Source organism: Apteryx mantelli, chromosome Z (assembly GCF_036417845.1).
Source record: "Apteryx mantelli isolate bAptMan1 chromosome Z, bAptMan1.hap1, whole genome shotgun sequence".
Lineage (NCBI taxonomy): Eukaryota > Metazoa > Chordata > Aves > Apterygiformes > Apterygidae > Apteryx > Apteryx mantelli.
The window spans coordinates 43,511,887-43,655,678 of NC_090020.1; the positions used below are offsets into that span (position 1 = coordinate 43,511,887).

General features: G+C 42.1%; 4 protein-coding genes and 1 long non-coding RNA gene across 6 annotated transcripts; 4 read left to right on the top strand and 1 right to left on the bottom strand.

The window, feature by feature from the left end:
• The first annotated feature begins 490 nt into the window (after window positions 1-490).
• Window positions 491-10,567, top strand: CDO1 (cysteine dioxygenase type 1). The gene is made up of 5 exons (XM_067315418.1): window positions 491-712; window positions 2,762-2,839; window positions 4,881-5,038; window positions 7,235-7,404; window positions 9,794-10,567. The coding sequence occupies exons 1-5, from the start codon at window positions 522-524 to the stop codon at window positions 9,821-9,823; spliced, it is 627 nt and encodes a 208-aa protein (XP_067171519.1). The 5' UTR covers window positions 491-521; the 3' UTR covers window positions 9,824-10,567.
• LOC136995398 (uncharacterized) lies at window positions 1,307-46,235 on the bottom strand. 2 transcript variants are annotated; one of them, XR_010886976.1, is made up of 5 exons: window positions 46,114-46,235; window positions 43,041-43,145; window positions 5,730-5,801; window positions 5,240-5,359; window positions 1,307-2,512 (listed from the first exon to the last, which is right to left on the bottom strand). It is a non-coding gene; the product is annotated as an uncharacterized lncRNA (long non-coding RNA). The 2 variants fall into 2 exon arrangements; XR_010886977.1 differs by lacking the exon at window positions 5,730-5,801.
• A 256-nt stretch (window positions 46,236-46,491) lies between these two features.
• Window positions 46,492-55,510, top strand: TMED7 (transmembrane p24 trafficking protein 7). Its single transcript, XM_067315157.1, has 3 exons — window positions 46,492-46,842; window positions 49,863-50,108; window positions 52,540-55,510. Exons 1-3 carry the CDS (start codon window positions 46,669-46,671, stop codon window positions 52,774-52,776), a joined length of 657 nt encoding a protein of 218 aa, XP_067171258.1. The 5' UTR covers window positions 46,492-46,668; the 3' UTR covers window positions 52,777-55,510.
• A 5,116-nt stretch (window positions 55,511-60,626) lies between these two features.
• TICAM2 (TIR domain containing adaptor molecule 2) lies at window positions 60,627-66,001 on the top strand. The gene is made up of 2 exons (XM_067316082.1): window positions 60,627-60,641; window positions 65,288-66,001. Exons 1-2 carry the CDS (start codon window positions 60,627-60,629, stop codon window positions 65,999-66,001), a joined length of 729 nt encoding a protein of 242 aa, XP_067172183.1.
• Window positions 66,002-78,084: 12,083 nt separating this feature from the next.
• On the top strand, window positions 78,085-96,085 carry FEM1C (fem-1 homolog C). The gene is made up of 3 exons (XM_067316637.1): window positions 78,085-78,169; window positions 78,675-79,398; window positions 90,293-96,085. The coding sequence occupies exons 2-3, from the start codon at window positions 78,855-78,857 to the stop codon at window positions 91,600-91,602; spliced, it is 1,854 nt and encodes a 617-aa protein (XP_067172738.1). The 5' UTR covers window positions 78,085-78,169; window positions 78,675-78,854; the 3' UTR covers window positions 91,603-96,085.
• Window positions 96,086-143,792: the final 47,707 nt, after the last annotated feature.

The following is a 143,792-nucleotide window of genomic DNA, read 5'->3' on the forward strand; positions in this document are numbered from 1 at the left end:
TTTTGCTTTTAGTGGTAATACTTAAAGGCATCACTAATGCTGCCATCAACATTGGGGCAAATGAATCAAATTTCTGAAGTTTCTGGGATTAACAGCAGATGCATAATCCGATTTTTTTCTGGATTGTACCTATACGCCCTGCTAGCAGTAGACCCGGTGCGAAGCCCGCCCGGCCGCCCGGCCGCGGGGGATCTGGCCCGCCGAGGCGCGCCGGGCCGGCGGGTCCGCGCCCCGCGTCTCGGGGCACCTCGCGGCTGCGGAGGGGCGCGGCGGCCCGCTCACAGCTAGATTTGGCCGCAGGGTGCGTGACTCTGCCGGAGCAGGACTTTGGCGGTGCCGCCCCGTCCCCCGCCCGCCGGGGCGGCTCGCTGCCGCGGCGCCTCCCGGCGCATAAAGGGCGGCGGCGGCGGGGGCCGGGCGGGGGCCGGCGGCGGCGGCGGCGGCGGCGGCGGGCGGCGGGCGGCGGGCGGCGGGCGGGCGGCAGCGGGGCCGGCGGCTGCGGGCTGCGCACGGGGCCGCTCATGGAGGCGCCCATGGCGGCGCCGGTGCAGACGGAGATGTGGAAGGCGCGTAGCCTGGCGGAGCTGATCCGCATCCTGCACCGGCTCTTCTCCGAGGACAAGGTCAGCGTGGAGGAGGTGCAGGCGCTCATGGAGTCCTACGAGAGCAACCCCGAGGAGTGGCTGCAGTACGCCAAGTTTGACCAGTACAGGTGCGGCACCGGGCGGGACGGGGCTGCCGCCGGCGGGGGCGAGCGGGGCGGCGGCGCCAGGGGGCGGCGGGCGAGGGGCCGCGCTGCCCCGCGCTGCCCGCGGCGGGGCGGGGAGCGGGCGGGGAGCGGGCGGGGCGGCGGCGGCCAATGGCGGCGGCGGCCAATGGCGGGGCCCCGGCCCGGCCCCGGCCCCGGCCCCGGCCCCGGCCCCGGCCCCGGCCCCGGCGCGGAGCAGCGCGGCCGAGGCGCCGGCGGCACCCGCGCGGGCAGGCTCAGCGGGGCGCGGGGCGCGGCGGGGCGCGTGTGTGCGCGCCCGCGCCTTGCCGGCTGGCTGCAGCACCGTGTCGTGTCGCGTCGCCTTCCCCCGTTGGGCCTCTGGTCCCTCTGCAGTAGGAAGTAAAAGCGCAGTCGAGGTTTTAAGTCCCTCTTATTTTGCTAACATCTCGTTTATTCCTGCCATTGGTGGCTTCTCTGCTGTAAATTTATATATAAATACGTTTTAGTCTAACACCTCCTTTAAAAAAAAAAAACCCTTTCCCTACTTTTAACCTCTTTGTCATGAAAGCATCATTCTGGCTTGTCTTTTTTTTTTTTTTTTTTTTAATTAAATCTCCATTTTTCTCACATTGACTTTCCTCCATTCAGAACAAATCACAAAATTGTAAAAGAACACAGGGAACCAAGAACTAGAAAAATAAAGCATGGTAACATCAGAAGTATGCACAACAGCCTTCCTTTCGGCCATGCAGACCTGCTGTACAGAAATAACAGCACTTGAGAAGTTCAGTCAAATGCCAACACTGATTGCTTAACTCTGATATCATAGGAAAATATATCTACCTAATACACAGATTGCGGACAGAGTAACTGGCAGCATATAGATATGAATGTAATGCTTTGAAATTAACTTGTCATGAATATCATATCTTCATTAAAATAGAATGACCTTAGAAATTAATGGAAAACATCCGGTTGTCATCAGTGACCGTTCTGTGTTAGTCTGTTAGGTGAGAGTGGGTCTTCCTGTCATGGGCATAGCTGTTTGCTTTGCTTGGCACCCTGTGAATAGGCAATGACTAAAGCTGAGAAGGAATCAGAAGGTCAGAGCTGGCTGCTTGTACCAGGATGGCCAGGAGCACTAGCCCTGGATCAGAACCTCACTGTGGAAAGCAATGCATCCAACAAAGCACAGTCTCTTCTCCAGGGACATTCCCAAAGGGATGAGACAAGCAGCAGCTCGGAGCAGGCTTGCAGGGGAGTGCGCAGAAAAAAACTTCAAATGTTGTAATACAAAAAGTTTTCCTGCCCTGAGAGCAAATCACAGTCTAGAACACACATATAGATAAAGAGCCTTTAGAAACAAGCTTATTCCTTGTTATTTTTAAGTTAACATAAGAAAATCTTTTTAAAATATTCTGCTATGCTAAACTTTGCTTAGAAGTAGATGCTGGCAGAAGTTACATGATAGGTTTTTTATCCGTACAAGAATGTTACAGTACAAGATGCAGAATTTTCAAGAAAAAAGTAAGAGTACCATGTATGGTAAGCTTGACATCCTTTTTTTTTCCTTCTTCTTCTTTTTCTGCCTGATATGCAGGAGTTCTGCCCAAGAGAAAGGACAGCCAAGAATATCTGAAAATGAACTGTAGAGGAATGTAACCATGTATTTTTCTTTTTTCATTGCAGTCCTCTGTTTCTAATTATAAGCCAGCTGCTGAAGTGACTTCATTCAGTAACTATTTTGATTTGATCCTGTCATCCACTCTAGTCTCAGACTCTCAGTTCCCAAACTCCAATCATCTATGTAATTCAAAAGCAATATGACTATCAAATATTAACCATGTCCAATTTTTTTCTTCCCAGAAAAAGTACATTTACAAAAATAGTTTAAAAATTCAATTTCACTTTTTCCAAGGGAAATTTTATTTTCAAGAAAATGGAAAAGAAGATTTTTATATGGTGCAACCTTTCTTCATAACCATGTTTGTATGCTTTTTTATAGGCATATCGGTACTGATTATTCTTAAAAGCAAACACTTTGTCTTTCAGGTATACAAGAAATCTTGTGGACAGTGGAAATGGAAAGTTCAACTTGATGATCTTATGCTGGGGCGAAGGGCATGGCAGGTTTGTATCCAAAGATTACGGTTTTATCAAACAGACACAAAGTTACAGTATCTTTTGCTTGGAATACTGTCATATGAAAAGAGAAGAAAAATCCGCTCTAAATGAACTATTAGAAAATGTCAGGCAACTAGGCAGTACAGAACTCCTACTTATTCCTTTGGTATGGCAGTCTTGAATATTTGCTATAATATTTTTTGCAAGTTTGTACATTATGGACACTTTTAGAGCATTTACAATATAATACTAATTATGGTCTTCTACCAAATCTATGCTTTCTTCTGCCTGTAGAAGTTTTTAATCCCAGAGATACAGTGGGTCCTACAGGCATTGAACAGACCCTGTTGCTTCTGAAAAATCTGCCTCACTTTGTGTTGCAGAAGCAGGACTTGGTACAGTTTAAATAGTCTGTATTCTCTCATGTTGTTTAAATCCAGTCTCTGTGAGACGAAAGAAAAAGTGGGTTTGGGTTAGAAGTGTGGGGTGCGAGGAGGGAGCCCCTCTCCAGTGCTGTGTGGCTTTCTGTAGGTTCCAGACATCCCAGCTCCTCCCTCAGAAGGGACCACACTGCTGCTGTGGCCTCAAGTTATATTCATGGATCATATGCTGGATTGCATAGCCCTGCAAAAGTGAGGGCAGGATCTGTCCCTTTGAGGGTCTTTTATGAAACGTTGGATAAAACAAAATGTGGAATAAGAAAACTTGCAGGTTTTGACTGATTGTCCTTGCACATAAAGAGAAAACCCCCAAAGCTGGGGATGGGGGGGGGTGTTTTTGTTTTTAATTGAGCATGCATACTGAACACTTAAAATATTTTCCTGGAGATGCCATGCAGTTATACTCAGAGAGATGTAAGAATCAAGTCCACCTCCTCTACTCCTCCTGGGCTTTTCCCACAAAGACTGTAATTCATGTCAAACTGTGTTTGGGTTGGATGAGCATTTGCTAGAAACTAGACTCAGACCACAACTTGTTTTTGCTTCCTACATGAGGAGGATCAAATTGTTCTCATGGCTTGTGCAAGGAACACGACAACGTGGCATTTATGAACTGTTCTGTGCCTGAAGCAAGCTGCGCTCTCTTGGCATCTCAGTTTGTAAGACACTGACATTTGTTTATTGAAACCAGCAATGTACAAGTACCAAGTTTGCTGGTTGAAACTCATTAGCGCTTCAGAGAGGGCCAAATTCCCTCTCCCCCTGCCACGAGGGGAGAGCTCTCCCTTTGTCCTAATACCGTCACATTCTGTAACAGTTAGGCCTCTGTTAAAAAAACAAAAACTTAACTAAATTGCATATCTACCCTGTATGCCTCTAAATGTAGCAATTAAAACATCCTTCCGAGCAAGCAGATCGATCAAGCAAGCAGACAGATCATGCCAGCTCCTGCTGCTGTTCGTGTTTTGCCAACTTGGGAAATTAACGGCTTGCTGTAGTCAGTCATACTTAGTGCTATTAGAGCGGCAAAGACAGCATTTTCTTTCTTCAGCAAACTCCTATGCATCTCAACAGCAGAGAGGTCCTAGAAATGAAGAAGTAGCTCATTTCTCCCATGTTTAGGGAGGGAGCGCTGTGGATCTGCAAATATACCTGGTATATATGCAAGTCTATACTGGCCTCTGCCTGATACGGAATACAGGCTGAAATACAGGCTGATATGAAAACCTGGGGAAAGCATCCTTTTGTTTCTTGGCCCACAGAGTTTTTGTGTTCTGAAAAGCTGTTTGTCTCCCCACCTCCAGATTTGCTTTGTTTTTCTCTCTGGCAAAGTCATAAGCTGACAGATATCTGATTTTTTCCCCAAGTCCTGATAAATGTAAGCTTATCCTAACACATTTCTAATGCGGTTTTAAGCAGGCATACCTTACACATGGTGAATGTTTGTTTCTAAGAATTTTTTGTGTCTGTGCATGACAAGTGTGCAACAGCATTTCATTCTAGGGCTATATCCAGGTACAATATGCTATGCCATCTGTTCTGTTTGCTGTATTTAAATTAAATATGTATTATCACACTGAGTTTGGTTATTCTTTTTGCTTATATAGCAGTATCCATGATCATACTGACTCACACTGCTTTATGAAGATCCTCCAGGGAAACCTAAAGGAAACCCTCTTTGATTGGCCCGAGAAAAAAGGAAATGGTGAAATGACTAAGAAATCAGAACGTGTTCTGAGAGAAAATCAGTGTGCCTATATTAATGGTAAGCTCTTCTAGTATCCTGTTTGACAGCTACCCACCTATGAATCTGACTCCTAACAGGATAGATAATTCATGTGCTAACTAAGGACTTACCTTTAACAGTATCATGCACCTTACATACTTGAAGAATTTGGCTAGTCAAATTCTCTGCAAACCTGTATTTAGATTCAGTAAAATAAACAAAATTTTCCTTTTAACTCACTCTTAAGGCATTGCAGCATTTGCTTGCTTGCAGCAATCGCTTGGTACTTAAAGATGCTGGATAGCTCTTCTATGCTGAGCAGCCTTCAGCACTGTGTCCCAAATAACTGTCTGAAATTGCCTGTAAACATAAAGCTTAAATTGTATTGTGTGAAAAACAAGAGAAACAAAGTTTAAATTTTTTAATCATCACAACTTTACAAAGAAATAATCCTTGTTATCTGTCATGGAAATCCTAGGGCAAAATGTAAAAGCAATTGTCCATGGAATAAATTGAAGAGCCAGGAAGAGAGGCCATCATCCTCAGTGTTAATTTTTGTCCAAATCAAAAAAAGACTCTAATGCTGAAGTGTAGTGTCAGCAAGGCTGAAATATTCAAGTTTACCCAAACAATCTATAAAACATTTGCCTAACTCCACAGATACTGAAAGACCTCTAAGTCTTCACCAGCAAGGTTCCCTAGGTACCTAAAGTCATGCCATTATACATACCTGTAACTATTGCCATCTTGCGTGACGCCGGCAGCTGCCTGGGAGTCACCAGCTGGGCATCACATTCTGATCCTACAAAAGGCATTACACATTGTGCTGATCTGCAGTGAGTTCAGCAGAACGAGAGCTTCAGGGCAAAGCCTCAGAGAAGGGGGCTGTCTGCCTGTTCTGTGATAGCTGAATAACTACAGCGTGCCCCTGGGGTGCTTCCCCCGATTCAAGGGGGTCACATCCACAGCCTCAGCTGGGTTTATGGACTAGGCCAGGGCAAGGGGCATGGGTGAAACGTAAAGGGTACTCTCCACCCTTTGCCCTTTGCTGAAGGTGTGCCACATTAACTGAAAACACAAAATTCAGAGATACGGAACGCTTCACTCAGTAATCTGAGTTTATTCAAATCTCCCTTTACATAAGCTTACCTTTAGGGCTTTTTTTCTCCCCACATCCTTTATTTAGATAAATTATGTTAATGACACTTAGGGCTTACACTCTTAACTCTGATACATTCGAAGTGTACTTACGGTTCCCAGGGTATTGTGCCTACATTGCATAATACAGGTCTGAGTATTATATGACATATTAATTTAAGTACAAAGGCCTGAGTTGTTTTTTTACAGCAGGATTCATTGAACTTGAATTCAATGTCTCTCTTAAGTAACTCAAAAACTCCATTTTAATGTAGAATAAAAATGGGTGCTTTTATGGATTTGATTCTTCACAGCTTACATTTTTATGTAATACCTTGACTTCTATTCCATTGTCCCAGAAAATGCCATTACTTCATTAGTAGCCACACAACAGACAGTGTCTTATTACATGTTCAGTTACACTTATTATTTGGTTAAGGTTGGAAATATGCCAGTCACCAATCATTTGTCACCTTAGACAAAAGACCAGACAAATGAAAAGACTGTTCTACTCCAAACTAATAAGTTGGAAAGATTAATTAGGAAGTGGATGTCTGCAACAGAGGACAAGTATATCTCTGCCCATGAGTCCATGCTCCAGATATAAGCAGCTGACTCTTAATGTGATTGATGTCCTTGTCACTGGGCTGAGAATTAGCAATATAAAAAGTCTCCCTGTAAACCATCCTGCTGATTTTTAGAAACACAAATCTTCCTGCTTCTAGAGAACAACAGCATCTCCTAGGAGAGTAAACCTTAAACTCATTTGGGAATGGCAGCTGGCAGATTACTGACTGCATGGCCTTCCTTAAGCTTCTTTGGATTTTGATTGACCTTTATGCCATAGTAGATAATCCACTAATTTACAAGTGTTGAAGGCTGACTGTCACAGCATATGACAATGTATTTAGGAAACTGTTCTAGAGAACAGCAGTCTAATTTGCTGTACTGAGTTACACATTGTCCCTCAAAGTGCAGGTGTGACTAACTGGCTTCTTCAGAAGTTTCAGCTTAGATGGCACTTTGCCAGGTATTTATGAGATCTTGTTAAATCTGCCTGTTAAAACAACCTTTCATTTCATGCCCTCGCCTGTCTAGACTCCATTGGCTTGCACCGTGTGGAGAACATAAGCCACACAGAGTCTGCTGTTAGCCTGCATTTGTACAGCCCACCCTTCGACAGCTGTAACACCTTTGATCAAAGGACTGGACACAAGCACAAAGTCAAAATGACATTCTATAGCAAGTTTGGTGAAAGGACTCTATGTGTAAGTATGGGAAGTTTGGCGAAAGGACTCTATGTGTAATATGTTCCCTGGCAAGTCTTTGACACCAACCACTTGTCCTCGTGCAGGGACAGGACAGAGGGACTGCACTTTTGTCTGCACAGAGCAGACCATTGGCTCTTGGGGGGGCTCTCCAGGACAGACAGGAATTGTAGCAATCTCACAGTTCCTGGGGCATCCATATCTAGGATCAGCATAAGATGTGTTTCAAAAACACTCTTCAGTTAGTCAATTTGCACTTCCCTTATATGCAGTTCTCTTCCCTGTTTTGTAAGAAAGTGCAGTAATGCACCCACACATTTTATAAATAGGAAAACTGAGGCTGAGAATTTACAATCTGTTAGTGATGACGCTGGATTTGGCTGCCCTGGCTCTACTCACCACCCCTTTCCCTTCTCTTATGGATGGTGTCCGGTTGTGTGAGGGGTGGAAGAGCCTAGTTCCCCTTTATCAGCAGGAGAGTAATTCTGTGCGGAGAAGAGGATTAATGAGAACTTTGCTATAGCTAAGCATCTTCAGACAGTAAATATAACCTAGTCAATGGAAAGCCATTAAGCAGCTAGATTATTTTAGCCAATTTAAGTCATGTGTGACATTCCCTGCCTAAACTGTTCTGCCAAAAAGCATCATGTTTCAAGCCAGTTGTTTTAAACCCTGTAACTTACTGGAAGTAAAGCAAGATAAGTACTCAGACTTTTTTAAATCAAACCTTCTAAATGGAAACACTTGCTTTGAGAGAGAGTAGACTGGTTGGCTGTTGTCTGCATTCCTGAGCAATGTCAAGAGATTGAACTTGGACAGAAAGGAAATCTTAAATGAGCTTTGGGAGACCAAGCTAGGACATCTGGCAGGGTTTGATAGGGCTCCCTTTTAGCACTCTTCTATGTGTTGGGAAACATAACCACATACAAGGGGAGAAAAGATAGATTTTTGTTGGGTCAGCCACAGAGGTTCAAAGACTGTTTTTGTTAGATACAGAACACTTTCACCTTTCACTGAGGCCAGAAATTCAGTGCTTTGGACTTCTAAGGAGTGAGCCCTTAATAAGATCCAGCTAAAGATTTATATAATCAGCAAGCCCAATGTAAATTATTTCTTTGAAGCTTGTCGTGTTAAGTGATTACAGCTTTACTAAACAGCTGAAATAGAACTTTAACCTTCACAAGTTTGAAAGGTCTTTGAGAAAGTAAGCTCAAATGTATAATGCAGAGAATTCAATATTTGCTTGTTTTCTTTTCATTTTAAGTGTTTATTGAATATGAAGTGTGTAAGATAACAAGTGAAACTAGGTACTTTAACTTGAACTATTTTCCTGCTCTTGATTTGCAACTGACTGGCAGTGTTTGTACCTTTTGTGGGAAATGGGATCTGGCTTACAGGAGAGAGGTAAATCTTAATCACTGGGTCTCTTTCATGAATTCCTGTAAATGGAATTCCAGTAAGGGAAGAGAGGTAGCTAGTCTGGGCCATCCAACTGTCTGAAATGACTTCATGCTACAAAAACCTTCTGGTTTCAGTGAGGGTTTCTGGAAAGCTCACTGGAAACCCAAGCCTTCCTCTGTTTACCAGATCTTGAAAGGACATAGGAAGGCAGAGAACTGTACGTTAAAAGTAAAAGGAGAGTAGTGTAAAGCATACTTGTACATCTTCATTAGTAAGATGATTATTAGAGCACATTCAGGGCTTCCCATTTGTCTGAAGTTTTTTCTGTAGGTAAAACACTCAGGTAAATCCCTAGTGGTTATGCTGGAGTCTTAATTAACTAAAGAGTAAATATATAAACAAGTTAGAAGATCTAATAATTGAAATAGTGTGTAGTTAACTTACCAAGGACTTGCTCAAGAAAGAGACTGTTTCCACAGTTCAGGTATGAACCATAAGAATACAGATATGAAAGTTCACTGAGGAAAACCTGGTTTTGTCTCCTGACTGTCACAGCATATCAGAAGTTCTTGCTATCAGGAATTTTTCTAGGGTAGGTCATTTCTTTGCAGCCTATCTTTCAAACTGGAGTCCGGTTTCTGTCAGAATGAAATACAGCACAGTATTTCTGACAGAAAAGATAGCCTAAAGGAGAAAGCACTCCTCACTTGTCTCTTCTGCGCTGGACTTGCCCATGATCACACAGAGACCCAGTGGATAGGGAAGCTAATTTTATCAGGTACTATGGTATCTGGGCCATAGTATCCTCTATAAAATGTGGATAGTAACTTTTTATATTGCAGGGAGTATTGAAAAGAAATACATTAAATATTTTAAGGTGCTGAGCTACTCTGGTATTGTTAAGGACCATGTTAAGAACATGAAGATGGTCACAGTCTACTACTAAGTCTCTTTCCTTAAAAAAGAAATCTCTCCTCTTTCTTTTTAGGCAACAGCAGTGCCACAAGAGAACAACTGAGAAGCACCGGCATTTGTTTGCTTAAGACCTGCTGAATGTTTAACCAGGGACAGAAGACTTAAATGGCTAAGGCTGATAGCCAGCTATATTTCTATAACTTGTACATAGAACTACAGTAGGGCAGCTTCCAGGCAACCTGTAGTTATCGTGAATGAATGCTGATTATGGGACACTAAGCTAACTAGTGCCATAAACTACTTCAGAGGTTAGATGCCTTTTCTTAGGCTATTGTCAAGTCAGAATTAAGTAGTTTGTCTTCTGATTCTAGCCTCCTTTTAATTCCACTTTTGATACCATACTGAGAATATCAAAAATAGGGTTTTTAAACATCATCTGACACTACTTAATAGACCTACATGTATGTATGCTCTCGATGTAATTAATAATAATATAAACTTTTAAGCTTCCAGTCACTTGTACCTATGGGTAGTATACTAGATACTACTAACAGCAGCTCTTTTTTTATTAAGTCTTCTTGGTTTTAATGCTGTAAGCCATTTTGATAGTTTTGTGCATTTTTTACTTTATTTTTTACAATTTGTTTGTCAGATCTTGTTTTAAATAGGAGCAATAAAGTGCTTCATGTACAATGATTTTCAAAAATGACTGGGCAAAGATTTGGGTTTTTAATAAGACTAATCATACTTAATACAACTAATGTCCAGTTTCCAAAGTACTCTGTATAGCTACTGAACTCCTTTCAGGTAACTAAAATAAAACTGGATCTGTGCACAGAATTCAAAAGTTTGCAGCCTTTATCTCCTGGTAACTAAGATATAGTCATCACACTTGACTAATTTCCACGTTACTCACTAAGTGGTACACTATTTAAGTGTTTGAAAAGTCAAAGGTATTTAAAACATGTAAAGAAACCCTGATCCCAGTTAAGTCAGTGGGAGTTTTGCCATTGAGTTCACTGCTGCTCAAGATTTAGTTACAATGATAGAGTCACCTTGAAAAAGTTAAAAATGTATCAAAATCAGTAAAGTTGCCTTCACTGAGGCTATTGTAGTCATATAATATAACCAGTACATAAGGACAAAAATAGAGAATGTGCAGCAAGTCTTTTAATGTCTTAAGTGACTGCTTATTACTCGGGCAGTCATTAAAGTTTTAAAATTCAGATTGACAACTCCAAAAAAAATTTATTTATCTTCTGAGGTCCTGTTCTGGGGAGGTTCTATCACATTTTTCAAAAAATGTTTAAGCAGCGTAACAGTTGTAAATGAACCTATGACTTACTGCTGCAGTTACCCTTTGAGAGCCAATGGGAAGGCAGTAGTTGCTTTGAAATACTCCTGGGGGGGGGGGGGAAGGGGGAAGGAGGAAGGAGGAGGAGGAGAAGAGGAGCAAGAAAAGACATAGCTGGCCTGAAGGCAAAAGTCCAAGGAGAAGTATCAGCAGTAAATGGAGAATGTCTGCATGAGGTAGACTTGGATAGTGTTCCAGAGCAGGGTGAAGCAAACATGCAGCCCAAAATTGGCAGGGAAAGAAACATGAGGAGCGATAACCACTTCTAACATAAAGAAGCCTCTGTGCTTTTCCTGGGTTCTAGTGTACTCCAAAGTTCAGTACGTTTCTTTCTGATTCGTTGTGAACCAGTTCCTGAAAAATCTTGTCAAGACAGATACTGGGTTTGAGCATCTTAATTTGACAGTGCTCAGGTTGTTGTGAGAGTATCACAGAATAGTTGAGGTTGGAAGGGACCTCTGGAGATCGTCTGGTCCAACACCCCTGCTCAAAGCTGGGTCACCTAGAGCAGGTTGCTCAGGATAATCCAGTTGGGTTTTGAATATCTCCAGGGTGGAGATGCCAAAACCCCTTTCGGCAACCTGTTCCACTATTTGATCACCCCGTGGTAAAAAAGGGTTTTTTTTACGTTTAAACAGAATTCATTGTATTCAAGTTTGTGCCCGTTGCCTCTTGTCTTCCTCCCCCTTCTTGCAGGAAATGAGCAGTTTTGCTGAACTACAACATACAGCATATTCATCATTTCTTTGCTTACTAGGTAAAATTAAAAGACATATCCAACACGTTCTCAGAGAGCACAGGTTGAGTCAGGCTGGGGGCACTGGAAAGCTCAGAGAGACAGCCAAGCAGCACAACAGCGATGACAGTGGCAGCTAGTTGTATTGAGGCCCATTGGTATAATGACTTTGACAGTATTCCAGCTAGCCACACATGTGCCTGGCAAGTGAAGCAGAGAAAACAGGAGCAGAAGGGATAGCAATCATCTACCTAAGCTGGTCCAAACACTGTTCAAACATGGTAAGCATGGCATTATACATTGCACAAAATAATAGAAGAATTCCAGTGTTTCAGAATAAGGTACTTGCTAGGTACTTTTAACCAATGTATCAGAGACATAGAGGGTAGCACATACAACATAAGGGGCACTAATACAAGCAACCTGAAGAGAAACTATGAATTTGGTCCAGAGTCCTTAGAACACATACCACAACCTTCTTTGTTACTTCCTAAGCACTAGCTATGAATTTTATGCTCTATAAGGCACAAGTATGAAACTAATACCCACCCAAAGCAATATTTAATCAATAAATAACAAGTGACAGAATGATAAACACAGTCACCTTTTCACTTACACTAACTTGTCTGCATAACCTGTGTTGGCTTCAAACAGAAACCAGTAACAGCACAATAGCACTTGCACACTATTATGACTGAACAGCCAATGTATTAAGCCTTCCAGCATGTGAAAGTACACGAGCTTCAGGCCAATGCTAACTGACTGGTGAGGTAGCAATATGCTGCAGCCTGATAACTAGCTTTCATTGGCCTATAAACAGGTTTAGTGTTTTGGATGCTTTCACCAGGTAAGGTGCTCTTGAGCAGGGTCTCATTAATGTGAACAGAGGTAATTGACAATTATCTGGGTTACAACTCAGATCCTTAAGTTGAAAAATATGGTAGAAGTTACTAAGTCACTTAGGCTAGCAACACTAAGAAGAACTCAGTCTGATTTGGTGAATTGTCCAAGATTTCAGTGAAGGAGCTTCAACTGAAAGATGTAGGAAAGTAAAGTAATGCCATTAATCGGGTGAAGTGTAATATTTACATGCCAAATTTTCAGCAAACTGCAAATTTGGTTCTGGAGAGTCATTATTACAAATTTTGCAGGAAGAGAAGTTATTTATCAAAGAGATTTGTTTTACAAGGGGAGCTTCTGTAGCAAAGAGTATATGTAAGGAAAAGAGACTCTTCCCTGTCTGTGTGGCTGTTGCTTATGAGCGCTATGCTCACAGAAGTTCAGAAAATGTGTTGTGGGGGTTTCCATCCCTGTGGAACTAACACATGAGCAGCTTTCTCTTCCCCCATGCTCAAGTGTGGGACCCCTGAAGCCTCTAACAGGAATTGTTGCTGGGAGAGGGTTCGTTGCTGGGTAAACACAGTTTGTTTATGTTCTTGTGGATAATTGAGCCTAGAGTTAATTTTTCTCTCACTATAGAATCACTGGGTAAACAAATTAGTTCCATTTCTATTATTTAAGCCTGAAAGACACTTATTTAAGTCTCTTGATATTTGATGAGTGCTATTCCCATCTCCTTCCTGTGTTGACATACAGAGGACACAGCAGAATCAAAATTCACTCTATATGTAACTTTGCTTCCATTACAAAACTCTCTTTCTAAACCACAAAAGATACAAGATGTGCTGTTCACTAGCTAATCCTTATAGCTATTTTTCACACTCCTCTCATGCTTAAGAGAAAGCTATGTTGCAAGAATATAGCCTTCCCAAGGTTAAAAGAGGTAGCCTACCTACAGTGACTCTAATGTTTGCAAAGAAAGACAAGCAGAATAATTTGAAGCTCAGTACTCTTCAACCATTCTATATATTCTGCTCCTTCTACTTTAGCTCGTGAAAGCCTTTGCTATTTTTGAATGTCAGACAGTCTATGTACTCTTCACTTTTCTTTCTAGGTTTGGCAAGCTTAAAATGTGTTTGAGAACCCTAATCCTTCATCAGCCCACCCCTAACTGAGATCTTTTTTCTACTTGCTCACCTGAGAGCCGTATTTGTGTACTGGACCGTAAGCTGCCTTCATTTAAGGGGTAGGTTTCAGGCATGGTCAGTAGTCCCAGTCCGGCCCAGAAAGGAGGCAAAACTACAATGGACTAACTGTGCAGTCCTCCAAGATTAGTTCTACCCCTGTAGCTTATATGAATCTTTGTCCAATAAGTAGAACTCAAATCTTTGACTCTTGTGGGTACTTCAAGCTAGATTGTATGTCTTCAGGGATGGATGATCATTGAAGCCAGGATAGCCAAGCTCCTTTAAACTAATCACTCATTCTTGCACGCTACACAAGGGGGAAAAAAAAGCTTTAAACATGTAACAAAACACCTTTCTTCTTTCCCAGGCCCCATTCCTCTTTGCTTTTTCTTTCCAACCTACTACAGAACTCATGTACAGACAAATGAGTACATAATTTTCTTTTAAAGCCTGATTTCTCAACATCTGAGGTGTGCCTCCTTCCTGTCTTGTAGGTTCAGAGGAAGACAAACTGTCTAAATCCACTCTATTTGCACTTTACTTCCTAGTATAAAATTTTTTTAATGAACCACAAAGGTAAAATGTATATGCTGTTCACTGGCTTGTGCTTCAATCATTTTCATGCCCCTCCTTCCTCTTCTTCATTTAGAACTATATTTTTCAGGGCCCTGTGCTTTCCCAAGTTTAGGCAGGGCTAGCTGACTAACCTATGAATAAAGGTGGTGAGGAATGTTTAACAACATGTTTAACAACATGAATAAAATGTAAATTAATGCATTTCCTAGAGGGTGACATTTAATCAGTGTGCTTCCCTAATTCCTAAGGATTAGAGAAACAATGTAAGAGGCTCGTGTGGCACTTTATCAGGCCAGTGTCCCTGAGATCCACATAAGTCACAAAGCTACCTGAGCGTAATGTGGTCACTGACTAGGAAGGAGGACTTCTGTTATGAAAACAAGCTACATCTCATGCTCTGCTCCCATTCAGTATTCAAACTCAGATCCTCAGTATCCCTGGGTTTTTTGCTGAGGGAGAGGGGACAGGGGTCCTCCCTCCTCCCCCAAAGGTTTGTTAGTTTTTTAAATCACCCTGTGAATGCCAAGTGCTTGATTTTTGTTTGCAAATCATTGTTGTCTCAGGAAACTCTGAGAGCAGAAGGCATTTTTCTCTCTGGCTGACAAAGATGCTCCTGGGACATACCACATGTTTACAATCAGCACTCTGATCAAATAAACATGCTGAAAAACGTTTCTTCTCCTGCTTCTGTCTGCAGGCAGGTACACAGGGTTGCCTTTAACTGAACTGCAAAACAGCTGTGTGGGTCCCTGCAGCTAGGCGCAGAGATCTCCTGTCAATAGCGCACTTAGAGGACAGGCCTGAAGTTGTATGCTCTGAGCATAAGCACGGGCAATGCGGAGGAGCCTGAAAAGCTTTGGGGATTGGAGAACTACTCTACAAATGCTGCAGAAGCTGAAATGTGGAAAAAACTGTTGGGAGGCACTCAGACCTGTGGCACACAATTATTTCTCTACTGTGACTAGGACTTTAAAGAGGCCTGGGATTGCCAGTATGAGGATATTCACTGAGCATATTCACAGAGATGAAAACGGCTTTTGAGAAAGCTCACTTCAAGGGAAACGTGCAAAATAGCCCTATTTAAACTTAGAGGCTGGAGGAAGCCTTTATCGGCTCTTGTGTTCAGACCTTTACCCAGTGTAGGCTGGAATAAAAATGCTGATATCAACTGCCTACGATATTTTACCTCCATTGAGACAATGGTCCTTACTTTAAGCATTTGTGGTGAGTGGGCATTTAACAGTGGTTACATTTGATACCTGTGACTTCAGACTGTGTGGCCCTCACTGAACGTGGTTACTTATGAGTGGAAAAAGGAGTCCCTCACTGCTTAAGAAAAACTTCAGCATCCAGTGTTTCATGTCCGTCAGGAGTATCCAGAATTAGAGTCTCTGAACAAAGGGCAAGCGTGAGAGAAAAACCTCTTCCTGGACCATTGCATCGTTTAAAACAAGTAGTTCACCTCTCTGTTTTTACACCTCACTTCATTGCCTCATTGCAACATAAACTCAGATTAAGGAGGTACTTTCATTTGTAGTATCTATTCTGGGGTTCTGATAATCTCTCAGAAAAATAAAACCCTTGTGTTAATATTTATGGCCTGGATTCTGGCCCCTGTTCTGTTGGCACAAAGCACTTGAAAAACCAGCTTAATAAGTTATCTGGAGACTCCCCAAACTTAGAATTGCTGATAACACAGCAGCTAGGGCATTCTGCAGAGCAGTGCAATATTCCAGTTGTGAACTCTCTCTTCAATCAGGCAGAGAAAGTACTCAAAGTTCTTAAAGAAAATGAACTGCATAAGGTATATGAATGTAAAGTACTGCTGCCTTCTTACATGCAATGTGAGACTGCTAGCGCTGTTCCTCCATGGATCTCAGAAGTACACTATACGTATTAGGAATTAGTCTCTGATACACCAGATGAGTTAAGTTATATCTAAGTTAACTGTATAGCCTCTAGTTGCTGTAGTATCTGAGCTCCTAAAAATCTTTTTGGTATTTATTCCACCATATCTAACCCATGGTAGCAGAGTAACAATAGACCCTGTAACGGGAAGTGAACTGAGGCACAGTGAAATCAAGTGACCTTCTGTCACACAGGGCAAATAGCTAAACATAGATGTTTCAAACCCCATCCCAGTTTCCAGTCCATTTAGCTAGCCTTTCTTTCTGTGGGGGTTAAAAAAATTATCATCATCTCCCATGGAGAACTGGAATATCAAGAGAATAAATGTCTTGGGGCATCTATAGTCGTGCAGTTACCTTGCACTTCTATTGTGAGACTAAAAAGTTTATAAATTGCAAATGTTCCTTTACAGGGAAAGTCCACTCCCAATGGAAATGAACGTTAGAAATTTCTAGTTGTCTTTACATGTGAAATCACAGTCATAACATCGATTAAAAGTGTCTTTCATAATCAAAAAGTCCCAAACATTTTTGCAGGTCTTTTCCACAGAGCTTAAAATGATTCAAAACAAATAGAAATTCTTTCCATCAACTCATACTAAAATAAAGGTGGAGTTTTAGAAACCGCTTAGTTCTAAACAAAACAAGACCCAAATATTGACTTGCAGAATGCCTGTGAAATTCCCAGATTTGTACCTGTGGAGCTGCTGGTCGAGATGCAAAAGAACCCAAAGTAAATGAGTGAGTCAAGGAGTCACTGCATCATTAAATGCTTGCCTCAATTACAAGTCATTGCTTTGAAGCAAATGATTCTATTATTTGAATAGCTGTAAAAGACATCTCACTGTCACTTGAAAAATTAAATGGTTGCAAATGGCAGCATGTTCACAGTGCGGGGAGCCTGCATCCCTGCTCAGAGCCAGCTATACCATAACGCAGAGGGATTCTGAAGGTTGGACTTTGCCGTGGGCTGCAAGCTCCCTGGGACGAGCTGTGCGAAGACATTTGCACAATTCAGGGAGGAACACTCAGGACCTTGACTCACACAGTGATTTAAAATTGGACAAACTAAGTGGTAACTACCTCCAGCTATCTATCCACCCCATACATTTTCTGAAGACTTCAGTCTCCTAACAGGGATGGCTGAAATCGCTTTTGAACTGCTGCAGTCTGCAGCTTGGCCTATTTAGACAAACTGAAATTGGTGTCAAATTTATGGTACATGCTGAGTGGTCAATCACCACAGTTCATGAGCAACTACACATACTTTCAGCTGCCCTTGGTGCAGGGTAGGAAGGAAAGCATGGTGGTCAGGTCACATCTAGCAAATGGTAGAGCAGTAACCACTTTAACTCTCAGCTACACCCTTCAGATTTAGAATGGTAAGGAAGAAAAAGTTCTTGTATTGTACCAGTTGTTCTACTCTTTGGATGACAAATTGGAACTACCAGCTGTTGCTTCGACCCTCTACCGAGATACTCTAATCTTGTTGTTATGCAACACAGTCACTTGAAGCTGCTTCAGCTTGCTCTTTATCCTGGCACTAATGAGAAGGAGCAGTACATTAAGTTTCTATAGCATGCAGATCTGTCTTCACAGTCTGGGTTCACAGACATGATGAAATGTTCAAATAAACAGAATTTAAATAACCATACATGAAGAACCATATAGCAAAGAAGGAAAGCTGATAATCTCGGACAAAGCAATTCTCCTGAAAGTAAGCATGAAGTTCTAAGACCAGAGTTCCCTACGCAAACAAACTCTCAGAGAAAATTAATTTTAGCACTTTTTAGGCAACTCACTGTCTACTGCTTCCTAAGATCATATAAGATCTCCTCCTGGGAGACTCCCTTGAGCACTCTGAGGAAAATATTCTTTTAGGTGAGATCTGGAATTATTGATTGGTGAAAGGGCAATGACTTAACAGTTAAAAGCATTACTGATTTCTCAGTGTTATTGCTGTTCATGTTATTGTGATGCAAATAGCTCATAGCAAACATCAATAGTGCTGAGAAGAGATATATTTTTGATTAATAAGTACATGAAGCTCCTATTTAGGGCCAAAGTACATGGCCTTGTCTACAAGGGTGGGGACATTATGGATTGTAGGAGTCAGTATTTCTCAAAGCCATCTCATTTGAATGAATCATGGGTATATCCGGAATTGTTCTTTTTTGCTGGTTTAGTATTGATAGAGGTCTACTGCAACACACTCACTGGGCCACTGTGTAAGGGTCCGCACTGGGCTCTGACACGTTTTTGGGACACTGCAGCTCAGGTCTGTTTGTCAGCCTTGTTGGCATTTCTCCTAAGCACAGATTCTTTGCTGTCTACTATGTGCTGATGCAGGACCTCACAGGTCAGCTGCTCTAGACTTTTCAGGTTACCACTGGCTCTTTCAGATTTATCAGTAGTTTCCATGCACTCCTCCTTTGGCATCACATTTGCGGATGATCCTCATGTTTTCATGTGAGAAAACTGAGGTGCTGTGAAAGTAACTGATTTATACAAGATCCCACAACAAGGGGGCCTTTGCTACAGAGCAGGCCTCCTAACTGTAATCCTTTTTCCCCATTCATAAATTAGTAAGAAAACAATGCGCCAGAGACTTATACAAAATACAACATTACCTCTTTCAGCAAGCTTTATCAGACCAACTGCTAGAATTAGGAAAGATGGACAAGTTTCAGGCATGTACACCCTTTTCCTGCATGGAGACGATGAGCAAATATGATCTCATCTTAGAAGAAATTTATGACTAAGATGATAATCCACTGGTTTACAGCAAGGTTTCCAATAGAGTTAGAATTCTTTTAATGAAGAGTAATATCAGCAAAAAAAAAAAAAAAACAAGCAGTAAAACCTGATTGATGGGAAACTCACAAAACAAGAGAAAGGCTAAGTTCAGAAAAGCTCTTCAGACAAGTGCTTTTGTAATAACTATAAGTTTTGCCATTGACTCCCACAGGAGTAGAACTGGATTCAACAGTGTTGATCTCTCTCTACCCTAATGGTGTAACAGTAAATTGTAGGGTTGGAAAGGGCAGTAGAACAGTAATGTTCTTTACACCTGTGAAGTTCCCTTCAAAGAGGTAGGAATGCAAAAATCATCTTCCTTTAGCTCTCATGTATAAATTCTGGTGAACAAACAGGAGACAGACTGTTCTTCCAAGATGGGCCAATGACCTAGCACAGGAAGTGCCTGTGCTAGTTGGGATCTTAGACTCCGTGATGTTTTTTTGTCATGTTCTGGCTCTACACTCCTTGTTTTCTTCACTTTCCGATTACTTTTCTTTGCAGGGCACAATATTAGTTCATCTCACAGGAATTTGTTTGCTGTTTTCCACTATTTCAATCCTTGCTCCTGGTTAGATTTCAACTTGGGAAGTTACCTTTTTCCACACAGACACATTTTTTCCCCACAGTTGCAATTAGACACTTTTTTTTTCATTTTTTGCCTTACTCCACTAAGTAGCATTACTACTTACTGAAAAATATTGCTTGCTCTGCAGCTATATTTTACATGCTTCAGTACAGATGACGTTTTTCGAAGTTAGGATGGTCTCTTCTTTACAGAAAGTTGACGAGTAATGTCTCACTGTTGTAAATGCAGTCCAAATAAGCCTGGCATTTTGAAGAGCAGTCTTGATGGTGTTTGTACCTTATTTTTCACTAGCTTCGATCTGTGGGAATGTAGTATTAGCTCACAATCTCTTTTTATTTTCTCCTTTTTCCTTTTTCCAGCTTATTTTCTCTCCCTTTTCCTGCCTGGCTGTATGTCTTAGTTTCTTCCCTCCCCCTTCATGTTATTTTGTATGCATCACTGGCTACAGCCAGGAGAGGGGAATTTGATTATGTGGAGAAGCTCTGACAAAGTGGAGAGGGCTGTTTAAATGGATAGGCAGAGCAACACTTCTAGTGTGGGAGATGTATAGATCTTTTTTTTTTCATTTTTTCATTCTAAAATGTTCTTTTGGAACATCTAACTATACCTTATTTCAGGGCTTGAGCCCAGTAAAGGAGTATACTGAATCAACAGGATCTCTGTTTTGCCTTTCTCCCTTCTTCCTGCAAGTGGTGGTTATATCAAGGCTTATGGGACTCTGCACATAACAGGTCCCTAAGGAAAGAGGTACCTTTAGTTTGCTAGTGCTAAGGCTTCCTGCCTTAAGGCAGATAGATAGGATGGTGCAGTTGTAACTGGGACACTAAAGGAGGAGGAAATTGAAATGAGAAAGAAATTGTCCCATGGAATGAAGAGTCACCATAATCTGCAAAACCTTTTCTTGGGAGTCATTTTAATACTAAAGACCAAACTCTCACAGGCTGTATATGGCTAAGGAAAGCAAAAAGAGAGAGTTCAAGAGGCAGATCTGCTGTCCTTTCAGACAAAATTCCTGGTACCTTCTGGGGGAGCTCTCGTGGATGTCTTCAGTGCTGTGCCATGTTGTTGATGTATCATCACACCAGTGTGACCATGATGGAATAGGGGAATGGGACTCTGCCCCACATTACCAAAACAGCTCAAGGTTAAATATAAGATAAACTCTATGTGGTGACCAAGAAAGGTCCTGTACAGTAGTAGCTGGAAGATGTTTTTATTACATCTGGCTATTACTCTAAGTCTAGCTTGTTTATGATCTGAGTGCTTTTCCTTTAGTAGTAAAATATTTAAAATCATAATACAGTTAAAAATAGAGCACATGTTGTGTCACACCATAGCACAAATTCTTACTTTCACTTGGGAAGACAAACTATTTCATAATACATTTCATAATATGCAAACACTTCAAAAATACTTAATATTTTAAACAAACTTTCCTTGACTGGGCTCATTTTCTACTTTTTAGAAAATTAGCTTGATATCTACAATGTTAGCTAAGGTGAATATTTGTAGAAAAGCAAATTGTGAATTTTTTGGGGGTCATTTTTCATGCTCTAAGAATGTAAACTGAACAATGCTTCACGAAGAGATGAGGAAGACTCCTTGGCAAATGGATTTTTCATCAGAAATAATTACAATGAACAATGTGCCAGTTTATGACAGATTGTTGTATTCAACCAATCTTCTATGCCTGTTTATAAACAAAGACATACAAATTATTAGTTCAAGAACTAAATTAAAATAGCAATTCCTGCCTTACCACTTTTATATGATGCACAGAAGTGTGACCACAGCTAGAACAGGTGTTTTGCATGGCTTCTACTTGAAGGGAATTAGGACTTAGTCTACTGTGTACTTCAAACCTTTTGCACTGCTAAGAGCAGATAGTTTGGGGGGTTAACTCATGCTATAGAAACCTGTGTTTCATACAAACCTTTTCCTAATGAGTGGCCAGCACAGGCAATAGAATGAAAATTGTAATATTCTCGGAGGAGAAGATACACTATAATCTGACGCTTACTATGACAGTCACACAAGAAGCAGAATGCAGTTGTGTGCAAACAGGAAATATCGTTTAACACTGAAATAGCCTACAGTTACTCCAAATATATCAGATAGAAGTATAAAGTCTCTGGTCAGGCAAAAATACATCCCATCTGCTGCCTGGGACCTGCCATTTTATAAGTTTAATAATGTGCATATACACTGAGGTCTGACACAAAGTTAATTTAAGGCAGTAGGAGTCTCAAAAGGGAAAATGCTCCTCTATTCAATGGCAGAGGGACTGGAATACTGTTTGAACACCTTTTTTTTCTTGGATCTGGAAGTCTCCAGTTCTCATCAGCACTTAAGCACAAAGACTGGTTGGTATTTAAAGTTGTGCACTATAGCAGAAGTGACCTGTTTAACTTAAACCCATGTATCAGTTGGTTCTCCTTCTGCAACCTTAATGTCTGTTTTCTTAGCATGTGTCTTATTCCTTCAGACTTACTGCATTGCACTCAGCATAATTTAGCTATATGCTGATAAATAGCTGTGTTTTTTACATTAGAGGAGACAGGAAGACATTCCTTCAGTTTATATCAATTTTTGTTTCCTTGGGCTGTCTGTGAAATAAAGTCCTGTATCTTTACTTAAACATGAAGTGCATGAAACCGTGATATGATGGCTTAAATTCTACCTTGTTAAAGTCACGTGGAACTGGTGAAATCACGTGCATATATTGATCTGAGCCCACATCAGGGTTCGATTCTGACCTTGGATATATGCTCATATAGTTCCTGCTGATTACAATGAGAACCAAACATATGCAGGCAAGGCTCAGCATTTGACCTCCAGTCAGAATATATTTAAGTTTTCCTTCACATTGCCTAGATGTAGAGCGTATGTCAAAAACATTCTCCACTTTAAATTTACATAGCTTTTTTTTCTCACTTTCTTTTTTTTTTTTGTCCTTTCCAAAAGGGGCTTTGCTTGTCTAAAGCTGGGTTTCTGTTCAGCCCAGTCATCTGTCCCCAAACAAAAGTCACAAAGGTAACTTCCAACTTTGCCAGCCGTAGTTCTTCCAACTTGCCAGTACTTTTGCACCAAGATGAGGACAGGTCACATCACCCTGTTGACACAAAGATATGCCTTTGTAGCAAAGACTAGGGATGGACACACATAGGTGACCTTGCCTGTTTCACAAGCGTAAGTATTACGTCAATTCTTATTGGAAACTCCCCCTAGCCAGGCTCTTTGTGAAAAATGGTGTTTTAGCTGTTTAGACGGTAACTGGTTATGTGTGTACAGGAACTGCTCAACTGATTTAGCAGTAACATATTTAGAACTACCTTCTTGCACAATGAGGAAAAGTGATAGCTTAAAGTATGTTAATTTGAAAAGCCTCAACAGAACTGGCCAAACATTTTTAGTATTTATTTTATTGTCATTTTAATACAATGCATAAAAAGTTAGAGATAAGATAGTTTTCTCATTCTGGTTCTGGATAAAGACAAAGCAAGAAGTTTCTGCCACCAGGAGCTTACAGTGTCTGGAGATAAAACAGGAAAAGTGTTGGGGAAAGGAAATATTGTTACACACTTTTTGAGACAAAAAATCTTAGGCAAAGAGACAAGAATGATTTGCTCAAAGATACCAGAGGTTGTGGTATTTTGAGGAACTGAACCCAGTTCTCCTGGCCTAGCTGATGTTAGGATAGTCCTTTCCTGCAGCAACCAGGGAGTCATAAACTTTGCAACAGGCTGAATTTCAAAAATACCAGAGTATTCTTCCACTCCATTTTTCTCTTTGGAGTAATATTCAACACAGTGCATGGCAAGGTATAAATACACATCATAACAAATCAAAATAGATCAGCTGACAGTTTATGCATACACACAGTTCATCTGTGTCTTCCATAACGTGGGTGAAAAAAGTTGTCCAGAAAGATAACCTGGATCAAACTTCTAGGTAGTTCTAGAAGCAGAACTGGGACAAAGATGGGGAAAAGGGAAATCCATTTTATTGGCAAAAAGAGACCATGAGGCTTTAGATGAAATTCTAAAACAGTGTTGCTCCTCTGACCAGAATTACTGGTGGGGTGAAAGGACCACAAAACAGGTCTATTTAAAATACTCTAATCCTTGTGACAGAACCCACACATCATTCAAATAAAACAGGGATGTATTTCTGAAGCTATTACATTACGCAGATGATTACTGTGAATTAAGACTCTGGTACTGAATTTGGCAGTATGCTTCTGATGTTAAGACAGTCCTTTCCTGCAGCAACCAGGGAGCCTTTGCAACAGGCTGAATTTCAAAAAACCTTAGGGAGAGGAAGAATTGAATGTGAAGGAATGTCTGGGATACCACAAAAGCTGATGCTGATACACACATTTAATTACTTGGATATGTATATACAAGACTTAGATGTATATCAGATAGAAAGAGAAGACCATAAAGCAATTTTCATTTAAGGAGATGACACTGACAGAGGTCTACTTTTATACAGAGGAAAAGAATTTCCTTTCTGAATTATTAAGAAGGAATATTTATTTTATTTTAGTGTAGTGCTCAGGATACTTCATGTACACAGGCTCTACCAAAGTGATGGCTGTACAGCTTCAAGCAAAGTCTCATTTTATTTTGGCAGCATCATTTTCCTAAGTTTTCTCTGAAAGCTTTTTAAATAGTTCTCATTTATAAGATTGATTTTCTGTTTTCAGTTTATGTAAGAACAAGATTACAGAGAGAAAAAAACTTGCTATTTACACCCATTCCTTTTACTGGAAGCTCTTTTCTTCCATCATCTTGCTCTCAAAATCATGTTCATAAGATGTCCACAAACGTTATTCATGGATTTTTGCAAGAGTAAAATGATATATCAGTAATTGGAGAAACATGGTCTTTAAGGTCACGATAAAAGGTCAATAGAACAATACTAAATAACAATTTCAATTGAAAGTTTGATGGTAAGGTTACAAAGGTATCCATAGCTATTTGGAGTGCTAAGAGGATGAGGCCACAAGTAGCTTTACTACTGCAATGGCAGAAGACATCTCCTCTAGATATCTCCTCCAGTAGGACAGACTATGTGAAGAGCTGACGTAAGGCACCTCTATCTGACCTCCACAGTCTTCTGCTTTTTAATAAAGTTAAAAGAATGTGAAGAGCAAGAGAGTCTGTTCTGCATCAAGGAATAGGTAAATATGTGAATAAATGAATAGCCTTGAGACAACAGGTGAGCTCTATATCAGAGTTTATACACTTACGAGAGCAGCAGAAGCACAGGGCACCCAGAAAACAAAATCCTCTTCCCCTTGAAATTACAAGGCACAACTTTCAGAGGTCTGCAATTTCCTTCAGGTAACAGAACAACTAATAGTCTGTCAAAATGCTGCACAAGGAATACAGATTTATGATTAGCTTGCTATTCTCTGTTTAGTGTTTTTTTCCCTTCTTTTTAAAATTCTTATATTGTTGTTTCTATTGATCAAGTTATTTCACATTTGTTTGACACATTAAGATATTCTGAAACATTAAATTATATCAATCTTTATCTTGGCTGCTTGCCAGAGAGACAATTCAGAAGTTAATGTAGACTCCTTCCTTGTATATTGTCACATTGTAAAATGGTAGGGCTGATCCTGCCTCATTCATTGTACAATTATTTAAAAAGTCCACCTCTGAAATGAAAAGCCTGCTAAATATCTCACCCCAGGCAAATAATGACAAATGCTAAGCTGTTTCTGTGTATCTGAAAGACAAAGTTCTACATGCTTGTCTTGCAACTGGGTGTTTTAAAAATAGGAGATTTAAAAATGAAAGCTCAAAATATTAGAAAAGGCAAAAGTGGCAGCTGTTTTATAGAAGTATTGCTTCTTTTAGTAGAAGTCTGTGTGTAAATGTTGCTTAAGTACATTGAAATATTTTTGGTAAAATATGTGAAACCAAAAATCTATGCCTAATTTTTCAAATTTTGACTCAAGCCTTGAAAAGGCGAAATTTCCAGTGACACAAATAGAAAACAAGACCTCATCATTTACAAGATCTATTTCTTCAATTTTGCTTTCCTTCTATCCTGGATATTTAAGCAGAAAAATTGCTAGCACTGTAAGTTTCTCTTTCTTTCATTGAACTGATGTGGGAGGAAACAGAATAATCTTACAACTTCTTGCAAGATAGCACACTGATGAGAACAGTAGAAATACCTCCCCAGAGTTCAGAGGTTAGGGTTGGGCCCTCTAGCAATACATGCAAGGAAAGATCTTAACAAAGAAATATTTTTTTATTGCCTAGCTTTCTGAAACTTAATACTCTTTCAATAAATGGTCCTTTAGATTTGCTGAGAGAAACAGATATTTGGGGATGAGGACAAGGTGTTCAGTTTCAGTATCAGCTCCTTCCAGCCAAGGCTGCAATTCAGCTAGCTTTCACTTCCAACATGCAGAAGAAGAGGTGTCAATCAATAGCTAAATACTGACATGAATAGTGCCTTTGTGAATATTTCTGTTGTGCCTTTGAAAGCACACAAACCAAAACAAAAAATCTTTTGACAGTGTGTGGAAAAACAAAACTGAAATGCTTGAACAACCTTTCCCAGCTAGAAAGCTGGCCATATAAACTCTTTAAAATTGAATGTTCTTTGTCAGTTGGACGAAAGCTTGTGTTCTGAGATTTGACCATCAGGGAGCCCAACAGCGCAGTAACTATGTGCATTTCTAAAAACATTTCTTAGCTGTGTGAATTGATTGGCTGCATTTGAATTCACATTCATGAAGCATTTTGCAGTGGTCATTGTATTCATCTTGAGTAAGTTTCCTCATTAAAGACATTAGCAAGACACTGAGCAGTTTACAGCTCTTCACTCAGATCTGATACACTACAAATTCTGCTGAATAAATCCCTAAGTGAGAAATTCCCTTTCCTGGAAGAATCAAGATTTGATTTTTTGATTTTTTTTATTTTAAATGCTGATTGCACGAGTGTCACAGACATGGCCTTACTCTTTGGCAACAGCAGCAGAAAGGAGCAAGTAAGTCAGGCTTAGATAAAGTCTTTTTCTGTCTAATGCCCCAATTTAATTAAGTCATTTAAGAATACGTCTGACTTTAAATACACAGATATTTAGAACAATTCACAGGTTTAAAGAGAGACACATGAATTACTGAACTGTTGGCCATATCACACCAGTCTGAGACATTTTGCTTTTACTCCATGAGCCACTGAAATTAATGAGACTGTTACTCCTGCGGTAAGGTGTTACTAAATGTGAAATGCAGGTAGCAGTGACAGAGGGAAATAAAGAGAAGGGATTTTTTAAGCTTCTGGATTTAGGTACTGTTTAAGGCAGTACAAAACAAAGACCCTCATGTACACAGAGAAAATATTTTTATATGTATAAGATGATAAGCATATGTATAGAACTGTCTCCATGACATGTATTTCTGAAAGCGCTGCAGACGGCAATTAACTAAAGAGCGCAGAGAAGCGGAGCAGTCATCCTGAGTTACACAATTACACGAATATTCAAACTTGTTTTGATGAAAGGGCACTGACTAAAGCTGCCAATTTATGTGCTGCTTTTACTGTAATTCGTCTTGGATTTTTCAGTTCCACCAGAGATGGTAGGAGAATTTCTAGTACCTCATCTAATGTCTAGCAGACTCAAGAGCAACACAACTGTTGTCAGGCTACTCAGAGATGGCTGGGAGCCATCATGAAAATTAAACTTATGACCTTGTGTCCTAGGCCCTGTGTATGTCAGAAACTTACTGGGTTTTATAGGATAAACTGCTTTGTGTCTGTATACAAGTTTGCTCTTTTTTTTTTTTTTTTTTTAACCCATCTGGCATCTTTTCTCACACCAGTTAATCCCATTTGGAAGGGCACACATTTATTCCAGAATTTCTTTTTTTTTTCATGAAAGTAATTTTCAGCAGTTACTTAAAGTTAGATTAACTGTTCCCCTTCAGACAGTCATCCAACTACTATGCCATTCTGCTTAGATTTACAGCTGAATTAACCTCTGTGTCTTTTATCTGTAGGTCCTCTAAGGTCATTTTAGCTGACTGTAACCTTCCACTTAAATTTTAAAATTCAACTAGCTCCAGTAAAATTCCAGTTTATGTACACTCAGCAACATTCCCTTTATAGCAGTCATGTCCTCTACTTCCAGGTGCACTTGGTATGAAGGTCTGCAATTCTTCGGTCACTAAGAAAAGAAATACACTCTCTGAATGCCAAGACCTGGTAGCACTACAAATGCAGGAGAAAGGATACTCCCTGGGCAAGCATCAGTATTGCTTCTTCTGGAAGAAAGAAAAAGATATCTGCCAATGCTTTGATAATCTACCAAGATATAAGAAGATTTTTGCACACAGAACCTCAAAATCTTTGAAAAAGGATGATCAGGGAACACATCTAAGTAGCCTCAGATGCCAAGAAGGGATCTCCCTCTCAAACAGAAAGAGATCCTCCCAAGTTTTTTTCAGCATGCCAATTTTAATTTAAAAATAAGATTTGAAAATTTAAGATACAAATATGAATCTTAAGGTGGAGATAACTAGCCTGAAACTTCTGCTGAGGGGAACACTGCTAGTCAGAATACAGGCTGGGAAAAACCTTCTTAAAATTAGGAGGTACAAGCATAAGAACATGGGTATGTTCTTAATTTAAAGCAGATGTAAAAGCCTACTAAACATAAGATTGCTCAAACAGGAGGAAATGCATGTAAACATTTGAGGCAGAAGTAATTTCTAATTATTGCTTGAGCTGAGAATATATGCATGTGGATAGATGGAGGGATACATACAGAGACATCTAGGGCCCAAAGAGAAGCCTAAAGCAAAGGCTTTTGGCTCAAGTTCTGTGGGTCTGTGAGGGATAAAACTGTTGTTTCCTGTTGCTCTTGCCTTTAGCACCAGGGATCTTTCAAGCCAGTCCTCATTAATATAGTAAAACTTGAGGCTTGGAATGAAGGGCAGAAAATAGCTGGGTGGATCTTGTTATTTGCCCTGGTGTAGTACCCTCAGTGTAGTCCTTAAAATCTATCCTTAAGTTTTGAATTTGTAGTCAGTGCCTATGGTAAAATACTATTTGTCCAGACAGTCATCTGAGATGTGCAGTTATTTGTCCACTGAAGTCAATAAAAAAACAGTGTCCTATTTCATCTCAGCCTTAATCCTGCCTGTGGCTGGAAGCCCTGGCTCTCAGCTCTTCCCTCACATGCTTTGCAGGAGCAGAAGAAAAAAGAATTAGAGAGAGGGGATGTTTCTGTTCTAAGTCAGAGACCATTTCTTCTTTTTTTTTTTATTTGTTTGTTTCTTTATGAATTGGTCAATACCTACCAAAGGTGGTTTCCAGTTGAAAATCTAATGGATGGTAACTGAATATCAGGAGCAAAGGTTTAGCTCAAACCAGCCAAGAAGATCATTTGGGCTATGTATACATTGGCAAGTAGGGCAGTCCAGTAGTAGTGGATCTGCAAAACAATTGGTGCTGAGCACTGGATATTTCACAATATATTCATTTCAGTGTGTTTTATTTCAGATGAATTCTGGACTGATCTGTGAACTAAAAATTCATTAGTGGTTGGAGCACCTTCGGGGCATTCCAGGGACACATCTTCTAGTTTGGTGTTATCTGCAGGTAAACCAGTTTGTATGCTTCAAGACCTCTCCACAGCGTGAAACATAGCATGGTATGTGGAAATGATCAGGAGATTTGCTTCAAAATTGCCCTCCTAATCTCACCTAAAATGTAATGTAAACACACGGTTTGTTGCTCTGTCCTTGACAACATGGGTCGTCAGTTGTACATCTTGCAATAAGTCCACAATTTGCATGTGGTCTTATGAGTTCTTCTCTTGTCAAGTCTTACCTGATTAGAGCTAAGCTTGCTTGCAAAAGGATTATTTCTGAGCTGAAGTAAAAAGCATCCGGTGTATAGCATACATCTACTGCAGTGTTTACACTCCTCTGAGGCTTGCCAGAGAACAGCTGTTTCTTATTTAAGTAGAGTGAGAAGGAGACAGATCTGGCAGGAAAACTTAGAAGTGGAGATGGCTTAGAATTTGCACTCCCTTCTTCATGCAAGGCATTTGCCTCAAAGAACTTGAAACTAAACTCAAACAAGGTCCTCAAGGCAATATAGACACAAATGCCAAAGTGATTTCAACAGCTGAAGATTTGGCCAAGAAATTCTTGCCTGGGGAAGAAAATTAAGAAGACATAAGCCTTACTACTGAACTTTTAAATGTTTTGAGCTATACACTTATACTTTTGGTGACCAAGGACACTTTATTTTTCACAAAGTAGTAACTCCACAAATTAGAGGGCAATAAGGGATTTGGAGTCATTAAAGCTAAATTCATCAGTATGCTTATTTGATGATAATACTTCCTGAAACAAGTCTGGTCTGAAACTACTCTTACCACCAATATCACAGATGGTGAGAGCACTTTCCAGAGTGTAGTTAGAGGTGGCCCTGACGGCCGGTCTGAATTGTCATGTTGCACATTCCATGGTTTAAACAGTAATTTATTTTGCAATCTCTGCATCACCAATTCTGAAGTGTTTGTCCAGAATGTTTAATATTTGAAGAGGTCAATATTTAAAGAGATTTGTGACAGCAAATAAAACCTTCAGGCTGCTTGAAAGTTAATATGTCACACGCTTTGAGGGTGATATAGAACTAGAACTGTCACTAGGCACGCTGTCAGTGCCTCTATTAAGACAAGAAATTATGGCGCCATAGAATAGGACCCGTGAGAGAGACTACTTAAAACTTCTGATGCAGTTTCTGCATATCTTAGTAAAGTTCACTGGAGCTTAAAGAAATAACTCCATTTGTTAATCCCATTCAAGACATGCAGGGGAACAAAATAGTGCAAGTAGTACAAAACTTTAAGAGAGATATGGCACTACTGGAGCAAGTCCAGCGAAGGGCTACAAAGATGATTAGGGGACTGGAGCATCTCTCTTATGAGGAAAGGCTGAGAGAGCTGGGCCTGTTTAGCCTGGAGAAGAGAAGGCTGAGAGGAGATCTTATCAATGTGTACAAGTATCTGAAGGGAGGGTGTCGAGAGGATGGAGCCAGACTCTTTTCAGTGGTGCCCAGCGACAGGATGCGAGGCAACGGGCACAAACTGAAACACAGGCAGTTCCATCTGAACGTGAGAAAAAAATTTTCACTGTGAGGGTGACAGAGCACTGGCACAGGTTGCCCAGAGAGGTTGTGGAGTCTCCTTCTCTGGAGATATTCAAAACCCTCCTGGACGTGATCCTGTGAAACGTGCTCTAGGTGACCCTGCTTGGGCAGGGGGGTTGGACGAGATGATCTCCAGAGGTCCCTTCCAACCTCAACCATTCTGTGATTCTGTGATTCTGTGAAACCAGGGTATATAGGGTTTGCCAGCATGGAGAAGTGAATGTCCCATCTGTTCTGCCTCCTTCTCCAAGTCAGCATGGGAAAAAATAGGCATATATATTGAAGGACTGTAGATACACTATTGCTCTCAGTTATGCCTGTAAAAGTTGCCACAATATCTTCTTGCAGTATCCCTGTTTTGAAGTAGCAGTCACGTTTGGCATTTTTTAAGTAATGTTGGAGTAAGCAGAGCAGCAAATATGTGGGTTGTGCTGACTATAGGGGAATACCAAGGCAGATGGCAATAAAAGTTGGTACTACAAGTGCAGAAATCAGCACACATATATAATAGAATAAACAGAGAAGGAAAAAGCCAGTGGAATCCTTTTGCATGCTGATGACTCAAGGTCTGCGGCAGCGATGCTGTCAACTACAGCCTCCCCTTCCTTAGGATACGTGTTCTCCTTCCACACACAATTCTGCATGAAAGGAAGACTACAGCCTTAAACAGTGGACAGATGAAAGATATCTGAGTAAATTCCACAATTATCAGAATTTCAAAGATTTTTTTTCTCCTATTAACTTTTACTTTTAAAAAACAAGTTGAGAGAGGACTTCTGATTTTATATCATACATCAAACACATGTATATAGTATTTTCATCTGACTTTAGGTCACCTCGCTCCTGCAAGCACAGAGAAAATTATCTCACTGAATTGGAAAAGCACTCCTTGAACCTAAAATTGCTGAAGTCAAAGCAACAGGTTAAGCACCGTGGCACAGTGTATTTGTTATGGAAACACGAAAGATCCTTAAAGTTTTACTTTTTCTAATTTCTTAGGAGCTGTGACCATTTGTTTCCAAATACTGCAAGCAGTTCTGATACTCTGGGGGAGGGGAAGGCTTTAAAAAAATCCTGCCTATTAACAAGAAAGCTCAGCATTTCAAGCTAGAAGGATAGTTCATTAAACTTCCTAAAAATCAAAGCTGATAATGTCTTTCCTTTCTTGTTAATAATTTTTGTGTAAAGGGAGGGTGAAACATAGTTTAACACTTCTAAATACTACCTTTAAAAAATGGGGGGATCTGGTTTGGGCCCTAACCTGAACTTTGCAAGTTAGATTGTCCATAGTCTCCGTAAGACACAAACGGTTACTTGTAAGTTGAAAAGAGAAACAGAACGAGATTTATAAAATCTTCTGAATATTCAAGTCCCTACACTCTCTCTCTCTCTCTCACACTCTCCCTCAAGACCTAAAAAGTCTAGGCAAGCTGCCAGAAGTTTCACACCCGGTGCTGAACTGGCATAAAGTCAAAGGTTGCTAGTTGTATTTGGATGCCAAAACATTAGTACAGCTCTACTAACTACTGGCCTTTTATACATCCTTTTGCAAAACTAGATATTGGCAATTTTTTCCCCTTCTATAAGCTTTCATTGCTTGCCTCTCCAAGTATTATTTCTTTAGCACTAGTCTCAGTGGCTGGTTAAGAAAGCATCTCACATAATAAACATTTCTTCTTCAACGGTAGCTGTTGATGAAGGTCCCCTCTTCTGCAGTGGGAAGCACACGCATCAAGTGTTGCATGTCTTGGATACATCTGCAATATCAGTTCAGTACAGTTCAAGCCTGCTCTTAAGACCACATTTGCCCCTGGTAGTTTGCCTCTGCATATTGTAACAACTGAGGCCCCCACAAGAAGATTGCCTCAGCCCAAGCTCCGCAGCTGTTCCAAGGGGGACACCCTGTGCTTTCTTAGGGCCCCCGAATATATCCAAACTATCACTCAAAATAGAGCACAGTTAAGTTTGGGTGCAGTATTGCCCTGCCAGTGATATCCTGAGCCTGACCCTTGTTAACACTGTATGAATGCTCTCAGTGACTAACCGCAAGAATTTGGAAAGTCACAGAGCTTCACAATCTGGGACCTACCATAGATACCCTGGTTTTTACCTTACAACGTATGGCTAGCCACAGAGGGTACCACACTGGTACAGCAGAGGGTTAGACCCATAACTTGCAAGCACATTTTTGGAACATAGGCTTTTGTCTGACGCATATTCAATATGTAATTACTAAATCACAGACTTCACTTTAAGCACAGAAACTTTCCCACTGAACTCAGTGGGACTGCTCATGTGATAAGAAACACCGTGGGATAAGTCACCTGAGGCTCTGAGCTCCCAAATCTGGTTAAAGTTTCTTGCCATTCCAAACATACACATGCGTATTGAAGCACCTGCCAAAACATTATGTGGTTTTCTTTGAGTGTCATACTTTTAAAAAAGCTCCCTGCCATAGCATCTCTTACCATCTTTCTTTCTACGGTCTCACCTTTTTTTACCCTTTTCCCATATTCTTGTTTTATGCTCTGTTTTTCCTGTTGACACTTTTCCCACATTCTCGTTTTATGCTCTGTTTTTCCTGTTGACACTTTTCCCACATTTGATGTAACAGCATTTTAAACCAAGGCTCTGTTCTCTGGGATAACCAAGAACTCTAATCATGAAGAACTTGGAATAACATTATTGCTTTGTGAATGTTCAAGTGGCTGACAGAAGCAACTAATATAGCAGATCAGATGCCTTCTTGCACCAAGGCAAAGATAACTAACATATCAAGAAAATAACAGCAGCCTATACGGAAACATTTAATCTCTGTTCTCCTGTGCAAATCTCAGCAACACAGTAAAAGGAACACATACTACAATTAATGATTTACGTATTTATAACCCAATCCTCTTGACCTTTGTTAGCCAAAACACCTGAGTAAACCAATCTGTATGCTCAAATTTCTTGTAACACATGGAAATGTGACGTAAACTTTTAAAAAATTGGGCAGGGAGGTAATTGTTTTGTTTTTTAAGATAACACAAAGGGGAAAAATAGAAATAATAAAACAGAATTTAACAATAAAATAGCAAGTGGTAAATGGTACATCCAGAATATAAAAAGCTATTTTGCTTGTGTGGTTGCACACTTCAGTTTTGCAATGATAAGAAGTTGTTTGTTCATTCTCATCCATGCAGCCATCTCTTGTTTTCCTCATTTCACTTCCCAGCAAAGAGCTGACTGGGTGAAAAAGGTTGATCAGTAATTTTGAGGATTATAGCTAAATCACTGCACTGATTGCAAGTTAATGGTCATAAAAATTTCATATTACCTTTGCAGGAGTTCTTTGGACAGAACACAGTATTTTGAATATTTCTAGTTCTTAGAATAGCAAGCACATCCTAAAGGACTGTTCAAAAAATATAAGTACGCTTTTTGATGACTACCTCTTTTGGTTTTATCCATCCACTGAAAAGAATGAAATCTGAAAGCCAGGGTTAATCTATGGGGGAACTCCTAGCACCCCTGAATAAGGGCAGGATTTCTTCTCTGAGTATGTCTCACTGAAGCTCCTTCAGCCTGCAGCTAGCGTTTGGTCTTGAATTAAGACAGTCAGTGATGCTTGTAAATTTTATAGTTACATATGGTATAATGATTATTTAGAAGCATATTTGTGTCACAGTAGCAAGGGAAGGTCATATGAACATGGCAAAAAGCAAAGTTATTAGGAGGAAGAAAATACCTCTGCCTCTGAGGAACTAAAAACTCTACTAGAGTCAATGAAGAAATTTCAGCCTACTCTTAGCATACTGTTTTAGAGACTAAAAGTAAACCAGGATCCATAAGCACTGTGGATTCCTTTAGCCCCACCTATAATCTCTAGAAGTTGCCATATCAAAGCTTTTAACTGAGTAAAACAATCTATGCTTCTGTATTTGAGTCAGTACACCTGATTATGCACACCCTGCTGATAAAATCAATCAGCATAAATGCATACTTTGTGTGCTAGAGCACAGTGTTTGCTTGGAAACAAATTGGAGAATTTTAACAGGGAAAAATGACTGTTGACCCGATCACCAGCAATTTGGAAGGTTGTTTTTGTGTGGATGTGTTACGTACAGAGGAAGTGCTGGAAGGCGATGCCTGTCTGATGATATTACATTCATATGATATGCAGAGGAAGTCTGAAAAAATAATTGCTAGAGAGATTTTGGATGGATATGGAAGACCGATTGTTATTCTACCCTGAAAAGTCTAAGATATAAAACTCTTGACTTGGGAGCTTGTTTGATAATTACCGGGAGAAAAAAGGATATCCTGATGAGTTCCTAGGTAGGATGCAATCTTAGTAAATCCCCCATAAAAGCTTAATTTTCATTATGATAACTTGTTATTGGAGATAAATAACAATTAGTAAAAAAACACTGTAACCAGAATTGTAAGTAACCCAGCAAAGATTATTTTTTCTCTTCATAAATCAATTTTTACTCTTCTCAGTTGTGGAGTCACTATTTCTTTTGTTCTTCATGCTCAGGATCCACAATATAAAGAGGATCTAAATTCCTGAAGTGAAACAAAATTGGACCTTCTCTATATGCAACAAAAAGCATAAATAAAATACAGGAAACCTAGTGTTCTTCTTCACTTACAGATTACTTTAGGAAAAGTGAATGCCATAAATCTCATATTAGATACTGCTGATTCCATTGCATTTAACTTGGCTGATTCACTTAATCCATTATATGAATAGACCTCCATGATGAGGGAGTGGTATCAGAGAATGGCATTAGAGAGCAAATAAAACTAGTAGTTCTTTGACTGATGGTAGTGCCTCAATACACATTTATAACTCAACTTTCTGTTAATATCAGAAGAGAAGAAAGGAAAAAAATCCTCTTTTATTTCATATAGGTATTACTTATGTATTTCCATAAGTAGAAAGTAAGCAGCCTAATCTAAAACACTACAAAGACGTTTTCTTTGACCTTAATTGACTGGCAAAGGCACAGCTATAGTATCGGTGATTCTTTGTTTGTCAAGTAGATAAAATCCAAGTTTGAGTTAAAGCTCTTAACCAACCTAAGTTTCAGTGCTGGGCTCCAATCTGTCTCTGAAACGCTGTAAGTACTGTTTTGTTACTGCAGCGAATGCCTGAAGTCATTATTTCTCAGTTACCTGCTGCCTGTTTAGGGAGAAAATGTGGCCTCAGGGGGTCAATGGGAATTTTGCCACTGACTTTGTTTACAGTCTGGATTTCACCCACAGCTTTCTGAATTATTGTTTCCTTTGCACTGAGTTTTCCAAAATACAGGATATTAGATAGCCTTCATATTCCATTTCAGCACTACTGCTTTTCCTGAATTGAACATCTCTATTGATTTACCTGAATGAGCCTTAAAAAGGAGGTAAACAAAGTTTTTAAAGTTCTGAAAAAAACCTTTGTATGTCTTTGCTACATATGGAAAAGTAAGTGCAAAATATATGTCAAAAGGACAGAAGACCATCATTTCAGGAAAGAGAGCAACTAAAACTCAGAAGCCTGACGCTTGATACATTGGAAGGGTAGGCGAATGATCTAGCCAAGCTGTTGGGAAATTTCAGGAAGGTAAATGTTAACCTTACATATTCAACTATATCTTCCTTTGAAATGCATCTCTTCAAAGGGGAAAAATTTAACAAGTTGCTTAAGTGAGTGAGTCTAGGAACAAGTGAACTTCCCCGTTTTTTTTTTTTCATTAAAGCAAATATGCACCCTATTTTCTAACTGAACTAATGATTTCTGTTGTCCAGAAAGATATTGGTTCTTTCCCTCTCTTTGTTTTTTCTGGGGGTGGGGGGTGGGGGGGGATATTTTCTTAACATTAAAAGTACACATAATAGTGTGTTTAGTATGAATTCAGAAGGACCTTCTTTAGGAACACTAGTGTATAACGTCACCGCTCACAACTGCTTAATTTTATAACAAACAAGCAATGCAGGACCCACTTTTGTCCAAACTCACAGTTTCTGATTACATCTATTTCCAAAGAGCCCCGTATCTTTTGTAACTATTTCCACATTGCAAAGCAAGTACAAACCTGCTCCATTTTGCATTCCCTTTGCAGAGGTGTAAATGACTTAGCAATTACAAGCATACAACGTGTTCCATTATATAACTGCATATGTTTCCTATTTTAATCAGTGTGGCAAATAACTAATTGCATAAATACACAACTTAAAAACATACCCACATGGAAAAAATATATAGAACACCTTTATTTTCATGGCTTCCCTACTCTCAGACTGACCTCGTATTTAGTGATGTAATTTTTGCCTGCAATGATACTCTATCCAGTTAACTGGTTCACTTTTTTGACTCTCTAAGAAATTTGCTGAGTTGTAAAAGTTTGTAAAATCCTACTGTAGAAATAATTGAGGACAGAATCTGATGCCCCAAGCTGGGTGACCTGCAGGCAGGAGCACAGACGATCAGGCAGCTGCGTTAGAGGTATTATATATTGATCCATAGTAAACTTTGGATACCTCCAAACTCAAGTATGCGATCCTTTTGGACTTGGAAGTACTGAACTTACAGTGAAATAATTAGTTATTTCTAGAGAGCAAAACTGAATATGTTTTTTTTTTTCTACTTGTATTCCTTTATGTTCTTGGATAGATTAGTCAGGACTGAAGAGAGTTTCTTCTACTCTCTGTGTAACATTGATGAAATAGAAAAGTCTTGTTGAAGATAGCCACGCTGGATTCTTCTTCTCCTCAATTTATGGCTAATATTCCGAATAGATGAAGACAAGGAAGACAAAAATCCTTTATTTGACACACACAGAAAGCTAAGAATAACCAACAGCAAGTGATAATCTACAGAGAAGTTATGTATAGGTTTTAAAAAAGAAAAGGATGTATAGACAGGAAAAAAAATCCAATTATTTTGTAAAGGTTCTTTCTCCCATTTGTAAACTTACTTTCATGAAAAGTATTACTCATAGCCTCAGTTTTATTTTTATCACTTGTCCATGGCCAAAGTTGCTACAGGAATGCAAATAGATGACATGCTCACTATTCTAGGAAGAAAGGAGAGTATTTTTTTTTCCTCATGTTCTACAACTTTTTGCAACCTCTGGAATATTAAAAACGTACAGATGTAATAGAGAGGTAATGAGCATATTGTATATCAGTAAATGAAAGAAGCTGCCTACTCTCTTCATCACCAGAACTACCCATATCAGTGTCCAGACATTCTGCTTTCTGTCATTTTTGCAAACGCATCCCTACAATCTAAAGAGCAAAGTCCTCTCTAGTTTGTAACAGCGACAACATAGAGATGTAAGGCAGGAATAGGTACAGGGCTGAATTTTCTCTTGAGCTCTCTTCTTCCTCTTGCTGTGCCTCATGTGGCAGAATTTTCTGTTGTTGAACAGAGATTACTGGAAATAAATTCTTCTGAAGCAGACAGGCTTTTGTTCAGTTTTGACACCAGGCTTCCAGACCAGTCTTGAGCAATCTGCACTGAGAAAGCTCTGTGCTTCTGTGGTCTACTTCTTTTTTAGAGACTTCTTGTGTGAGCCAGTTGGTAGTAAAAAAAAACATTTTCTGAAAGAACATGTTCCCAGCTGAGAATCTACATTATCAGTCTCGTACTAGCATAGTCTCTGAGACTTCCGTCAGATTAGGCTGTAGATTTAGATGCACAGTAGATCACTCTTAGGCTGGGCACATATATGTGTATTTCCTGATGTGCACTAGTTTTATAACAAATCAGAGACACTGTTTTCTTGTACTGCTTTCCTACTCATCCTTACTCTCTTTTTACACAAATGGGTGAAAAAAATGGTGTGCATATATAAACTTGCTGCAGAAGTCCTTTGCATCATATTTTGCCTTGTCTCTTTTCTTTATCAAAAAGGAAGACATATGATTCTATGGCTTATCTTCTGTCACAACCATGATTTAATCATATGGAATCCCAGGTTGCTCTGTGCTCTAAACTAGTCAGCATGTTGCCCATCATTTTGTAGACATGCAAGAGTCCAAATAATTTGGTGGGTTTCCCTGCTGCTTTTCCACTTCCCCTGTCCTTTTCACTTCCAGAAGACTGTGTCTTTGTGCATGTCTGTCTGCAAACTGAGACGCTTATTAGGATTAAGATTTCTGACATGCTCACATCACTCTAACATGTTTATGAGGCATTTGGTGTAACTATTGAAGCACATTCTTCTCCTGTTTTCTTAGTGACAAGAATAGACAATCCCTCCTGTCTATTACTTAGAAGTTGTCATCACCTAGCACCCAAGTTCTGAGTATTTTAGCTAGTCCTCACCTGCTACATATTTTTGTTGGATGCTTTGGTGAATCGTATAAATATTGTATAAGTGTGATTTTTACTACAATATACACTTTATAGACCTTTCACTTCATTTGCAGTTAAAAAGAGAAGAATGAGGACTACTAAGAAGTCTTGTATTTCTTCCTCTAACTGTATGACATAAGTCCCAAAATGCAAATTCATGTGTTTATATCCCATTCTGCAGAATAGCTAGGCATTTTACAGCTACAGACTCCTAGGTGGTGGCTTTTTTGTTCTTAGTTTTTGTCCCACCTAAGCTGCTTGCTTTTCCTCTTAATCTTGTTTTTCTCCATTATTATTCCACTTGAAGCTACACATTCTGTTTGACACTGCTACATGTATTTTTTTCAGCTCTGTTTAATGGCTAATCTTTGCCTAGATTTCATCTGTTATAATTTGCCACATGCATGAGGCTTGGACTCCTATTTTTAAACACCTTGATAATTTATTGCTTTTCCTGAAGTTTATATATTCTTAAAGAATACCTGAATGTACCAGCCAAATATCTTAAAAGCAACAAAGCATACAAGATAAATGAGAAAAGTCATAAAACAAAATGCCAGCTGATTCACAGCATAGCTGATTATTTTGTTTCACAATGTACTAAAAACTGTTGCTGCGTCTAAGATTGAATGTGGAAGCTTCCTTTTCACTTAGAATACTTAGGACATTAATGCTTATGTAGCATCTCTTTTAAATTCAATACCCACTGCTCTTTTATCCAAAATGAAGACAGATGTTTTTTGAATCAACAGACTATACTTGGGTAGCCAGATAGTATACCAGATGGGTATCCTTATCACTTACATGAAATTCTGTGTTGCTTCTGTCAGGATATGTAACAGTAGTATATTTATTAGGGAGTTGGTCATGTTAAAGGCTTTGTTTGTTACTGCTCCATATAAGCAATAACCACAACACGACAGAAGGTAACAGACCAACATCTTCATTTTTTAGCACTTAACTACAAGCTGAGTACAAATAGCTGTGATGAATATCTATGAATGGCGAAGAAGTGTTTAGGTATGTAACAGAATGGAAAAAAAGATATATAATCATTTTTATATAAAGGTGTTATTGGTCTTTTAAAACCTGTCTATTACTTATGTAGCCACAACATAGCTTAAACAATTTAATCAAAACAATTTTTGTGGCGAGAATGACATCTTTTATCAGACTAACTATATATAGTTGAAAAGAGTAGGCTATTTTTTGAGAGTTTTATACCATGTTCTAAGTACTTTAAATCTCAGCAAATAAAACTGCATGTATTAAAGAACATGTCTCTCTTCCATTAGGTAAGCATAATGGCATTACCAAAATTAGGCCCTGTCTAGGGGAAAAAACAGAACAAAACAAAACAAAATGCAAGCCATTGAGAATGGCATTGTGGAAAGCGATGAGCTTTAGATTCTTTACATGACATCTGGCTAGTGCATCCTTTGCTATTCCTATTTACTTCAGTGCAGCCAAGCTTTCGTTCTCTGTCTTCCTCTAAGTTTGTTCAGTCCCCCAACTGGTCTCTCCCCTTCACATAATCAGTTAAAGTCCAAAGTCACCTAGAGTGGGGGGCTTGAACCTGCCTTTTTCACATCCCGAGCCTTCCAATCCTGAAGAAACTGAACTAGTGGGAACGGTCCCCATCACCTCATCCTAGCACTGCATACTGTGAAAAAGGCACCTATCCCCTGGAGAGGACCAAGAGCTGTGAATGCGATTCGGAGACAAATTCTTTTCTATTACCTAGAGCAAGCCACGTTTGTCCTGGATGTTAGCGCAATCTCTTTTCTACATTTCTTATTAAATAGCTTTTGCAGCTCTGCTCAGGATGCTGGTGTTTGTGAATCTCGCTCTTGGAGATTCCTATATGCTTTACAGGGAGTCCTGGTACCTAAAGTGGCATCTGGCTTTCGCTAGTAACTGGAAGCCTGCCCAGTGTGTAAGTCACAGGCAGTAGGCACTTGCACTGTAGATTTCTTGGCTCTATGCCTATAGATGTAATTTCTGAGATCTATGCCTACCTTACGTATGACCAAGACTGTCACTGTTTTTTAAGTCTGCAATATCCATTTATCACTCAATTAAAAGAACCAATTTGAGGCTGAGGAAAGCTTAAGCACAGGATACACTTTCAGCAAAAAAAGAGCTTTGGAAAGGTTTGTAACCAACAGCTCCCTCTTGTGTATTAAAGAAACAATAGAAAGCAGCTAAAGAAAAGGCATCTTGTCTGCATAGGTCTGAACATGCGAACATGCAAATTTAACAGAACTTGGAAAGAAATTAGTGCATTGAACCCTGCAGTTTGGTTAGTGGAGACGACACAAGACTGAGCTCCTGACGGTGGCTTGCTGAGTTCACAACTTAGCTCTGCTCTGGGCATATCTGGACATTTGTAGTGGCAGGGTGGAAGCATATTTATGCAATGTAAAAATGTTTTGCAACATTCCCAATCATGTGTATTTCACTTATTTGTCTTAAAGGGAAAAGAACATGGAAAAATGACATTTTAAAATAAAACATTCTAATTCATTTGAATTTTTTACTTAAAAATATATTTTAAAAAATAAATGTTGAAATTCAAAATATTATGTTTTGATGAGTATAGACCCACAAGCTCTTGTTGTCAATAACAAAGACTTGTGATTCTGCAACAGTGCACACAGTATGTTTGAGGAGGTAATAAATACCACAATTTTTCCAATAATTTCTTTGCTTCTGATTCCTTAATGGCCTATTCCTTGCACTGCCAGAGCTCTGCACCTCTTCCTCTGTGAGGTTGTACATGTGGAAATACAGTAAATGATTAATTTTGTGTTTAGCTAAATTTGCTTTTTATTGAAAACATTTTTTTTAATTTGGTTTTATTTCCTTGGGGTATTTTTTTTTTATTCAACTATTATGAGCATAGACAGTAGTGCACTGACTTTTTAGACATAAACTCATTTCTTGTTCACTGCAGTTTTGAAAACATGAGAACAGAGGTTAAAAATTGCACTGAACCTTAAAAGAAAGGATAAACTCAAGGGGTTTTAAGGTCTGATGATTTTTTCCTCCACCGCATGACTTAGCAGAAATCACATAGAGCTGAAACAGTGTGAATAGTAAATATACTTGACTGCCTTTCGAGTGTTTTACAGGTGCCAAAGTTGTTCAGGGCCAGTTCTTCAAGTATGAAGGACAGTGAAAATGAAGATGACTTTGTATTATCACCTGAACTGCTTATTTCAGTCATTTTTATCTAACAAAAACTGATCAATGTACTGGCAAGTAAATAAGAATTGAAATTAGTTGGATATCAGCTATATGTTGATGTCAAATCGGTCAAAGTCCAAAGAAAAGATTTTTAAAGCTGAGGTACTTAAAATGGTGACACTATACCATGTTAGGCTGAGTCTGAGCAGAGCAGCAAGATATGGTGCTTTTTAGTAAAACATACTAATGTATGTGGAATGTACTTTAAGTGAGAGTTAAGTGATGATGGTGAAGTGGATTTTTTAACTGTAATATGCAACTAGATTTCTAGAAAGGTATGATGTTCATACAGACTAAGGAATCTTATGAAAACATCTATCAAAATCTTCAGCAGGGAGGGCTGCATGTTGAAGGACTGTAAAGGTGAAAAGAGTTTTTTCTGTTTTACTACTCAAACAAAAGGAGATGTTATTTCAGAAAAGACCTCATTTTCATCTGCCTGTAATTATATCCTTAACGACAATCTCTAATAATGGCAAAGGCTTGTCTCTGCTAACCACCTCAGAAGAAAAGATTTGAAATTTGCCTCAGCTACTATGCGGAGAAGAAGAAATACACACACCTGATTCTCCTCTACTTTGCAGTTTTCTTCAGTCTTTTCTCTCCGGCTTCCACGTGTGTTCATGAACAAATGAACTGCTTGTACCACCATGGTTCACTAGCATTCCTGGGGAAAGCACATTTTAATTAACGCCTGTGAAAGAAATGCTTGCTGTTTGGCAGAATTATTCACAGACAGAAAGTGACACTATACATTTAAAAATTGAAGCCAAACTAATCTAACAGCAAAATGAATCTTTTTTTTCTAGTCTTTGAGAACTATGTTCTAACTTTCCACATAAAGTAAAAAAAAAAAAAAAACACACTAACAAAATTATCTAGCTATGCACAGATGCTTGATGTAGGCTGGAATTCAGAATTCCTCCTGCAAATATTCTGTCATAAGAGAGAAAAAAAGAGAAAAACATTCTGTCAAGGAAGAACTATGCTGAATAACACATGAAACTCAGTCTCACCCTAATTAGGCAGACTGTTCAGTAGGAAACAAAAATTCTTCATATGATTCTCTCTAAAAGATATTTATTGATCTTTAACTGACATTCTAATACTCTTTGCACGGGAAGTTGAATAATGATAGTGATAGGTAAAATTTTATTATTTCACAAACAGAGTGGTTACGCATAGAGATAGAACAATGGATATCAGGAAGAATTTGATAACAGTAACAGTAGCACCAGTAATCTGGAGAAGAGGGTGTTCTTTCTGATTAATTTTTGTTATTCCTTGTAAGTCTAATCAATGATTAACTGGCTAACTCAAGGAAAATGATAATGAAATCAGCAAGTACAAAGGCATATGTAAAGGGGGAAAGGTCAGATCCTTGGTATTGCAAATGAATGCATTGATCTATCTATCATCTAGTCATTCTGAGATTGCTGTGATGGGAGCATTTAGGAGACTGACAAACTAAGCCAGTCTCAAACTTTAAAACGACTCTTTACTGGATTGATATTCATAAACAATACACACTGCTAATGGTTCGTTCTTAATCACTATCATTCATTATCACCACATATACAAAACAATTGATCCTTAAAAAACTTATCCTAAATAACCTGTGAGCATACAATACAGTAGAGCTGATGCTGTGTATTTAGCATTGATGGCTATGGTTCTTGGTGGTCCTTAGTCACCAGGGTCAAGGCGATCAGGCTTGAGAGCTTGTTGCAAGGGAAGGAAGCCAGAACCCAAGTAGGTTGTCTTCTTTCTTCCCCATCCTTCTTCACACATAGTTGATGAGTCATGCTCCTTTGTCCCCTCCCCAAAAGAAAGGAAATGATCTCTTCTGCTCTTGACAACTTATTTTGGGGATCAAGACATGTTCCGGTTTTGCTGATTCTGCAGGATTAGTCTGGCTCCACAAGATATTCTTCTTGCCTGCTCCTTGCTCTGCAGGATTATTTTCATCTTATCATGCATCTTTCCCACCCGCTTTGGTGTTCGGTTCTTTGATGACAAGCATCCAAGCATCATTTCTTAGATGAGCTTGATTTTGCCTCTATTTATCAAGGCTTTAAGAAAATGGCCTGAAAGGACAATTTGGGAAACTACAGGCTGGTCAGCCTCACTTCAGTTGCTCAGAAAAATCATGGAGCTAGGTTTCCCGGGACATATATCTGGCCATATGAAGAAGAAGGTGATTTGGAACAATCAGCATGGGCATACAGGTTTTGGCAAACTTGTAGTCATCAATTTAAGTAAGGTGGCTGAAGCTGCTAGTATTCTCACCCATTCACCTTGCCTCTGTGACAGATGCGACCCCCTCCTATGGCAGAGATCTCTATGGCAGACACTACAGCAGCCAACACTTAAATGTAAACTGAAATAAAAGCTGTGTCTAAATGAAAACAGCAAAGATCAGAGGGCTAACCTGTACACAGATCGTCTGCTTCAGATGTGTGGTGGATACTTAGTAAAATAACAGCACCTGTCACCTCATTTTAATCCACACCTGCAAATCTTTCAAAGCCTTCAACACTTGAATATTGTGTACCACCGTCCCATGAAATCCACAGCCCTCAGACAGGGGCCCCGGCTCCTCACATGGTTCTGAGAAGGGAATTCACAGACTCCACAAGCTAAGTAGGGAGTCACCAAGCTCAGGCTAGAGGATTGCAGAATAGCATCTCAGTTGTGATGCTTCTTGTGCCATTAGGCACTTAATCTAGATTAGGCCCTTTTTTTTCAGGAGCAAAAAAAAGGAGGTAAGCTCCACTCCATTTCAGGTTCTTTCCCTCACTTGGGAGATTGGAAATCAGTTTTCCTGTTTCCCAACTCTGCCTGATTTACCACAGGAACAGAAAATGAGTATATTGGTGGGGGTCTTCTTTGATCTATTCTTCTGAAGCTGTTTTACTTTGTAAAAATAACTGAATATTTACTGGAGTAGAATTTAAAGCTGATATTCCTGCAGCCAGCATGAGTGTTTTAGTCAGGAGAGTTTAACTTTGATCTTGCATTTTTTCTCTCTGGAGCAAAAAGTGTTTAATGACATATAAAGTGGAACAACTCCAACTCTGAGAATCACCCCTGTGTATCCAATAGATGGGAAACAGAGCATTTAAGACACTTTGCACTTGCATTTGGAGACTAAAGTCCACTATTTCAGCTCTAAACCATGCCTCATGGGAATTTGAAAATAAATTTGCAATTTGAAGACTTTGAATTTGAAAACCTTCCAGGAAAATAGTTTAATCCCTGGTAATTGAGTTGATATAGAGCCAAAAGTCTAGATGTGATGGGTCAACTGGACTGTGCCCTGTAGGACAGGTATGACAGAGAGGGAAATTCTCCGGAGACTTGTGAGAGCGGTTGGTCAAGTCACCGTAAATCCACTGTGTAGCCCGAGCAGCTGGGCAGCACCTGGCTGAGAGTGGCTTTGTCTTTGTGCTGTGCAGAGTCAAGCTTTTTCTTTTAATTTGTATTTGGATACAAAGAGATTTAACGTTGATATTTAAACCTTCCCACTTTGGGAGTCGCAGCGGAGAAAGACCTAAAGAAAGCAGCTTAGCCGGGACAGGACGTCAACCGGAGGGACCCGCCCGCGGGGCATGAAGAAGCAGTTTTATACCTACCGCGGGCTCAGGGGCACGCACAGAGCACGGCACCGGGCCAGGAAAGCGCGGCCGCGGCCTCCCCTTCCTGCCCCTCCGCACGGACCGGCTCCCGGCGCCGAGGAGCTGCCCGTGGGCCGGGGGCGCCGCGGGGCCGGGGCCGGGGCCGGGGCCGGGGCCGGGCCTCGCGGCGGCGCCGGGCCGCCACGCTCCCTGGCAACCGTTGCCAGGCAGCGAACGCGCGGGGCGCGGGCGGGGCGGGGCGGGGCGCGCCAACCCCGCCCCTGGCCCGCGAGGCCCCGCCCCCTCCACGCGAAACACCACGTCTACAAAATCATGGGCGCTCACCCGGAAGCGCTTCCGGGCAGGCGGCGCACGGCGCTCTGGGTGCTTCCGGGTGCGTGGCGCGCTCCCCCTCTCCGCCACGCCGCCTCCGCCTCCCCCTCCGCTTCCCCCTCGCTCTTCCGCGTCCCGGGCGCCCCCCGCGCCCGCCGGGCCCTGACGCGGGGCCGCCCTCCCCCGGCTCGGCCTCCGCCGCGGCTCGGCTCTGCTCCCCGCCGCCCGCCCGCGCTGGAGATGCCGTTGTGGGGCCGCGGCGCCGCGGGGCCCTGGGGGCGGCTGGCGCTGCCGCTGCTGCTGGCGGCCTGCGCCGCCCGCGCCTCCGAGATCACCTTTGAGCTGCCCGACAACGCCAAGCAGTGCTTCTACGAGGAGATCGCCCAGGGCACCAAGTGCACCCTCGAGTTCCAGGTACCGCGGCCTCCGGGCCCCGTCGCGGCCTCCGGGCGCCGCCGAGGGCCCCGCGGCCGGCGGCAGCCGGGCAACGCGGTCCCCGGCCGCGCGGGGGCGGCGGAGGCGGCCCACGGGCAGCAGCGGCCTTGTGCCACCGCGGCGGGGCCCTCTCCACCTCTTTGGGCGCCGCTTGTGGTGGCGGGGGGCGCCCCAGCTCTGCGGAGTTCTTCATTTCGTCTCCCGCCAGCGGTCTGAGTGCTTTTGTACAAGAGCGGTAGTCGAAGATGCTCCTTGGTATCCCATTCAACTGAGGAGACCTTATATACTATCGAATGTTTGGGGAAAGGCACGACTTTAGTCCGAAACTAAGCCAGGCATGTAAAGCTAGCTGCAAAAGCTAGTGTTATCTTTGCCTCAATCACAATGACCAATACAGCGTCCCATCTGTAGGATAAGGAAAATACCTAAAATGTTCCTACCAAATAAGTACAGTGAGAGTGATTTCATTGCGGTTTGTGAAGCGTTTGCATGATGAACACCATGCAACATAAAGAACTAATGCCTCTCAACTCAGAGCATGGTTTGAATGGGGCCACGCAGCAAATGGTGAGAAAGTGATTGAATAGGTAGGTAGGTAGTAGCTAAGCGTCCCAGGCTTGGGACAGGACTCAGCTCCTTTGGGAGCTCCTTGGGATAGGAGTCTTACAGAAAATAAAATATGGAAGCAACTACAATATACTTGAAAGCTATGGCTAATGTGTGTGTTAGGTGAGGTTGCCCAGCTATTCTTGATTCTCCCAGTCTCTAACATGTTGAAGCTGCAGTCATAGTGATAGTGGTGTGTAGCTTTCTGATGTTTAAAAAACAAACAATAGCCCAGACAGTTTGGATGCCTCGAGTTTATCAGCAGAGCTGGAGGCTTCAAGTCTGTCACTTCAGTTGAAATCCTTGACAGCAAGTAGTGCAGTAGCAGCACTAGAGAGAAGTCATCCTTGTCAATGGAAATCATGCTTATCTTTGAGGGCTCTTGAGGGGCTGTGTGCTTTAATGGACTGACTTTTCTCTTTCAAGTCCCATATTTCTTTGCTAGCTCCTGTCCCACCTTTAGTGTTTTCAGGAACAATTTCATTCCCACCAATATCAGCTCTTGTACTCGGTCCTACAAGTTTCGGTTCTTTGTTAGAATTTTTTTTCTACTCTTTTGTTTCTCAGATGCCAGGTTTCTTGTTCCTGCTTGTTCCTTCTTGGTTTTTAATAAAGTCTCTTCTGTGCAGTACTTTTCCCCACCTGTTTTGAACAGGATATCATTGGAGATTGCAGGACAGAAGCCTTCTATTCTCACTGGTGGTTTTAACTCAGATCAAAACAGCAGGAATATTGTTAAAAAGAAAGTCTATTTTGTCCTACTACTGGTAGACTGAAGTGCAGTGTCCTTAGGTGCTATGTCAGAAAGAAGAGCAGAGGGGGAGGCTCAAGCACGCTCTGTGGGAAGGAATAGTAGAGAAATGTCCAAGCAAGTCTTTTTCATGTGAATGTAAACTGACCCTGTCAGGGTCCATGATGTATGTGAATGAATTTCATATAAGTGGTCAAAAGCACATCCCTGTCAAATCTGAGACTAAACCTCAAAGGTGAGCCATTATTTTGTTACAGAAAACTTTATTCCTGTGTTCTTCCTTGCAACCAGATAATCATTTCTGTATGAAATATGCAAGAGAAAAACCCGACTAGATGCAGATATCCAGGGTAGGAAACGCAAATATAATTGATTAAAGTCTGAAAGACTTAAGTGGTAGGAGCCTGAAAACAGAGTCTTGTAATGGGTTGTTCAGAGGAGCTGTAATAAGCAGTGTTTCTACCTGATGATAATGCATTGGAGAAGTGGTTACTTAAACTCATTTGCCCTTTGTGTCCTGTCATCACATTTCTGGAAAAAATACGAAGATATCACTTGTGAACTGGATGCTTAAAACCTGATACCTAGATAAAAAGATAGTTTAAACTATATTGTGTCAAGTGATTTTCAGAGGTGCTGAGAACCGAAAACTGCCCTTCAGCTTAAATCTTCATAACATTATATATTTGAATAGACACTCAGATATTTCAACTGGAGGTAAAACTTCTCTATTTTAGCAGGCTTCTCTACATGCATAAAGGGCCATGCCTTTGGATGCATGTCTCTTCCTCCTTCAGGATGCTTTATCTTAAAGGCAAGAAATTGGGAGCAAGGATTAAACTTAAAACTGCTAGCCTAAGAGTCAGCAGAATAGCAAATTGTGAACTGCCAATTGGTCTTGCCTTGGGGATAGGATTACTAGTACGATTCTGTAGAACAATGTGCTATAGACCAGCACTAATCAAAGCTTGAAAATACTTGAAACAATCCCAAATCACTTGTAGGCATTATCTGAATGTACTAGTGTTGGAAAGAAATAGTCATTAATTGTACAAGTGAGGCAGCAGACCCTCTAGAATGACACTCTGTTGACATACACGTATGAAAATGAGCCAGGTTGTAATACCTGTTCTACTGGACATAAGCCACTCCTGCAGCATAAAGCAGCTTGACCTAATAAGCTAGTTATGCAATGCCCATTAGGCCATACAGAAGGGATTTGTTTTAATGCATTTTAGCAATCTCAGTTTGCTGAATCAATTCTGTGGATGGGCTTGTGGATATAGTAAATGATTGATTCATTACAGTTATGTCTTTGCCCCATCAAGTTTCATCTACTGTAGCCTCTGGTGTAGTACCAGTATCTAAACCAAAGTAACTAAAATCTCTCTTGTAAACTGTTTGAAGAAGTAGCTGACATTACATGTCCTGAATTAAAAAAAAAAAAGTTAACTATGCATCTTCCATAAGAGAATGACTTTTGCAAACTTGCATTGGCAGGTTTTCAAATTAATGCATTATATTTTAAAACACATTTGCCAGATCAAGATATCTTGTAGTACCACTTGACAAATCATACTTCTGAGAATAAATGTATAAACCTCTGTTCTGTTAAAAAGACAATTCTTGGGGTTTTTTTCAGGTGATCACTGGAGGTCATTATGATGTTGACTGTCGGTTGGAAGATCCTGATGGCATTGTATTGTACAAAGAGATGAAGAAGCAATATGATAGTTTCACATTTACTGCATCCAGAAATGGAACATACAAATTCTGCTTCAGCAATGAATTCTCTACTTTCACACACAAAACTGTGTACTTCGATTTCCAGGTTGGAGAAGATCCTCCACTGTTTCCTAGTGAAAACAGAGTAACTGCACTTACCCAGGTAAAATGCTGTTGTGTTTGACTGCAACTGTTAGGTGGAGTGAATGTTTTTCCAGTTCAACTGCACTAGATATCTATATCGCTTCTGAAAATTAATGGGTTGGAGCTTCTTTAAAATAACCTGAGTTAGTAAAAATAAACGTTTTCCTAAAGGTAGGATTTATAGAACACAGAGCTGAGAAAGAATTACCAAGTGTTTAAGAGGAAACAAGGATTAGTAACTTAGTCTAGGCCAGTATATCCTTTTTTTAAGGGAACTGCCTTTTAATGCTATGGTTCTATGTCTGTGGAAGTGTGGATTTTACAAAGTTTAAGATATTAATGGATCACGTTTTCAAAATTTCTGAACTTTAGGGAATATGGGAAGAAAATTCCAGCAAAGTAAAACCCAAATGAACAAAATCAGTCATGCTTAGCTGGTTTCTAGCTAATTGTCCTTTATAAGATGCTGAATGTCAAAGCATTATTCTTAGTCCAGGCTTACTCTCCTAATGTCCCCCTCTTTCTTCAGGATTTTACAGTTTTGCACTACCTCTGGCTAAACTAAATCCATCAAAACTTCCCTTGGAACACTTGTTCCATTAGTTCTTATTAATGTTCTTTATGTTATAACTGTCACCAAACCTCATTTTAAACAACCATTTAAAAATGCTGGGCATGGCTGCTATTTTACTAGTCTGGACTCAGGTATAAATGCTGCTTCCCAAATGTCCATCAACTTTTGCTCACTTGATTTTATCCCATATAAGTCTGCAGTAGATAAGATTTGTAATAAGTAGGTGACCTGCTGTGAATTCAATTACAGATCTTACCTCTTCCTTCTTGTCACTTTTCTTCTCTGCTTTTTGTCTTTTGATTCCTGATTCCCTGGCTCCTCATCTTACTGTCCTTTCTTTAGTCTTCATTCTGTGTTTTGTTGTGTGGTGTTTTTGTTTTTTGTTTTGTCGTTGTGTTTTGGGGTGTTTTGTCTTTTTTGTTTGGCTGGTTGGTGGGTTTTTTGCTACCTTGACACCAGAACACAGAAGGTGCAGTCTCTAGATCTAGCATCTTTGCAGCCCTTCCTGGGCTGTGGGAGAGGATACAAGAAAAATGAAGTTTATCAGTGGGTTGTTTCATACACAATGCAGATAAGATCTTTGGGAAGGGGTAATATAATGTATCCTTGCTAAGCAGGTGCTTGCTGCAGTTTTCTTGAGGCTTGTAGTGTGACCAAATTTGAGGCAGACTTTCACAGGGACTGTAAAAGGTAAATCCCTGAAACCAGACTGACTTCATTAAATTTAAGATTCCTGTTGCAGAGTAGGAGGGCTCCATAATTTATCGGTGAGATCGATGGCAGAACTTAATGCAAGAAATTGCTTCCTGAATTTTGTTCAGAAGAATATCTTAGACTTGTTCAGGACACCTTCCTTGAAAGTCATCAACTTGAAAATCAGATCTGGCACAGATATAAGTGACTAAGACACCTTATTAGGGTGCCAGACATTTCCTTTTCAGGAAATACTGCTTTTAGGACATAATTAACTGTAACTGGTTAAAACTTCAGTATTTTGAAGATATATTCATTAATTTCTTGATGCTCAAAACAGGCAGTGATGGGTACTGACTGACTTAGAGGATAAACTGAAAATGGAAGAAGTTTATGTGAAAAATGATCTAGGCCTTGGAAAGCCAGGAGTATGTAGAGATTGAAAAGGTTTTTTCAGTTTAGAAAATGAAATGTGATTCTTAGATGACAAATGGTGTTGGGCAGTTTTTTTCTGGAGCATTTATTACATGAATATGCTAGGGAGCATCCAGGAACACTAAAAGATACTGTCAGAATTGTCCTTTCTCTAATCACTTTTTACATAATACATGACTAACAGAAGAGTTTCTTGCCAAAGGAACATGTTGATGTCTGTAGTCTAGACTTCAGGATTTTATAAAACTTGAGTTTAAGTGAGAATTATTTGTGAAGTTCATACTTGTATACATTATATGCTCATTTATTTCACTATGCGTATCTTAATGATATAAATTACTTAGTAGCTACCTAAATCTGGAAATTTACTGGAGATTTACTGCTTGTTTGGCTAGTATATGTAGAATTAAAAAATGGGGGATCACTGATATATTTCAATACAGTGTTTCTTATGTTCCCTTTTGAATGTAAACATATATAAATTTAAATTTCATAGTGGTTCTTAGTGCATCACTTTTTATTGGATCTGCAGTTTTACAAGCTTCTGTACTTAAGTCATCACATTCATGTGTGGAATTTGATTAATAAAGTTAAATTTTATAATATTTCAGCCTGACAGCGGACTAAGCTGATCTTTAGTCTGTAAAGTTATGTGAATCCTAGTTTTAAATATCAAACCACAAAAGTTAACAGCAAAAGTGTTAGAAGGGTTCTTTATTCAGAGCTGTGTATTTGTTTACTTCTCTAGATGGAGTCTGCCTGTGTTTCAATTCATGAAGCTTTGAAGTCTGTCATCGATTATCAGACTCATTTCCGGTTGAGAGAAGCACAAGGCCGCAGCAGAGCGGAGGATTTAAACACAAGAGTAGCCTATTGGTCAATAGGAGAAGCAATTATTCTTCTTGTAGTTAGTATCGGGCAGGTATTTCTCCTCAAAAGCTTCTTCTCAGATAAAAGAACCACCACAACCCGTGTTGGATCATAACTGGCACTGATAGTGCTTCAGGTCATTGTGTGCTATTCATCTGTAAAATTACTGTTCTCCAATTAATTGTAGGTACAAAGGAACTAAATATGTGCAACATTTAAATGTCTACCCCTCCTCATCCATTAAAATCACAAAATATGCCCCCTAAAATACAGAAGGAACTCCCAATTTGAAGTAAAGAAAGAGAACTTTAAGTTAATGTTTTCTGATGCTTGTATTAAATATCTGGGAGTGACCAGCCTTTCATTATTTCTACTGATTTAATCCAAACTGAGTTTGACTTTACCAATAAGATTACCCATCTGTGGTATAATGCTTTAAAAGAACCCAATAATCTACTGTCTGATATGAAAGACAATATATATGAAAAACTGATTTGATTTGAATTTTCGGGCTGAATGTATTGGATTATAAACAAGCAAATGTGGTGAACTGTAGTTGCAGAATGTTTTATTGCACTGTTTTGATTAGCTGTAACAAAAAAAATCCAATGATATTCTTTGCTTATTTGTAAAACTATTGCAAGCTTGACACTACATCATGGCGCAAATTCTCCACCAGCCTGGTAAGTCTCCACATTCAAAACTTGCTAAATTTTATACTTGAGTGCATTTGCTTAAACACATTCTTCTACATTAAAATATATTGCATTTCCTCTTTTACAATGTTTGTTTTACTGAACAAATTGTAAACTGAGACTACTCAGGAAATCCACTTTCTGTATTCAAAAATCCAAATCTCCAAGTTTATTAAAAAAAAAAAACGCAATAAAATAGGGAATCTTGTAACTTTGTCACTGAAGCTGTACAGTCTCTGTACTCATTTATGCTGCTGCTGCTTTTCAGATTTAAGACCAGAGGTAACTTGGTTTGTTAAGTAACACAGCACTAGCACTGGACAAAGTTATTACATCTGTTAGGCACATACAAAGCTTTTTACTAAATTGTTTTCCTATTAAGAGGCCAATTTGATATTGATACTGCATTGCACGAGTGCTGTACATTTTATTACCCTGTGTGTGGTGCACTGATACATTATGGCCTTGTGCATCTAATTGCCACTCTTTTCTGCTAGTGGTCAGGAAATGTTTTAAATATTTCAGGGTATCTTTTTGGTAGACTTGTAGTTGTTTCCACTGCTCATGTCTTTAGTAGCTTATGTATTGTAAAGTCTTGTTTTATTTGGATGTGGAAGGTAGTAAATATATGTACATACAAGTAGCTTGAATTGAGCTAGTCAAAATAAGGCTAAACTCCTTCACATGGCTCTGGAGGAGTAAATGGACTCTGACCAATTCTTAAATGCATACAAACTAAACTAAGGTGAAAAACTTTTTTTATGTGTTACTGACCTTAATTTAAAAGATGCTACTTAAACTAGCTTTTAGTGAGCAGAGAAAGAATGCTAAATCCTCATTAATTGCCTGTAATATTTCCAGCAAAAAATTGAGAAGTACACATACAGGTGACACTTGGGCATTCTGAATAATTTATCTAAGATGACTTCAATGTGTTGTGACAGTTTAAAAAAAAATAAACCAAGTATTCTTTGTCTCCAAATTGATCAACTACTCTTTCAGAAACTGAAGAAAAAACGTAAACACTTCAAAAAAATAGTTAAAAGGTCACTGGGGTATTAAAAAGCTTAATGTATATTAAATTCGGGTTATGTATAGTATCCTTCTGTCTTGTACTGAATTTTAAATATTGCAGTCCCATTTTGGGGATGCAAGCTTCCCAGAAAGTTAGACTCTCAAAAATTGGAACAAGCTAGTGCTTGCTTTCTTATGACACAGATCTATGCCTGCACACAACATTCTCTGTTGTACCTATATGCTTTGTTCTTGTGCGTTTCAGCAACTGATCTGCAGGATTTTTTGTGCTTTATTACACAAAAATGAAGCAAATAGGGCAGTTTGGATGCAAGTATGGGATGAAAACATGATTTAATTTTGATAGTGTCCACTATAATCTTTTGAAGTTTGAATATCACTTGTGAGTAGCTCTAATCACAACAGAAGTATTTGTTTTAAAGATGTGAAACATGATTTTCTTTTTTTCCCACTAAATCAGTTGTTCTGTGTGCTGTCAAAATTGGCAAACAGTGGGATAAACCAAATACTGGTTGGCCATCACATACATGTCTCTTTTTCCTAATGTTTGAATGTGTGAAGTAGGACTGTTTAACTCAATATTACTCCCACTGCAGAGGTTTAGTGGACTTGACTTTTGCATTGAAGTTAGGTGTCTGAACCAATCCTCTGGTATTTTGCTGCATAATATGCAGCAATAGATTAAAAATGCCTTTATTTTTGTGTTATTAAAAACATGGCACAAATACACATGTTTAAACATAGCTGTATATATTTTTTAAAGTAAGTTACTGAATAGGATATAATAAAACACATGCTAACACTTCAACAGTGGGTAAAGAAATGCTTTGTGATTTTTTTGGTGAAAGCCACATCTTTTTATATATGAAAAGAATAGTTTCTTTTAATGGTATGATGCACAACTAAATCACCCTGCATTAAATGGGATACAGCTGTGTTTTTAAATTGCAAAAGGCCCTGGGTTTCAGGTATTCCTTGGATGTTTTATGTTTACAGAACTTCTTTTCATGTCCTGAAATGTCAGTTCTTGTTTTAGTTTGCAAAAAAAAGTTTAGTTTAAATAGGACAAAAAGGAGACCCTGTGAATATTGTATGGGAAAATAAAAATTAATATATGAATGTGGTCTGATTGTTTTGTTTGCATTTGGTGGGGGAGCATTATTCTTGAAAAAGTTTTGAATAACAATTTGAGAAGTTGACATGTATTTTAACACATTACTTTTAAAAGTGTAAATCTGTGTGACACTTGATCATTATTTCTATCACTGTGCATTGAGGATTGCACCAGTTCACTGCTGTTCCCAATTAGCTGTGCTTTCCGGTCACTGGAAAAACTCAAGTTTGAGCAGGATAGTGTGGTTACTGGCTCTTTGCAGTGCATGCAATAATATTTATAAATCTCTTGCTGTTGGAGTGGAATTCAAAGTATTTGACCTTTGATGCCAGGAATGATGTGGAATCTACTGCATCTGTTGACATTAATTCTGTAGATACAAGGTTAGTACAGGATGAACCAGAAACATTAAATAATGGTGTCTAATGATGGGATATAACTTTAATTCTTGTGGTAGCTTAATTTGTGATAGGGGGTATTTTGTATTATGTAGCTTATTGTTGAATGCTGGTGCATATCACTTTGACAAATTTAAGTTTTAGAAACCTGATTTAGGTAGCCATCATTGATATGTGGGCACTTTCCAAAAGTTGCTTTTTCCTCCTGGTTTGGTTTTTGTTTTGTGGTTTTTTTTGGTTGGTTGGTTTTTTTTGCTCTCCTCTGCTGGTAGTTCTGCATTCAAAATCTTTTAAGAATATTTACATTAAGTGGATTCAAGAAAGCTTTTGTCTAGAAATGTGGGTAAATTCTACTATTTCTGTGGAGTGTATTATTGTGGTTTTTAAGTGCCTGGCACTCAGGATTTCAAGGTAGCTTAAGACAGGCTGTGGTGGTCCAGAGCACACTTCCACTGAAAATCGACCATCTTACCAAAACAAAAAGAACTACTAAAAACAATTTAGTAAGAATAAAAAGATGACTCGGTGGATCAGCTGACTCGTCACATGACCGTGAGTGCCTGCCTGAGGAGGAAGTGGGAGCATGTGCTCCGGCCGCTGCCCCCCTAGACGTGGGCTGCCGGCGGGGACTCGCTGCCGCAGGGTCGCAGCCGCCTGCCTTCCTCCTGGCTCAGGCGGGCGCCCCTTACTGAGGGAGAGGTTTTAAGCCTGATGCTTCAGTTCAGCGGGGAGTTACGGTGTGAGGCAGTGTGGAAAGCTGGTGTACAAGGCCGGGTTCCTATTTAAAAAAAAAAAAAAAAAAAAAGCTGCTGTACTTGCTGTGACTAGAGCAGGTTTCTTATGTGAAAGGGGTGCTGTTTCCCCAGGGAGCAGTGCGGGTTTTGCAGCTTGCGTTCTGCACCTCTGGAGCAAAGCAAGCTTATTGCACGTTATCAAGGAAATGCTTTATGAAATGCGGATTTCTAGTCCTCGTTCCAAACCACTAAAAGGAGCGGGGGTTGCATGGATAGCTTGATGCCATCGTGCACGACTGGAAGGTAGTGTGTTTTATGTATCACTGTAGCCCCATTGGCTTGTGGTGGTGATGTGGAAAAAGAAGTCTGTGTAAACTGCAGATTTGATGGACAAAGATGAACTTACAAATTGATTATTTAGGATTGTATGTTAATGTTGTCATGACCTTTTACAAATGCTTTTTCTAGCAAGTTGTGCTGCCCTAAGGTTCCTCAAGTAAGTGGAATGAGTTAATCTGAAGGTGCCTGGGAAGGTAAGTGGCCTGAGAGTTTTAAACTGTGTTGTTTTTCAAAGGCTGGTCTGGTTTTTCGTGCTCATTGGCTGTTGTGAACTTCTAACTTTTGCTATGCTAAATTCAGCTGATGCTTAACTTCCTGTGCTGGCTTTGAGCAGTGCCGTGCTCGCTTTTGATAGCACAGGGTGTCACGCCACCTTCTGTGTTTAGCGTTTCCCCCGCAGCGACTCTGGTGATGCCTCTTTGGCAACCGATGGACACCTAAAATAGTTTTTCCTCAAAAGTATCACGGCTTTTTTTTTTTTTGCTTCCCCCCCCCCCCCCCCCTCTGGTAGCGGTTTTCATTGGTTTCTAGTCCTGCGATCCGGTGGGCAGCGCGGAGGAGCGGCGGCGGGGCGCGGAGCTGCAGGGCGCGGAGGAGCGGCGGGGCCCCGCGCTAAGCCGGTTTCCGCCCGTGAGCGCGGAGCGAGCGGCGCTTGCGGCACCCGCCTTATTTCCTTGCAGTTCCCGCGCTCGGTCATTCCGCCTGGGCTGATGCCAGTGGAAAGCGGGGATTTAGCGCTGGCGAATGCCTTGCAAAACGGGTCTCTATCGTCTTCTGTAACAACCCCCCTCCCCCCCAAGGGCTTCAGGAATACAAGTGGGAACACACCAAACTACCCCACCCTACTTTAAAAACTGATTTCCATCCGGGAGGTGGATGAAGAGGGATGACTGAGACCGCCTTTGGGGGCCTTATGATTCAGAGGGTGTGAATAACTTGTATCCTCTTAATATGTTTTAATATATCCTTGTGTTCTCTTAAAATATACATAGGAGTATACATTATAGAATATGCATATATAAAATATATTTTTATAAATACATATATATAGACAGCTGTGATGGAGTCCTTGTAAACGCTGCATTCCCATCATTGCTTCCATGAGGGTCTGCCCAAGTACGGCAGAAGGTATGAGGGCTGCTGGCTAAGATACAGGTGTGAGAAGGTATGTCACTTAATGTTATACAGCTTGCATGTTCGTCCTTATTCTTGTTACTTAAGCCACAGAAGAAGGGATATGCTAATGAGAATTTTAGTTGTTAAATACTTTTCTTGAGGGCTTGGGCTGTTTTTCCTCATTTTATTTCTTCTATTTCATGCCTGAATGATTATGGTCTGTCTGCAGTGTGCTGAAAGCATATCCTATTAAATGCCAGATGCTAGAGTCCTTAGTGATTGTGCTGGTTTTGAGTTTTCTTCTTAAATGTTATCAGTAATGATCTAAAGTTGAAAACGGAAGGCAAACTTCTTAATTCTGAAAATATAAAAATAATTACATTTAAAGCAGTTGTGACATTTACCACTGCCTAGTTTTGGAAGCATCTGAGCAACAAAAAAGTACATCTTCCTAATACTTTACTGAATTAAACAATTGGAAAACTGAGGGAGAGAAGAGTGTTTTCATTTTGAGATGACATGGACAGTTTTTGTAATAAAATGTATTTTTGCTTTTGAATACCCTCTCCAAACAAAATAGCTTATACCAGCTCAGACTTGCCCATTTTCTTGAGGTTTGGTTATATGGTAACAGAAATAACTAATGCCAAAATCCTTCGCTCGGACTTTCCCCTACCCTGTCTCTCTTCCCAAGATGTTTGGAAGAATCCCCTCTCTGCTGGAGTTGACTCCTACAGTTATGCTCTGGTTGCTTAACAGAATTAGTGCATGCCAGTTTGTAACTCCTGCTAACAGGGCAAGTCCGCAGGGATAACCATGCAGCATTGTGGATATTGCTACTGCGTTGCTGCAGGATGCAAAGAACGGCAGTTGCTTCACCATGTCGCAGAGCCTGTGCTGTTTCCCTTCCCTTCCCTTACCAGATTTCAGTATCTGGCAGTTAAAGAGGACAGGTAGCAAAATGTGGTGTGTGCAAGTGCAATTGCTGCTGTAGAACTAGCATGGCAGAATCTGGTTTTAATGGTGTGGCAACTTCAGTCATGTAAATTGGGGTTTTGTGTATCAGGAAAGGTGACAGCTGTGAGGGTCGTACAGTGCTAATGCACTGGGTAAGCTCAGACCTCAAAAATGAAGCAAAAAGTTCATGATAATATTAAGGACAATTTTTTTTCCAGATTTTTTTGTTTTTTTCTTTCTAAATAAACAAAACCTGAACAGGACCAGCCTTGAAACTTTTTTCTGAAAAAATCATGTTAAGGAGAAAGATGGCTTGCATATCTTTGAGTAGGAAAAACTACAGCTGTAAGAGAAGAGCAAGCTTGCCTGATCAAAAAAAAAAAAAACATGAATTTTAAAGATTAAAGTGCAGAAGTCTTGTCTGAACAGTGCAAACAGAGGATGATATCTGTGTGTAATATTCTGTTATGTGCAATGTCTTATGAGGCCAGAAAGCTGTGGAGCTCTCCGCAGGAGTGCTAGAAGGTGAGGGAGCAATATGAGAGAATGGGGAGTAGCAGGACTCTTGGAGGAAAAATGTTTGTGGTTGAATACGACATAGTCATCCAAGGCCACGTTCCATGTGAAACAAGTGGGTTTTAACTGTTGTTAAAATAATTACTCAAGTACATGGAGTTTCTGGTACAAGATGGCATATGGGAATGTGCTGAACCAAATTAATCAAAACTGTTGGAAGGCTGTTAGGGAGTTATGAAAGGATGTATTGATGAGATCCTGAACAGTGGGATTGTTCTGCGAGGGCTGACAGACTTGTCTGTGCTCAGCCTGATTCTTTGAAGCAAAATCAAATATTTCTCTGTGTGAACCCTTTAATTTGTGGACCAGGCCGAACAGCATTTAGACAATACTCGCTTTTTTACTAGGCTAAATACGTGTCAGGAAGTGACAAATACTGTGTACAGTTGACCTGCAGCTGGGTCACTTGGAGCTCCAGCAGAGGTGCAGTGGCAGACAGATATTGGGCAACTGGTGCTGTTACCACCCATCAGCTGTCCCCCTCACTGGCCCTCGGAGGACTTGGCCCTCCTTCAGGAGGGGTATCGAACTCGAAGTTCTCCAGTCGCCACGGTTTTCAGTTAGATACAGTAAGCTGAGAGTGCTTTAATATGCTGGGCTGGCACGATTGATTCAGGGAGCAGACTGGAGGACCGCGTTCCCTAGTAATGCAAACTGTCCGATTTTAGTTTCCTGACGCACATCCATTTGGGGCTGTATCACAGTTCTAAAGGTATTAGGGAATTAATTTTATGAGACTTGATGCGTCTGTCTTGACTTTTAGAACAAAAAGAGCTACTTAAAAATTAGTGTAATCCATTCATTAGCATTAAGGTGTATTTCTGCATTGCTGGTGTGTTAAGTCAGGAAGGGCCTGTCACATCATCATATCTTCAGTGTTAAGTATAGTCAGTTCTCAGTTATCTGCAGTAAGAGGTGCTGGAGTAAAACGGGTAAAGCAAAACTATAGATAATGCAGATTGTATTTAAATGTTGTTCTAAGAACGTACAGTGCAGGCATCATGGTGATGAGAAAGGTAAGGCTTGAGTTTTGAGGTTTGGGGATTCCTGAAATGTCAGTGAAATGAGCTGGTAAGGCCTCGTGGCGCGTTACTGTATGAATGCAGTTATTCTGTTAGCTCCTTGGAGCCGAGCGTCTCCACAGCCTGGGTGAGTGAGGGCTGGCAGAAGTGCAAGGATAGCACAAAGGACGTTACGCTGGCAGCCCGCTTGTGTCATCCAGCTGTTGCGTTTTGTCACAGCTTACGCTGGCTCATTTTCAGAGACAGAAGCTGCCTTGTTATTACATGTCTTGCCTAGAGCTTAGCACAGCAAGCTCCCCAGCAACCCCTGGCCTGTAAACAAGTGCCTGAAAGATGATTTCTGCTAGAGCCAAAGAGCTTTTGGTGCTGTGAATCACGCAGGTTTGTCGGATCAGTGCTCCCCTCTTTATGGAAGATGTAAGGTTGCAGTGGAGCAGCTGTGTGCCTTGTCCTGATCTTCACAGTTGTGCTGGGCAACTGTTAAATAGCTGTAGGAGCTTTTCCATGCATGCTCCTTGAGGAGTGCGCTCTTCTGTCGCACATCCTTGTGTGGTTTGGGGTGAGTTAGCAGTGCCTGGAAGTGCAGCACAGGTGGCGACTCCCGTTACTGACAGTGTCTCTTGTGTCAAGTAAATTCACAGTAGATTGGTCTGGGAATCCTTTTGCTCTTGTGCTCTCTAGGGACATTAGTTTTCAGAAGACTATTTTTATCTTTCATCTGGAAAGGAAAATGTGACTATTTTTGATGTAGGTTTGCATCTGTGAGCTTACCACCATCCTATCTGTGAAGGGAGGAAGACCATAAATATTAAAATAGATTTTTTTCTTCAAGCTAGAAGAGTTGATTCTGTGTAAGATTTTGTTCATCTGTAAGGGCATGAGTAATCAGGAAAGGCTTTTTGAAAACATGTCTTACGTCTACGCTTGACCCCCTAAGGTTTGGGTTCCACTGAGACGAGAGCGATCAGGTTCTTCCTTTCTTTAATTCATAACCTTTGTAGCTCTTTTTCTCTTCTCTCTGCAAGCAAACATTAGCACCACACCAAAAATCCAGTGACCCAAATATTGGACGGTCATACTTGTGTCATGGAAAAGATGTAATATTGCCATTTTGTCCTCCACAAAACATTTCTCTTGTCGGTGTTTAAAAAGATGAAGTATAATCCCGGACAGTAGTGAGGGAATGACATAATGCTAGTTTGGCCCTTATTTGCTTATTTAAAAGGTTGTAATGTTCTAAAATATGGCATCTGAGAGAGGAGGAAATTGCATTAATTCTTCTTGGAAGCACTCTTCATTATTGTGCTGTGCCAAATAAAGCACAAAGAAAGAGTGGATTATAATAATATAAAACTTCATTTTTGGATCTTGGACAAAATCACTGCCTCCCCAAAGGATATTGGCATGGATTTACCAATTTTTATTCCTAGTTGGTTTCTTTTCAGTCACCAGCCTACGTACAGGCTTCCTATCTGTTGCTTGGAACTTATTCTGGCGTTTCTTAAAATTCAAAAATCCCATGGCATCATCTCATAGATGAGGCATATGGATTGCATTGCTTCTGCCTATCACCTCAGCCCCAGCAAGAAAGACAGATTAGTCTTTAACTTATTAGGAGTTAGTACATCAGCATTGTAACTGTAACAACACAAGCAGTCCTCCCAAAACAAACGAGAATTACCAGATTTGGAGTCCAGTTTACTTTACTGTGCCAGTGGTTTGGGAGCTGATAGATCATGGATCAATTGTCCCTGTTTCAGAGGTGAATGCAAGTGAAATGGAGTAAAGCTGAAGTAAATGTGAACAGAGCCATTTAGGAGGGGATCTACCGCTCATGGGAACGGAGTGATTCCTAGTAGCTGTGTATTCTATTAAGTATGGCATTGATATAAAGGCATATATAGTACTGCATATATGTCGCAAGGTGGTGCTGTTCAACCAAAGGTGAAATGTGTTATAGTATTGCCAAGAAAAAAAAGGCTTCTACATTGTACAAATGTAGTAGTTTGTGAGTGCATGTATGCATGTTTATGCACAGGATTTCAGACACTGCGAGAACAATTCATCTGTCTTATTTCAAGGCTGATAAGCCAGATACTGTGTTTTTCTGGTATCTGTGTAGCTTGTATGCATTCCTCCTCAACACAAATGTTTCAAATTAGCACCAAGCAAATGTTAAGAAGGCCTTGCATATGGTGTGGAAAAGAAGCAAATTACCGAGGAGCAAGAGAAAGTTTTCAGCTTATCAAGTATGTCCATAAACAGGAAGCACTTAAATGGTGTGGAAAATAATCTTTTTAATTTCAATTTATAAATGTCAGGAATTAGATCCACTGTTTTGTTCTTGGTGAACTGATCTATTTCTTGATGTTATGTTCCCAAGCAAACATCCAAGAGAGTAACAGCTAATCTGATTAGTAAAATCAACTGTTGCATTGTTGTTAAATTATGTTATTGCCTTGTGCCTCTGTCAGAATGGTATTTTACCAGACCATTGTGGTCTAAGGACAAAGGTGAGACATGGGTTGCTTGAAGTAATATCTTCTATAATGTAACTGGTACAGTATGAAAAAACAGCCAAACTTTCAGGCCTTCCAAGGCTACCTTCAGATTTTCAGGCTTGTGCACCCAAAAGCTTGTCTAATTTTTCCAACTGTATCAGTTAGTCTAATAGTGTGTGCCAGCAAAAACCACATCATGCTGTGTTAATGGTAGTATCTGCTTATCAAAACAAAGAAGGAATCTTGAGGTCCAGTGGACCTGCTAACCGAAAGACCACTCTGGATCAAATTAGCTCAATTAAAAATTTCCAAAATAGCAGCTGGGCTTTCAGACACCTTCATCTTTTGTAAATGACCATTGTAAAATAATTCAGTCATTGTCATAAATCCTTTAATTTTTGTATTGCTTTATCAATAAATAGCTGTTTAAAAAAAGGTGTCTATAGTTGATGGCTGAGACTTCTTAAAAACGGCTTGAATTGTCACTTCTTGTTGACAAAATTCTTGATGGAAATGTGCTACTCTCCTGGGCTAGTGGATTTTTTTTAGATGACAAGACAAAAAGAGCCAATGATATTGTGCTAACATACACATTCAGCCATGTACCCTTAGGAGAACTACATATGGAAAAGACTGGGGAAAAAATGACTGCCTATCGTTTTCTTGTGTTTATAGTTTAGATCTTGCGTGTCATGATTGATTTGCTAATCTCTTGGCTATTTTCCTTAGTACATGAGTAGTGCAACTGTGATGAGGTCAGAACAATCACCTTATAATTAAGCAAGATTTACCAGTGTCTGTATGTGCCCGTATGGTGGCATATCTTTCCATAAATGCTCAAAGATAAAACTCCTTTTCTCTTCCAGTTCAAAATGAAAACTTAGCTACTTTTTTATGTTAAAATATAATACAAAAAGAATGTGCAAAATGGTCTGATTCCCTATTCTTCAGTGTTCATTGTTCTTATTTCCTCATTTTAAAAAGGTTAAAGTTACCAATTTGTTTTCTTGATGTCATGTCAAACTGTAGGTGTGAAAAGCCAAATAAAACATAATAAAACTGTTAGCTGTATTGGATTTATCCCTAGTTGTCTTCAATAGTTATTGAATTCAATTGTAGATTGTATTTAGAAAAGGAAGTGTTCCCTACTTTATATGCCTGAGTACAAATTTTTTAAACTCATTATGAAATGATCTGATGGACTGAAGGGAGGAGGGTGCAGAAGCATCCTTCCATATACACTGGTTCTCTTAATGAGAACATGACTGTCCTTTTCAGACTAATGTAACACAAATGCTTTCCTCACCCCAAAAAAATTTCTCCTGGTATTCAACATTTTTCTTTCTTCTTAATTTTATTCTTCCTGTGCATGGGCATTGGATCACCCTAAATGATTTCACTTTTCCAAGATCTTATTTTTCTCACTGTATCCCTGATCAGAGGCAATTTCTTTGAGTTCCTTTATCACTGCTCCTTTCTTATCACAGACCGCATGCATAATATTTCTTTTTATCATTTAAGCTTACTCTAGTTACCACTTAAATGAGCTAGAATCTTTTCACTGCTTTAGGTCTGATCCCAATTCTGCCATATGTCTACATGTCTCTTCAAAATGTGTTCTCCAAATGAGTTGAACTTCAGTAAAGCATACGTTTATCTGTGGTATTTATACACATACTTTGTATTTGATTAATTATAGTTATATTCTACATTTTGCAGGATTTGGTATGTTTTGGCCACATCCATTAAAAGAGTATTAATGCATTGTATGGCATACTATGTAATATAGTGACTTTGCTTTTTCTGACTTGGATGCAATTCGGTGTCATCTTTTTGGTTTGGACGTATATGTAATTCTCCAGATGTACTCTTACAAGAGAGTTGTACTTGCACACTCTTTGTGCATAAAGCTAAAAATGTGTTTGGATTTTGGCAGGTTTTGTTAGTGCGGTATCTTAATTACTAGCTTCTATAAAAGGAAGTATCAGCTTTTTTCTTAGTATTTCTGCCTTCTTTCATTAGCATGAATAATAGCTTCCCCCAGTCAAAATAGCTTGTGTTATTTCAAAAAAGGCAAGAACAGGGTTTTTTATGTTGTCCTAAGATTTAGTGGCTTTTTTGCTTTTTCTTTTTTTTTAGAATGGAAAAACAGATGCTAATCGCGTCAGCAACTCATTTTTGGATGTGTTTGTCGTAATGGGCAGTACTAATTCCAAACCAACTCTTTCACCAGATAGCAGCAAAAAGGCTAAGAATATGCGTACGGGTCGGAGAGACTCCAAGCAAGTTAATGAATTGTGTGGCCTCTCTGCTGAAATCAGGGAGCCTGCAAGTAGGTCTCCAGGAGTTTGCAGCAGTAATGAGAATATTGAGGGTGTTTTCTATAAGTTTGTGATCCTGCATGCTGAGAATGATGTAGATGAAGCCATCCGGATCCAGAACCTGCTGCAGAATAAATTTTGTATTAAACCTGGAATAATCTTTGCTGAGATGCCTTGTGGTAAACATATCTTGGAAAATTTAGGTGATGCTGTGAATGGCTCGGCATGGACTATTATACTACTGACAGAAAATTTTCTGAATGGTCCTTGGTGTGAGTTTCAGTCTTACACCTGCCTTGCCAATGCTCTTAACAAACAGCATAAATACAACTCTGTGATACCTGTGAGGCCGCTGAATAACCCACTTCCCCGGGAGAAGATTCCTTTTGCCTTGCAGGCTATTAATGCCCTGGAAGAAGACAGTCCTGGCTTTGCAAAACAAGTGGAGAGGATTTTCCAGGAGTCTACGTACAGGCAACAGCGAGAGATATGGAGGAGAGAAAGGATGAAAGAGAAACTGGAGCACTTGTGATGGTGAAAAAAGCTATGTAAAGACAGGTGATGATTAGAATAAAGCAGAAGTGGTATTTTTTGCTCTTATTCTGTTAAGGAAGAGAAACTCTTCTTTTGATAAAACTAATGATAAAGTTCTCAGAGAAGGCATGTTAATTAAGTACTGGGGAATGCATGCTGCATATCAACACAACTGTCGCTGTGCCTGCTTAGAAGCACAAGATGCTGCTTTCCACCACCCTTAACTGGTTTTGTCTTTATTTTTTGAGCTCTGCCAGAGATGTATTGTCTTCCGTTAACAGGTACAGCTCTTCACATCTTGTGGCTGATACTGAAAAATATAAGTAAATGAGGAATACTTGTCATTATTATGAAACTGATATATTATGAAAGGCACTCTACGAAATAAGCTGCTACTTTAAGAAATGGACGCTTAAATATGTAGATATTTTTATTGCACTTTGTTTTTATATAGCAAACACTTTTTGATGCATCCTGAATGTTTTGTTGTTTAATAAACACTTTCTTGGCTCCTTTTGACTAAGCTTGGTTTGGTACATTCTTTAAAGGAAAAAAAATAAACAATTATATTAGAATAATGCGGGAAACTGTCTTCAAGATAAATATTCTGAACTCAGGTTGGAAAAGGAGAGCCGCAGAAATCGCATCATTTTGAATTACTTGTATTTTATGCTTTTCAAATCCTAGTTCTTAAGTGTATTTGAACAGATTTAAGATGGATCTTCACTGCTTTTTTTTCCTCCTGTACTTCATAGGACTGCTGCCTATGATTCAGTAAACCACTTACATAGGATTTAAGGATAACTTTGTAGTGCTGATGTGGAAGGAAATTACTGAAATAGCATTGGAAACCTTTGTTTTTTTTCTGGTGGAAATGAAATTAAAGCATATGGTAGTTTATTATTTTCCGAATTATTGAAAGTTGCCTATTCTGGGAGTGGGGGCAGTCAGCTCCGAGCAAAACAGTTTGTCCTGTGCTGAAGCGATGGGCTGGTGAGTGGGGCTTTGGCATCCGGACCAAGGCAAATCCCATATTGACAAGTTAGCTAACGTCGTGGCTCTGCTGCTCCTTCCTTGTTGCGTGAGTTTGGGCACATCCTGCCTCTGTGCCCTATTTTGCAAATAAGGAGAATAAGAAGTATGTATGTCTGCCTTAAAACCGGGGCAGAAGACAAAGGAAAAGAGAAGGGGCGCAGGTGCAGTCTCTTCGGGGCTCTTACCTAGCTAAGCCCTTCAGAAAAGGGAGACCAGTCCCCTCGGGCGCTGAGCGCGCCTCGGCAGCCCGGAGCCTGCCTTCCTGAGCTGCCGAGTTGGTGCGTCACGGCTACGTCTCCTTTCCACCTCTGTAAAACCATTTCTCTTGGCTGCTCCCAGAAACCAGGGCAACACCAGCTGCCTGGCTGTGAGGAGCCCGTACTCCCAGGTAACGTCCTCCTGGGCAGCTCTCGGATGGTGTTTGCGGGTTGAAGTCCCCCAGTCACTTGCACTTATGCGTTGTTTTCTTTCCATAGCTTTTTCAGCCAAAAAGTACTCCTGCTGCACGCCGTCTGCATGAGTGACACAGGCAGCTATCTTGTATGCTGGTGCCTACAAACAAAACTTGCCCTCTTGTTTCCATGCGGAAATTTGTAGCTTGTCACTACTGATTCCATACACGGCCTCGTCTGCAGAGACCTTTACCTTTCCCGCAGCCGGCTGGGTGCTGGCCGTGACTCCTGCCTGTCGTCCTGCCAGGCTTTATCCGGGTGATCAGCGTGCTCCCCGGCGAGCTGACAGGCACCTGACGACTAAGGGAAAGTCAGCCTGGCAGTTACGGGCTCTGACCAAACGCGACTGGTGTTATCCATTTCAGGCTGTATCCTGCGCCCACTGCAGCTCAGCTGTGGTCCTGCTGCTGGGGCTGTGCACCAAGTCCCCAGAGGTCCCGTGGCAGAGCGCTATGCCTCAAAGGGTACGCGAGGATACCATGGCAAAGGGAGGAAAACAGTGTTCTGTGCTAAAAAAAGCCTGAGGCATGCTTATGTCATCCCATCGCAAGCTACTTGTGCTTGAGGATGTAAGGGATGTTACTCTAGTCCGTCTTTGGTACCACGAGGGAAGAACAGCCAAAAGAGTTGTGAGCAATACTGCACTACAACCTGGATGTATGGAATTGCATTTAAAGCTGAATTTCCTTTCTCCAGGAGAAGTTAGCGTGTTGTTGCCATGGCTATAGCGTTTGTGAAGGAGACTCGCATGGATCTTAAAGCGCTCTGCAGCCAGCAGCATCTGCGCTACTTGGGCCCGCGCAAAGGGCTCTCCTTTCTCCGCAGCAAATGGGGAGAAGCAGGTACTGACTACCCATGTTCCCTGTGCTACAACAGCAGCCTTGGAAGCAGCTGCCTAGTTAACATTTGAAATTCGGATGTGCCCAGAGAGAAGAGGAAGGGTGGTCTTGCAGCCGAGGAGCAGAGCGAAGGCTTCACCCTACCCCTTGTTCTTCACGCCTGCCCGAGCGTCACTGGGCAGCTCAAGTGAGGCATGAGCTTTCAGGGTGCCTAGATGTCAAAAGAAGCACATCTGGAAAAAAAAACCCACTCTCTGAAATCTGTTTGAACTCCCCCTTCTTTTCCCCCAGCAAGGTAGATGCTTAAAGACCTACAAAAATTCAGCAGTAACCTCTATGCCTTCCCCTTTTCATCTGTTAGATAAGGACAATGTCACAGAAGTATAGTGAAGCTACCTATATTTTATTTACAAAGTCTTCTCGCATTGCATTACACAACAGGAATGGCATTACGCAATGGGAAATAGAGCTGAAACACTTCATATGCCTAATGGTGTATTTGGCTTTCCCTGCAATAGATTATTAGTGATGTTTTTAAATTTTCCTTTGCTCTGCCTGAAGGCCTTTAAGGACTTCCACCAAAAAAAAAAAAAAAAGTTGAGACTTAACTGGAATAAACCGTTGTCTGTTTTTCTCTCTTAAATGTACATTCCTCATGCAAAATTTCTGGCACATGCATCAGATGCTTCCTAATCAAATTGGCATGTGGCAAATGCGAAGTGTTCTGGCTGCTACCTCAGCCTGCACTGTGCTCCTCTCCTAGAGGAAAGGCAGGGTAAAAGCAGGAGCTTTTCTTCTCAGAAAATCATCATTCTCATTCTGTGGAACCAGTAAAAGTTAAAAATATATATACTGAGATAAGGCTCTTCACCCTTCCTGTACCTGCTTATCAGATTTCCGTGCTGGGCGCTTCGCCTTAGGTCTCTGGCTGGTATCTGTTGTCAGGGTGATACCTAAGGAAAGGGCAATGCCTGAGTACCCGAGGTACTCAGGGAATAAATCCAAGAGATTTATAAATCTTAAGTAAGCTCAGGCAATCTGTGGAGAACAGGTTTAATAAGCTCAGTGCAGTTTGCATTAGAAAGTAAGCAAACAGCTCCAATCTGCTCTAACTAAATCTTCTGAGGAGTCTTTGAGAGAAGCCCTTAGTAAAGTGTATTTTAGTAATCCAATTTGCAGGAAAAATGGAGGAGATGCTCACATAGTGCAGCAAGGGGATAAGTAAACAAGATAACAAGGAAACTGGTTACATACACATCTATTGTAGCGCTGCTCAGAAATTCAAAGCGCCTTGGTTAAATGCAGGTGAAGAAGAGCCTTTAGGGGATCCCTTGGGCAGGTGAGGGGCCCCACTGATGGCCCCGGGTGACAACAGCTCAGAAAGAAGAAGAATCACTGCTAACATGACACAGGTCTTTTTTAACACAAAACCACCAAACAGACAGACAGAGACACCACTGCACAAGGGAACTGAGAAACTCAGTATCTGAGTCTTATGTTATTAAAAACAAACAAACAAACAACAAAAAAACACTCTCTCCTGACGTAGAATTACACCAGGGTTGTAAATGGTTTTTCCACTAGTTTTCTTTGGGGGCAAGCTAGAGACAGCAGTCAGAGGCAGACGAACAGAAAGGTCTGTACCCACAGTTTAATAGGAAGCTCTTGCCAGAGGTCTTTGAGCTCAAAGCCAGGCTCTTGTTTCTGACCAGTCACTTGAGTAAATGGCTAAAAAGTGGAAAATGAGAGCAGAATGCTGGAAAGCACATACGTGTATGGCGGCATGCGTACATACACACCCCCGCACGGCTGAAAACCGCTGGGAATTTGGATTCTTCGCTGCAGACACAGAGATTTGGGGATATATATGGCAATGCAAAAGGTCACGACTAGTCTGAATTGCTCAGCGCTTGGGCTTTTTGCAGGCTCCCAGGGACAGTTACAGCTGCAGCTGGCTGAACCCTAGGGACGCTTATAGCACTTGCCCCTCCAGCCAAGGCCTGAAATACTGCGGGTGCGCTCACCGGCTCCCACAGGAGCTGCAGCGCCTGGCGTGTTGCAATCCCAAGCGTTGCCTAGCACTTGGGCTCTGTTTTGTTTGCGCTCCCTGCTCATGCTAGCTGCTGCTTATGGTAAATGGAGTATTTCTCCGCTTCCTCCCCCTTCCCCGCTTCTGCTGGCATCTATTTGAGGCAAAGTAGTTTTACCACGTAGATGTTTGCTTCCCGCCACTCTGCACCCCCTGTAGCCTTTAAAGCTTTCCGTGAGCCCGGAGCACTCCCTGAATTACCAGCTCCGAAGCTGATCTCGGCGATGAATTAGTGGAGGGGTCGGGACCGACGCCTGGGAGTTAAATATGCATATTCCCAAGTATCATTACTAGCCTAGCAGGTTTTATTTAGGTGAAATGTCTCTTCTATATTTAGAAAGCAGAGGATGTCATGTATTTTTTATTCCACCCACCACAGAAATCTTGAGGATTTAATGCCTAGGAGTTGATAAATTTTTATCAGCACTGTCAGGCCTGTCCTTTCCTTGGCCTGGGAGCAAAAGAAGGGAGCAGAAAGGGAGGGTGATATGGACAGGGTAAAGGAAAGGCAGCACAGAGATTGCGAGCCGCCCGTCCTGGGAGTTTCACTTCTGTAATGCACTGGAGCGGTTGCGCCTTGTGGGGCAGGAGAGGCATTGGGTGGCACAAGGCTAAGACTTGGATTTTAACAGAGCAAAAGCTTAGTCAAACCCATCACTCGTATGCAGAGTCACGTGTGTGCCCAGCTGACCCCTTTGGTAGAGGATCCTACCACAGCAGCAATGTGAACATCACCAGCTGTAGCTAATAAAGTATAGTAAGCTCATTTTCAGTGCTTTTGTTATCTAAGGCTTAGTCAACTGTTGACTTAAAACTATGTTGATGAATTTGAGAATATTTTCTAAGTGGCAAATGTTGGTTTGGCAGAGGATTTTATTTTGGCAGTTACTCTTGTTACATTTAAGTTCTGCATTGTCAAAGTCACAAATTTAGCTGCTTGAGATGTGCTCTGCAATCCAGGGCAGCCTCTCCCAAAATGCCAGGTTATTGGCATTGAAGAGGCAACATATGGTCATACCCTGGCTGTCAGGAAAGTCTTCTGGTTGTATGAGTTCAGATGTGCAGGTCTTTTACAATGCACGCTAAGGATTGCCGCAAGAGGAAGACAATTGGGTTCATTTTCTTAGAGAAAAATACAGCTTTCACAAGCTTGGCAAATACTGACCTAGCAGCTAGATGCATATGTGCTACCCATTTTAACAGAAATCTGTAAATCTCTGAAAATTGCAAGCTCTGTCAATGTACCATTTAGCCTGCTGAAGTAGCTCCAGAGACAGCGGAGAGAGAGGAGAGGAAATACTGCAGCACGCACATCAAATATCAGGATAGAGAGGAAAGATGCAGGTCAGTTAGACCCTGAATTCCCTTTATGAAGATATTTATATTTTCATCCTGTCACAGTGCACCCCTGAGAAGAGTCTGGCCCCGTCCTCTTGACACCCTGCCACCTCTCACCAGATATTTATACACATGGATAAGATCCCCCTGAGCCTTCCCTCCTCCTGGCTGAGCAGTCCCAGCTCTCTCAGCCTCTCCTCGTGTGAGAGATGCTCCAGTCCTTTAATCATCTTTGTGGCCCTATCAGTATGAGATTTACAAAATTTTGTTACAAATTTTAAACAAAGTGATTATATTCTTCCTGTTTCTATCTCTGATTTCATAATACAATTATAGAAAATGAGTGATTCAAATATTGTTACGGCTTTCAGGGAAATACTTGGGGTAAAATCCTGACTCAGCTGACTTCGTTGGAAACAAAATGTCATCCTTATACATTAGAGTGCACAGAGAGAGATGCTTATTTCCTCTGGAGAAATGAAGTACTTCACAGGGTCAGAATTTGTTTGCTTGGTCTGTGTTCACACACAGGCTGCACGTGATTTCTGCCGCTAGCTGTAAATTAGCTGCCAAAGGAAAAGAAAAGCTCACAGCTTGCAGTGGTTCAGGAAAACCTGCAAAAGCTTCTGAATTCCTGCAGATTTAAATCTCCAGTCAGCTCCTAGCTTCTCTCACAAATTTAATACCAGTCTGCACTAAGTTTGTCCGCTTACACAGCGACAGAGAATTTAGTTCCCAGCATTTTACTAACAGGGCAACACAAACAAGCGTTGCCAGTTAAAGAAGAAACTTCACGATTTGTCTGATTTGCCCACGGTGGACTTGCATTAGAAGGCTTGGGGTCTTAGACCGGAGGGCTACGGTCTGGTTCACTACGGTCACCTGCGTTGGCTGGAGGTAGCCAATAGATAATTTCGTCTGGCCAGAGGGAAGCTCAGCTAGTGCGACCTCTTACTTCTAATGCCAGCCATCTCCTTCTGCCGAGACCACTGTGCAGGAAAAGTCACAGGCTTTCTGGAGGAGGATGTGGGCAAAAGAGGAAGAGGAGGCACGCGGCTGCTGGTGGCGAAAGCTGCACTTGTCCCCAGGGGTTGCGCTGGCCAGGGCTTGGGGGCCCTGCGGCCAAGGGCTGCATCCAGCACCCCCCGAGGCAGTGAGGAGCCAGAGCAAAAATATGCGTTGTGAGGAAAGCCTGTGCACTAGCGTGGCTCGCAAAGGAGGGCGATCAGGCCGTGTGGCCATGCTAGGAAAAGCCAGCAGTCATGTGTAAAGAGGCTGAACCTATACATGCAACTACTTCACAGAAAGGTGCAGTCTCCCATACTTGAGTGTGCGTGTCCAAGGCCTGCAGTATTTGCAGTCTTGTGAGTCTGCCTTTGCGGTTTAGTCAGTCACAAACAGCCAAGGGACTAGAGGATTTTTTGTGACACTGCATAGCTTGAACTTTAGTCAGGCAGCAGCACAAAAAGTGAGATCTGTGAGCCACTGGCCATAAAGATATGTGTCAATTAGGCAAATGAAAATCTAAGCTAGCCTGATTCTCTCACCAGGAAAAATGAGGAGCATTTCCCCAGCTCCTCTCTGGCCATGGGGTAGCAGCCAGCCTTTTGCCGGTGCGGTCCTTCCTGGGCATTTGGCGCGCACACAGCCACCCTGTGCCCATGCTCTTCCCGGGGTGCTGCCGCTCGCCTGCCCGGAGGATTTTCCATGCCAGTCCTTGTCTGCCTCGGCCACAGGACCTCGTCTGGAGGCATTTCCTTGCATCTCTACTCCTCCAAGCTTCACACAGAGCGTGGAGGGTATGCTGGTGGCTCGAACCCTCGCTCTGGCCCTAGGGGGTGCGGGTCGAAATGCCCTCGCCAGCTCACAGGGCACAGGGATCTCCCACTGCAGGCATGGGTGTCACAGTCACCGGGCCCTGACGTTTTCCAGGATGGGTCTCTGTGTCAGTCCTCTCGAAGCTCTTCTGCTTTGTATGTGAGTAAGAGTGACTGCATGTAGCGTCACTGTCTCACTAGAGGCATCTTGCCATGTTTGGGGCTGCCAGAGGAAGGGGCAAGCACCGGCAACCAGAACTGCTTTGTGCAGCTTGGCTTGAGGACAAAGCAAGCTGGAATTGTGCACCCATCCTCCTTTGTCCCTTTGGGAACCAGGGAGGCAGGATTTAATGAATGACACCAAATGATATAGCATTTTACAACAGGATCTCTCTCTGCAACCAGAGTTTGACTCTCAAAATGGTTTCAATGGCAGTCCTGACCAACCGTCGCATGGGTTCAGACCTAGCAGTCCATCAAGCATAGTGTGATTGCCTATGAGTTTTCCGTATGTTATTAACATTTGGAAACAAAATGAACATCTCTCCTTCACTCTGGAATTAAGGTTGTGGATGCAACAGTGAAACATTTGTCTGTGTAACACAGTGCCATAGTTGTCACAGAGATGTTACCCAGTCACCAGGGGAAGAACCACTCTGAAGAGAGCTGTAAGTGTCTGCAAGGTGAATAGTCCATTAATCCGTAGCATATGTGACAAATACCTTCTGCTGTCTCCTATGAATAGCTGTGTGAGGACAAGAATATCTTGAGGTGAGAACTAAGTCATAGCAACATAGATTATTATTCCACTTAACACCATTCTCCATTCACAGCTTTCAAAAATAAAGAGTATATTTTGGGGAAGGATGCCACAAGACCAATCAGCCCTCAAGGCTAACTGATTTTGCTAATGCTGTGGACTGAGTATTAGTTTGGGGGCACCACCAAAATGTCTGGTCTGACACCAGACAAATGACAGGGCACCTCCCTCCTTCCTCATGGGAATGACAGCAGATTTAACACTAGCCACTGAAAGAACAGAAACGAAACACTGGGCTTCACGCACTGCCAGCAGCGGGTGTTCCCACTTATTTCTTAGTCCGGCACAGGGCCACGATGGAAGAGGCATGAAGTCAGAGGAAATTGCCCCAGGCATCATGCCTCCATGCTGGCAACTGCATTAACTGGCTGTAAATGATTAAGGTTGAAGCCTTAAAGAAGGAATTGGTATCTCTGTTTTTCGGAGTGTTTTGGAGATGCTGTGTCAATGTATTTGCCCTTTACGTCTGGGAAGCCAGACAGAAGTCAGGAGACAACTGCAGTAGAAAAATCCCGGAACATGGCTGTATCCTGACAAGCGATGCTCAGTCCCTTTCAGAAGCCAGATGTGATGGAGCAGGTACCATCGCAGCAGGGCGGTGTGGAAGTGTGAACCGTGGAAGTGTAGTGGTGGTCAGCACAGAGCTGCTTTGTCAGAGCTCTGTAAGCTCGACGGTGTCCCGAGCATGGCCTTTATAAAATATGAATATGATTAAATAATTTTTAAAGACATATGTATATCAAAATATGAAAGGAAACTATGCACTGAAAACAAGGATGGCAGCAGGACATGTGAAGAAGTATAATTGCTGTCAACTTTTATTTAATAATTTATTTTTCTGTTTAATTCGTAGATGCCTGCACATAGTGATTCTAAGGTAGGTTTCTGAAATATCAAGGCAAATCTGTTATTTTCCACAAGTACACAGAGTTTTATTTAAACAAGAGGGCTTGTGGCCCGTTTCCATACGGCCTGCCCAATTCCCCTTCTGTGGACCCTGTCCCTGGGTCTCAACCTCATTCAGAGCTGGGCGTTAGTGGCAATATACCTGTGTTCAACATTCTTGGAAGTGCTGCTGCATCTACTACTTTATAAGGGACCATAAAGACCTGTAGTTTGTAGGCCAACCAGTGCAGGATTTGCTGCCTATCGCCAGTATCCCTCGGCGCTTCGGCTGGGCTATTCCCTTTGGTGGTTACGTTGGTGCAGGCTGCCGGGGAGCTGCAGGAAGGGGCCGGGAGCTGCTCAGGCAGCGCACACTGCTGCCTCAGCACCCGGGCATGGTGGGAGACGTCCGAAGGACCTGGCCCGCCTTCTCCTGGAGAAAATGCACTGAAATCTCTAGGGATTGAAGGGAAAAGGTCAGTTAGATTATCATATCTGTATTCCTGCTCGCACAGAACTGTTCCCTGCAGTCTGTTATTTAGATATGATATGCTTTCCCAGTCTGGTTTTAAATGACTCTATCAATGAGCTTCCACAACTTATAAATGATTATTCCAGCTTAACAGAGCCTTCCTACCAGAATGTTATTCTTGATGTTAGCATGCATTTTCCTTTGTTCTTTTTCTTCCCATTTACTGCTGACTAAATCTTGTAAAATTCATCAAATAATTCTTCTGTTCCATTCACCCATCTGTAAAATGTTCCCTATTCTCCCCCACACACACACTTAGTTCTAATTTAGCATTTATACATATTTAGGTATTTTAATCTTTCTTCATAAATTAATACCACCAGCTCCTTAATCATTTTGATTGCTCTTCTCTAAATCCCCTTCAGTTTGTTTGCATCTTTCTGGTTCTGAGGTTTGCAGAAATGTAATCAGCAGTCTGTGTGCAGTCTCGCCAGTGCTGTATACAAAGACACAAACAGCAGCCCAGGCTGTGATATATTGCTATTGCATGTACAACCAAAAATTGCATTGGGCTCTCTTTTTTGCTACTAGATTGCATTGTAAATTGATGTCCAAATTACTGCTGATTAACTCTCATGGGTCTTTTCCAGGACTGTTTCTGTACAGGACTTCCCTCCTTTCTGAGGCTTACCAATAATATATTTGTTGTCATAGAAGTTACATTCCCTTGCTCAGATGTGTTTTTTTTTTGTGGTGTTTGTCCCTTATGTTTTATTATAGGAATAAACCAAATACTAGTCGATACCAATGTATATTTATCCTTTTAATGGATCAGAAAACACTGTAGAAATCATCTCTTTCAGGTATGGCGTTATCAGGGCAATCCAGAGGAGCTGTAGTCCTCATGTTTGTTCTAGCTAGTGCCACATAATGCAGTGACAGTCATAAAATTATGCTATCTATCATTTTAATTGGGACTGTGTTCACCCCCTTCATCTCCCCAGACTGTAAATCTGAAGCAGGAGCGATCACACCAAGCCTAATCCTGAAACGTGCTGGACTCCCCATAATGTTTGTCAGGACCAAGTCTGTAGTAAGCCACTTGCCATGTCAGGGAAGTAATGACCATCCCTAAGAGTGATATTGGCTAGAGCCAGAGCTTCCTGTGTTCTGCAAGAATCAGGTATTTCTCCCCAAATATCTTTATTAGACAAATATACAGTCTTTTTTTTTTTTTTGCTGATTTTAAAACCACTCAATGCAGCTGCAAAATCAAAGATGCATGTCATTATCACTAATTCCCCAGTTATTGTAGAAATACATGGGAAGGGTTAAGTCATCCCAGTTTGAAATGCATGGCCGTAATAGTGGAGATGCTGCAGACACAGCGCAGGCTGTGTCTGAAACTGGATACTCTGTGTTTTTTGACAAAGTGTTAAAGTAGCTTGGCTGAAACAGACTGCCCAGAATAGGACTGAAATATTCCACTGAATTATTCACGTTTATTTACAATGCTGTCGATAGCAAAGCAAACACAAGGAGCTGAAATATCAAGTGAAAAGTAAAGAGAAATATTTGTTTAACAGAGGGGCACATCAGTACCCAGGCTAATCACGCTGGTAGGAAAACACCGGCACATGGGTGCCGGGACGGGGCTCCGAGCGGCGCTGCCGCCCCCGCCCCGCCGTGCCGGGACCCGGCGGGAGCCGCCTCCCGCCCCGCCGCGGCTCCCCGGAGCGTTTGCCCTGAAGCGCGAACTCCGGGCGCTTCTGTGGAGACCAAACGCGGCTGCCCGGCCCCCCGAGCGGGAGGCCCCTCGCGGCCGGGGCGCACGTAAACGCGCGGGCTGCTCCTAGCGCTTTCCGCCTGCTGCCCCCGCCGCTCCCCGGGCTGCCCCGCCGCCGCCGCCGCCGGGCCGCGGCAGGGGCCGTTGCTCCCCGCTCCGCCAGGCGGCGGCCGCGAGTCGGCCGTTGCCAGCCTCGGCGCCCCCGGACGCGCTAGGCCTCGCCCGGCCCCGGCCCCGGCCCCGGCCCCGGCGCCGCCGCCGCGCTACAGCGGCGGCCGCGGGGCGCCCTCGCCCTCGCCCGCCCCCTGGCGGCGGCGGCCGCTCCCCGCCCCGCCCCGCCCCCCGCCGCCGCCCCGCCCCCCGCCGCCGCCGCTCCCCGCCGAGCTTGCGCGGCGGCACAGTCCCGCCCCCCGGAGCCGCTGCGAGTGGCTGGCGGCGGCCGGGCGCCGCTGCCATTGGGCACGGCGGCGGCCGGGCCCCGCCCAAGAGGCCGCGCCGCGCCCGGCGCAGGGCCGGTTCTGGGTGGCGGCGGCCAGTTGCGGCGGGGACCGGCCTGTCATGGAGGCGCCGGGCGGCGCGGCGGCGGCGGCGGGCGCTTCCGCGTGAGGGCGGCTCCGGCGGCGGCCCGGGAAGGTAGCCCGCGCCCGGGGCCCCCTTCGCCCGGCCGCCCTCCCCCGCTGGCGGCGGCGGCGGGGGAGGCCGCGAGGGGGGCGGCGGCGGCGGGGGCCGCGGGAGGGGGCGGGGGATGGGGGGGCAGGCCCGGGGCGGCCGGCGGCGGTGCCCGGGACCGAGCCGGGACGGCGGCCGAGCCCGGCTGCTTTCCCCGCTGGCTCCCAGTCCGCGGGGGCGGCGCGGGGCCGGGCGGGGGCCGTTGGCGGCGGGGCGGGCTGCCCCCCCCCCCCCCCCCCCGGAGGGACCAGGGTCTCCGCGGCGCGGGTGGCGCTGGGCTGGGTCGGACCCGGGCCCGGGCCCTGCGCAACAGTTCCCCTGCGGGGGGGCCCTGCACAGCCCGGGCAAGGCGGCTGGGTGCTGGTGCGCCACAGGCAGTGCCTTGTTGGAGCTGTGGAAAAAAGTATCGCTGTATTTGCCTATTCGAGAAGCAGAAGGCGAAAACACTCAGAGTTATCTTCTTTTGCAGATTTATCAGTGCTTTGTCAGGACCTCGTTCAGGGTCTCCATGTTGTCCCGCCTCCATAAAATCGACCTGAGAAAAAGTGGGGGACGGTCTGCTTGGACTGTGTGTTTCCAGTAAGCTTTGGTTTGTGACTCCAAAAAAGGCAGGTGTGCATCCTTTGAGCGACAGAGAGGTACAGACTAAATGGATCTAAAGACAGCAGTGTTCAATGCAGCTCGTGATGGCAAGCTGCGGCTCCTTTCCAAGTTACTGGCAAGCAAAACAAGAGAAGAGGTGGCCTTACTTATGTCAGAAAAAACCAATGGTGCCACACCACTCCTGATGGCAGCTCGTTATGGGCACCTTGACATGGTGGAATACTTGCTGGACCATTGTTCTGCTTCGATAGAAGTTGGTGGTTCAGTGAATTTTGACGGTGAGACCATCGAGGGAGCCCCACCATTATGGGCAGCATCAGCTGCTGGTCACTTAAAGGTAGTTCAGTGTCTGTTAGATCATGGTGCATCTGTCAACAACACGACTCTGACAAATTCAACGCCGCTTAGAGCTGCCTGTTTTGATGGTCACCTGGAAATAGTAAAATACCTTGTGGAGCACAAAGCGGACTTGGAAGTATCAAACCGTCATGGGCATACGTGCTTGATGATCTCCTGTTACAAGGGCCACAAAGAAATTGCTCAGTATTTACTTGAAAAAGGAGCAGATGTTAACAGAAAAAGTGTTAAAGGTAAGTTAATTGTTTCATTTTCCTTATAGTAAAGAGGAGGGAAGTTATTCAATTATCCTCCTTTAGGAGGCTGACACCCAAAAATATTCGTCTCATCTCATAATGTGAATGTTTTTTTTCAGTAAGAAATTAAGTGTGTTTAGCTATGTTTTTACAGGTTTTTTTCAGCATACTCATTTTCTTATTTGTTAACACTGGTTATATACTTTCACTCTATATTGATACTTTCTAATCTTAAACTCCAGTTCTTAAAAAGATTTAGTCATATGAAACTTGGCATTTATATATGTGCGAAAGCTAATCAACTTTTGCTGAGGAAGCTTATTTGTAGCATGTATGTGTAGTAACATGCTCAAATATATGAGCATATATTGTATAAAATTTAAGATGCTTTTCATTCTGTTTCTTAGCAGACCAAATGTGCTGTACATAAAACTGGCCTGTGCCACTAAGACTAGAATAGGGAAACATGCGTAAAGGAGAAGAATTCTTTTCTACACTGGATATGCATAACCACTTTGATTTTTACTTCTCCCTTCCCTCCAAATTTTTTAATCCTCTTGGATTTTTTTTTTCTCCTCAATGCTGCTAAACAAAAATGTATATTAGGATTCAAGAAATGAAGCTCCATGTGACTGTGATCACAACAGAGGACTTCCAGTAGTGCGTGGATCACAATGGACATCTCTTTGCCTCTGTTTACAATTATCCTAACATTGTTGTTCAAAGTCAAGCCTTCTGTTCTTTTTGCAGCGATCATAATTATGTGGACCTCTTGTTTGAGATGTAATAAAAATTAGCAATTAGAACTTGCATGTGAAAATGATATTGGCCGAAAAAGCATATTGATTATTGCAGATTATGGTTAATTTTTAGCTCATTGAGCCAGGATTGTGTTTCAGCAGCTTCTTTTTTATATGTGTTAATAATCTGCTAATAAATCTTTTTGTAGGGTGATAGTTCCAATGCCTGTTTCTTGCTAACTGTGTTTTTAACAATATAAATATACTTAAAGTATATTTTGACAGGAAAAAAGCATAGCGCATAGATTACTTAAGTGCCAAATATGGGAGTAATGTATTTGAAATAGCTGTTCAGCTAAATATGCCTTTTTTCAGCAAATCATGCAGATATGTGAGGTTAATGTAAAGAATGCTAAACTACAAATTTGTCATAGAGGTGGGCAGAGCAAAATAAATTTTTCTTTTTAAGGATTTAAGGTTGCCTATGAATCATCATGGACTTGTGATAGGATAAAAATGTCATGTTTCTAGACTGGGTTCTTGAAATAATGAGCTAAGTATAAAATATACATTGTTTTTTTCAGTTTTAAACCAATCCCTTTAAATGATAGGTATGAACAGCATAGAGTCATTAAATTTTTTTTTTCTCATTTTGTGTCAGTGGAGTAGGCTTTAATTTGCTGGTCCTTATTATTCACTTTACTAATGCATTAATTTTATTTTTCTTTGTTTACATGACTGACAGCTGTGCACTCCTGAGGATTTTCTCACTGATCTCAGTTTCTCTATTATCTTAATTCATTCCTCTCTCCACTTCCTTCAGTTTCTGTATGACTCACAAGTTAGGCTCATGAGCAGAAGTTCCTAAGTTAATAACTGATCCTTATTTGTGATTAAAAAAAAAAAAAGTTGAAGTGGATATGTTTTAGCTCATTAAAATTCTTTTTTTTTATTTTGACCTGCAGTGTGTACAAATGAATATGTGTACATATATCTGTCAGTCAAGTATGGCCTGCCTTTTTTGTATTTGGAAGCAAATGCTCCCCTCTGACATGAGCATACTTTTTCTTTTTGGCATCATGAAGCAATCTAATCTCTGGAGTTATTTAATAAGCAGTGACAAGGTTAAGGAGGAGAGAAAGAAAGTACTGTAAACCCTGAAAGTCAGCTGTGGAAAGGCAGAAGAACTGAGCAAAACTGATAGCCTTAAATATTAATATGAGTGTTGCAATGGCTGAGGCTCAACAACTAACCTTCTGAACTTTGTTTTGCAAGAATGCTTGCTAGCTATTTCAAAATGGATGTTTCCAATAGGATTCATACTGCACTCTTATAATTCATCTCGGAGTCTCTTTCTGTGCCTTACTTTCAGTTTTTACTCCTCCCTGTTGTGTTTCAAACATTCTCTTGACAGAAAGCAGAGACGCTTGTAGCAGGGAGATAAAGAGGACGCAAGAGTCCTCTGCTCCTGAATAGTAAAAATTGTCGCTATCCTTCCATCTAAACTCTCTTTAGATAGGCCCCTTCCTGTAAATTTTGCTGCATTTGAAATTATAAAGCTCCTTACAAGAACAGAACTCTAACTTTACTAGAAGTATGCTTAGAAAAATGCTGTTATGGGAGTTCACTAGAGATTATCTTCCAGATATTATTCTTGAAATTGGGGAAAGAGGGGATGGCAAAATTACTCGAACTATTCCTTACGCTTTTCCACTAGATTTTCATATTGTAAGACAGGACTTTATTCACAGTTTAAAAAGTGGAAGAATTCTAGAGCTGGGAAAGATGTAAAAATATGTTTTCAAGTGTTGACAGTTCCGGGGAAAAATCCAAATATTTTGAGATGAAAAAACAGGTAAGTTCACTGAGACCTAAAAATCAGGATAACTGAGGCAGGGTATAATAGAGCAGTTAAAAAAAAAAAAACAAAAAACATGTTCTGAAACACTGCTTCTAAAATACAGGCATAATCCAACGACTGTTTTGGACTACTAAACTTCATAATGCAGAGGTTTTGGAAGGAGAGTTGGGGAAGTGCAAAAGTATAGCTAGGGTATGGTTAAGATATTCATGAAGATTTCGGAGTCTTTGATTCAGATGGAAGACTACTCTGAGGTAAAGCATGAATCTAGCACTATCACAGGAGATGATAGTGAAGAAGGAGGTGGAGATGTTTGGCATAGATGACAGTGCTATACTGTGAAAGATGGCCAATAGTTCTAAATTTAAAATATGACCATTTGCTTGTCCTTGGTCTTGCCACAGTTTTACAGATCTGACTTTTACAGTTTCTCCAAACTTTTATGAAGAGCGTAGGTAACAGAAATGGAAACAAAGGATTTTCTTAAAATGTTTTAGGTCACATGAACTGTGTGAAGAAAAAAGTGATAAGCAGGATAAGAGAAGTCTCTTTTTCTCTTTTAGAATTGTGGAAAATAGCAAAGATATCTGTAGAATTAAAGACTTTTTTTAAGAAAAGCAAAAAAGTGGCTAAAGCAATGCTTCCGATATGAGTTAATTCAACCTTGTCTTCCTAATTCACAGGCTTCTCCAAAACCTTACTCCTGGTTTAAGGTGGTACAGATTAAAACTAACAAGGTTTGATTTTTTCACCAATATGAAATGTCTAATAGATTTTTGTAGTAGCAGAAACAGAGTTTTTTACGCAGGAAGAGCCCTTCAAGTAAGCTCTTGAGTGAGACACAGATCCTCCTACCTGTGTGCTTGGATTAGGAGGAACATTCCGTATTTTGGCTGCAAGTAGTTTTCTTTTCTGCTGCATTGTGAAGCCTGCTGATGATCTGTAGTTGAGGGATAGTGCTCCCGTACAGCATTAAGAATAGACCTCTGGATTCTTGATCACAGTGTTTTGCTGATGTGCTTCTCTGTGCAGGCTGATCAGTGAGAGGTGGAGGAGGGAGAATGCTTACTCTTGTAATTCCAATAGTAGTGGTCCTTGGGGCTTGAAATTATGGATTTGTGCTCTGCTGATGATCTACCTGGGACTGTGTTGTTAGAATTGGATTTTCTATTTAAAACACATTTAATTTCCACCATAAAAATATTTTGCATACAAACCATTTTAAAGGAATGTTATACCTGTAATTTAACTCCAGACAAAAATATTTGTATCTTGCGCTTTGACAATTTGCAACCAGTATTTTGATACTTTGCATTATGCTTTATCCCTCCTCTGCCAGAGCAGCTGCAGTAATGGAGATTCATTCCCTTCCTTTCTGAATTAAGAGGTTAAATTGTAGATAAAGTACATTAGCTCTGATAGCCAGGATGGATTGTATGTAATGGCACAGGGAATAAGAACTCTCTTCCAAAATAATTACATGAAAGGCAGATTTTTTTTTTTTCTGAATGCGGCTTGTAACTCTTTCCATTGCTCAGCTGCTTGGAATGCAGTCTTTATCATCGAGGTGATGTTCCTGGATTTTACTGATGGTTTTCAATACCTCTGTTCCCTTTGAATTGTTAGTAGACACATCTGCTAGCCAAAAGACTAATTTCTCCCCTCCTAAGTATTAGAAAACATCATAAGAGCTGCTGGCATTCCTTTAGGTGCATCTTTGAGATCGGCGCAGGAATGTTTGTTTATTTGTTGTTTATGATCCTCCATACTACCATAACAGTTAGAAGAAATCATGTATTTTGAAAATGCAAAATAACACGGTGATTGAAAGGCTTGTTGTTCTTAAATACAGCTAGCTATGGTGCAGTATTTGATTATATTAGCTTTGCAAAATAATATGGAGGATGAGGCTTGTTCAATTTACTTGCTTGTTTTGGGAAGTATAGAACTATATGGATCTCAGTCTCTGAGTACTTTCAAGGTTATTCACATAGTGCTAGCCCTTGATATGGTATTACTATTTCAGTGTTATCATTTACGTGGGAGACTGGAGAGCATAACGCTCTCGAACCTGCTGGGAGGGGAAAAGCCTTTTATGGACTTGGCAGACCCAGAAATAGGAGGATTAGACAGATGCATACTCTTTGCTCTGTGATCAGTGTGGTTTAGTATACATTAAAAATAATTAATCTTCCCTAGTAGTAAACATCAAGGAGTCTGACAGGTTTGTTCTCTTCTGAGATTTGTCTTGTCTGCTTGCCAAAATTCATTTTGGAAGAAAAACAAAGGTCTCTCCCACCCCCCATGAATAAAGGTCTTACTCTAAAAATGTTCTGTCTTTTTTATTTTATTTTTTTGGTTTGGTTTGCTTTTTCCTTTTTTGGATGGTATTATGTGATGGAGTGCACTGCATTTTGTGAATGTTTTGTGTGTAATGCTATGTGAAATGGGAGATCAGTAGGAATGTCTGTAAATAGTAAAGGAAGATACAGTTTAAGAGGAATAAATTCTTGAATTTCAACTGAAAAAGGAGTTCATGCTGAAATTAATCAATTCACAGCATTTGCTGCTTTGTATTATTAATCTTAGTAATACAGGTTGTCCTTAAGTACTTTTGTGAGCAAGGGAGCAGTTATTACTTAATTCCTTTATAAAGGGAAGGCATATCTTTATTTTTTCTTTATGGTTATGTATGCTAAGCATAAAGTAGACATCAGACAGTACTCTTATGCACTGTCTGTGTTTGCATGTATGTATCAATACATTTTTAAAAATCAGTAATACTACTAGAGGACTAACTTGCTTCAAGTGCTCTGCTAAAAAATAGTGTTATATGATCAACTTCACTTTACAAAGGTGATGAATTTCATCTGCAAGGCTGCAAAAATATATCCGCATGATTAGTTTTACACACTGCTCATGTCCTCCAAATTAAATCACTTTTCTTGTATATTTAAAGTTGAGCAGTTGAGTGTATTTCTTCAGGAACAGGCTTTGGATATGGAGTCAGACTGATAGAAAATTTTAAAAGAAGTTTTACTATCCAGAAATTTGATCAAGCATTTTATAAATTTTAGGAGGTGGATGTAGTTAATATTGGTTGCAAATCAAGCCAAATCACTTTGTGTCATTGCTTTGCTTTTTTTCCTTCCCATGCCACAAGCTACGAGTCTATTCTGGGAATAATTTGCTTCTGACATAGAAAGGCATGGCCTCATTGTAAATTTGAATCCCTCCCAGATGTGCTTTTTGTAACACTGGATAGTTAGGGAATTAGTTCTGCGATACATGGAGCCTTTGTGTAATGTTCATACTACCATTTCTAAAGTAGGTCTGTAGCAAAAGAATAAAACATGAAGCCATGATATCAACTTATACCATCCCCCCCCTTTTTTTGTAAGATTTCAAAGGACTAAAGGGGAGAATTGGACACTAAGTGTACCGCCATGTCCTCTTTCGAGTTGTTCCTCAAACTTAACGCTTGATAATTGATAGGTGGATGGCTGGGTAGTCTTGTTATTTCTTAAGACTGGGTTGTATTACTATTATTTTAAATTGGCAGCTCTAAACTGTCTAGCTACCCATGTCCATTTCTACTCTATGGGAGCTAGTAATCTTCCTTCCTGCTGCTGTTTCATCCAATTAAACTGAAGCGAGGTGCAGCCACTAAAAATTAGTGGTGACATCCTTCCTTTATTAGCTTACACATTGCTTGAAGTAGGCCTCTGAGGGCTACTACAATATAAGTAGCTAAAAAGTTATTCTACTTCTGATACGCTGTCAGTGACCTCTGTTTAAGTCAACAATAATAATACTACTGATAATACTAATAAAAATGTGACTTTCTTCCAAAGAAAGAGATCATTTGGAGAAAGCAGTGAGATTCTGTGGAGTTTTAGGAATATTTCCATGTGTTCTGCATATCTGCATTGTAAATTAAGGGCATGCAAACTCTTGAATTGGACCTGAATGTACTCGGACAATGGCTAAGCTTAATTTGTGTGGATTTTTGTGATATTAATGTGTCATAACATATATGCCTGCCAATGATGAAAGAGTGTAAAGGGCAATGTCATATGATGATGGATGTAGTGTGTAATATGGATAGTTACCATTGATCCTAATGTCAAAGCTGGGAAGATGTGTATTAATAGTTGTGCGGCGATTGTAAGAACTTTGGTGTTACTAGTATGTTTTGATTTGTTTGTCTTCAATATGCTTTTGTCATGACTTTTTAATAACTCGAAAGTATTGACTGGAAGGTAGAAAACACAGAAATACGAACAGTGACTAATTTAAACATGAAATGCTGTCAACTAAGGATGCCTCTAGTATTTTAATGAGCACAGTGTGATCTGTATTAAAATATTTATTGAGAATTTTATTCTTTTTTGAATTGACTAACGCTTCAAATATAACTTCATCTATGTACACTGGTACTTTGAAATGTGAGTGTTAAATTTGCAGAGCTAACGCAGGGTTCTGACATGCACTGGTGAAAACGCTTGTAATTCTGAATTTATTTTATCCCAGGCCTTGTCTAGACTGGCATTAGAAAGATCTTTTGGAGGGTGCCAATTCCAGTGTTTCTGAGCTCTGCTGTGAGGGAGGGAGTATGGACTTGAATACACTCCGAACTGGCTACGTTAACTGGTGGCTCAGCCTGTACCAAGATGAATCTGGCTTTGCCCTCATCACTGAGTGCAGAAGCACAGACAGCCTGAGGAGCCAGCTCGTCTTTAGTTCTGGCTTGACAGCTGTAGTTATGTTTTGCCTAGACTTTCTCTAGCACAGCAAGAAGGCTTATGCAATGTGTACGTCTACTAGCAAGTTTCTCTTGTGTTTTTTGTCTGGTTTGACCTTTGTCTGTCTTGGGAATGTAAAAGTTTCATACTTGTCAATATTGAAATATCAGGAGTTTTCTCATCTGTGATGTGTAATAAGGACAGAGGGAATTCTAACTGATGAACTGTAGTTGACAAATTCATCAAACTTGTAAACCGCCTAAGTCTGGAGTATCTCTGTTGCTCTGACTTGCTGATCTTAGTAGAGCCTGTTGTGTGACCAGACCAATTGATACTTGAAGTTCCTGTAACTGACCTAACATTCTCCATTAGAAACAAAGATTGCGTAGGGTATTTGAGAGTTGCCATTGCAAAGCCTGGTTTCAGTTTTGTATGTCTTGATCTAACAGATAATTTCAAGTGCTACTTTGTGGGGGGAGGTGTCTTCCTCTGCTTACTTTTTGGTAAGTGATAGCAAAATAATTGGCTGCTCTTCAGAAATATATCAAGAAAGAACATTTTGCAAGTTCTTAGAAGTTCACTGTGTTAATGAACTTCAGTATTTTCTGAGGTTGTTTTTCTTTCTTTAATGTTTGGAGCTTGCACTTAAGGTGTTGGTTTAGGGGGCAAAATGTGTTTGTAGCTCCCTTTCTGCTCTAATTGTGAAAATCTGTTAAACTTCAGCCATAAGGCTTTGTGAATAGCTTTTAGCGCATCTTTGGTAGGAATTTGATTAGAGTGGCAGTTAAATTTTCTGTATGGTATATTTGTGTATGTGGTGCGCTTAAGTTGCAATGCTGTTTGTCTTGAATGACTGTTCCTCCTTACCACTGTCTTTCCGGCTACTGGAATGGAGAGCAGCGAGGAAGGCTTGAAATGTGCTGCCAGTTCTTCCTCTGATGGTCCACCACCAAGTTTGAGGAAGAAACAGCAGATTAACTTACATATAAAGTTTTGAGAAGTGAAAGATCAGAAGAAAGTGAGGAGGGAGGGGATGTTTGGAATACAAGCAGGAGAACAGAGGCAAAATTTTCTGTTCCCATTAGAACATTTTCATCCAAACAGACCTTGAGTACGTTCTTTTACTGTATACCAAAACTTGCCAAACTCTTGGATAAACTTGTTCCATCCCAGTGACTTGCACAGAAGATAAAGGCAAGCTACCATTTGATAATCTGCTAACTCAAAAGATAGGTTGTGTTGTGGATCCAAAGCATCTGGTGCTGCTAGTCGCAAGTAGGTATTGAATTTAGAGGACAGTCATCATGGTTTCACCAGATAGATAGTTCTCAATTTTGCTTTTGTTTTTCTTCAAACTTCAGCTTCATAGCCCCTCGCCATACTTCTTACTGGGAGGAAAATAAGAACACTATGAAGTCAAATATTCAAAAACCAGAAGACACCAAAACTATTGTATTGACTTAATTCAGGTTATTAAAAAAGAAATGAGAAAGAGAGGAATAAAATTTCTATTTCTGAAATGTATTTAATGAGTGCCAGTCTTTCTTTTTCTTATGTATGTACTTACTTCAAAGATTTTACATTTAAATCTAGCCTATTTAAGATAGCATGAATAATATATTCTAGGCAGAAAGAATGTGTTAATGGAAAGCCTTTACCTGCACCTTATTTTTAGTTTATTTCCGTAGAGTGGTCAGCTTTTAAGACAGATCTTGGACACAAATTAAGGACTGATTTGAATTTCACTAGCTAAATGCTCTGTAATATGAAGAGTGAACTGCACATTCTAGAGACTGGAGCCTTTACAAAAAATACATTAAGGAAAAGTACAAAGGTAAATCTAAGCTGTTTAGATCAGTAGGCTCTACAACTACTAAACCACACTTTCCCCAGACATCAGCCAAAGATTTCAAGATTATTGCTTTGTTTCCTAACCTCCTTTAGTTCTGTATAGATCTAGAAACACAGCAGCAAAGCCCACTGCAAATCAATGTCTTGTTGGTGCAGCAGGAAGCTTGCCAAAAATGCAAATGTGAAAGTTTTCTAAAACTTTCTCTCCTCACTTCTAAAAGCCAAATCAGATGACTATGAATGGACAGAGAACTCTTGGAAAAGAAAGTCTTGTTTGAGAATGTGGAAACTTGCTGACGATGTAACAGAAACTGATGATCTGATGGCCAGTTAACTGGAATTTATAGTGCCAATGATGTAAGAAATCTTAATTTGGAGGGAAGTTTTTACAGAGGCTTTCTGTTAATTATTTTCATGTTGAGGTAGTGGGAGGCTGAAAAGATGGTATGCCTGAACCTGTAGTATGTATAAAGAAAAAGGTAGGTTGAAATTGTATAATTCTAAAAGCAATCAACCACAGAAGAGGCTTTATTATGTTGGGAGAGGAGCAGGAGAGTTGTTCACTATCCATCTTCTCTTTTCCCCCAATGAAATGCTCATATTTGAACTTTATATATAATTATTTATACATTTATAACTAATATTTATAATTACTATTCTTTAAATGGATAAAAGTTTTGTGCTCAATTGTGATGTCTGATGCCTTCTTTCTAATTTGCTGCAAATATGGTCTTCAGTCAAGTGTCACTAGTGCTTGCTAGAAACTTCCCCACGTAGTGTTAGAAACTGATTGCCTTTAAATAAGAGGGTGTGCAATGTCATGCTAATGAGAAATAATCTGAATATAAATGATCAGACTCTTAAAAACCAGGTGGCTGCATGTTGTGTGTTGAAGGTGGTGTTTACTTTTGTTTTTGTTTTTCCTCTCTTGGCTTTGGGAGTCCTAACCAGAGGAACAAACAGAGGGGTTAAAGTGGGACTTCAGGATAAAGACCTAACAAATACCAGCACTAAGAAAAGTGTGTCTGTGTGTATACATAGGCTTGATAAAATAACCAGCTCCCTCAGAATATTATGGCAGTCTCTGAAGCCCCAGCTGAGATGGAGGGCCTGTTGTGATGAATTGTATTTTCCTTTGTATACAATTATTGCCCTGATACACTTAAAAGGCTTGGATGAAGGAGAGAAGAGGTACAGTGTAGAGGCGAATAAAACCAATGGTGAGTTAGCACAGCTTTAATTTTTATACAGATTTCATTATTTTTTTTAATCATGGCTGGAGGTAGGGAGGAAGGAAGAATATTTGACAAAAGAAGAGAATGTCTAACAACTTAGAGACAGCAAGCTTAGGTTTCTGTTTTATCCTTGAAAGCAGATACAAAATGGTTCATGTACTGAAGAATTGTTTCGAGTTTTGAATAATGAAACAAAAGGGTCCTTAAAACCTCTTTAATTCTTTCAGGTAATAACATCAAGCATTTTGATTTGTAAAAATGCCTGGCAGTGTTGATATTTTAATCAGGTCTTGAATATTTTAACTAACCATTTAAAGCCTTTCATGGTCCAAAGATGTCAGAACAGGGGTGCGGGTTTGTGTGTTTGTTTTAGTTATTTTTTTAAATAACTACTAGTGTGGTGAGGTTTGAACTATAATTTAATTTTGATTCGTGTAATTGATTTTCTTCTCTTGCTAGGAAACACTGCATTACATGACTGTGCAGAATCTGGAAGTTTGGAGATCATGAAGATGCTTCTCAAGTATTGTGCTAAGATGGAAAAGGACGGCTATGGAATGACTCCCCTTCTGTCAGCCAGTGTAACCGGCCACACAAATATTGTGGACTTTCTGACGCAGCATGTACAGACCAGTAAGACAGAGCGCATAAATGCTCTAGAACTTCTAGGAGCAACTTTTGTGGACAAAAAGAGAGATCTGCTTGGTGCTTTGAAATACTGGAAACGAGCTATGGAGATGAGATACAGTGATAGGACTAATATCCTAAGCAAGCCTGTGCCACAAACACTAATTATGGCCTATGATTATGCTAAAGAGGTGAATAGCTCAGAAGAGCTAGAAAACCTTATTGCCGACCCTGATGAGATGAGAATGCAAGCACTATTAATTAGAGAACGTATTCTTGGTCCTTCACACCCAGATACATCCTACTATATTAGATACAGAGGTGCTGTCTATGCAGACTCTGGAAACTTCAAGCGATGCATCAACTTATGGAAATATGCTCTGGACATGCAGCAGAGCAATCTAGACCCACTGAGCCCTATGACAGCCAGCAGTTTACTGTCGTTCGCTGAACTCTTCTCCTTCATGCTGCAGGATAGGGCAAAAGGCCTGCTAGGCACTACTGTTACATTTGATGATCTCATGGGTATACTGTGCAAAAGTGTCCTCGAAATAGAACGGGCTATGAAACAAACGCAGTGTCCTCCAGACCCAATACAGCTGAACAAAGCTCTTTCCATCATTTTGCATTTAATTTGCTTGTTGGAAAAAGTACCTTGCAGCTCAGAACAGGAACATTTTAAGAAACAGACTATTTACAAGTTTCTTAAGCTTCAGCCTAGAGGGAAGAATAACTTCAGTCCACTTCACCTTGCTGTTGACAAGAATACTACATGCGTGGGGCGCTACCCAGTTTGTAAATTCCCCTCTCTACAAGTTACTTCTATACTGGTGGAATGTGGTGCAGATGTAAATGTCAGAGACTCTGATAACAACAGTCCTTTACACATTGCTGCACTGAACAACCATCCAGACATCATGAATCTTCTTATCAAGTCAGGTTCACACTTTGATGCCACAAACTTGCATAAACAAACTGCTAGTGATTTGCTGGATGAGAAGGAAATAGCAAAAAATTTGATCCAGCCCATAAATCATACTACGTTGCAGTGTCTTGCTGCTCGTGTTATAGTGAATCATAACATATACTACACAGGACACATCCCTGAAAAATTGGAGAACTTTGTTTTGCTCCATAGATGATAGTGTGGAGTCTCAGAGTACTGTTGTTGAAGCACGACTTGGTGACAATGTTTTTCTCGAGCACTGTTGTGATACACCAGCGTTCCCTTAGCTTGCTCCATCTTGCTGTCATTGGCTAAAGCGTTGTTAGCATCAGATCTACAGAGCTGATTACCCAGTATTTAATATGAATATGCCATATAATATATTTTGTGGATTATTTAGAAATGTAATGCCATATTTAGACTCTTAAAATTGTCTGCCAAAGGCTTGTCTATTCTGGTCTTATTTGCCTGTTGGGTGTTTGGGACTGAGCTGAATATTTTCCACTGATGTCTTTTTACTATAACTGTTGTGTGGATTTTATACAGTTGGAAGGTCATCATTTTTGATTTTGCTTGAGCATTTCTACTTTTACTCTATTCTTTTTCTATGGACTCATTGCTAAACTGTACAAGTTGTATGGACTTGTTAACATTTGCAACTACCATAAGTGCTTTTATCTTCTCTATGCAGTGGCTTAAACATGACTGTTGTGTGTGAGCATATTTCTATGCAGCAGTTGGCCAATTTCAACTTAAATGCCAGTTTTGTTTTGCAGTTTGTTTGGAGCTCTTTTTGAGAATGCTGCCTTCATAGCATGACAAATTTTGGAGCTACATATCAGCTCTCCAGCTGATCTCTCTTGATCCAGCTCTCTCTCTTGGGTTTGACTTTTTTATTCTCGCTGTAACTGAGGTCGCTTTCCTCTTGATCCCCTGGAAATTTGTGCTAAATTTGGGAGAAGAAACTCTCTCTTGTTCTCATGGTAATCCACTTGAACTTTAAATCTGAAAATCATTCTATTGCATCATGCAGTTAGGGGACAAGTCCTCATCATGTACAGCTGACACCTTCCTCTTTGCACTCATGTCTTGCTTGTGCTGGTTATGTGACTAGATGTGAAGTTTGCTCAAAGTTTAACCTCAAACTTAATGATACACTTTAATGAGAAATAGATCAAATGTATGCCGTAGTTTAAATTTACAAATCAACTTCTTTAGCTACAAAAGAAACTAAAGCATGTTGGTGGCATGACGCTTATCAGTCCAAATCTAGACATCATCTAGTATAATTATAATGTAGTGAGTGGCTGTATGCCAGGGTATTGGAAGTTCTATAGCCGTGTCCCTTTTTCTTCATTTTAAATATCTTTATAAATACTTGCATGGATTTTTTTCATCTCTACTATCTGTCAGCTGTACTTAAAGAAAAAGCAGAAGTTCTGTTGTGTATATAGCTCCTGATTAAAGTTACCTATTTTTATAATATTTGCACAACAGCTTAGCTTTTACAACAGAAAGGGCTCTTTTGACTTGATAAGAAATCTATAAACAAAGATCATAAATGAGAGTGAGATTCAGGTAATTAATATAATTCAGCACTTTACTGTTGATTAATAGTAGAATTTATTATGGTACATTAGCCCTGCAAATGTCTTAAAGTGAAATTCATTTCTGTTGAGTAGAATAGAGTTTACCTGCAAGTTTAGTGGTCTAGCATATTGGATGTTGCTGACCTGATGTTTCATTTCAGTGATGGGCAGTAGATGTACCTATGGGCTTCTTGCTCCAGAAATTCAACAAGTTGATCGAGGCTTTTGTCAGTGACAGAGATACTTAAAAGCCAAATGAATTAGATAAAGGAAACATTGATTTAGGAGGGTCTTTTTTTTAATTTGCTGTTGGAGTACTTTGTCTTTTGTGAATGAGGTTGAGGAAGAATATGGTCTTGAGAGCATACAAGAATAGTTTTTCCTTGCTTCTTGGCTGTTTCAGGTTTCCTCGTAGTGAACAGTGCGGAGCCAACTAGCTTATCCATCCTTGGGAAAAATACTGGGATGCTTTTAAAGAAAGATATGTTGAAAGCAGTGCTGTTTGTGTATTGCCATTTTCAGACTCTGTATTTTGAAGCAACTTTCACCTGTTTGTCCCATGGCATACGTATGTTGTTTGTATGAAATTCTGAGTATGAGGAAATCCTGTTAGTTTCTCTTGCGAATATGCAGCAGTAAATTTCTTTTCAATTGGCTGAACTTCTCTGATTTGCAATGGTTAAAACACATGCCACCCACGTTGTCATTTGTGAGAACAAGTAGTTTGATTTTTTTTTTTTTTATTTCTTATTTTTGATATGCTTCTCTACTACTCTGTAAGAAGGTGTAATCAACAAATCACACCACGGCAGAAATAATCCACATTATACTTCAAGTCATTAAAAAAAAAAAGTCCTCTTTCTACAGGTCATAGAGAAAGGGACTTTTAGATCACTATTTTATACTCTGAAATCTGTACTGCTCTTCAGGGTTTGTAATTTAAATTTCTATCTTTATAACTGTCCGGTATCCTGTTTAAAATTAGTTACTTGGACATTTCAGTCCAGAAATACGATTTAAAATTATGGGAGTATGTGCTGATATTGTTAGCAAATTTTTGAATGAAAAATCTTCCTGAAAGAGAAAGAATATCACTTTCTAATGTATGTAATTCTAATGAGAATTACCAAGTCTTACAGGGAAGGCTTATTCTGATAACTGCTTTTTTTTGCCCCCTCCCCCCTTTTTTTTAAACAAAATTATTTAATAGGATGTACTGATTTATTGCATGTAGTTCTATCTAAATATTTACCCATATAGGTCAATCCTAAAGAATAACACCTTCCTTCAGAATTTAATTTTGCAAGGTCATGAGGCTATCTGCTGAACTCCTATTTGTGATCTTGTCAGATACTCAAAGGTGTCTAGATGGACAACTTGATGCATTTAATTCCATTTTCCACGTAGCCCTGTATGTTTACATTACCCTGTTTATACCCTGTTTAGTTGTTACTTCATTTTAAAAGAAATCAGTACAGAGCCTGTGTTGGATAATGTGTTAGGGATTAGTTAAGGCTTCACTGACTGGGGGGAGGGTTAGGACAGGAGACCTGACTGAGATGCCGCTGCTGCTGTGGCCAGTGCTAACGGGTAGTAGCAGTCTGGCCTTCCTCTGCTCCTAATTCAAACCAGGGGTGTCTCCACTTCAGTATAGATATCAACTTCCTGGACCAGAACTTTTTTTATTCTTAGCCTTGTTACTCATTCAGAGATGAGAATGAGATTATGTTAGTGAAACATGACTCTAAAGGCAATAGTGTTGCCAGCTGAACACAAACTGCGGTGAAGACAAGGAACTAAAGAGCATTCAGAACACAAAGAACTGTTTTCTTTTAGTCATATTTTTTAACTCATTCTTCTTCCGTTCTTCTCTTATCTGCCTTTTTGGGCTTTTTTTGCTGATGAAATGTACTGTTTCAGAGCTACCAACCATAAAATTGTTGAGAACACTGAGGAAAAAATTGTATGCCCTTTAGGGGTGTAGCAGGTTTTAAAATTGCTTAGACAGTTTATGGGTTTGTCTCTTTTAAAGACAAGCATACTGAAACATCTACTTGTTGGATTTTTTATTTTTTATTTTTTTAATAATAACTCAAAGCACTTTTTCCTTTAATCTTCTTGGGCTTCCACTGAAATACTTCAGCCAGGAAGATGAAAAGTATGTTGGTGAAAAAAAGAAATGCTCTTCTTACCAAATTCTAAAATTATATTCCTATTTTTATATCACTTAGACCTTTCCAGTAACAAGATTCCAGTTGTCTGTGGTGTCTCTGAGGTTCTGATTGTTAAATGCACAGTGTAAAGCCATCTTTTGAAATGTAAGGCAACAGTGTGGTTATTTTTCCAATTGTACTCTGCAATGGTCCCTGGATAGGAAATATTTTAATGTATTTCCTAAATCCTCAAAGAGTCCTCTTTTAACAACTGTTTTGAAACTGGTTGAAATTAAAATCTTTCATTTTTATAAAACACTGTATAAAAAAAGGATTGGAATGCTATGGCAAAATCCTTACGAAAGGATGCAATCCTTAACAGGAAAAACATGTGCCTCTTAGTTTTATATCAACCGCAAGGTAATTGCGGCAGGATATGACTGCTCTTGAAATAGCTTCCTCATGCTTTGAAATCTACAGAGTAGAAGGACCGCTGTACCCTAAGATATTGGCAAATGTGAGTACAAAGACTTAACACTAATTGCCGTCTTCTGTGACTACAATAAAGTCAAGTGGTATTTAATGCTCCCAAGTAATTTTGAGGAAGTTGAGGGAGACATACTAGCCTGAAATATAGTTTGTTTTATACTGTTCAGATCTCTTGGCTTAGAGTGTGAAAGTGACTGCTGAACTCTCAGTGAGGGCAGAGGGAGAAGTTATTGTTCATTTGGTTTTAACTAACTGTGTTTGTGTTCCATTCTATCACAGACTTCCTATGCAGGGCTAGCTTCATGTATTGAAATACTGCAGTTTCTTTTTTACGTGAAGTAATTTAGCTTTAACAGTAATGTAAAAAAGGAATAACAAGCATATTTCTCTGCTCTTACTCTCTCTAGGCTCCAAATGCGGATTACATTAAAATATGTTTTGGAGAACACTTGTCTGAGTCTATATATCTGTTTTCTTTAGGGTCACTGTAATATTGGTTGATTAAACCTCTCTTTCAGATGAGTTTGAGTTGCTAAGTGTGAATGCTGAAGCTTTAGGCTTAGTTTTGATGTTATTAATAATCACACCTTAAACAAAGCAGTGTTCTTTCTTACTGTGGAATGGTGATCCAGTATTTCTCCTTTGAATTCTAGTAATGGGCAATAGTAAGGAAACCGGAGGAAAGAGGAGACACAATCTTTGCAGTTTCTAGAAAATGCAGTTAGTAACACTATTAGCTCTGTTTAAAACATAGTGGTGTTTGTTTATAGCATAAACAAAAGTAATTAGCAAGACCTTGTAATAAATGAGCAACAGACACTTTTTCAAGAAAGTTGCACGGATTAATTTTCTTGTTAAAGCTTTTGAAGTCTCTTTCCTATTGCTTGCATAATTAAAAAAAAAATAGAGAAATGGAGTACTCCAGGGGTGAGAGGAGGGTTATGAGGAAAATCCTTATTGAAGGCATTTTCAGAATGGAAGACTTTGAAGAACATTGCCATCATAATTTTGAGAGATCTTTATAGTTAGGCACAGTAGACATAACACTATACTTAAAAGGCAGTGTGCACTTCATTTCAGAGAACTTACTTGCTTAGATTTAGGCCTCATCAGTAACAAACAGCATCAAGAAGAGGAGGTACTGGACGAGGAAAACTGATCTTGAGCTTTCAAAGTGAGATAATTGTTACACAGATGGCTTAATGAATCAAATACAGATTTTTCTTAATTAGGAATCGAAGAACCGGAAAGAATCATTTACATCATTATTCATCTCTCTGCAGCGGTGGATGATGATGGATGTTTAGTCTGGAACTGTCTGCCTGGCTCTGTAATCTGTGTGCCCATGCAAAAAGCTTCTGACGCTAGCAAATGCTGATTGTGGGTGTAGAAGAACAAAATCCATGGTCCCAAGTAGCACAGGAGGAGGGCAAAAGAGGCCAAGAGTGTGGCATGTTACCTGACCCCCCTCCCCCCTCCAAGGCAGTGCGTCTGTTTAAGTTTCCCAGATGATACTTAGAGGGCCATATACCATGCACAGTGGAAAGAAAAATACAAAACAAAAAAGCCATACCTTGCCACTGATCTCCAGCATTCAGAAAAATTGCAGAGGCAATAGAGCATAGAAACACAGAAGTCTGATGCTTCAGAGCGCCCATCAGAAGCCAGGAGATACAGGGCTAGTACAGTGTAAGTATAGGCAGTCTACAAACGGCAACCAAGCCTCCTCTGAGACTGTAAAAAGTGTGAGCTCCAGCTTAAGTTCAAAGGGTTCTTTCTGTCATGTGTCCTGAAGATTTATTAAGTCCTGTCTTAAGTCCCTGGCCAAATTTCTCTTGTAGAAAGCTATTTGGAACTTCAGGCCTTCAACAATTAGAAACTTAATTTCTATTCCTAATTTTTTCACAATTTTGTATGTTTGCTTTTTTAATAGTTTTAGTACTTCTCCTTTCCTTGATTCCTGAGAGTTATCCCCTCTCAGCCTTAATATGATTAGGCTTTAAAAAAAAAAAAAAAAAAAAGCAGCAAGCTTTCTTAATTGACTATAAGGATGAGCAAAGAACAGAGAATCTAGGAAGCTGACCTTCTGATGGTTTAGTTCTGCTTTTTCCCTCCCACTGTTTCCTTGCTTGTATCTTACAAACAAACAAAAACCACTAAACTTTTGCTATTGAACCTGCAATTTAACTTGTCAATTCTTTCCATGTTTCCATGAAGATCTGTTTAGCTATAAACTTAGTAAATTGTTTTCTCTTCACACACTTTAGCTTGTATTTGCCTATTATCATTCTTATTAGATATCATTTTGTTATCTTCATATATAGCATTATCCTGACTGAAAAATGAGGCAGAATATGCAGTATATGAGCCAGACTTAGATTAATCTTCATCTCATAGTTGCAGAATACCAACCTTGCTTTCTTGTTTTCTTTCTTCTTGTGTGGTGTGGCTAGCAGACTGTCACCATTAGTTAACAAACTTTTGAAGAAAATTAAAACAAGAGTACACTAATTTTCACTTTATTTGCAAGCCTGTAAAAGGGAGTTCTCCTCTTCAGTAAACTGTTCTGTTTCATTCTCCAGGTCTGGGGCATTGTTGGTTGGGGTAAATGTGTAACCTTCTTTATCATGGTTTTTTTTTTCTCACGCACAAAGTGGGAACTTCAGGGAACTGCAAAAAACTTTGTTAATGACTTCAGGCCCCAATATAAAAGAAACAAAATATACTCTGTGAGGCAGATGCTCAGTGAGGTGATAAATCGGGAGTGGCTTATTTCTGGTCCCAGCTCATGCTAATTTCAGAGCAAGCAGGAGATAGTCACATACCATGGCTGGTCCATGCAGGGTGCATCACCTTAATGTTTTAGTTTGCGTTAGGAGCATGCTTTCAAAGTGAGTCTCCCGAGTGCCTCCACTTGCTGTGCTGTGGTTCATATGACAGAATTGACCCTGACCTGGATTCCTTTTGAATGAGCCTAAGCTGAAAGATGTGCTCCAAAAGCTCACCTAGTAGGCTCTGACCACTAATGGGCATTCAGTCCATGGGACCAGGCTGTAAATTGTTCTGAACTAAACCCTTCTTCCTCTCCTCCTCCCTCCGCCACCCAAAAACCCCCCAAATCCATGTACGCTACAGACTTTTGGTCCTCAGCCCCAACTCCTCCATTCTACAGATCTGCTCTTCAGTAATACAGATGTATCCATAGTTTTTCTGTGTCTCTTCCTATGTTAAACATAAGTTGGCACATATGCTGCTTTGTTTTGCTTTCACTTGTACGTGGTTACTGTCTCTCCAGAGTAACACCGCATAATCTGAGTTGCGCTTTGAGCTGGAAAATTAGAATGAGATAATGTAGTTGATTGCTAAGATGGATCTACCACATCATTAGCCGTTGGAAAATGCATCAGCTGTGCTGTATGTGTCTTTGATACTTCCTCCTGGCAGTGTGATCGACCTTAGTAGAATATGCTGCCAATCTGATGTAGAGAAATATTAGCTCCATTATACAAATGCAGAAACTAAGGTACAGAGTCAGTGCCCTCTCAGAATGACCACAGGAAGCTTATGCCATCAGGTCATTTGGCTCCTGGGACTTTAATTTTGAGACTCTTTATTGATGTCCAATTATACCTTGAGCAATTTCATACATAAAGTGTCTGCTCTAAAAAAAATACCACCAAGAATTTCTTGTCTGTTTTTTTAGTTTCGTTTCTTAGGGCAATGAGGCTGATGTCATTGCACAGTGTTACTGTGTGTGTCTATCCTTCCTCTCCCTCAGTAATTTTTGAACATGTCGGGCCAGTTTAATAAATTCAGCAGAAAGAAAGCAGTCTTGAAGATATATATGCCTACAGCTTCCTTGTGAATAGCAGGCTGGGCAGAAGGCAGAGCCATTAATAACACTGACCACTGAAGGAAAGGATTCAGCATGAGCTTGACTCTTATTAGGCATGAGAGAATCCACACAGAAATTAAAATACCCACAACCATGGAAAAAGCTTTGATTGCAGCCTGTGCTTTATTAGACATCAGCGAACCCCGGCACCAGTCAAGACATAACACATTCATTACAAGATATTTCTTGTAGTTCTTGCACTCTGCTCATCAAGGCTGTCGAACCTGCCCCCGGATTATCATGGTTTGTACAGTCTCACCTCCCTCATTAGTTAGTCAGAGTCCCCAGTTATTACAGTTAGCTGTAATCTCCTTATGGCACAGAGTATAAATGAAAATTCACTAAAATGCACAAACCCCAAAACTCTCTAGGACCATATATGGCTATGTACTGACCATTCATTAAATTAAATCAATTTAGCTTGCATGCCAGATTCATTTACAATTAATTTGTTGAGAAGTTAGGACTGCCTGCTGGCAGGGTTGGGGGAAACAGTGACCCCAGTTTCAACTATGCAGGTTCTGTCCTTGTTTGCATCCTGACTTCTGTCGACTTCAGTGGGAGTTATGTACAAGACCAGACTGCATAATAACACTGTTGCAAAATCCTGCATTTCAGTTCTTCAGGATGGCAACTATTAAATTAAAATGCTTAAAGTTATGTGAAATAAATCTTGGAAAAGGAAATGTGCATGTGATGGAAAACGGTTTTGTGGAAAAAGGGATCTGGCACTTGTGAAAGTTTACCCTGTAAGGTCTGCTCTGACCTGAGCCTCCAGCAGGAATTTTTCCCAATCCTGCTGAGAACCCCAGCTCTGTCTGCACCCAGGATTAGTTTTCTCTTTGCGTAGGAGCGTTTCTGCAGCTTTGATGCCTTGCCTTGGCCCCACTGAACTTGGCCATCGGCTCTGCCTGCTCTGCAGCTGCTCCTGCTGCACGCTGCTGGTTGGAGTCACCTGCCGATCCAGCCAGCCCCTCTCGCCAGTGTGCTGCCACTGCTTGGGAAAGGCTGGTCCACAGGATGAGAAATGGTGGCTGTTCATCCATCTCTTTTCTTGCTATTCAACTGCTGTTTCTCATTGTGTGCTCCATCTCCTCTTTTTACTGTCCCGATTGCTCCCAGGTGTTTCCCATTTCATACTTGTCCTCTGCCACAGCAGTGGCTGACTCAAGCTCATTTTGAAATAGGGAGCAGTTAGGAGGGTTTGGCACTTGCCATGTGTGAAGCAGTTTGTGCTGTTTCTGAAAAGTATTAGTAGGAAGTGAGAGTTAGAAGAAATGTGGGGTTTGGCTTACTAGTCCATTCTTCATCTACCTAGTCTTCAAACAAGGTAAAGATGCTAACATTGCTGCTTGGTCTCCTCATCAATGAGAAATTTGGGCTCTCTTCTTCAGTCTGCACAATGTATTTTGTCTCAGGTGAGGCTGTGGATGAGTGCTGTGTATTTGGTGGTGGGATAAGCTGTTACAGGTCTTTAAGCAAATCTCATCACAGAATCAGTAATGCTAGATTTTCTCCTATGCAGAAGATCCATAAAAGCTTTGCCATTACTTAAGCACCTGCTTGTACACTTTGCTTCTTTCAAACATGCTGATTTTTGCAGTTTGTGGCTTCTGAAAATCTGCCTTAAAAATGTGTCATTTTCTCAGTATCTTTCCAAGTCCCACTGGCTGATCCACCAGGCTACTGTTTTGTGACCCTGTTTTGCCCTTCCGTGCTGCGGAAGCATGTGCTAATATTAGGAATGTGACATTTCATGTGTTTCCTCTCAAGATGTGTGTGGACACTACAAAGGTGGGAAGTGCATTAAAATTGCCTCTTACTGTGTGTTCTGCCAGCCTCTGTCTTGCCATTTGTAGGGCAAGAATTGCCTGCCTCAGGGTAATTTCTAGCAGGTTCACAAGCAACTTGAACTGCTTTAAGAGAGGTGATTATGAAAATCTGTAAGTGATTACTGGAGAAGTGCAATTTCATAACCTGAACTAAATATGGTGCTACTTTCTTAAATCTAAAAGGAGAAAATAAAGGGAAGTTGGACATACTGCTGAAAAGCAAAACACTAGGTGTGCTGCAGGTGCAGCTTGAGATGAGGTATGGGCACCTGCTGGTGGGACTGATGGAGAAAGTGAATTCAGTTTCACGTGGGCTCTGACCCTGCTCATGCCCACGCTGCTAACTTCAGCGTGGCCGGATAATTGGATCTCTGTGGACTTGCTGTGAATGGCACTTAACAGTACGGAGGTGGCCTGAGGTGTCTCAGGAAATTAAAAAAAATAAAGTTCTAATCTTGCCCTGATAGGGGATCGTGTTTTTGAGTGGAAGAGGGAAGGAAGTCTGGAGAGGGCTGTTGAGGAAGGAGGAGGATGTGATGGCTGGTAGAAATACAAGAGGCTACAGGTGATTTGGGGGGGGCTGTGGGTGGATGCCTACCCTCACTCCCTGAATTTGTCAGCTCCTTATAGCAGTCTCCACTGACCATCTTGCATACTGCCAAGAGCGGGGGGAGAGCTGGCCGGCTGTGCCAGGGATGGGGACAGCAAGGGTTGCTGCTGGCTGGAGCCTCCTTCCTTCCCTGCCGGACAGCGAGGACAGGGGCAGCCTGGCTGGGCTCTCCCAAAGGAGGTAGCAGCCCCTGCCCCCCGCGCAGGGGCGGTGCGAGCGCTGTACTGGTGCTGGGCAGATGCCAGCTTCAAGCTGAGCCCTGATCGGCACTGATGATGAAACGTCAATAGGTTGTTCTGGGCATAGGTGGCATGGACACAAGCTGGGGGGCTGCCCCTTGTGCCTAGTAACTCCTTGAGCCCTGCTCCATCTAATCCTCAGCAGTGCACCGGCAGAAAATAGCCCAGAAGAAAAGTCCCGCATGATAAAAGAAGAGTGTGCTGCTACTGCAAAGCCAGGTGGATTTACCAGGCAGTGGTCATTTTTTCTGGAGGGCTGAGAAGATGTCGGAAGACCACTCAGTAGGGAAATAAAGTATCGTTACTGTACTGGTGGAAAAAGGCAGGGCAAGGCAGCTTCTGTAGATGGAGCATCAGTGTTTGTGCTCACATATCGTAAATTCCCAGGCTGGAAAGAAATCTGAAATATGACCTCGGTAATGTTAGCAAACTTTGACCCCAGAAAAGGGAATAAGCTTCGCTAGCAGTAAAGAGTTTATGCATCGTTATCGAAGCCTTCTCTGATATGGGGCTAAAAATTCCTGAGATCTCTGTTGTGTGTGGTGCCAAGTCACTGAAGTATCTTCCATAAAGCGCATAGAAAAGGCCTCTCGGTACAAACTTTGTAGCTTCTAGGCAGAGCTGATCTGCACAGTCAACTCTTCAGCAACCTGCTTGGATATAAGAGCACTCTCGAAGCAAGGAAGTGCTCCAGCAGGGACAGAGACAAAAACCCTCCTAGGCAGTGTGCACTGGGATATCAGAAAACCAAAAAGCCTCTCAATGCTGAATGCATTCTTGTTCAACAGAGTAATTTCAGAAACTGGAAAGAATGTGCATCCCTTAATTCAGGAAATCTCTCTCTTGACAACTGGAACAACCCATTTCCTTTATCTGCAAAAATTAAATAAAGACCTCTAGCAGGAAAAGGTTAAGTGACGTTGTCCAGATCTTCTAGTATATGTTCTCTGAACAATTATAGAATTGTCTCCCACTGTGAGTAAGGAAGTCCTGTCTTGGAAGAAGCCTCTTTGGCCATCTTTCGGTCAGATGGCCGGGTTCTGGGAATGGGGCCATCCTCATTCAAACCAGGGAAGCAGTGTGAATAGAGGTGTGTGAGGGGTATTAATCAAGGATACCAAAAAAACTTAAAAGCCCTCCTAGAGTTTGTAATCCCTTTCTCCTGCCTGAATCCTTAAGCAGTGCAGGCTACTGAAAGGTATTCTAAAGCTCCTGGGTTTAGCACCTAAAACTGGAGGCGGGTGGGTGCTGACCAGCAACTTAAAAGAGGTTTAAGACATTCCATTGCAGTTAGCCAGGCAGGGCCTGGCAAGGCTGCCTGTATTAAATCAAAATACGTGTATATAGCTCACTGCATAAATATGTATGTGCATATGTACTATAAAAGAACTGTGACATATCCTTGGTAGTTAACTGTACTCTTAATGTGTCCTCTTTTCCTTTGGCTCTAGTATTAAAGCAGATTGACTGAAAGTCACAAAGAGGCAACTTCAGAGAGAGTGGATAGCTGAACCAAGGCACTGAGAGAGGCAGAAGTATTAAACATCATTGTTTTATCACTTGCCTGGCTGTTAGATACTGGCTGCAGAGAAAAGCCTGTGTGCTTGGACGGAGATATTCACTGAGCAGAAAACTTCTTTTCATAGAGATTATTTTTTGTGTATCAATAGCATGTGATGCAACTGCATATCTGAAAAAAGAGACACTATTTTTCTGGGTTGGCGTGGTTATATAAATATGTAACAATCCACTAGAGAAGGGACAAAGACTCCAAACCTACCTTTGGTTCCTTTTCTTGCATATATCTCTTGGATGAAATCTGGCAGCTATGTGTGGACATTTCCACTCAATGAGCAGCATGGCAAGAGGCAGAAGAGTGTATTCCAGTATTGACAAAGATGTGACCTTTTGGAGAGGAACACCTACAGACCTATGTTCTGTAGATTGGTATTTCTTCTTTTTTTACAAGCTTCCCCCTCCCTCCCCCATGGAATAACTGTATGTAAAAGAGAACTGCAACAAAATGACTTTGTCTTTTACCTAAAAATGATCATAATAGCTGCAAAGTGGAAGTGTGTTTTATGTAAATAGTTCACTTGCAAAACAACTCAGCTAACTGAGCACTTTGCTAATCTTCATTTCTGTGAAAAATTAGACATCACCTTGGTTTATCTCCAGTGTCTGAGAAAGTTCAAAGCACAGTAATTCTCCATCATGACCAGTGAAAAGTGGAGGGAGAAGAAGTGTGGTTTAGTTAGTGGGCACCTCAGTATGTAATCACTATTACTAAAATATGTCACTGGATATGGTTTATGTTGGAGACCGTGTAAGAGATGCCTCTGAAAAAGGGGAAACCACAGGTGTGAGTATTAACCACGGGAAGGAACCAAGACAGCAGCTTGCAGAACTAATATATTTCCATTTTGCCAGGTCCCTAATTTTAGGCTTGTGTTTTATAAAATTAAATGAAGACATTAACGCTTGTGGCTGTGACGTTAATGTTCAGAAGCGAACTCGTGGTAAACCAGAGATCTCGTGTTTGCAGACAGCCTGAAGCTGTGGCATTCAGAAGTGAGTTGTTTTCCAATCATCTTGCAAGGATGACGGTGAAAACTTGCAGTGATGTGGCAACCTTATTGACTATTTAAATGCCAGCAAAAGCTTCTAGGAAAGGCAAAGAAATGTCAGGATTAATAATGCTGTTATATTGGCTTCTAGGATTGAGTGAGACTTAGGAAAGCGTCACCACCCTTTGCTTTTCCCAATTCCTTGCTGTAGTTCATCCAGAAGGTTGTCTCCTACTTGTGCTCTGGGCACGTCAAAGCAGTTCCCCCAAGAACTTAAACCTGGCTGACATGCCCTCCCTTTATGGCGCTCCCCTGGACCACTTCTAGCTTGCGCAGCTACAGGTCAGCTACGAGGGGGCTCCTCAGTCGGCAGAGTACCTGGGCTGCTTTCTTCTTCCCTCTTACAGAAATTACTGATTCACTGGTGACAATGTGCCCTGCCAGCCAATATAGCTATTTAACTGTCCTTTGTGGTCAAGACCCTTCTCCAGAAGAAAGTCTATGTTTTATAAGTACTTGCTGATGCAGGAAAGTTTAGTGCCATCAAAATACTCATACAAATGTAGTGCTGTAGTGACAGTCTTCGGGGACTTCTCATGTCCTCTAGGAATTCAAAGTATTTCTTCATGTTTCAGAGTACTCTGGAGTCCAACTTGCTAGATGTTGCCAAGTAGAGTACAGATAACATAGGAGATTGTAAAGACTTAGTTAAATTGGCTAAGGGGGGAGGGAGGGAGGAAGGAGAGGCTGTGGGGAATGCTTCTGTCTTCCGTCAGTGGGATTAAGGCTTCATAAATCAGGGAGGGAGCATTGCGCCAGAAGTCTGGCAGAGCGCCCCTGAAAAGTTCAGAAATATCTGCAGTTGAAAGGGCTGGAACGGCAGAGTTGCTTTTTTCTGAATATACCCTTGCAACTTGTGTATGAGAAGGATGGTGCACAGCAAAATGGGGAGGGCCAGTAACAGCATCCCCATGGAGACGGGAGAAAACATTTCCGAGGAAGGCTGCTTCCCTTTGTGGCTCACGTGCTTCCTGGCCCTGAAGGACGTTCTTGTAAAGCACGCAGGGGTGAGGCCGTGGGAGTCTCCTGCTTCTCTCTTGCTCTTGAGGGGGTTTTGGTGCTAAAAGGAAGGATTAGGTTCTGAATTGTTGGCATAATCGCTTTTTATCAAGCCACAATATGTTAAAACAGGATTACATCATTCATGTAGAGATTGGAATGCACCATGCACAGTGCCACGCGAAGGGGAACTTTGCCAGGCAGCGGGTGCCTTAAGCCATTTAATGGTATAAGATCTAGGCTGTGACAAGATTACTGGAAGCTTCTGATTACGCTAACTGTAGTTATGTTTTCAAATACCCTAAAACCTTTTAAAATGTGTTTGCAACATGACTGTTCTAAACTTGCCTTGGCAGATTCCTGTTTTTGATGGTTTCAGGCTTTTCAGCCAAATTTCATTCTTGTTACACTGTTGGAAACTTACTGATCAGAGTGGTTTGGGAACAGTGTGATTTATAGTATCGCAGCCCATCAAATCATTGCTTGTAGCAGGCTAATAACTAAGATCACAATGCTGTTCAACTTCTTCACGTGGGTAGCTCCACTGCTGTCAAGGAGTCTGGAAATGTGTTATGTGCAAGTGTTGGAGGACCTGAATCTCAGCTAAATGCTAAGCATATGTGAGACGCTGAATGTTTTCTAGCTGTCGGTTCAGTCGGTCAGACTTTCACAGGGTCCAAGGATAACTCAGGCTGGGAAGGACCTTGGGAGGTCTCTAGCCTGGCCTCCAGCTGGAAGCAGAGCTAGCTATGAAGTCAGGCCAGATTGCCTCAGGGCTTCACCCGGTTGGGTCTTGAAAACCTCAAAGGTACATATCTTTTATGGAATCATCTGAATACTCTGCTGAATATTTGGAGAGAAAGATATCTCATTTCTGCTCTTCAGTGTAGAACTGTGCGCGTATTTTGCTAGAGTCAACCTGTGGTGTTTCTGCTTTTTGTCTTGGCTGGCTCAGTGCACCAACCTGTCTGGAGAGTCACTTCCAAGAACATGTCTCCTGTAAGTCCCATGCATTGTTCAAGCTGTATTTTTATATTTTATGATGTAATGGATCAGCAAACTGCAGGTTTCCTTCCTCAGCATTTTCTGGTTGTCCATGGTTCTCTTGTTTCTCCCGTGCGCTTCCTTGTCTCTAATTACTCATCAGATAGCAGATGCAGTCCAAGTTCCCTTTTCTCTCACCTCTCTGATCCCACGCTTCTCCTTCCAGCATCGTCAAGTCTCTCTGAACAGCTTCTTCATGTGGATAGACATGTGTGTATATAATTATGCAGAAGAGCGAAGTCAAAGGGAAAATATGATGACAAAGTCAAACAATTAAAAACTTAGTAAGGACTGCCAGCAGTCTCGCTTTGCATTCCCACATGCGTGTGGCTGATCATGCTGCTGATAATTACATGATCCAGCTGTTTTATTCACAAAACCTTTGCCTCATTTATTGGACAGGATGTGATTCTGGGAGTGAGTCAGGGCTGTGTACTGAAGGAAGTTGCTGTTTGCCCATCACAGAGGCTGCGAGGTTTGCAGCAAAAGAGCCCAACAGCAGCAGGAAGTGCAAGGAGAGCCTTGCGGTTAGGGCGAGCAAGTGCTGCCCTCAAGAACCAGGCTGACTCTGCTGCGGGATTGCTGTGGTGCAAAGCTGGTGCCTTCCACCAAAACTCTCAACGGGTGGTTGCACCAGGCATTTCTCACTTCCTGGGTGCTGAGCATGTAATGCCTGACGTCAGACCTGCTGAAACTCTGTATCTTCTCGGCTGTAACTGAAGTCAACAGGAAAGATTTGCTTTAAACCTATGAAGAAATATGAAAATGCTGCCCGTTTTGTGCTCGGGGGGGGGGGGGGGAGAAATAGGACACCTAAAACTAAAAAGAAAAGAGGCACAGCTTAAGACAGCACTATTGGGAATGTTTCTCAGACTCTAAAATGAAAAGAAAGCTGCCATCTAATATGATAGCTGTGCTGAGAAGACTAAATTCGTTTGCATGTGTGAAGCGTTCCTGGCAAGAGCTCCATAAACACGCTCGGGAGGAAACTAGTGCAAGTGTCGATGCCAGGCTTAGAGGTGTGTTTTAAAGGCTGAACAAGGCGGGGGAGAGGAAACAGCGAGTAATAAGCACTTTATTCAAAGTGGGGGAGCTTCCAGGCAGCTTCCCAGCCCCGCATTTAGGGTTGTGGGTGGTGCGGGGGGTCGGTCTCCTCGGCCCGGGCTGGTCCTGAGCCCTTGGGGACGTGAATGCTGCTCGGCTATGGAGAAGCTGAGCTGTGTTGGTGAAGTGGTCCCCGATTTCCTTTGCTGACTCTAAGGGTGCTGCCCCAGGTGCCCGTGCCCCCAGGCGCCCCTTTCCCACGCCAGGGCCTTCTCTTCCCTCCCCACTTCTTCCTTCAGTGGCTGCGTCAGAAGTTAACTGGTTCTGTAGCCCTAATCCTATGGCAAAAGTAGTCTTCAGCTGCATGCTCCAGTGTATTGCAGCAGGGCTGAAGTAGTTTCCTGTGTATTTCCTAAATACAGTGTCTGTCTTCACAAAAATAATGTATTTTTTTGATCTGGAGCTTTTTTGTTTGCCTGGGCGGGAAAGGCTGAGACAAGACGGATGAAATGTGACCCTTTTCCTGCTGGAGGTAAATTGCTTGGATTTACTGCCACGCGCTAACCTCCTCACGCACCTCTGAAGCCTGCCGGTTTGTCTCCTGGCGCAAAATATTAGGTGTGACCTTGAGGGGGCAGAGCCCCCCCAGGACTCGAGGGGAAACTGGGGGAACTTCAGCATTCAGCCCTGTCATTAGTGCCAGGAGGAATCTGGTAGGAAACGCTCTCCCTCAGAGACCTCGCCATATCTTCATCCATATGCTAAGGCCTGCGGTTTACCCTCAGTTCTGGTCAAAGGTAGAGAAATGCAAAATAAACACATAAACAGCCATATATCTGGGGAAGGGTAGTTGCATTGACTCTTGCTCCTGTGGTCCAGCCGGCAACGCGCACGCTGGAACGTGATTTAAGTAACTAGAAGGTGCCATGAGTCAGAGAGAATAGCGCACATGTTGCCCGGCTTCCTTATAAAAAGTGTTAACGAACCAGCGGGTGATACCGAGCCTGTCATTTCAGGACAAAAATCTCAAACGGGCGAGCGACAGGTGGCTCAGCAAAACTTTGGGGTCCTTCGGGAGAGACTACACTTTAAATACTCGAGTGAGCGCATTTGTTTTGATGACGGGTCGCCAAGCAACCCGCGTTGCCGGCCGGGGTAGGGGAAAATACCCTCCCGGCAGCGCTTCTAGGCACCGGCGGGATCTTCGGTGGTGAATCACCGCATCATGAATTAGCACTGCTGCTTAGCATGTAAATAGATCGATGTTTCTAAAAGTCCATAGTCAAACATGAGTAATTTGAGCATGAAAATGACTCCTGGTTGAACAATACTAGAAAGGGAATCTTTGTTTGAAAAAATTGGAGGCAAACCAGCTGAAAAAAGAGTTGGAGATAGTACCTCTAGCAGGTGGGCGGAGGCAAAAAGGGATAGTGAGTAGCTCTGGCTAAAAACCAAATGACGCGGGTGACCTCACGTGTTTTCCCCACGGTGAACCCAACCCCAGCGGTTGTCTCACTTCACCTTTGCTCTGCCGTCACGCGCGTGAAAGCCCATTTGGGGAAGCAAACAAACAAGTGGGGCATTTGCCGTGAAGAAAATATGTTTTTGTCAACTTCTCAGGGAGCGTTATGGGACATGGTTAGTGCCGTGCCAGTGTTCTGCGAATACCTGCATCCTCAGTAAAACCCGTACGTCAGTGACCAGCAGTGAACCGGGTAGCTGGGGCCGCGGCAGTGCCGTCTCACCCTTTGCTCTCTGACCGGGAGTTGCTGCCCTGCGGGAACAGCGGACACGTGGTGTTCTGGCACGTCATAAGCTGGACCAGAGTGTGCCCTTGCTTTTGCTGATAAAAGACTTCAGAAAAGCTTCTTGACTGGGAAAAGCGTGAGGTCTGAATGAGTGCCTGCTACATGCAAACTCTGAACTCTCCTTTGCAGCCTGGGGTGGAAATTGAGCATGATCTGGCTCAATTATGTGAATAATGGGGAGGAGAAACCCAAAACCTTAAGAACAATCCTAGGAAACTGGCTGAAAAAGCATCGTGGAGGCACTAAATAGCACTAGTGCCGTGAAACGAATTGGCACGAGCGGGCAAGCTGGGTGCTCGAGCTGCTGCCATCCCTGGGCACGGCGCTGTGGCTTCCCCCTGTAACGGGGGGAACGGGCAGCGTGTAACCCATCATGCTGGGCTTCCTGCTCGCTTCCTCCCTGTTGCAACCTCAGGGTTGCCATAACGTGTTTTAAGCATGTCCGTATTTGATAAACTATAGGTTGCTTGAGTGTGCAGACATTTGAATGGGGAAGATTTCCCCGATGCAACAATTTACTCTGAGCAACAGCAGGACGGGTGTCCCCAGGAAGGTATGTGGCTGATGTGACACTCGTGTGACACTATGGCTGGTGAAGAAGCAATAGCCTCTTTATTTCCAAGGAACGCTTATTTCAAAAGAGATTAAAAATAGATATTAATTGGACCTGATGCAGCAGTTTTACAAGAAAACTCTGGAAGATGACCTCTGTTGGATGGATTACTGTTGATCTTGCATCTGTGCTTTTACTGCAATTCCATATAAGACCATTTCTTAAAAAATTTCTTTTATGGCTCATCCTATCTCTCAGCAGCACAACCCCTGCTTGGTGAGAAGGACTAATGTTAGTGGGACAGTATAAAGGAGTGAAGAGTAATTTGAGCAACTTCTGACCATGATGAAGGCAGCTGTTTGGTTATGTCTCTTGCTTCCCCCACCTACCCAGGGGATGTTTTGTCAGTTCTCTGGTTTATATGTCTATATGTTTGTTAATACCAAACATCTTCATACTGCCAGCAGCCCACTCAACTCTAATCTCTGCAGGTCATATTGCAGTTCAGCTGGGTGACCAGGCAATAAGTGAATTGATGCTAACAAAATCTTCCAGAAGAAAGTAACACAGTGAACTGCAGCAAATACAAAAACATAGATGTACAGTGCTTTTCTTGTTTGTTTGCTTCTGGCACCTAGCTAGTTTTACAAGCCTTTGGGAGCAAGGCCACGCTATCACTATGCAGGGAGCAAGTGGGATGCCCATAGTTAACGTTGTCCGAGGCCCACGGGGGACCCTTGTTGCCCTGTCCAGCACAAGGCAAGGCGTAAAGGGGATTTGGCTCCCGGGCTGTCTGCTGCTAGAGACTGGCGGCCGAGTCGCAGTAAAGACTGAACAGCTCGGTGGATGATCTGGGTGCAGCCCCGCCTGGCACCTGCTCAGTAGGCAGGTGGGGTGGATGCTTGCGCAGCGTGGGGTTTTTTTTTGGTTTTGTTTTGGTGTGTGTGTGGGGGGGGAGTTGGCATCTTACATGGGGGAAATGGTATATGGTGAGATTCATCTTCCCCTTTTGATACAAGAAGCCTGACTGCACAAAACCGTATTGATAGGCCTGTATTGCATGGTTTTATCCCTGAGGGAAGATAGCTGTTTTAGTATCACGTGCATAGAGATTTGATACCATACATACTCTCAAGCAAATAGTGCCATAATAGAACAGGGTCTGCTTTAGCTCACAAGTTTCTAAGCTAAAAGGACAACCAGGTTCCTCGAGGGTCTGTCAGGTTCACGGGAATGCCAGCGGCAGGGGCCCGTGGGGGCTCGGCTCCGTTAATAGACGTGGTGGCACAGTCGTGCGTGGCCGGCCGTTACCCACTGCGGTGGAGCGGGCAAGCGATGCACTGTTGGAAGCAGCCACCGGCACGCGGTGCTGGGACTTTGCCTGGACGATTTTACAGCTTAATCCCTATTAAGACACACTGGCAACAAGCGTCCTTCCCCCTCTTTCCTTAAGTTTTTTGTGGGATGCCTCCTCCAAGGGCAGTTTTGGGGGGCGAGCGTGCAGGGAACCGGTGCCGGGAGCAAGCCCTGGTGCTCGGGCAGGCGGCGGAGCTGTCCCCCCTCCGGCGCCCGTGGGAAGCGGTTGCTAAGCAGCCGAATCCCGCTGTGCTCCGCGGAAAGTAGCCTGTGTGGTTTTTTTGTTTTTTTTTAATGACAAATTGAGACTAAAACAAATGAATGCTGTGAGAGCAATTCTCTTTCCAAAGATAGAGACCGGTTTCTTTAAATCGTGCTGTGCCACCCTTCTGGCTCTTGGAAACGAGGCCGCTGCCTTAAATGGGAATGTTTGGTTTGGGGGAGATGCGAATGGTGCTGGCACGCTCCTCTCGCGGCCGGCCGGCGGTGGGAGATGCCGAGCGGCCGCGGGGCCGAAACGGCTGGCGGCGGCCGCAGAGGGGTCAGGGCTCCTCCGCGGCCAGGTGACAGAGCGGAGCAAAATGCAAACAGAAAGGGGCTCCTCCTTGCCGCAGTACTCGGCAGAAGGCACACCGCTGAGCAAGGTGCACGCGGGTGCGAAGGAGCCCGCGCAGCACCCAATCTCGAGCCTCTAGCAGCAAAGGCGGGAGCCAGTCGGCCTCCCTCCTGGCCATCTCTTACGGGGCTGTGGCCTGAAAACTGCTGATTTAGTGCAACGTTGAATGCTGATGAAATGAGATGAAACCACCCGTGTTCCGAAAATATCATTTACATTTGCAATTATGTTTACTGAGATACCCATGAGGCAGAACCTTACCCATCTTACTAGCACCAGGATCCGCCAACTTCTAATAAATTACTCAAGTCCATTAATTTGAAATGCATCGACTTATTTTGAGCGTCTCAGTTTATGTGTCCCTTGTTTGGGAAAGGAATGTGTTTGGAGGAAGGCAGCAAGAACTGAGGGCGCTAACAGCTGTGCAAATAGTGCCTTGGGCATTGCAAGCTGGGCAGAGGGGAAAAAAGTAGATCCCTGAGAACAATGAACTGAGTTGATGCCTTATAAAAACTCCTTAAAAGTATAAGTGGCTAAAAAAAATTCTAGGTTTCTCTTTGCTTACTCTTGATGTTATTTTTATTTGCTTAACAGTGCTGAGGACTTAACAGTCCCTGTGATCAGCATTCTTCATAAGAAGAAATATTTTGAAAGCCTGCTATTCTAAATATGGTCCAATGTTAGTTGCAGAAGAAACCAAAATAGCAATGGATTCATTTATATCTTTTAAGTTTGGTGTGATCCTTCCCTCACTATTCCTTGCAAATACATCTGCTTTTCTGATAGAAGTGTTTTAGATGGTCTTGCAGGGAATTATGCTGAGAACCAGATGAGAAAACATTTGACTTGTTTAGCTCGTGAAAACTTTCCTTTAAAGAAAAAACCTGCTGTTGATGTACCATATTGATGTTGTGCTAAATCTAGCAATGGAGCAAGGATTGGTGCTTGTAGTATTATGAAGGCTTGGGAGCACATCTCTATCCATACGGCTTTAGGAGCTTATGCGGAGGCACGATCACCTGTCTGTAGCATGTGTGGTACTATATGGGGCAAGCAACGTCTAGATAAAATATAACAAAAATAATCAACCACTTTTGACCCTGCCTCCTGACGCGTCTGCTGCAGGGAAGTACCCTGTGCAAAGTGGGACGGGTCCAGCCACCTCTGCCCCAAGGCTGGTGGAGTGGGCGGCCACCACCGCTGCAGAGTGGGCTGGGACCAGGCAACTAGCACCAAGTGCCATCACCCATATATAAATATAGTAATGTAACTCTATCAGATACCGGGCATTTTAAATGTTTCTGCTATTGGTGGGGAGGAAAGCCTGTTGCTGCTCTTGTGCAATGTGTGTGCATGGGTGTTAGAGAAAGGGAAACTAAAAGTAAAATAGAAAGACACAATGCGTGTTTGGGGACAACTCTTAATCGTCGGTTCTGATTCTTCTGCCACTCTGTAACGTAGAGGATTTTCCACTTGCAGATTCACTTCTAAGGAGTTCAATTCATTTTCTTAAAGAAGTATTCTAGGGAATTACTTGATTAATTTCTAGTTTAAGTGGGTAAAACAGTATGACATAAAACCTTTCCTGAAGCACTTTTTAAACTTTAAGCAAGTTGAGATCTGAGAGAAACTAAAGATTTTGCTTTTCAGGCTGAAATTTTCCACTCTGTCCTCAGGTGGAAATGAGTATCATGAACCTGTTTTAACCTAGAAGAGGATGGCCTTGGTAGCAGCAATCCTGGTTTTAGACTGGGTACAGAAATCAACTGATCTATAAAAAGACCTGAAATTTCTCCAAGGCGTGTTGTTACACTTCTCTTAACAAAGCTTCTGAATACAGTCATTGTAATATGAAAGGACAAGGGCAGCCCAGCATGCAGAACTAGGAGGCAGTACAACACGTCTGTGTTACCTTTTAGAAATTAATTTGTTAGCATCTTGGTTAAAACAAAACCAAACAAAAACCCTCAATAGGGCATTTAGTTGGAATTCAATTTTTTTTTCTGTTTAATACCAACTGGCAGTGAACTGAGAATATTACCTCAAACTAAATTAAACAATTTGTGTTTACAGGCTTCAGAATGAACAAAGTACTTTGACTCTGAGGGCTGTGCTATTGAAAGGTATTTGTATAAATGCATCAGTTCTGTTCAGAAAACTGTATCTGTTCTGGAAGACTCGAGAACTGGAAATTCTCCAGGAAAATGTCTGCTTCTTCTCCATAGTGTGTGTAAGGGTAGTGTTTCCTTGCTGGCACTCGGCTGAAGGTGACTCTGGGCACAGGCTTGAGGAGGAGAAGCTACAGCTGCTGCTGAAGCTGCATCGACACTAGGAAACGAGCCATCAGACCACGGTGTAAACACCACTGCTGCTGGCTATTAATGCTGCCTGTGCTACTTGGACTGCTGTTTGCACTGCTAATTGTAACTTTTTGTCATGCTGTTGAGGAGGCTAAAAGCATGAGTGGTTCCAGAAAAAGATTAGGCACACTGAATTGACGATTGAAGGAAACATTCTGTGGTCTGCATGCAGTTAAGCCCCTAAACTGGTGACTGCTAGAGTGCATACGTTACTAAGGAAAGGATCACTTTATACTTGCGTTGTGCTTTACACTTTGTTCAGCATTTAATACTGTCGGGCAATGTCAGGGCAAAGTGTGGGGGTAGGTGGACCCGTGCAGCCGAACCATTCCTCCGTGGGCTTTGTGCTGCCATGGGCACTTCATCGCTGCTGCAGTTCTGCCCCTTTGCCTCGAGCATCCCAGTGCTATGACCTTCCCACGGGACTGTGGCTTCAGCAGAGCTCTGACCCTGCCCCTCTACACAGAGGCCACTGAAATGCCTAAGAATGGGCTTTTTCCCTCCAGGCTGCTTTTGCAAGATCAAGATCAGGAAAATCCCTCTGTGCGTTCTTCCTGGGCCAGCACAATTTCTTCCTGCCCCAACTTGTGGAAAGTAACTTGGGGCTGTCTGGGCTGGTGCTGAAAGGTGCCGATAACATCTGTGGATAGCGAGCCCCAAGAAGAGCAGCCGAAGCTCTTGTTTCAGTGGTTTTGCTCCTCTCATCCCTGGAATAGCCAGTCATGTAGTACATGAGCACAGTGTCCATTGCAGGGTGCAACTTTTGTCCCTTTCCTCTTCTTACCTTCCTACATCAGCTCATGGGGTGGAGCCTCCCCCTGTATTGGTCTGGTAGCTTAACAGATATCTAGAAAAGTTGCCTTCTGCCAAATCTTCTGCCCCTTGAAGAGCTGGACTGGTTTTCTGCTCTAAACCAGTCTGCTCCGCTCGGGTGGTTATCTCCCTGACTTTCAGATACGCAGGTATTACACTTTTGGAGACTGCCAGGATGAAGGGTGGTGTGATTCTTAGTCTTGCTTGGGTCTGTGCAAGTGGCGATGTAATCACCGGTTACGCTGGGGTTTCTGTGCTTGTGGGTTGGTTGTATGTCACAGGCAGAGCAGGAAGCTAAAGCAATTAATTTGTCAGATTTCTCGAGCACTGAGAGGGCTGGCAAAAGTCTGAATGCAAAGATATGTTACAGTTCTGCACAGAAAGAGCAAGTGTGTTTGAAGAACCAATCTGCTGGCTGCAGATCTGGCTGGGAAATCAAAGTCTGTTTCAGACAGTTATACTGACAGCTAAGTGGACAGTGAAGTATTACAGGGCTGGAGCAGATCTGGTCCTTTCTGTGCTCTGCCACAGACTTGGGATAGATGCATCAGCTCTTAGCGCCTCATGTTCCTGTTTGTAAAATGAAGATCACCTTTCTTGCTGTTTATTTGGATTTTAAGACCTTTGTGACAGTGACTGTAGCAGAGTGTGAGGTTTATACAGAGCTTAACGTAAGGGCTGTGATCTTGGATGAAATGTTTAGACCCTGCACCAGTCCTACCATGGGGACTGCAGCTCAGTGTGGCTGCAGACAAATAAAGAGGTTGGGTTTATACAAAAGGAGGCCAGTAACTAAATTCAGAATGACCTACTTAGACCAAGCTTATTGAGTTACTAGGTACTAATGAAATTCAACGTAAAGAGCAACGAGACAATAAAGAGAGGAAATTGCACTGACCTGTGAAGGGTCACCTTCAGTTGTCGTATTCAAGAGCTAGCACATTAGTGGGGAAAGGTTTGGAGATAAAAGTAATTGAAACAGTAAATAAGCCTTCTGCATGATATTTCAAATCAATACATCAGAGGATTATGCCTGCCTTTAAAAATCTCAGTAAAAGTGCTGAATAAAATGCAGTGGAAAATCATCCTAGCCTGTTTCTGTAAAAAGCTCTTTCTGTTGTGTCCCACCCCCTCCTCCGCCCTTCATTTCAAGGTGTCTGTCCCTGCACAACTGAAATACCACTCAAAATTGTGAAGGGGGAGTCCAGGACAAAATGGAGAGGTTTTTAGTGTGTTCCCCATTAATAATGTGTCTGTAGATCTGTAGGGGATTTTACTGCATATCATCTGGCTTTACTGAAGGGGCATGAGTTTCATGCTGGTGTGATGACAAACACACCGGGACACAAACAGGTCTTCCTTGGAAGAAGACCCAAAGTTTGGGTTCTGTCCCTGGGAGAGCTTCTTTTCCTGCCCTTTGAGAAATTAAACTTGGATGTTTGTAGATGTGTCGTCCCCTGAAGCGTAGATGATGAGGGCTGCTGTGAAGAGATGAGTTGGGTCTCAAATCAGCTGTGTCTTAAGCCATGGAGAGCTTTGTAGAAGAGGACCTTGATCCATTTTATGAAGCAAATAGGTAGGTGATGGGAGCCTGCAGTGCTGAAGCGATTTGCGGTGATGGGAGGGTCCGCCAGTGTGAAACCTGGTGTATGTATACAGTCCCACGTAGAGACTGCTAGAAGGTTGATTATTATAAAAATGCCCTTACTACAAAATGAAAGCGTGAAAACTGGGCAATAACAGGGTGATGTGGATTATCATGAAGGGTTTTAAGCTTCCAAGTTTCCTTTGTTTCCACGTTTGCAAATGGCAGCTCCTGAGATGGACAGAGCCTGCCTCTCGGCAGAGGGGGCTTTCAGCCTTGCGCACACCCCTGCATCCTAGCACGCACCGCACAGGGTGCTGCCTGGTCTTTGGCCTGCTGTGAATACATATGGCTTCCAAAAGAAAACAAACAACCTCATCAAAATAAGTTAAACAATCTTTAATAGCCGGGTCTGACGTACAAGCAAAGGTTTGCGTGTGCCCTAGCTGTCTCTCTCCACTCTCTTGGTTATTAGCTATAAAATTTCAGCCTACTAGGAGTAACGCTCAGACCAAAACATGGCAGTCTCCTGGCTACGTGCCTTTGCTTCTCTTCAAAGACGTTTTTGGCTGAGAAAATAACCAACTGTTCTTTTTATGTAAGCCAACACTTGGTAGAGCTGCCTTTGAGCAGAGATCACTACAGGGAATTTTGGCCATTTTTTCCTAGTCTCAGACACCATCAGCTCTCAATGTAATGCATGTCCAGAGCAGCATTTGGCAAGCATGCAGCGGTTATAGTTAGCGACAAGAGTTGTGTAACCTGTTTGTCAGGACTGGGGACACAACTTTGATCTCGACCTTTTGTTTGTTTTCTCGGCTGTAGGTCTAAAAGTACAATGGGTGAACCTGATAAATGGCAGATGAGTCACTGAGGCCCTGGGTTTATCATGGGCCAAAAGCAGCTTTGGGCCCTCTTCACCCCACGATAGTCCCAGGCAACATGGCGCGGACCTTCCACCTCGCTGGATGTGGAGGCACCGCTTCGCTCTGTGCTGAGACCAGAGCTGTGCCTTGCCAAAGACTTTCCAAGTTGCACTTCTATAACAACTCATATAGAACAGCATGCTTAGAAAAGAATATCTGTGACACTAGGTACAGAGCTATTTGTGATATTTATTTCAATGCTTCCAACTTGGATGCAATAAATTCGCCATCTCATCCCTGTGAAGCCCGCTTCTCTCGACAACTGGGTTGCGTTTTAAGGGAGAGGGTGTAAGTAATTCCTCCCATCTGATTTGTGCTGAATAACGTGCTAATGGTGATGTTTATCCCCGAGTAAACGTTAGTAGGTGTTTCCTTTGTTTGTGTCAGTATCTATTGCATAAGGCCACGGGTCTGAAGAAAATGATTCACACGGCTGGTAAGAGGAATACCACTGGCCTGTATTTCTTCCCAGCAGGGAAGGCATGAAGAGACTCATAGCTGAGCAAAACTTCCCAGCAGCACAAAATTATGCTAAGTTATTGACACAGAAATTTCAAAAGGACTGCAAAGAACATCTGGCAGCTTCTGCTTCGTGTTTCCTCTTTCCCTAAATAATTGAAGTGCTTTAATTAAGTTGCAGTCTTGGCTGTATTTATCACTGGACTTTTTCAGAGCCTTTTGTCCCAGGGCCTTAAAGCAAATGACCGAAGTCGCACAACGCTCCCGGGAGATGCCCTGTCGCCTTCCTGATAGGCGAAGAAATGGGGAACACAGAAATAGCCAGCTGGCAAGAAGTTGCAGGAAACTTTTAGCAGAGGGAGGAAGGAAGTGGGGGGTCTCCTGGGGAAGCTGCAGCTTCTTTATGAAAGCCAAGCTTGACTGTGGGATACTATATCTGCTTTCTATTAGTTCAAAGCACTTTTTACAGGAAAAGATGATTTCTAATATTGGAAATAAGGACTAAAATATGCACGTGCCCTTCCAAGGGCAAAAATACTTTCCAAGGCTTCTAAAAAAGCGCTGCTTGTGTCAGGCAAGGACACTGCACAGTTCCTTCTGCTCCGTTTAAAAATATCTCATGGTTATAACCGATGTAAACATATTGCCAACACCCAGGCTGGATCTCTGGAGTGCACACTTGACAGCATGGATAAACTTGTCCTTAATTAAATAAAGACAGACATGTTTACCCTTCTGAATATTAAAATCTTGCATTTTCCCTGTCCCTTTCATGGAAATTATGAAAACTTTATTTTGTTCGCTCTCAGAGACCTGGGCTCTGTGTGAGTGCTGCTCCAGCGTGGCCTCTAACAAAACTACCCAAAAGGCAAACGGGAAAAGTCATTCTGCTGCGGTGCTGAGCCTCCCTGCCACGCTGGCCGCACTGCGGCTCTCGGCCCGCCTGGCTCTCTGCTATTTGCTCCCTGTTATAACGCCTGTTCTGCTGCCTCTTGGCTTAGCGCTATTCTGCGTAGGTACCCTGCTGCACCTCAGACAGCATGACTGCTCTGTGGCTTTGCAAACGGCACGTCCACATTTGTTTAACTGCCTGGGGTGGAATTCAACGGAAGTAGGGCTTAAATCGGGCTAGTTTTTACCTGAAGTTAAACTTTTTTTTTTTCCTACCTAGAACTTGATTGTACATTAATTAAAAAAAAAAAAGAAAGAAAGAAAACCTTTCCTCATGAAAGACAGTGAAGCATGCTAAAGCTAGTAACCTGTCCAGCATGCAGACTACTCCTGGGCAGGGATTTGCACCTGTTACTGAGTGTGATGCATCATTTCATGGCTAGCAGGAGTACGCTCACATGTAGGTGGTCATGTGTAGTTCATATGCGCATACAGAAGGGCTATTCCAGCAGGTCAATGCAAGGATTTGTTCCCTTTCCACTGGTCCCTCTCTCAGGAGTCTACAGAAGTTCATAAAATACCGTCTTGAAACCCTAACAAACGTATGCATATGTGAATATAACTACACAGGTATGAATGCACACGCAGGTACATTCAATGCTTTCTTTATCTATATGAAAGAGGAAAAAAAAACTTTAGTTTTACTTAAGTCACTGTGTTTACAAAAGGTGAGCTTACTTTTTGTATGTAATACCAGCTGTGTTAAGAACTGCATCTCAAAAAGGTTGTTTACAGTGCTGGAAACTGGTATAGAGAGCATTTTACCGCAGGGAAGAGACTAATTTCCTACAGGGGGGTTGTTGGCAATGAGACAAAAAATAATAGCACTAGCAAGGTGGGTTTTGTTCTGTAGTTGCTCACAATAGCATAGCATGAGGTTTTTCATGGCTAGCAACAGCAAAGGACTTCAGTGAAAAGAACCCAGCATGACTGGTTTCTTGCACTGTAGCATTTTTGTTCACAAACTAATTCCTCCCAAATGAAAGAACTGTGCATGTGTTGGAGAGGAAAAAGTAAAGGAGTAACAGGAGGGTGGAGAAAATGGACTGGTATCATTAAGCTGACATCAAATGTTCTTCTTTTCCCTTTTATTAATTGGCTGAGCCGGTGTTAAAAGCCTAGATAATCAAGACAGAAGAGTTGCAGTAATAGACTTCATATCTGAAGCGCTGCAACTTGTACTACAGCTGTTCCAGGGTTACTTAATATATCTTAATGAACAGATATTAAATGGCAATTGCGAAGAGCACAGACATGAAGTAGCACTATTGATCATGCAGCACACGGGAGTAATGGATTTTCCTGGAGCTGGAATCTGCGCTCCAAAACTCTCACCTCTGTGGCACTAGCTTAATCCTGCTATGATTAATATTAATCAGTGCTTTACCCTTTTCAAAGGACAGTTAGGGACTTCTGTGAAATCACTGAGTTGCTAAGGAGAGATGATTTAATGATGGGGCGATTTAAGCTCCAGCAGAGTACTTGGCATTTCGTATCACAAGCTGCCGCCCTGGCTCATGGCTTCAGCAGGGAGGTTGCACGCATTGGGCAGGTTTGGACGCTGTGTCCTGTGGCGCGGGGCGAGGGACGTGGAGCTCGTGCTGTTCCTGCTTGGTAGCTGGCTGCCATGGGCTGGCAAGTGTTGTGCTTTAGGCTAATAGCGGCTCCTCCATAGCTGGACGGTGCTGAGCTGTCGCAAGCAGAGTGCATGGGCAGGGCAGGCTGCGCGAGTCTCGTCCGCCGCAGCCCGTGCAAAAGCACCTGACCTGGTGAGAGTCCCCTTCCTCTTTAGTGGTACTCTTTAACGCAATTTAAAGTAGCAGAAACGTATCTACCGTATAAAACTCAGCAAAAAAGGCGGCTTGTCTTAAGACACTAGGTTGCTAAGCCAAGGCAGCGAGGACAAGTAATATTGGTTATTTCAAAAAGGCTGGAAAGCGTCTGTGAGAGCGTGCTCACTGCTAGGAGCCCAGGGAAGCGTCTGGCCAAAGCCAGGGTGGCTCCATCCTTCCCTGGGACAACAGCTGATTGCTGCTGGCGATTTCAGCTTTCTGAAGTGCCTAGCTGCCAGCCTGCAAAAGGGGGAATGGCTGCGCAGGCATCAAGGTGATGCATGACATGGAGGTCACTGGAAAGTGTGGTGGGTTTTTTTTTAATAAATAAATAAAAATAAAAAACCTTCTAAATATAAGCCTAGGGGCTGACCTTTTGGCCACTTCAATAAATTGGGTTCTAATGTCCAAGGTTGTGGGAGCCGCCGCCAGGCGCGTGACCCTGTGTTTGCCCAGGGCGCTGCATGCTGCCAGCATCCTGCCCTTGTTTCAAAGCCCCTTGCGCACAGCCCCTGCCACCGCTCCCTGGCCAGCCTAGCCAACGACAGCCCGCTCAGCCTAGTGTGCGCCCTGCGCCTCTCATCCAGACACAACTCCCTTTTTATGAGTTATTGGAGTTTGTGGAAAGGGACACTATGGAAAATGCTATGGATGTTAATTGTTTGACTAAGTAAAAATGTGACAACATGTGCCTATGCTATTTCTACTGTGCATTAATAGAATCTTGTTTGTACTTTCAAAGCCACGCTGTAGGATGCTCTGAAAAGGATCCTGTTCTCTGCTACCTTTTCATGCATGTATTCCTAGAATTTCTCAAGTAGTAGTTATATTCTAGGCTTTTTGTCTTATCATACTACCTTCCCTGCCTCCCACCCACCTTGTATTTAAGGCTCTGTTCAGGGCTTTGGTTATCAGGGTTAAAACTACCTCCCGTGTCAGATTGAGCCAGGCCAGTGGCTCACATGACCCTCGGTAGTGAGTGACGGTGGGAGGAGAGGCTGGAAACCTCCGTCCTTGTGCAAGGGTGTCAGGAGCAGAGCACATCAATAGCACTGCCTCCAATGGCCAGCCCAAAAAGACATGGGGAAAACTCAGCTGAAGCAGAAGTTTGTGTTTTCTTGTTTGTTTTTATGATTTTTTTCTTTTCTTTTTTGATAGAATAAAAACTTTAAGACATACGCTTTTGATCCGAAATGCCAGTTTTGGCAGACAGGTTTTGTATTGTGCTCTGGCAGTCCTCCTGTGCCTTTTGGAAAGGCACAAAACCAAGACCATGTGGGATTTGAGAAATATATTTGCTAACCCAGATTGGCTTTGACCTGGACAGCAAGGTCCTGCCTCCCTGTCTGTCCTTGTTTCTGTCCCACATGTGTCCGAGCAGAGCACCAGTGGAACCAGCTCCCGCGGCTCAGCCAGCCAGCATGACCCATCCCAGTGCCGGGCTTTCCTTCTGGCTGAGTTTGGCTTTTGGAGGGCCTTGGGTGCTTAGGTGGAAGCTAGGTCAGCCAAATCTGGGCAAAAACATCAAAACTTTTTTTTTTTTTTTTTTAAAGACAACTGAAACACTGCGTTTCAAAACGAAATTTCTCTGTTTAAAAAGTGCCTGTTCTGACACTTCTATTGAGGAGGGGCCAAAATGGCTTCCCAAACTTGCAGTTTGTTTGAATTCTCAGTCTCTGTTTGCTGAGAATTTGAAAAATGGTTTCACCAAGCTCTAGTCACGAGGTCAAAATGTACTTCCATCCAAAGCTGAGGAGAGACAGCTTTGGTGTTGCTTATGGCTATTAAACATTTATCTTCCTGGTGTTTTGGTTTCATACTTGCAGGAGTCGCGTCGCAGTTTAAGATTTCAAGAAGACAGGGTTTGTGAAGAGTCCTTCAGGGAAGGTGTACACAAGGTGCTCTTTCACAAAGATGACTTTTGGAAATTTTTTTTTTAAGTTGACTTGCACAGACAAGGCAGCAAGCACTAGCCGCTGATGTTTGATATATTTGCTTTAGTACAGAAAAAATAATACCAGTAACTCCTCGTATGGGCCATGCCTGCTTGTTGCTCTGAGCACTGTTTTGTAAACAGTGATGCTAGTTTTATAAAACTGCGGGACATTTTGTCTGTACCAGCTATGTTCCAATGATGCTAAAACAGAAAAGTGACTGTCCCTGCATCTTGATGTAATTTAACCAATAGGTTATGAAGACCCAGATGTTTTTTTCCAGTGTACAGCATCTTTATGCCAATGTCTGACTTGTGCAAACAGTTATTTTCTCACTGATCTCTTATATGAGGAGACTTCTTGTGAATTGCATAGTTTCAAGAAGAAAAAATGCAGGGAGCAAATATATCACCGGGAGAGCCCAGACTACGAAAGGAAAACAATAGGTGTTTTTTTCCTCTCTTCTTCTTGCCAGCATTGATATATATTCTGTACATACGTCACACCATTCTGCTCTCCCAGGAGAATGGCTCCACATCCAATTGCTTCCACCATTGCTATCTCCAAGATTAGTTCCCCCCTCAGTACTCGTGCAATCTGATGTGTACACAGAAACTGGGACAGGTGACTGGAAAAAGAGTCAGTGACAGCTAACAGGGCTGGAGCTGTTATCTTTTGACGTTTCTGAGTAGTGGAGAAAGAGCTTGAAAGTGAAGGGGTAGGAAAGCTAGAAGGGAAAGCAACAAGCAACATAAGGGGGGGGGGGAAGAAAACTGGATGAGGAATCAGTGGCAAAGATTGAAGAGGTAGGAAGTATGGCATCCCAGTAAGGGGGAAGGAAAGTGTTTCAGAAGATTTTGCAGTGGAATGAGAGGGTGTTGGTTTCTTTCTTTTTCAGTTTATCTCAGACGTCAGGAAAGAGAAGTTCCTCCTTCTTGTTATGAACCAAATCCTTTCATTTCTATAGAGACAATGACTCAAAATATATATATACACTGATGATTTGTAGTGTTATCATTAAACTTCCTGCAAAGTGAACGTTAAATTTCACAGTACCTTAGTCATATAGATAAATATTACTACTAATCTAGATTAGAGCTACCAGCTGGGAAGCAAAAAGCCCAGAGATGGAGCCCACCAACCAAAAGAGTGCAGAAGAGGCTCCCCAGTTCTCTGTTAGGGGGCCCCTGCCAGAAGGGCTGGGGCTGGGGCCATTCCTGCCTGCTGTCCTGCCCCAGCGCTGAGGGCAGGTACTCTCACAGCCTGCTGGGGAAGAGGAGTAGATGCCACAAGTCTCCTGTTCCTTGGAAAGACAAGGCAATTACTTGAGAAAGCTGCTTGTGCAGAATGGCTGCAGGTTTAGGATCAATCTGTACTTGAAATCAGTGCCTCAAGCTATTAAAATACTCTGAAACGGGGCATTGATGGACTAAGCTAACCTTACCTGAAAACCAGCCTTCTCAGGAGGTTTGGTAACGCTGCCTTCTGTTTTGTTTCCCAGTCTCCTCCGGGCCATTTCTCACATCCCCATGTCTGTGGGCGCACGCGCATCCCCAGCAGCCACGCGTGCCCTGGGGAGGGAGGGGGTCCGGAGGCTCCCACGGGATTCGGAGGGGCTGGACTGGCGGCTCGGCTGCAGCCTCCAGGGCACCCTTGTGTTCGAGCTGCCCTTGGAGCCGGGAGCTGGGGAGGTTTTGCACGGTGTGACCGGCACGGTGTGGGTGTGCTGCCTGCCATTGTACCGAAGCGTTGTAGTGCCGTAAGGTGCGTTGTGCGTTCGCGACATCTATACTTGTGTGCAGGAAGTACTGCAAATAACGCAGCCCACTCGTAGCCGGTGTGTGTCTTTCCAGGTTCCTGACCCTATCTCGCTCACAGCTGAAACAGCGATTTCTCACTTATAAATTACGCATGTGTTTCCAGTAGCAGGTGTCCCCTTCCTGCCTACGTGCCTCTCTCCTACGAGTGTGTGCTCCAGAGAACACAGTGGTTTTGGCCCAAATACGACACAAGGGGAGAATAGACCCAACTGGGTTCGTACTATTCCTACTAATCTTCTAATTTTCTACTTCTACCCTCTTCCTGTACGCTTGCCCCCATCTTGCTAAGCATTCATACTGAAGGCACAGTTGAAAAAGCTTCATCTGCTGAGGGGATTCGTGTTTCTTCACACTCCTCCTACGGGACTTCAAAGATGAACTTGTTATGGGGCATTCCAGACAACGAGAAATCCCCGCGTTGCCTCTGCTTGCTGGCTTCTATTTTTGAGCTGTGCCATCAGAAGCATCCTAGTTACCTGTCAGCACAAGTGGAGTCATACTTGTTTGTCGGACTGATAAATTAGGCTGTGGCAAGAGGAAGGCATGCTGCGTTTTCTGTTGCCAGTGGCATATTCAGATTTCCTCCTGAGAACCATTCACTCCAGTGTGACTAGCACTAAGTCACAAATGCTTAACGGCTTGTTCACATCCCACCTTAGCTTCTCTTATATGTCTTTACAGGAAATTCTTTATACGCATAGATGGCTGGTATTGCAGCCCAGTTTAAGTCCATCTCTAAAATGAAGAGGTTAAACTGAGTCCAAGATTATGAAGGTGTGGGTGGAACAGAAATAGAAAGCGAAGGCAGTGTGCAGATGTTCATGGAATAAATGTGTACGATCAGCAAACTTCTGCATGTGAATGTCACAGTGAGGAAGCAGAGAAAGGTTTTGATCATGCCAACATTGTGGGAAGCTGTGCATGTAGCTCAAGCATGTGAGAAAGCAATGAGGAAGGTATTGTTGCGTTGGGGACTCTTAAAAATTGCCCTTTTTTTTTTGGTCAGTATTAAGACTCCTGTACATCTCCTATTTTATATATCCAAGTTTCAAAATGCTGATCTTCTTGGTGAGCGTGGTGAATAGTCAGTTAGCAGATACCCTGCACTGAACAACTTGCTGGCCCTGCAGTAGTGCTAAAAGGCAGAAACTGGATCAGCATTTTTCCAGAGAGTCGGGGTGGTTAACTGATATCCCCTGAAGATGACAGATTGTTGTGGTTACCTTTCCTTCTTCCTTGCTCTGTTCCCCCATTGTCTGATACTTTCTTAAAACACAATAATCCCCCAGAAGTGGTAGGAAGGAGCCAGCATCCTCTGTCCACAGGTTACCTGTCTGTCCCCGTAGTAAGTCACTTGGATTTAATCAAATGTATGAGGAGGGATGACACTGCAATTCTCATTAGTGAACACTGTCTAGTGTCAGAAGTGTCCTAAGTGGCACAAAGAGGTCATCTCTATGCAGTCTGTCATCATCATCTTTAGTTATTTCATTCCTGAAGCACTGCCTGAATTTCACTCGAAGTGAGGCCCAGCACTTGCGCAAAATTGTCCCCGTGGTCCAGGCTGTGCCACCAAGCATAGGCGAGCCAGCGAAGGTGGGCCCAGCTCATTGCAGAGGCAGAAGTATTAGCAGGGTCTTCCCTGATCAGGTCCCGCTTCACCGCAGCGTGGGGAATGGTTTTGTGCTGATCGACATCTCTGTAACTCTACCCGATAATTGCTGGGGGAGCAAGAGCAGCTCCCATGGTGCGCAAATGCATGACGTGTGCTCAGTGAGGCAACCTGCTTCTAGTTACCTCCACAGCTCTGTTTTGGGGTGAGTTATTTCTGCGCCCGAAAGGGGCAGTTTGGCCATGGCACCTACTTTGACTTTTGCAGAGCCTAATGTCTAACACCATATGGCTGTGTCAAAATTACCCCAGCTAATTCTGGTTTGGGGCTGGCACACGCGAGTTGCGTCTCGTGCTTCTCGTCAGTTGTGTGCAGGGTAGTGCGTTTTGTTTGAATTGGTCCTGAAAAATCCTACCTCTTACAAATATTTTGACCTGCCTCTGGGTTATAAAAATCTATTCTTAGCAGCAAATGGTACTATGGCAACTGTCCCCACAATATGACACAGTAGCAAGAATTCTCTCTTCTTTTAATCCATAACTCCCAAAATACCTTCTGCACATCCCAAGCCACCTGGCTTTTCCCACCCTCTTCTGAGCTGGGGAAGCAGCTCCTACCCAATTTACTTTTCTAGTTCAGTCTGAGGCAAAGCTGTCTTGAGCCAATTTAAGCAGATCTGAAATAATATACTCAGTCCCAGCTGTCATAACCTATATTGCAGGATGTTCCCCTTGCTTTCCTATGACACTTTCCCAGTTGCTCATATGATCTCTTTTCCCCTCAGGACTTGCTAAATAATTCTCTGACATGGCTTCTGTCACCCACTATATCACTCTTTGTATATATTACCAAAGGTGATTTGTCAACCTGAAATCTAAATAAGCTTTGGTTTGCACATTTTTTATCAATACAATATATTAACCTCCAACTAAATAAAACATCTATTCAAAGCCTCCTCTGATGAGGCAGTCTTGTGTTTTATGAACTGATTTATTGCCATTACCATAGCTGGAGTCTTGGGAGCCCACATGTGTCTGGAGTCTGCTGTTGCTATATAAGCACTCGGGAAGAGATGGGCCCTGCCTTAAAGAGCAGGAAGCCTGATATTATAAACACACTCAGAATTAGCTACTGTGGACTCAGGCCCTTGTATGCATTTAGTGATAGACCTATGGAAAAATCCGAAACGCTTCAGTGCTCTCAATCCACGCTAATTACTTTATCTACAAATTTCTCGAGTACACTGTGGTCTCGTACGTGCCGCTCTGCTAGTAAGCGTGAGCTGCGAGCGCTGGCTGCTCGACTGCTGAGCCACCTACAAGCTTCTCAGCGCTTGGTGAGTAATTGGAGGATTTGTGCGTTCAGTACATCCCATATGCCGTGCGTGTCTTCAAGTGGCAGCGGAGCGACAGCAACAACAAGGTCATTGAGAAGTTCGGCAGATAATAGACTAAATTCATCTCTGATGTAAACCCATCGACTTTAGTGTGCCGATAACCACCCCGGAGCAGGGAGAGCAGCACACAAGGGTGTCTGCTGTGAAGTGGCTCTTTGCTGTTTCCCGCTTGGGCTCTCCTTGCACTGCCGCCCTGCCAGAGTGCCACCGCTGGGTTAGCAGCATGGCCTCGCCCAGCCAGGGCTGATAACGCCGCTTATAGCTCTTCAGCGGGGTCCCACAGGCGCTGGAAACGCAAATTGTCATTGCCAGAATGTGGGCACGAATAAAAATACTTGCCCTGATTTCTCTGCCATAGTAATCATCATTTCTAATATACATTGTTAACCTTCCTCCTCTCAAAAAGGTGTTTTAACCCTTCAGTCAGACAGAACAGTGGCATGCTTAAATATTGCGTTTTAAAAATAACCATGTCTCCACAAGCTTTTTCCTTCTTACTCAATTCTATTGATACTGAAAAACATTTTAGGCTCCATTTCTGAAACACAAGTTGCTGAGCTTTTTTTGTATCTCATAAGTTTTCAGTACTGGAATATAAATACTCTAAAATACTTGCTGTTTGCATTCAGCGTGTTTTTTTTTCCCCCCAGCTTTCAGATAATGTTCCTCTCTGCAGCAGGACAAACTGCTGCACTTCAAAGCTTATCGTGAAAAAGGGAAAGAAAGGGAAAACGGATCAAGGTGCAGCTGCCTCCTCTGCCTGTGCTGCTGGCGGACTCGATCTCCCCACGCGACCTGCGTGCGGAGGCGTCCTGCTTTGCGCAGGCACCTGCTAATCAGGGCAAAGATGTGAACTTTGCTCCCCTGGCTCGGGTGAATGCCCTACACCTCCCGGCTTGGCAGCCCGTGATTCCGTCCGTCCGCTGGGCGTTGCATTACGTCCAGAAACTGGGACGCCTCCTGGAGGAGAGAAAGCGGCCGCCCGAGGAGCCGGAGTGCTCCTCCTTGCGACCGGCCCTGGAGCGAGCCCTCACACCTTGCATCGTGTCTCGTGAGTTGTGATCTCCTCTCGTGCACTTAGCACGCATTTGTAACTGCCTTTAATTACTCTGTCCCCATGCCAAGCATGTACTCAAGCACCCGTCATTAGCAGCACCATGTGCTGGGTTCATGCCGTACATCGAGTGCTATATTTGGATGTCCTTATCGCCCAACACCACAGGTGCCTCGCGGAAGCCGCTGGTAGCCCTCCGACGGACTCCAGGCGTCCTTCTTGCCTCATTGTTCACCAGTTGTACTCTCAATCACCCTATCGTTTTAATTGCGTCATTCCAATAATGAGGTTTCTGGTTTTTCAGGCCCGGGTGCTGTTATTTTAGCCTACGACTTGAGCGCAGCCTGGGAACGAGCTTTGCCAGTTTGTGTCACATGCTGGCGGGAGGCAAAATCTTCGGAGGGAGCGCAGCGAAGCTGCGCCAGCGTCTCGGGCACCGGCACATAGAGTGGAGGCATAGCTTCATCTCTTCTGCACAGCCCTCACCGCTGAAGGGTTCTCGTGAAGCAAACTCAAACTTTGGCTCTTTCAGATCTTTGAACAGTGAATGAAATATGTGTATTTTCGTATAAATTCTGTGTGCACTTCTAAAACTTCCATTGGAAGCTTTGTTTTAGAAGTTTGAAAATCAAGAATATGAAGGAGCAAAAAAAAAAAAGCCAAACCGAAAAAGGCCTCTGGGAAAGAGTGCAGTACACACCTCTTGCCTTTGAACAAACCAGCTGTTGAACAGCAGCGAGAGGGAAGTATCACTGGAACGCAGAGAAGTAGCAGTGACAGCATGTAACTATGTATTCTTGCCTTCCCTTTTGTCATCGTTAACATAAATGAGCTGGAAATTTCTTTTTTCAAACAACACCAGGTATTTTTAAAATATTCAGTCTAGTATGCATGTGTCTTCATGCAGGCATTGACATTTTTGTGCAATGCTTTCTGCATATTTTGTCCTTCAATTCCATTTTAACCTGCAAGAATTGAGATTTTTCAAGCCATAACTGACTACATAACAAATACTAGCAAAAGTGTTTTAGTCTCATCTTCAGCATCCTCAGCATTTGTTTTCCGAATGCAAAAAGGTACTCCATCTTTCTGATACAAGATCTCCTAGAAAATTTTTCCCCTTTAAACCTTTTTCCTTCAGTAAATCATGCTATCTGTAACAAGTTACTGTGTGTATGCTTTCCTATAGGAATCACTTGCAATAACATTTTATTCCTGTAGAAATACATTTATTTTCCATAGGAAGCATGTGCAATAAATATATTTTATTCCTTTGCATTTGTCACCTTGAAAAGATTCTCTCAGGTCTGGTCATCTTCCTGTCTTTGTGTGAAAAAACATCATTTTGTTCAGACTCTGACAATCTTGTAGGATTGTTTTGTTTTGTTTTGTTTTGTTTTGTTTTGTTTTCTCACCCCCCTCTCCCTCCCAGTGGCTTCCTGCAGCTTGAGTGTTGATGCCCATGAGGTTGGTGGAGGAATCCTTTCTGCCAGATGAAGTCTTGCTCATGAAGCAGCAATTGGTTGCTGTGTTTAGCACTGTGTTCCTCACGGAGCGTACTCCGTAACCTATCCCAGGAAGCATCGACGGCTGCTGTGGGAGCTTCACTTGGGCTGCTTATAAGATCCTCCCCACCACCAAAACCTGTTGCGCCCATTCTCAACCAAGGACAGAGTCCAAGCAGAATACATTTCCAGGGAAGGTTTTGGGTCAGCTGGCTCTCAAGTGATCCCACCCTGGCCAGGTCCGTGCCCCCATGTGTCCAGGGGATGTGGCATTGATGTGTAAGGCGGATGGCAAGCACGGAGCAGCAGCGGAGCAAGGAGTGGTGGAGGCGGCTGTGCTGGGAGGTGGCCTGTGCGTTGAAGTTGCTCCTTGTAGGAGGTGCCAGTTTTATAATTACACCGTGGTATTTAACAGTACATATTTGTTCAGTGCTAGTATGAGTTCAAAAAGATATTAAAACAATAGCACCTGGTTTAGTTCTGGTTCAAGGAAAACGGAAGATTGGATGGGGTTTTGGTTTGTGTCTACTCCCTGTTCTTATCATATATGCGGCATGTTTCCTACTCCCAACGTCTTTCATTACAGCTTTTCTGAGCTCCTTTTTAAATACTCCTCCTGCAGACATGGAGAGGGGTACAACTGATTAATTTTATCACAGTAACATTCCTTAGAGGTTGCATAAATGCTTCTCTTTCTCCTCCTTTTCCAGCTTAAGTGCTATTTGCTTTCATGCATTGCAGGATTTGAGGCCCAGGTGCAAGCGAGGGCTCAGCTGAGTTCTGATTCCACATTTGAGCTGTTTTAAGAAACAGGGGAGTGGGGATTTCATGTTTCTGCTTTATTTCATGATAGAAAAACCTATGAATGGTGGGGTCATCGTTATTTTCCCAGGGACTACAGACCATAAACCACTCCTCTTTGCTTGCAATATGAGTCATGTTCCTAGGGAGGTTCTTCTCACCTGGAAAAAGGTGATAAAGAAAATCTTCTATGTCAATAGAAAACCCCATGTGTTTCAGTTCTTATTAACCTAAGCAGCTACTTATCTTTCTCCTGCAGTGCAGCATGAATGCAATCTAGTCATACTGTTTAGAGAAGACTCAACTGGTGAAACGGTAGGAAGGTCACAGCAGAAAACAGAAAATCATCACAACTCCTTGGGAACCAGTTACTAAATCCCTTTCTAGAAATTTTCTACAGCGTCAGCCCTGTGTACACAGTAATTCCTTATTTCAAAAAGGAGTGACTAATGTACAGAGTACCCAGAATAAGCATTTTATTAGCGCATTGCTTTTTAATATAACAATTTTACAGTCTAAATGCACTTCAGAAGCAATTATCTCTTGTAATATGAGCTCTGGATATAATGGAGGCAGAATAAATGTCTCTGTAATTAATGACAACTTAAAAACTGCTGCATCAAAAGCTCTTTGCCTGTGAGTCTTTTTCACATGCAGCTATGTCTATGAGGCTAACATGTTTTTCATGTTTGCACAAGCTACAGTAGGCATTTGCCAAATGGGATGTGCAGTTGCTGGCTTTCACGGCTAAATGCCAGAGCTGCTGCTTTGGGAGCTAATGCCTGGGGCATCTCCATTTCACACCAGCTCATCCCAGAGTTTGCGGCTCTGTTGTTTTGCAAATCTGGCCAACTCTGAAACGTTTTTCCAGCAGGATCCAGATACTGGCACAAAGCTGCTGCTGTGTGTATCCCTGGCAATGCTTTCAGCTAGGGAAGCTCTGAATTCAAATGCCACTCCTGCCTTCCAGGTACAGCACAGACAGCAAAAGTATGTTTTCATCAACATCATCTCGTTATTGAACCCCTATCCAACAGGGCTCTAAAACTGCCATATAACTGCCCGCTATATTTAACCGCCACATAACCACATCCTTTATGTTGCTTTTCCTTTCGGAAAGAGGACTTTTCTGTGCTAGGAAAGAGGTCTTAGTGGTTAGAAGTTTCTGTATTTGTCTGGAGACTCTAATGGGTATATGTGCTCTGCCTTTAATATCTGCCTAACTGGCCAAGGCAAAGCATATAGGAAACCTAGGCCCTTCATGGTCAGCTAACCTGGTGTCAGGCATCCTAGCCTCATAACAAGCTTTCTAATATGGGTTAGACCTGCTTCTGCCTTGCCTGCGCGGAACTAACATGACTGGAAAAACATGCCCTTTTCAGCCACTGTGGAAGGGTGTCTGGGAAAACTGAGAACCTACTTGGATCAGCTAAAGTATGGGTCTTTTTTTTTAAAAGACTGGTCCCACCTGTGCTAACAGAGCTAACTTGCTATCCCAAAACACAAGTTCAGAAACACAGATTTTTTTTTTTCCTGTGGACTAGACAAAGGCTATGAGCTTTCCTAGGCAACATGTGTGGAGCTGTTAAATTTGCTGATCACTAGCTTGTGTTAGCTAACATATTTGTACGTGCCAGTTTGGGAACACCATATAACCACTGCTTAGTACACAGGCCCATTGGAGCTTGAAGCCGGAAGGTCCTTTTGGTGACCTTGTGCAACCTCCGGGTAACTCAAGTTTGGGAATTTCAGCCAGCCACCTTTGTGCAGAGTTCAATATTTCTTGTTTGCATAGAGCATACCTAGTGCAAACCAGGATGGTAAACTTTGGGGCTGAGCAAAGGATAAGCCTCCTACACGGTGGTTAGCTGGCTCTCACACAAGAGAGAGTGTGTAAAGAGTCTGCAGTTGATTTTAATGAATTTTATACAGGCGCATGCAAACTTTCTTTTCAGAAGGATACAGATGGAACTGAAAGATTATGATTTTCTCTTACTAAAGCTGGTGTGAAAATGGGAAGTTCTTTTATCCAAAACAGTCAAGTCCCTACTTCTGCAAAAGCACAGTGTTGTTCTTCAGGCTATTTTATGACTGAGCATTTCTTGTTAATCAAATTATAGTGGTTGCAAGCGAGGGGGAGGAATGCAATGGACCTCTGAGGTAGCAGAGATACGCTGGAGTTGGAACAATCTGGTTTGATCTATAAAATTCCTAGAGGGAAGTAGTAAAAATCATGCAGGTTTCAGAGCTACTTACGATGGTAAGTACTGGGTCGCTATATATTTAGCAGTGCTAACACAAACCACAGAAAACTGTAGAGTGGAAAAAAAATTCCTCCAAGTTACTATAGAGGAGGAAATAGGTGGAGGTTTGCCTGAGTATGTTCCCAGCTGCTGCTGTTTGCTACAGATAAATCAGTGAATGCTCTGGTGTATCTTCTGTGCTTGAGGAGTTTGGTGGACTCGGAGAAGGTCTGTAATCGTATCATTTGGTCTTCTCTTTTTGGCGGGAGCTGAAATACAACTGCAGCAGTTGCACTGAGAAACTGGACTTACGGAAGACAAAAAGCGTTCTCTGCGTGTTGTGTCTTCTCCACTCCCCTGAATAGTGAAATAATATCGCGTGGCTTGCAGCCATGTGCAGGATAAGAAGATGATACCCTAAAATTATATCAACTGGGTATTTACTTCCTGTAGTAGTGGATCATGTTGTGATGACAAGGTAAAATCAGGATGGATGCCTCTTGGAGACTTTCTTAAGGCTTCTTTGATGCACTGTAAAGTCATGGTTTTGTGGCAGAGCAAAGAAGGAAGAGGCCAGACCCCATCTGCAGGCAAATGAACTGTTCTGACTGTCCAAGGATGCTGCTGTACCTGCTTCGGATGTGGTCCTAAGTTATGAATGTGGAACGGTTCCCTGCCTGCTGTCTCTCTGGAAACATTTTGACATGGTGAAGAGAGCTCCAGAACCTTCAGCAGCCCAAGAGACAAAGCTTCATGCACTTCCTTTGCAGGCACATTTTTTAGCTGCTTCCTACACTGGAAGGAGCACCTTTCCACCCGTTGGTTGTTGGGTGCTTTAGGAAGGTGCTTTTTATAATACAGTGCCTGCTTTGCACAGTTCCTAGCCTATACGGTTTTCCAGTACCATCACCATTGTATAGTACCATAGCAGAGCTTATCTGTTAGGGCTTTTTTGTTTTTGTTCTTTTTTTTTTTTTGGGGGGGGTGTCATTCTGTTTTTGATGAAGCCTTTTCCTCCCTACATGCAAGAGCTCATGAAACCCAGCTAGTACCGGTTCTGCAGGCAGTATTGATGAGGACTGCAGATGGCTATTAAAAATGAACAGAAACCTACAGATTTTGCTGAATGACATGGTACAAGCAGGAATACCAGGTAGAGCTGATCTGAAATCCTTGATCAGGTGATGGCTAACAAAAAAACAAGAGGCAACCGGTGAGTTCACAGGCAATGCACAGGTTTGGTGGGTACTGAAGTTCCTGGTGCCACAGTGCTCCCTGTGGCGGCCGAAGCGCAGGAGTGACTTTGTGGCCTGCATGGGCCACTGCTGGCCGCGGGGGAGGACATCCAAGCACAGTTAGGTGTTCCCATGCTCCTGCATGGTGGTTTTGCATTTCTCTTTTAAATGTTTGGCCTTTTTAAACTATATTGTGCTGTTAGAATTGTAACGCTCAAAATTCTGTTAGTTTCTGCCCACTACTTACCATCTTCTCTGAACTGTACATAGTGTAGATTTATTGTAGGTCCTCTAACTTCTCCTCAGTTCCTCTAACTGCTGTATAATCCTGTTTGGGGGGATTGCTTGTTTGTTTGTTTTTGTGATGTGCCACCCCCTATGCTACACAGCATCCTCCACACAGTATCCCAGTGTGGTTTCTCCCTTCAGAAGCTCTAGCACCTTTTTCTCTCTGTTTTGGTACATCAGCTCTATTCTTATTCAATCACTTTATTTTTTAAATGTTACTAAGCATGGCAATGCAGCACTGAGAGATCCTCCATCGCTCACATTCATCTTGTGTGATACTTGCTGTCTGAGTTTTAAATATCCATTGTTATCTTTATCCCATTATGCTCAGCTTATTAAATTGTTCCTCTATCACTGTTTTACTGAAACATGTCCTAAAGCTCATGCAACAGACACCCCTCAGTTCTTTCCCTTCAAAGCAGTTGTTTCTTTTTGAAATGAATTCATTGCAGTAATATTTCTGCTCACTGTGTCTATGCTAACTCGAGCACTCCTCCCCCGTTTTCTGATCAGTAATTTCATAACCATCTCTATCAATGAAGGTACCCTCCTTGGAAAGCAAGAGGTGACGACGCTTCCTGGCCCTCCATCCGTTCCCACGCCGAAAACTGCCTCTGACAACTAACCGTGCTGAGACTCTCTACCTTTCTGTGCTACTCCCTTAACCTTGTTTTGTAAAGAAACTCCAGCGAGTAAATATCGCGTACGAACGTCCTTCTGAATCATGGGCAAAGTACTGCCATCCTTACTGACTTTGCACAGTTTACAGTAATAGGTAGCGTTTCAGCCGAGCCTCGCCAATGCGAAAGCAGCTGTTAAGATGTGGAGGCTGCTCGCTGCACAGCTCGGCTCCCGAGCACGACGACGACGACGACGACGAGTGGCAAGAGACGGGCTGAGGAAGGGGCGAAGCGCCCTTGCGCCAGGGAGGGCGAGGGCTCCCTCCCCGGCTGCGCGGCTCTGCTGCTGCCCGGCCCTGACGCCAGCACGGGCCGCTTCCCAGGGGCCTCTCGCCGCAGGTGCTCTGCTTCCTGCGGCTTGCTTTCTGCCCCTCTGCTGACACGTTTCTTGGACAAGGTGGGCTGGCTTCTAGATGCCCCGTAGATTAGAAAGTTGCCGAATTTAAACACTGACCTTTAGCTTTCCTCCCGCCTACGCTGATGCACAATTTAGTTTCACTCATAGTGAAATTTGCAAAATTACTCTGGGTAAGATCTGCAAACGTTTCCGTCAGTCACGAATCTCGCAAAACAGCCATTTTGATCGGTTTCACTTGATGTGCTCAATAGGAATAAACCTCACAGCAGTCAATTTTGGGAAAATCTGTCAGCTACTCTTGTTTGTTTTAAAAATTTACTCCCCGAGAAGCTCTACAAATCTGAGTTATTAGATATGTTTGTTGATGTTCACATTAATTCTCCCCACCTTATGGAAAATATAAAAATAAAAAGTGTTATAACTGAATGTTTTGATCTAACTTTCACAGCAAAAGACACATTTAGGCTCTTGCTAAATTTGTTTCATCTCTAACAATGGTATAGCTAGAAAGAATAAATTAGAGGTGAGGTTAACATTTGACTAATCTGAATTAGAATAAAGCTCCAGAGATTAGGTAGTATCTTCGTGCTGTGACATTCCCACTGTAAAGATTTGGGTATGAGTGATAACTAGAGATTCAGCTCTGATTCTAATAATCCTCATTAATAGGCAGCTGCGCAAATCTCTAGATTGTGACAGCAAATCACTAATGCTTTGTGAATAAGTGCGATGGGTTTATTGGCCTGAACTCCTATTATTTGTTTCTTTGATGAAATTTGCTTTTGTACCCACATTTGTGCCTCACCGAAGGTTTGGGGACATTACGTGGTCGCTCCTCTGAAGAGCGATGCTAGAGCCATGCTGGCTCCTGTTGGTCTGTCCTGCTTCCCCCACCACCAGGGTGCAGCGAGGCTCGGGGAGCCAAGGCCGTGAAAAAGGGGTGGTGTTGAACCAAAGACACTGCTCAGGAACGCCGCGTGGGTTAAATCAGCATTAGTGACTGTTTCTCCATAATGAATTCGCAAAGAGAAGAATAGAATTCATTCCTAAATCTTGAAGCTGAATAACTTCTCAATTGATTAGACAAGGTATAAACAAGTAAGTCACTCAAATAGGATATGTCTATTAGTGGAGACAAAGCTCCAGCATTATTTTTGTGGCAGAGCAGTCTGGATTGGCTTGCTGAAACCTGTTCTGCTGATCTCCTGAGATGTTGTCTGTAATTTTTATATATTTTTTTAACATTTTGGCACTTTCTTCCACACAAGATTAGCCCTAAACTTATTCATCCTCTGAATTCTTTGTAGTATTGAAAGGTTGTTTTTGTTTCTTCATCAACTGCTTAAAAATAAGGATAAGATACTATATTTAAGTAGGTATCTTAATTATATTCTGGAATCATCTGCTGAACTTGCGGTTCTGCAATATTTTCCAGTTTGTGGAACAAATCTTCATGTCCAGATCTGGCTTTTTTCCCCCCATGCTTTCTTTGAGCAAATCACTCACTGACATCACTCATTGTGAATTCTCAAATCCTTACTCATACTGGATGAGTATCTCAAAAGCTGCAAAAACACTTCCTTTCATGTTACAGGGACCCGAAAGATGGCTCTTCGTCCTCCTAGATACGTAGCTATGCCACAAAAGTCCACGCTATTGTGTCCCATGGGCTTGATGCTTGCAATGCCTTGCTCTGGAAATGAAACCATGTTCACTGGATTGTACGTTCTGCAGCATCATCTGATTTCAGCTATTTAATATGACATGGCAATATCAGCTTAGTGCTCTCATTTCTTGTACTTTTAAAACTAAAGCAGTCAAGACTTCCAAAGCCCACATAGTTTGGCTTGAACTGTTGGAGGGGCTGAAATGTCTTTGAAAAGGCATACATCGGTCCCAAAGGACTGCTAACAATAGCATCCAATCTCCTGGGTTTGGATAACAACCTTCTCCTGGTGCCTCGTCTGCACCAGGAAATTCTGGAATTTCTCCCCCCTTTTTCCTTGCACCCACCCAAAAGGATTCTATTTAGAGCCCTTCTGTTCAGACCTTGTTCTTCCACGGCAGACTATTCATGTAAAACAACTTTTGAGTCTCACCTGCGTGTGAAAGCCAAACTAATTGAGCAGTCCTATGGTAATGTTCTCTGTTGAATTAAGTAAATACTCGAAGATTCCTACGTTTTAGGGACAGAAAGGCTGACAAGCTCACGAGCTCTCAACACCTTCCATTGAAGCTTTTTGACTAGAAAAGCCTTCTGCATGAGTCAGAGAATGGGAGAACTGGGTGAATGATAAAAATGAGCTGTGGAAACGCTACCAGCAGGCACGCTGCTCTGTTGGCTGGCAGGTCCATCCCTTGGCCCCAACGCGTAGCTGTGGGGCGCCGTTGCAAGACACCTGCTGCACTGGGCTCTGCAAGCGGGTGAAGGGAGAGTGCAGAGAGCTCATGGTTTTGTTTGCCTCAGCTAAGGAGATGCTAGATGGTTTCTCCTAGCAGAAACATAGGTGACTTGACTGACATGGAATGATGTGAATAAGTAATGTTGGTAGGTGTGAGGTGGAGATCCAGCTGGTGAGGTTCCCGGGGCAGGACCCCACTGATGGTGCAGGGCTGTGCCCTGGGAGAGGACCAAACGGTGAGTGCACCCAACCATCCTCCCTGCCTTGTCTGCTGGGAGGCTTCTGGGAAACACGTCCCTCCCGTTAGACATCTTTGCTGTACTTTTAGCAGAGTTAAAATGTTCTGGCAATACATTAGCTGGTGAACAGTATAGAATTAAATGCCTGTGAATCAAACTTGAAGAACAATCAGCAGTCTATAGGTGCAATTTCAAAATAAATAAATAAATGAAATGTCTCTGGTTGCTCCTTTAAAAGAGCTCTGGGACCACATCAGCCTGGGCAAAACATGAAAGAGCAAACAATAAAGGTGAAAAGCAAGTTGCTGTATGTAGGTGGTTAAATAGAATTAAACATATGATTATGTGCCGGGGGGGCATGGGTATGAATCACAAACTGTGCTGCCATTTTTAAGATGAGTGCCGCAGTGAAATAGACCACGCTATCATTTTAAATGACATAAATGGGGCTTAACCTTGTTTCTTTCTATCAATCTTGATTGATTATAACTTTTTGAAGAAGTCGCTAATTGTTAGGAATGCATTTTGCTCTGTTTTTCAGAACACACTGCTGATGAAATATATGATGAGTCATCTAACTGAACAGGGAGGTGTGTCATTATATAAGGAGAAAAACAGATTAAAAGTACCACTGCGAAGCATATTTCAATTCTGATTACAGTAAATAGACTTAGGAATATTTTGTCCTATTAATACAAAATTTAAACATGTTGTTAGGCTGGAAGATTTGGGACATTAGTTTAAAAATAAACAAACAAGTGAAAAAAATGAAAAAAGTCTTCTTGCATCTATTGATCCACAGAAATTTGGAATGTCTTCTGGTATTTTTGGTGCCAGAAGGAAGAAGTTTCTCCCCTTTTCTCAGCCACTAGAGAACCTGCTATGTCTGTAAAAGCCCCAGAGAAGTTGCTTGGAGAGCAAGTGATGTTTCCAGTACCATTTCCAGACGCTAGAGCAGTGGGTGGCTTAACGATGGGGGCTGGGGCCCTAAGGTGAACGTGGAGCCAGTGCAGTCTCTTACGGTAGGTGGCTGGGCGTGCACACACCACGGGGTCAGCGCGAAAGGCAGCGGCAAACAACAGCCCCCATTATCCTTTCGGCAAAGCCCTGCCTGCTAATGATGTCGGGGCCATTAAAATTAATAAGGCGCTTGTATCTCATGAAGTGCTTTGGTAGAGGTACAATCACTTAGGCAGCATTTCCTGCGGAGGTGGGAGGGGCAGAAAAGCTCTCCCCGCGTGCGGGATTAGTAAGCGCGCTGGCACGAATGCTCTCTCCGGTACTGCTTCAGTCTCTCCCGCCTCCTCTGTCCCAGTCACGATCTGACAGCAGCGCCTTTGGCTGTTAGGAAGAGGACTGATGTTGCAGAGGTTAATTCTAGTTTCCCCAAGTTGTCTCTGCAGAAAGCTGAATTTGACATTAAGTCCCACCTTTTTGTGTTGGACAGTAGTGCCTTAGCATGGCCAGCTCGCTCTCCTTCTATCGGAAAGCATCTGGATTTTTAGCACAGCCCATCTATATGGCTCGGATGGAGCTAGGTTTGCAAACAGCAGGCTCAAGCCTGTACTCCTGCTTACTTTACTACCAGACCCGGCTCAGGGTGACAACTCCCTGGCCCTCCAGTTACAGCTCCTCAGAATGAAAACCTACATAAAAACTGCAAGCTTTAGCCTGCAACTAATAAGCTCCTTCTCAAAGCCAGCACTAACTGCTCCTGTAGGTGTTCAAGGCTGCTCGATAGCCTCGTAGCACTGGGAAGCCCCATGTGTTTTACAGGACCTGCCCCAACAAGCGGCCAAGCACGCTGCTGGCCCAGGACCACCTGGGGTCTGCACCCTGGACGGGGCCATCTGTGGATTTCTGGCTCATGTGGCTCCTTCTCAGCAATTTCTTTTCTTCCTGATAAGGGACTCAGTCCTGTCCCTCCTCCCCGTCTCCTTTTTCCCCCATAGGAATAAATCTCCCAGAGAGTTTCCACTCTCCAGACTTTGGGCAGAGAAGGATCCAGTTTAATATAGCTCGGGCTCCTGAAGACCATTTTTCTATTTTTATCTCCTCAGTTGCTCCAGGGCTTATGGCTCCTCATACTTCTCAGTAAGTTATATTTAAATGGTACTTATATGACACAGCAAGTTTGTAAAAAAAAGCCACAGCTGCATAAACAGAGTCTGTTGGGATCAACTGATTGAATTCAGCCAAGCTCTTCAGTCTGCTGTTAAATCAGATCATACTTGTTTATACAGGTTATTATACATGTATCATAAAGCAAAGCCTACCTTAGAATGTTTAACATTTAATTTACAGATAAGGAGAACATATGGGCATTCCTGGGTAAAAACTACACACACTGCTTGATTTAAACACATAGATACTGAACAGCCTGCATGAAACATTCAGAAAAAACAGCAGCTGAATATCAGCAGGAAGGCATTTGCACGTGGAAATATCTGACTTGCACACACAGTGACAAACAGTTTGTGTGCAAATGTAGGTGGTCAGTCTTGTTCAGGCTTTGTGCAGCTCTTGTAGGGCTTCCCTTTTATGCTGAGCTTAACCTATAAATATCAGGATCCAGCTTTTCTACTAGTGATAAACAGTTGCTTATTTTAGGATGGGTCTGTGTTGATCAGTTAATTAAAAATAATAATAGATTGGCAGCTGCTAATTAGGAAATTAATTAGTCACATGGTGAAGTGTCACTTCTCCATGTGAAGGAGCTAACTTCAAGTTGTCTTGGAGGAGATTGGCTTTCTGCCAGCACCAGTGAGTATCTTTATACAAAAAAAAGACTCTGATTATTGATGAGCACTTTGCCTTTGAGTAACAGGAGGTCTCTCCCCTTAAAGAAATAATAACTTAGAGCCTCTTCATAAAGGAGATCCATCCTCCCTCTTTTGGCACAAAAGAGCTTCTGTGAGCTTCTGCTGATCAATCCAAAAAGAAAATATATGAGAATAAAATTCTTCAGTTTAAGGAAAGCTAGTCCTCTACTGATGTCATGCGTTGGTTTAATATACTTGGTTCTCTACTGCAGTAAAAAGTTGCATGAAATCATTGCTCTTTTGGCAGTAAGTGAAGCACTAAAAGGGAACATTCCATCAATTACTTTCTACTTGTAGCATCCCAATAGCAAGCTGCATTTAACAAAAGTGTAAATGCTCTTAGAGCCCCCTTTTAGCAGTCTTTGCTTTTCTCCAGCTCCCAATAAACACGCATCTATAACTGGGGAAGCAACCCCTGTGCTTGCGTTTAAGTTAAAATGAACAGTGTGTCTGAAGATGTTCAAAGGCAAGAACAGAGTGGCTCAGCATCGGTACAGTTTTATACAGCCCCGGGTTTAATTCTCTAGCTAAGAACCACTGTAACCTCAAAAAAAGCCAAGATACCATAAAGGAAATAGCCCTTAGCAGTTGTGAGGTGCAGGTGCCAAGTGCAGACGGTGTGTGGCTATAGGTGTTAATTATAAGATCGGGAATGCAAACACAAAGGCCATTGTGTGGAAGGCCCAGGAGAACAGACACCTGTGTGACGTCAGAGGTGAAATTATGGTGGATTTATGAGATCTGACTAGGATAAAAGACAGCCTCCAGAATTCAGCTGCTCCTATGTATTACTCATCTCCACCAGAAGCTTGCCGGGAGAACGGAGGGGAAGATCTGACTGTATAAGCGCATGAACATACTGTGATGCCTCAGTGGTCTGGTGTGAAATGCTGCAGCTGCTTCGCTGTGGACAGTAAACCCAGCATAATTATTTGGACAGGAAGAATATTGTATGTAATTAGAATGATGGAGGAGAGGATTTAGGCAGGCAGAGTGTAATCCCTCAATCTGGGATTGCAGACAAAACGTGATGGTTAATTCTCTCTCTTAATGGAAAGGTCCAAGGGAGAATGACGTGACCAGCATCAGCCATACTGCCTCTCAGGTGAAGGCTGGGCTTCAGCGGTGTGTAGTAGGCATAGAGCCAGGACAGGAAGGAAATACATAATTTGTCACATCTCTAGAACTGTTTGTAAGACATGGATTCCTAAAGCCTCCAAATTTTCTTGGCTTTGGATGTCACATGCCAAGTGAGACTACATGAAGGCAGTCTCAGGAAAGGTCTCTCTTAAAGTTTGTCCACAGATCTATTCAAAGACTTGTTCAGCAAATTTGGAAGGCTATTCTACCTACCTACAGAAAGTAGAATTACCACAATGATTCCAGCCATTATTAGTGGAGCGTTGCTTTTATATTTAAGAGCATAAATCAATCTGTGAACAGGTTTCAAAGAACCTTCATGTCCTCCTGAACTCATTGGAAGCGGGAGGTCTCAAAACCTTCAGCAGTCAGGCAACAAAATGTTAATTTTACTAGTATTTTGGTACCTGACATCAGTGTGTTCCTCTGCTTTGAAGATGCGAGCACATTTTATGAAGGCACTGGCTAAAGCCACCCAGCCTTTCCCTCTATCCCAGGTATACTCTCAATGAGCAGTGGCTAGGGGTTACCAAGTACTTTGGTCATTAAGAAAATATCGGAAAATGGTACGTCAGGGTGTTCTGTGTGGAGGAGCAGAGGATATATCCTGTGCTTCTAACAAAAGGAGGGAGATACCGTCAAGGAACGTAAAATGTACCCAAACTATGAATTACACTTCAAATGTTTTCTTCTGTAAAGTAATGGTTTGGGGCGGGGGGGAAAGGTACTCATACACATTATCGTAGCTGAAAGGAACTGTTTCATTTCCAAGTTGTTGCCCTGCGCTGGCCCCTGTTTATTAGGACCCGGGCTGACTCTATGCCCTTTATCTCTGATGCCCTCTCTCTTATCCTCTAGTTAAACAGCAGCAGAACTCATATTAAAAATAACAGCAGCTCACATTTCCAGCTCTAGCAAGCCAGAAGCGACACGGCTGAATCAGTGAAGGGGAGCAGGGGTGACACCCCGGCAGGTGGGAGCTTGCGCTTGCCTGATGCCTTCCTGCCCCCTCGTGCGCAGCGCGCTTCGCGGTGGTAGGCAGAGGAGCAGTTTGCTCCGCCTGTCTTAAGATGAGCA

Excerpts from the sequence above, each read along its gene's own strand:
- TMED7 (XM_067315157.1), top strand. The coding sequence starts at position 46,669 with ATGCCGTTGTGGGGCCGCGGCGCCGCGGGGCCCTGGGGGCGGCTGGCG. Across the intron at positions 46,843-49,862 it reads AGTGCACCCTCGAGTTCCAG|GTGATCACTGGAGGTCATTA; the intron begins GTACCGCGGCCT and ends GGTTTTTTTCAG. Across the intron at positions 50,109-52,539 it reads GAGTAACTGCACTTACCCAG|ATGGAGTCTGCCTGTGTTTC; the intron begins GTAAAATGCTGT and ends TTACTTCTCTAG.
- CDO1 (XM_067315418.1), top strand. The coding sequence starts at position 522 with ATGGAGGCGCCCATGGCGGCGCCGGTGCAGACGGAGATGTGGAAGGCG. Across the intron at positions 713-2,761 it reads GCCAAGTTTGACCAGTACAG|GTATACAAGAAATCTTGTGG; the intron begins GTGCGGCACCGG and ends TTTGTCTTTCAG. Across the intron at positions 5,039-7,234 it reads TCAGTGTGCCTATATTAATG|ACTCCATTGGCTTGCACCGT; the intron begins GTAAGCTCTTCT and ends TCGCCTGTCTAG.
- FEM1C (XM_067316637.1), top strand. The coding sequence starts at position 78,855 with ATGGATCTAAAGACAGCAGTGTTCAATGCAGCTCGTGATGGCAAGCTG. Across the intron at positions 79,399-90,292 it reads TAACAGAAAAAGTGTTAAAG|GAAACACTGCATTACATGAC; the intron begins GTAAGTTAATTG and ends TTCTCTTGCTAG.